Source organism: Moschus berezovskii, chromosome 6 (assembly GCF_049115385.1).
Source record: "Moschus berezovskii isolate FMDL1 chromosome 6, NW_MosBer_1.0, whole genome shotgun sequence".
Lineage (NCBI taxonomy): Eukaryota > Metazoa > Chordata > Mammalia > Artiodactyla > Moschidae > Moschus > Moschus berezovskii.
In genome coordinates, this window is record NC_142465.1 from 26,388,545 (window position 1) to 26,532,723 (window position 144,179).

Here is a 144,179-nt window from a genome sequence, read left to right on the forward strand (position 1 = left end):
AGAGTAACATTTGTAATCACTTTTTATTACTTTAAGCTTCTATTTTAAAAAATTGAGTCTGGTTGAAATTTCTAGCAGTTTCTTAACATACAAAACTCTGACTTTGTAGAGCTGAATGTGACCCTGAACACAAGTGTATTTTGGTGAAGAAAACAGCTGTTGGTGTCTGTTTTCCCCAATGGTTACTCATTGTTGGCCCATTCTTTAGATATTTTCAAAGAAAAACAAAAAGCAAAAAAAAATGCAGAACTTCCAGTTTTTAGGTACCATGTAGAAACTTAATTTCATTTTGATTAAATGGCAAATTATATTTTGGGAGAAACCTTTTCAACAGTTCAGCAATTAGGTCGGTCATAATCTGTAGCTTTACAATCTCATAGAAGTAGTAACTAACTAGAATTTTAATTTCTTTTTTTTCCACTCACTTTAGTATTCCTTAACAGATACCATCGGAGAAGGCAATGGCAAGCCACTCCAGTACTCTTGCCTGGAAAATCCCATGGATGGAGGAGCCTGGTAGGCTGCAGTCCATGGGGTTGCTAAGGGTCGGACACGACTGAGTGACTTCACTTTCACACATTGGAGAAGGAAATGGCAACCCACTTCCGTGTTCTTGCCTGGAGAATCCCAGGGATGGGGGATCCTGGTGGGTTTCCGTCTATGGGGTCACACAGAGTCGGACACGACTGAAGTGACTTAGCAGCAGCAGCAGATACCATATAAGGGAAAGTAGTAGAAAGATTGAGAAATCAGACTTTTGGGGTTGTAACCCTGGATCCACTGTTTGATAACTGTGTGAGTTTAGGCAAGTTATTTATCTGCTGAAATCCTGTTTACTCACCCGAAAAATAAGGAAAATAACAAAAGCTGTAGCATCAAATTCATGGGGGCAAATGAAAGTATGTAAAACTACTAAACAACAGTAACAAAAATCCCCTTTAAGAATCTTTTTAAATAGCACCTGACATTAAGTACTTGTTAAATACTTTTTGAATATTATTTCTTCTTTATTCTGTTTTCTTCCCAAGAGTTTAACATTTCAACTTTTTTTGTTGTTGAAATAAGTCCAGTTCTGCTTAAAACAAGTCCCTGTACCTAAAACATAAAATTGCACTGATTAGGTTATATGAAAATCAAATTTACATGAGATACTGTAGAGTAAAGTAAAATAAAACAGTGCTCACCACAAGAAGATGAAACTCATTTCAAAAACTCTGCAGGGGTGAGTGTGTGTGTATATGTGATACTCTTCAGTTGTTTGTGTAAATTGACTGCTATACTAATAGGATTAAGTTTTCTGAGGAAAATGAGATAATAACAAAGGACTCTTTGTGCCTAACTTTTGTCAGGGGCAAAAAAGAAAGACGAAACAGCATGAAATGATGAGACCAAGTGATGAAAATTCATTCACAATGATTACTTTCAAGAGCAATTTCTCGCGAGTAATTCAGTGGCCTGTCACTATGGCTCCCCAGAGTCATAGCTAATGTAAATGAAGGTACTAAAAGTAGATTATCATGTAAGGTTATACACAACCAATAATGCAACAGAAATCCATCCAAAGCATTTGGGAAAAATTCAAGAGAAGAAATGTCCTTTTTTTTTTTTTTTTTTAAGTTAATGGCCTATAACACCCTTCTTTCCTGACTAATAACCAACAGGCACTTAAAAAATATCCATCCAGGAAAAAGAAAAACAAACTCATCTGGATGAAATAGGAACCCACCTGACTTGTCAGTATCTGTATCTGGTCCCATGACTCAGATTCTAAGCCAGATTCTTTGAGAGATTATGGGAAACATCTCAGATTATTTTTGCCAACTACTCTTTACTTAGAAAAAGTAATGTTTCATGGATGGGTGTCAAGGAATCTAAAATTTATTAATTTCAAAAACCCTTCTTGCAGATGTGTATGACTCTTTCAAGGTTTTGTTGAATAAAAATTAAGGATCGTGTAATGTGAAAATTTTTTAAAGGTTACTGTCTTTCACAAACTCATAGAAATAATCTTTGGAAATGTCCACATTAAGTAGCTGTTGGTTTTGCTTTCTAGATACCTACACATTGGCTATGATAATTATTTTGGTTTTAAAACAGTTATGGGCACTTCCTTGATGGTCCAGTGGTTAAGATTCCATGCTCCTAATGCAGAGGGCCTGGGTTCAATCCCTAATCAGGAAACTAAAGTCTTCCATGTGTTCCCAATGCAGGGGGCCTGGGTTCGATCCCTGGCCAGGAAACTAAGATCCTGCATGCCACATGGTGAAGCCAGAAAAAGAAGAAGAAAGAAAAAGAACAACAGCTATGACCAGCACTCTACATGGAAATATTCACTGAGTCCACTCGTTTACTAGATAAGTAGTGGTTATACATCTAGGACTGAAATGGGGAGCAATAGACAGGGGAGAAAGTTGTGTTCAGAACAGCAACCTGGAAGTATCTGCAAAAGAAGACAAACTTTAAGGCAGGATTTACGTGAACAGAAGAGCTTCTTATTTGGAACGACAGAGCATAAAAGGGAATGGAAGAGGAATTTTACTTTCTATAGCCCAAATTTGCAGGTAGGAAGACTGGGTAAGAGAAAGGATGTCATCTTGGCTGAGCCTCATTGACAGAGATCTCTGAGATCAGTAAACTAGTTAAAGAAAGTTGACTGCATTAATCTTATCAATGACAGGAAGAAGAGTCATGAGTGATAATACAGAAATCATGGGGCTTTGATGTTAGAAGGTATTTTGAGACAATTCCACCTAAAAGGAGAACACATCTGACATTTTAAAAATTTCTTTCAAAGGATTAAATCAACAGATGAGTTAATTCAGAAAAATTTCCAAAGTATTGGAGCCCCATTCAAACTTCTGTCTAGCTCCTTCTTACTTCCTGTTCCATGATGGAACAGCCTAGTTTTGTTTCTTTTTTCAGACCCAAGGCAACAAACATATTTTGATAGACCTGTTTTATGTTCTGGTGAAGGATTGGTTAATTGCTTGGGCTCTGGTGGAAGGCAATCTTTAGGAAGACCCCACGTGAATTTTTCCACGTTCCCAACTTCCTCATCCTCTCCTATCAACCAAACAGGGTCCTCTTCCATTATTAAAACCTGCTTTCAGATAAAATTTTGAAAACATGTCAAATAAAGTCTAATTGGCTTCTCCTACAGAAGAGTCTTGTGCTAGAAGAAGGAAACTAAAGTGGGAAATTTCAGGCATCAGTGAGCCAGAAACTCATGAAATATTAGCAAGAGTTATTACTTATTGACATCTACTATGTGCAGGCTTCAATAGTATGTGAACCAAAAAATTTCAGATGTACAAGCTAGATTTAGAAAGGCAGAGGAACCAGCGATCAAATTGCCAAAATCTGTTGGATCAAAAAAAGCAAAGGAATTCCAGAAAAACATCTACTTCTGCTTCTTGACTATGCTAAAGCCTTTGACTGTGTGGATCACCTCAAACTAGAAAATTCTGAAAGAGATGGGAATATCAGACCACCTTACCTGCCTCCTAAGAAACCTATATGCAGGTCAAGAAGCAACAGTTAGAACTGTACATGGAACAACAAACTGGTTCAAAATTGGAAAAGGAGTTGTCAAGGCTATATATTGTCATCCTGCTTATTTAAATTATATGCAGAGTTCAGTTCAGTTCAGTCGCTCAGTCGTGTCTGACTCTTTGCGACCCCATGAATCACAGCACGCCAGGCCTCCCTGTCCATCACCAACTCCCAGAGTACACTCAAACTCATGTCCACTCTGTCGTCCCCTTCTCCTCCTGCCCCCAATCCCTCCCAGCATCAGAGTCTTTTCCAGTGAGTCAACTCATCGCATGAGTTGGCCAAAGTATTGGAGTTTCAGCTTTAGCATCAGTCCTTCCAATGAACACCCAGGATTGATATCCTCTAGAATGGACTGGTTGGATCTCCTTGCAGTCCAAGGGACTCTCAAGAGCTTCTCCAGCACCACAGTTCAAAAGCATCAATTCTTCGGCGATCAGCTTTCTTCACAGTCCAACTCTCACATCCATACATGACCACGGGAAAAACCATAGTCTTGATTAGACAGACCTTTGTTGGCAAAGTAATGTCTCTGCTTTTTAATATGCTATCTAGGTTGGTCATAACTTTCCTTCCAAGGAGTAAGCATCTTTTAATTTCATGGCTGCATTCAGCATCTGCAGTGATTTTGGAGCCCCAAAAAATAAAGTCTGACACTGTTTCCCCATCTATTTCCCATGAAGTGATGGGACTGGATGCCATGATCTTTGTTTTCTGAATGTTGAGCTTCAAGCCAAACTTTTCACTCTCCTCTTTCACTTTCCTCAAGAGGCTCTAGTTCCTCTTCACTTTCTGCCATAAGGGTGGTGTCATCTGCATATCTGAGGTTATTGATATTTCCCCCGGCAATCTTGATTCCAGCGTGTGCTTCTTCCAGCCCAGCGTTCCTCATGATGTACTCTGCATAGAAGTTAAATAAGCAGGGTGACAATATACAACCTTGACGTACTCCTTTTCCTATTTGGAACCAGTCTGTTGTTCCATGTCCAGTTCTAACTGTTGCTTCCTGACCTGCATACAGGTTTCTCAAGAGGCAGGTCAGGTGGTCTGGTATTCAGAGACCATATATATATGCAGAGTAGATCATGCCAAATGCTGGGCTGGATGAAGCTCAAGCTGGAATCAAGACTGTCAGGAGAAATATCAATAACCTCAGATATGCAGATGACACCACCCTAATGGCAGAAAGTGAAGAGAAAGTAAAGAGTCTCTTAATTGATGAAAGTGAAAGAGGATAGTGAAAAGGCTGGCTTAAAATTGAACATTCAAAAACTAAGATCATGGCATCTGGCCCCATCACTTCAAGGCAAATAAAAGGGGAAAAAGTGGAAACAGTGGCATATTTTATGTTGTTGGGGTCCAAAATTACTGTGAACAGTGACTGCAGCCATGAAATTAAGACAATTAATCCCTGGAAGAAAAGCTATGACAAACCCAGACAATGTATTAAAAAGCAGAGACATCACTTTGCTGACCAAGGTCCCTATAGTCAAAGCTATGGTTTTTCCAGTAGTAATGTTCGGTTGTGAGAGCTGGACCATAAAGAAGGCTGAGTGCTGAAGAACTGATCCTTTCAAACTGTGGTGTCGGAGAAGACTCTTGAGAGTCACTTGGACTGCAAGGAGATCAAACCAGTCAATTCCAAAGGAAATCAACCTTGAAGACTCATTGAACTGATGCTAAAGTTGAAACTCCAATACTTTGGCCACCTGATGCGAAGAGCCAACTTACTGGAAAAGACCCTAATGCTGGGAAAGATTGAGGGCAGGAGAAGAAGAGGGTGACAGAGGATGAGATGGTTGGATGGCATCACCAACTCAATGGGCATGAATTTGAGCAAACTCTTGGAGAGAGTGAAGGACAGGGAAGCCTGGCATGATGCTGCAGTCCACAGGGTTGCAAAGAGTCAGACACGACTTAGCAACTGAACAACAAAATGTGCAGGCAGTGCCCTTTCATGTGAGCAGGGAGAGTAGTGGGACAAGTGGGGCCCACCTCTTGTGGGCTATCTGTCTCATCCTGTATAATCACATAATTCAAGAGAGTCAGGCATTGTATTTGGTTGTGTCCAGTAGATGAGCATATACAGTAGAAGATCCCAAGGGCTAAACATTAAGATATAAATGGGCTAAACATCTTAGGGTAAGAGATAGCAACATCAGGAAAAAGAGAACCAAGTTATAAACATAAACTATCCAAATATTGGCAGTGTGGCCTAGTGTATGAATCCCAACTACAAGCCTAGACGGTTGGGCTAAAAACCCTGGGACATTCCTTAAACTCTGTGCCTCAATTTGCTCATCTGTAGAAGAGGGATGATGGCAATAGCATCCGCATTATTAAGAGCATTAGATGAGTTAACAGCCATAAAAAGGAATGGATTTGAGTCAGTTCCAATGAGGTGGATGACCCTAGAGCCTATTATACAGAGTGAAGTAAGTCAGAAAGAGAAAGATAATTATCGTATACTGATGCATATATATGGAATCTAGAAAGATGGCACTGATGAATTTATTTGCAGGGCAGCAGTGGAGAAACAGACACAGAGAAGAGACTTATGGACACGGGGAGAGGGGAGGAGAGGGTGCGATGTATGGAGAGGAACACGGAAACTTACATTACCATATGCAAAATAGACAGCCCGTGCTATATGTCTCAGGGACTCAAACTGGGGCTCTGTATCAATCTAGAGGGGTGGGATGGGGAGGGAGGTGGGAGGGGGATTCCAAAGGGTAGGGGACATATGTCCACCTATGACTGATTCATATTGATGTTTGACAGAAAACAACTAAATTATGTAAAGCAATTATCCTTCAATTAAACAATAAATTAATTAAAACAAATGCTTTTTAAAAAGAGCACTAGATGAGTCAAAGTTCTTAAAACTCAGCTTCATAAGAGTTTGCTAATAAATAAAAATCTCAAGAATTGGTTTATTCCCTTCTAAACTGACAGCTCTTGGTCACTGGAAATGTTCAAGCACAGGTCCTGCAAAGAAATCTGACTCCATGAAGGAAAGAATGTTTGTCTCTTTTGTTCAGGTCTTTACCAAGATCAATACCTGGGACAGGAGAGAGAACAAATGGTGGAGGAGTAGGTGGACGTGGAGTACATCTCTCTCCACAGATACATCAGGAATACACCTTCAAACACAGAAGTGCATGCAGAACATCAGCTGAGAGCAGACAGGAGTACCTGACCAGTGGAAGAGAATATATAGGCCCACGCAAAACTCAGTAGGATGAAGGAACTAGGGGAAAAAACAGGAGTGTTTGCTGGACTGGACCTGCCCTCAGCGGGTGGGGGAACTGAAGCAGGGGTCCAATCCCCACATCGGGGAACTGTCTGAGTCAGAGGAGAAACATTTAAGGCTGAGAGTGAAACAGATGGTCTGTGGCAGCCTAAATGTAATGAGACTCAGACAGTCCTTGCCACAGCCATACACACCCTGGACAGGGACGCAGATCCCCTGGAAGGGGCACAGGCTGGAAGCTGGAGTTTAGAGATTGTGGAGCAAGCCCAGGGCGAGGGCTGCTATTGACTGCAGAGAGATGGATCCGGGGGGATGTGCGGGAGGAGCTTGTGGTGGGAAATGCCTGTGGAGGAAAGCCGGGCACCCATGGAAGCAAGGCGATACAGCTGAGTCACATGTGGGGGTGGAGCCATCACTATGGCCTCTCTCCCCACACATGCCAGCACTGGCAGCTGAACAATAGAGAGGCTGCCCCATCAAATGCCTGACACACTGAACTACAGAGTAGGACCCCACCCTGAGGGCTCCTTTAAGTGACTGGATGTACCAAACTACAGAGTACGACGCCAGCCAGGGGGCCCCTCCATGTGCCTGAACGGGTGGAGCTATGGAGGAAGACTGGCCAAAGGGGCCTTCTGATCATCAGATACAAGAGGCTCAAAAAAAGACACCGTCATAACTCCTATGGTGGAGGCAGTCCATGTCCCTGCACAACTGGTGCCACCAGGGTTCCTGCAAGCCAAGCAGCTGTGCCACCTTCATGCTCAACTCTCACTAGGGCAGAGCTGCCACAGGCAAAAAGTCTTGCATCTATGCATACAGGGTCGCTTCAGTCGTGTCCAGCTCTTTCTGACCATGTAGCCTGTGGCCTGCCAGGCTTCTCTGTCAGGGAGAGGGGTTCTCCAGGCAAGAATCCTGGAGCATATTGGCCAATACTGCTTGCCATACCCTTCTAGAGCACTGTATTTCCTGCTGCCCTAGCCGCCAACTCCCCTGAGTACCTGGTGCTGCCAGAATCCCTGCAACCCAAGCAGCTGCACCAAATCCACACCTGGCCCTCACAGGGGCAAACCCAAGTCCTCCATGGCAGCCTCAGGTGCAAACCCCAGTGGACAACCCACATGCAGAGGTGGAAATAAAACCACAGTTGAAACCCAGGGGCAGTGTGACCAAGGAAGAAGACCAAAATTTTTCCCACCAGCTGTACAAGCTGCAGATTAAATCCACATGATCAACTAGGCAGACTCTGTGGCTATGGAATATATAAAAGGCCATTGAGAGCTCCCACAAAAGAAAACGCAGTAGTGCTGATAGCTGTGGACACTGGAGGCAAGAACACAGAGGAGTAGGACCAGATTAGAATCTGAGCTGCCCCCACAGCAGGTCCAGAGATCAGCACAGTGTTGGAGGGCATCCTAGGGAGGTGAGGTGGACTGTGACTCCCAGCAAGGCTGGACTCTGACAGCAGTGACTGAGGAAAAACATTTATTATTCTTATGTTTTGACTTGTTCTGTAGATTCTTTGGATTTTTTTTTCCCCTTCTTTATCCTCCTCTGTTGTAGTTGTTGATTTTATTGAAAACTGTGAAATCTACTTAAGCTTTTAAGCTTTTTTTTTCTTAGTCATATTTTTTGTTGTTACAAACCTCTGCCTCTACATTGGGCTTTTCCAGTTCTGGGAAGTTTTCCTTTTTTCTTTCCTCTCTTTTTTTTAATCTTAATTTTTTAAACCTATTATTATTTTTTCCACATTTATTCCTTTGCTTGCTTTTCCTACTGTTTTTTTCCCCTTGAAGTTAATTTTTAATGTATATAAATCTTTATCTACCTCTATTTATCTTTGCATATATATTCCTTCTTTACTTTCCTTTCCTCTCATCATATTTGTTAGTTTTGTTTTCATTGCTTTATTCCCCACTTAGCACCTTGCTTTAGCTTTGATTTTCAGTTTGTGCTTTAGTTAGTTTTGTGTATAACTGGTAAATATGATTTTTGATTTCCTTCGTTCACTGGGTCAATCTATTGTACTTTATTTTTGTTGGACTGTTTTGACTTTGCTCCTGGGTATATATGTGTATGTGTATATTCCATTATTTTAATTATTATTTGCCTGATTTCGTAACTGCCATTTGTCTGGGGTTCATCTTTGGTTTCTCGTTTTTGGATATTTGTTTTAATCTCACCTAATGCCATAACAAACCACTTGTAGAATCTTCGTTTCTGACCAGAGATCAAGCCCTGAGCCTTTGGAGTGGGAGCACTGAGTCCAAGACATTAGACTGCTGCTGCTGCTAAGTCGCTTCAGTCGTGTCCAACTCTGTGCAACCCCATAGACGACAGCCCACCAGGCTCCCCCATCCCTGGGATTCTCCAGGCAAGAACACTGGAGTGGGTTGCCATTAGACTACCAGAGAACTAATCCTTGGGAGTATCAAATAGTGAGAACTCACACAAAGGAAACCACTTGAATACAAGAACCAGTATCACCCAACCCCCAGCAGCACCCTGTGCAGGATGTCTAATCTAAAAACCAAACATAACAAAAATACAAATCCAAAAATCAGCAGACAGAATTAACACCTCTCTCAGCCTTGCCAATCAGAAGAAAAACAAACAAACAAAAATTCAGCACAAATCTCACCCTATATGAAGCTTACACAAACAACTGGACCAATCTTATGAGGGCAGAAACCAAAAGGAAGAAAGAATTCAGCCTTGAAGCCTGGGAAAATGAGACCTCAAACACAATAAGTTAAAAAAATAATAATTAAAAGGCAGAGAAATACTACACAAATGAAGGAACAAACTAGAAATCAGTCCAGTTCAGTTCACTTCAGTCGCTCAGTTGTGTCCGACTCTTTGCGACCCCATGAATCACAGCACACCAGGCCTCTCTGTCCATCATCAACTCCTGGAGTTCACTCAAACTCATGTCCATCAAGTCGGTGATGCCATCCAGCCATCTCATTCTCTGTCGTCCCCTTCTCCTCCCACCCCCAATCCCTCCCAGCATCAGAGTCTTTTCCAGTGAGTCAACTCGTCGAATGAGGTGGCCAAAGTATTGGAGTTTCAGCTTCAGCATCAGTCCTTCCATGAACACCCAGGATTGATCTTCTTTAGAATGGACTGGTTGGATCTCCTTGCAGTCCAAGGGACTCTCAAGAGTCTTCTCCAGCACCACAGTTCAAAAGCATCAATTCTTCGGCGATCAGTTTTCTTCACAGTCCAACTCTCACATCCATACATGACCACGGGAAAAATCATAGCCTTGACTAGACGGACCTTGGTTGGCAAAGTAATGTCTCTGCTTTTTAATATGCTGTCTAGGTTGGTCATAACTTTCCTTCAAAGGAGTAAGCATCTTTTAATTTCATGGCTGCAATCAGCATCCGCAGTGATTTTGGAGCCCAAAAAAATAAAGTCTGACACTGTTTCCACTGTTTTTCCATCTATTTCCCATGAAGTGATGGGACTGGATGCCATGATCTTTGTTTTCTGAATGTTGAGCTTCAAGCCAACTTTTTCTCTCTCCTCTTTCACTTTCATCAAGAGGCTCTTTAGTTCCTCTTCACTTTCTGCCATAAAGGTGGTGTCATCTGCATATCTGAGGTTATTGATATTTCTCCCGGCAATCTTGATTCCAGCGTGTGCTTCTTCCAGCCCAGCGTTCCTCATGATGTACTCTGCATAGAAGTTAAATAAACAGGGTGACAATATACAGCCTTGACGTACTCCTTTTCCTATTTGGAACCAGTCTGTTGTTCCATGTCCAGTTCTAACTGTTGCTTCCTGACCTGCATACAGGTTTCTCAAAAGGCAGGTCAGGTGGTCTGGTATTCCCATCTCTTTCAGAATGTTCCACAGTTTATTGTGATCCACATAGTCAAAGACTTTGGCATAGTCAATGAAGCAGAAATAGATGTTTTTCTGGAACTCTCTGGCTTTTTCTAGTCAACAGGAATGGCTCATGAAACTCAAACATGGGCTCAGGAAACTCAAACAGGGACTCTGTATCAACCTAGAGGGGTGGGGTAGGGAGGGAGATGGGATGGAGGTTCAAAAGGGAGGGGATATATGTATACCTATGGCTGATTCATGTTGAGGTTTGACAGAAGACAATGAAATGCTGTAAAGCAATTATCCTTCAATAAGAAAACAAAGTAAAAAGAAAAAAAAAAATACCTGGGACAGGCCAGGTTCAGAAAACGTCACAGAAAGAATTAATGCACCTACCATGGTAGTTACTTAGCAGAGTTCTGCAGGTGTCCAAATTTGGACAAACTAAGCTCTATGGAATTTTCTACCTTTAGGTTCTATGATTTCTTCAATAACTAATACATTGGAATGGTACAATACTAAAAATGGGACAGTTTGAGACACAATTATGTCTTTTTCTTTCTCTTCCTTCCTTCCTTTCTCCCTCCTTCCCTTTCTACTTCCCTCCCTCCTTCTCCCTCATTTCCTTTCTTCCTTCCTTCCTTTATTTCTTTCAAGGAGCCCATGTCTATTAAATGAGAGTCGTTTTTGTAGTTAAAAGGTTAACCAGGAACATAAAGCGTGCTATCAAGGGTCTCTAGTCAACTCCACAAGTGTCTAATCGTTATCTTCTTTTACAGCTTCATATCTCCAGATTTTCAACTGGGCCAGGTTGGCATTTCACTGCCCTTTATGTGTGTGACAAGTGAAAAGAGGGGGAAAAAAAAAAAGAAATTCGAGTGATAAAAACCAGAATCCTCACAGCAGATTGAAAGAGGTGTTCACCTGGTTCCCACTCAACCTCTCTCATCAGGCCCCCTGAGGCGTCTCTGCTCCTCTCACACCCCTTGTGTGTGACAGGCCTCAACTCCTCACACACAGCAGAGCCTCTCCCACACTCCAGTGTCACCCCCATCTAGACAGATATGCCATCAAAACCTAAAAAGCTGACCTGCGTCACTTGGGAGCTGAGATAAGCCCTGACTCCACAGCTCACACGCTGAGGACAGAGAAAAGTCTTGAGGCAACAATAGCAAAGAAAATGGATGCCCCTGACATCACTCTGCTAGAATCTGATTCCCATTGTTCTCCAGGAAATCAGGCTGTGACCGTCACCTCTCAGGACAGAAACAGTTCATCCGGTCACCCAGATCATTTATTAAAATCCCAACCCCCATGATATTAAGTCATTTTGGCGGAAAGGATGAAATAACCAACTTGGTATAGTGGCTTGGGGTACCTGTAGACAAGGAGAAAAAAATATTTTTAATTGGGTCAAGTCAGTCTGTCCTCAGGACTTTAAATATACCCATATTCTTGAAGAAAAATATCCAGTTATAGTGGGAAAAATACGATTTTTTTAGTTCAAAAGCAAACAAGGGTACTTTCTCCAAATTTTTATATTTAATCAATCAGAAATTGGTGTTGGAAAACTGCTTCCTGTGAAGTCACCTCTTCCTTCAGGATTTTTCTTTAAAAATCTGGACTGTAGAAGGAAATTCACAACCTGGACTTTCACAAATCATTGATTCCCACCTGTATCTTACACCTAACAGGAGCTGTTGCCACTCTTCTCTTTGTGTGCCCTAACAGTTATGAATAACATGAATAAACATGAAAATAAAATATTTTTATATTGTTTTCTTTTATCTCTAATTATATGATCCCCTATATTTGGCCCTACTCATAAAAGATTGGTAAAACTTTTGACATAGTAATAATATTTTATGTCTCGGTGTCTTACCACTTATCAATTAAGACAAGGGTCTTATTATTCTCTTCAATTTTTATAAAATTAAATTCAGAGAAGTTAAGAGATTCTCCAAAGGTGTCACATAGAAAATAGAAGTGTGTTTTAGTCCAGCCCAGTCTGTCTAAAATTCTCATGCATTCTGTTTATGACATATTATGAATTCATTGAGAAAGGGAACTTCAGTGATCTAAGTCATCAGTCAGGAAACCTTTTCTGTAAAGTAAAATTTTAGGCTTTGTGGGCCATAGCCACTGTCACAACCACTCAACTTTGCAATGTAGTGCAGAAGCAACCATGACAAAACATGAATGAATAAACATGGCTGTGTTAAAAAAAAAAATGTTTATTTGCAAAAGCAGTAGTGGACCAGATCTGGCCCATGGGACACAGCTGGCTAATCTCTGCAAAACTGGCATTTAGGGACAAAATTTAAACTGTGGTTTGCCTATTTAGCAAGAAGTTCCCTCAACTAAAGGTAAAGGCTAGAGTTATGGAGAAGAGGTTCCCTTGTGTTAGTGGTAAGTGGAAAAATTGAAGTAAACAATGCTATTATAAGAGTCAGAGAAGCATAATGGTTCTGGACTCTGGATCAGCTAGGTTAATGACTTGGGCCCTCTGGCTGTATGACCTCGATCAAGATACTTGGTCAACTTCTTCATGACTTATCTACTGTTGCTTATCTATTAAATGGGGATATTAAAATATTTTCCTCATAGAATTATTATTAGAATGAAATTAGTTAACATATGTAATACATTTAAAATAGGGCCTCACCAATATTTACTCCTTAATAAACATCAGGGATATACACAGCTAACCCTCCTTGAACAACACAGGAGTCAACTGTGCATGTCCACTTGCAGGCATATTTTTTTTTCAATAGCAAATACCATAATACTACACAATCTGTGGTTGGTTGAATCTGAGGCTTTACCGATCGTAAAGTTGTATGTGAATTTTCAATGACACTGAGGGTCAGCACCGCTAATTCAACTGTATATGTACCTGATAAGAGAAATTGTTCCTGTTTCTATTGATATATGATTAGAATTTCTATTCTAAATTTAATGGCTCAAAGAAATGACAGTCATTTATTTTACAAGCAAATCTGCAATTTGGACAGCATTTGTCTGGGAATGCTGTTTATTTGGGCTTCCCTTGTGACTCAGCTGGTAAAGAATCCACCTGCAATGCGGGAGACCTGGGTTCAATCCCTGGGTTAGGAAGATCCCCTGGAGAAGGGAAAGGCTACCCACTCCAGGATTCTGGCCTAGAGAATTCGATGGACTGTATAGTCCATGGGGTCACAAAGAGTTGGACACAACTGAGCAACTTTCACTTTGTCTGGGAAGACTTGTCTCTGCTCCACGTGGTGTCGGCTTGATGGCTCCATCCAAAGTGACTCCCTCATATGGCCGAGAAGTTGGGAGTTCAGCTGGGGCAGAAGGCTTGGGGCTTTGGCTCACTTCCTGGACTCTCCTTTTGACCTGGGCTTTCTCATAGGTTTCAGGGAGGAGGTGGTTGCAAGCATGAGTGTTCCAAGAGGGAGTCAGGAAGAAGCTGTATCATCTTTAAAGACTTAGGCTTGGAATTAACATAGCATCAGTTCCATCCCACTCTATTTTTTAGAAATGAGTTAGTGAGTCTAGTCCATATGTAAGAGGATAAGAACTAGACTTCATCTCTCTCTTTTTTCCACATTTATATTTTTTCCATTTAATTTCTTTTTTAAAAAATTGGTATATTGTTGCTATACAATGTTGTGCTAGTGTCTGCTGTATGACAATGTGAACCAGCTATACATATACATTTATCCCCTCCCTCTTGAGCTTCCCTCCAACCCACCCCCATCACACACCTCTAGGTCATTACGAGCACCAAGAATGAGCTAACTGTGCCACAGAGCAGCTTCCCACTGGCCATCTATTTTACACAAGGTAGTGTATATCTGTCAATGCTACTCTCAATATATCCCACCCGCTAGACTCCATCTCTTGACAAGAAGACTGTCAAAAATTGTGAATATTTTTTATAATTATTGTGGTGATAAACCTTAACTAGACTTATTGAAGTGATCATTTCACAATATACACAAATATTGACTCATGTTATACATCTGAAATAAAAATAATGTTACATATCAATCATATTTCAATAAAAAACAAACCAAAAAAAAAGCTGTCTGTAGATTTCTTATCATTCTTATTGTCATTTACTCCACTAGACAAAAACCTCCCTAGAAATCTCTTTAAGTCCTTCTCTACCTTGGGGCTTCTGTAAAGCTGTGATGGGACCATTTCTTGAAGATTTTTAGAAGCCTCATTGTTAACTAAGAGAGTCTGCCAGGCATGCCCTCAAGATCCTTAGAGGAACTTTGTTTCAAAGGGTCTATGAGCCATTACCCTAAATCCTTCTAAGCTATTACCAAAGGTTCTTTGGCTTTGGGATTTGATCTTTGGCCTTATACCATTTTTTAATCTGAAAATCTTCTCTATGGAGAAATGAGGAATGAGAAATAATTTTATATTTGAACATAGCAAGTACTGGACCTTTTATATATTTTCTTTAAGTTTTCTTGAAAATGAAACAGTTCCTTTTTTAAACTCATGTCTCTCATACTTATATGTGACTAAAAGAAGCTATTGGGCAGTCTAAACATTCCAGCTGGAATTCTTTTTAGCCAAATCTACCAGTTTATTAGCTATCTTTTGCATTTTTCATGTCACTGCAGATGACAGTTTTGCTAACTTTTCTACTGTTCTCCTCAAGCACCATCAGGCTTTTACTCAAGTCCTTCAAAACCCCTCCTAACTTCTCCCACCGCTCTGTCCCAAAGTCAGTGTTCCATGTTTCAGGCTTCATTACACCAGCACCCAACTTCCAGTTCTCACAATCTGTTCTAATTATCTACTATCATGTACAAAACCTTTCAAACAGTGGCTTCAAACAATAATACCACTTCTTTTGATCACAAATCCTGGGTTTGACTGGGCTTGGATGGATGGTTCACACTCAGGATCATACGAGGCTGTCATGGTGCCTGGGACAGGAATTATCACCAAGCTCCATCACTCACATCTGACATCTAGGCTGGAAGGCCTCTAAGGTGCCACTTTATCTCCACATGATCTTTCCACGTGGTGGACACAGGAGAGATGAACTTCTTACATGGGGCAAAAGCTCCCACAGTGACTGTCCCAGGAGACACTGGTAGAGCCAAAGGACTTCTCCAACTCAGACCCAGAAGTCACCCAGATCTCCTCCTTGGCATTCTATCATCAAGGCAGTCACAAAGAGCTGCCAGATTCAAGGAGCAGGTTGGGACATGGACTCCCCTTCTTGATTTCTCCTTCTGATAAAAAAATTCATAGACATATATATTAACACTAATTCAGATATGCTTAAAGGATTATTAATTTTAGCAGGAAAGGCAATCTAAACTTCTGATGATGCAACTGGTTTCTACCAATGATGTTAGAAACATCTTATGTGTGAAGCATCTGACCTGTGTGGATGGTCAGGAGAGAGAGATGGTAGTCTTTTCAAAGAAGGTGATGATATAAACCATGTGAGGATGTGCAATTGGAGAGAAAATTGGGATCCAGAGGAAATGAAGACATCAAATTCTTAACACACACAGATCCATCCTTTTAAGGAAGTTAGAATGTGTCTTTAATATGTTTCTTGAAGGTCAAGAAGCAACAGTTACAACCAGACATGGAACAATGGACTGGTTCAAAATTGGGAAAGGAGTACATCGAGGCTATATATTGTCACCCTGCTTATTTAATTTATATGCAGAGTATATCTTGCAAAATGCTGGATTGGATGAAGCTCAAGCTGGAATCAAGATTTCCAGGAGAAACATCGAGAACCTCAGATATGCAGATGACACAACACTAATGGCAGAAAGTGAAAAGGAACCAAACAGCTTCTTGATGAAAGTGAAAGAGGAGAGTGAAAAAAGCTGGCTTAAAACTCAACATTCAAACAACTAAGATCATGGCATCTGGTCCCATCACTTCATGTCAAATAGATGGAGAAACAATGGAAACCATGACAGAATTTATTTTCTTGGGCTCCAAAATCAGTGTAGATGGTGACTGCAGCCATGAAATTAAAAGACACTTGCTCCTTGGAAGAAAAGCTATGACCAACGTCAGTTCAGTTCAGTCGCTCAGTCGTGACTGACTCTTTGCGACCCCACGAATCACAGCACGCCAGGCCTCCCTGTCCATCACCAACTCCCAGAGTTCACTCAAACTCATGTCCATCGAGTTGGTGATGCCATCCAGCCATCTCATCCTCTGTCGTCCTCTTCTCCTCCTGCCACCAATTCTTCCCAGCATCAGAGTCTTTTTCAGTGAGTCAACTCGTAGCATGAGGTGGCCAAAGTATTGGAGCGTCAGCTTTAGAATCAGTCCTTCCAATGAACACCCAGGATCGATCTCCTTTAGAATGGACTGCTTGAATCTCCTTGCAGTCCAAGGGATTCTCAAGTCTTCTCCAGCACCACAGTTCAAAAGCATCAATTCTTCGGTGATCAGCTTTCTTCACAGTCCAAATCTCACGTCCATACATGACCACGGGAAAAACCATAGCCTTGACTAGATGGACCTTGGTTGGCAAAGTAATGTCTTTGCTTTTTAATATACTATCTAGGTTGGTCATAACTTTCCTTCCAAGGAGTAAGCATCTTTTAATTTCATGGCTGCAATCAGCATCCGAAGTGATTTTGGAGCCCACAAAAACAAAGTCTGACACTGTTTCCACTGATTCCCCATCTATTTCCCATGAAGTGATGGGACCAGATGCCATGATCTTTGTTTTCAGAATGTTGAGCTTCAAGCCAACCTTTTCACTCTCCTCTTTCACTTTCATCAAGAGGCTTTTGAGTTCCTCTTCACTTTCTGCCATAAGGGTGGTGTCATCTGCATATCTGAGGTTATTGATATTTCTCCCAGCAATCTTGATTCCAGCTTGTGCTTCTTCCAGCCCAGCGTTCCTCATGATGTACTCTGCATATAAGTTAAATAAGCAGGGGGGCAATATACAACCTTGACGGACTCCTTTTCCTATTTGGAACCAGTCTGTTGTTCCATGTCCAGTTCTAACTGTTGCTTCCTGACCTGCATACAGGTTTCTCAAGAGGCAGGTCAGGTGGTCTGGGATTCCCATCTCTTTCAGAATTGTCCACAGTTTATTGTGATCCACACAGTAAAAGGCTTTGGCATAGTCAATGAAGCAGAAATAGATGTTTCTCTGGAACTCTCTTGCTTTCCCCATGATCCAGTCAGTGCATGTTGGCAATCTGATCTCTGGTGCCTCTGCCTTTTCTAAAATCTGCTTGAACATCTGGAAGTTCATGGTTCACATATTGCTGAAGCCTGGCTTGGAGAATTTTGAGCATGATTTTACTAGCGTGTGAGATGAGTGCAATTGTGCCATACTTTGAGCATTCTTTGGCATTGCCTTTCTTTGGGATTGGAATGAAGACTGACCTTTTCCAGTCCTGTGGCCACTGCTGAGTTTTCCAAATTTGCTGGCATATTGAGTGCAGCACTGTCACAGCATCATCTTTCAGGATTTGAAATAGCTCAACTGGAATTCCATCACCTCCACTAGCTTTGTTCGTAGTGATGCTTTCTAAGGCCCACTTGACTTCACATTCCAAGATGTCTGGTCCAGGTGAGTGATCACGCCATTGTGATTATCTTGGTCATGAAGATCTTTTTTGTACAGTTCTTCTGTGTATTCTTGCCACTTCTTCTTAATATCTTCTGCTTCTGTTAGATCCACACCATTTCTGTCCTCAAAAGGCAAAATGGCAGGATACTGAATGAGGAATTCCCCAGGTCGGTAGGTGCCCAGCATGCTGCTGGAGATTAGTGGAGAAATAACTCCAGAAAGAATGAAGGGATGGAGCCAAAGCAAAAACAATACCCAGTTGTGGATGTGACTGGTGATAGAAGCAAGGTCCGATGCTGTAAAGAGCAATATTGCATAGGAACCTGGAATGGTAGATCCATGAATAAAGGCAAATTGGAAGTGGTCAAACAGGAGATGGCAAGAGTGAATGTAGACATTCTAGGAATCAGTGAACTAAAATGACTGGAATGGGTGAATTTAACTCAGATGACCATTATATCTGCTACTGTGGGCAGGAATCCCTTAGAAGAAATGGAGTAGACATCATGGTCAACAAAAGAGTCTGAAATGCAGTACTTGGATGCAATCTCAAAAATGACAGAATGATTTCTGTTTGTTTCCAAGGCAAACCATTCAATATTGCAGTAATCCAAGCCTATGCCCCAACCAGTAATGCTGAAGAAGCCAAGGTTGAGCGGTTCTATGAAGACCTGAAAGACCTTTTAGAACTGACACCCAAAAAAGATGTCCTTTTCATTATAGGGGACTGGAATGCAAAAGTAGGAAGTCAAGAAACATCTGGAGTAACAGGCAAATTTGGCCTTGGAGCACGGAATGAAGTAGGGCAAAGGCTAATAGAGTTTCTCCAAGAGAACACACTGGTCATAGCAAACACTCTCTTCCAACAACACAAGAGAAGACTCTACACATGGACATCACCAGGTGGTCAGCACCGCTATCAGATTGAATATATTCTTTGCAGCCAAAGATGGAGAAGCTCTATACAGTTAGCAAAAACAAGACCAGGATCTGACTGTGGCTCAGATCATGAACTCCTTATTGCCAAATTCAGACTGAATTTGAAGAAAGTAGGGAAAACCACTAGACCATTCAGATATGACCTAAATCAAATCCCTTATGTTTATACAGTGGAAATGAGAAATAGATTTAAGGAACTAGATCTGATAGATAGAGTGCCTGATGAACTATGGACAGAGGTTCGTAACATTGTACAGGCAACAGGGACCAAGACCATCCCCATGGAAAAGAAATGCAAAAAAGCAAAATGGCTGTCTGAGGAGGCCTTACAAATAGCCGTGAAAAGAAGAGAAATGAAAAGCAAAGGAGAAAAGGAAAGATATAAGTATCTGAATGCAGAGTTCCATAGAATAGCAAGGAGAGATAAGAAAGCCTTCCTCAGAGATCAATGCAAAGAAACAGAGGAAAACAACAGAATAGGAAAAACAAGAGATCTCTTCAAGAAAATTAGAGATACCAAGGGAATATGTCATGACCAACCTAGACAGCATATTAAAAAGCAGAGACAATACTTTGTCAATAAATGCGTGTATAGTCAAAGGTATGGTTTTTCCAGTAGCCATGCACGGATATGAGACTTGGGCAATAAAGAAGGCTGAATGCTGAAGAATTGATGCTTTCCAACTCTAGTGTTAGAGAAAACTCTTGAGAGTGCCTTAGACTGCAAGGAGATCAAATCAGTCAATCCCAAAGGAAATCAACCCTGAATATTCTTTGGAAGGAATGCTAAAGCTGAAGCTCCAATACTTTGGTCATCTAATGCAAAGAACCAATTCATTGGAAAAGACCCTGATGCTGGGAAAGATTGAATGCGGGAGGAGAAGGGGATAACAGAGGTGAGATGGTTGGATGGCATCACCAACTCAAAGGACATGAGTTTGTGCAAACCCCAGGAGATGGTGAAGGACAGGGAAACCTGGCTTGCTGCAGTACATGGGGTCACAAAGAGTTGGACACAACTGAGCAATTGAACAACAACAAGAATATGCTATTTAGAACAGAAAAAGTCGAAAACCACTCTCTCTTTTCAGATTTAGGGAAATTCCAAGGTGCAATGCTCTTTTCCAAGAATATCAGACTGGCAGGATGTGTTTTAATGAAAGCAGGCAGGCAATTTCCTGCTTCACAGTAATCAATATTTTCATGCCCTGTCCTGCAAATGCAAATAGAAAGCTTGCTCTAAATTCCTGATGCCTTTCAGAAATTTACAGGACATATTATTTTTTCTGCCTTGTTTATTTTTATCCTGGATAGCAGTCAATCAGGGATTCAGTTGCTATCTTTTCTTTGAGAATCCCATACCTTTTGTACAGGAGTAACCAAGTTCAGGGGAGAAGGAAATGGCAACCCACTCCAGTGTTCTTGCCTGGAGAATCCCAGGGACAGGGGAGCCTGGTGGGCTTCCGTCTATGGGGTCACACAGAGTCGGACACGACTGAAGTGACTTAGCAGCAGCAACCAAGTTCAGAGTCATAATAAGACTAAGGAGGCAATACAGACCTGGAACGCCTGAATTTTGCTACTCTATTCCTGGTCCACCAGATATGGTGCCTCTGAGCCTCGCTTTCCTGTTCTGTGTAGAAACGCTAAGTGGATGTTTTCTTCTACTAGAAATGACACCTACGCTGTATGTGTCTTGGATAAGAAGTGAATTAAAACCAGAAAATATCTTTGCACTAATGTTTTGTTTAAGTCCTTTCACAGTGCTACTGTTGTGGGATCAGGTGGATGAATTTCTTTCTTTCAAGAAGTCTGAAAGACTTCTTTCGAGGTTCTTTTATGTCTAAATCATAATCTAATAAATAGATCATTTCAGAAAAACAATACTGTCTGTCAGTATTTTTCAAGTAACTTCAAGGAAGTTTTCACTTCTCTGAGTGTATCTGGTCTGTAATTCTTGGAGAGCATCAGGTGTCTGCCCGCAGAGGCTGTTTCCCATGTTTACACTCTGGCCCAGGCCTTCCTGGGTACTGAGCGTGAACCATTTTGCAGTACTGTTTGTTTTTCAGGGGCTTTGTCCGGCTCCTACATCTATATACCACATGCTCCACAATGCCCAGCGTATTTGTAGGTACTCAATAAATATTTGAGAAAGAAACGAATTTGTTTTCCCGTCACCTTCTAAAATGCCAAGAGACATCAAACCTGAGTTAGAAGTTCAGGATGATGATGTTTCTAAACTGGATACAAACAAAGAAGTTCTTGTTTCTGCCATTTTGAGAAAGTCGTGTGAGTGCTGGAGATCAGGGGAGAAAGCCTTTGCAGATACCTGAAAGCCAGTCCAGTCTCCAGGACTCCCCGGGTGCACTGGCCGCCTTCCCTCCTGCACAGTTGCAACACAAGTGGCCACAGTTGTTTACCAACCCTAATCCATTTCCTATCTCTGACCTCATTTCTTTAATCCACAAATATCAGGTCACTATATATTTTAATCTTATTCAATTCCCAGGAAAAGGCCTGCTGTCAAAATCAGATTTCAGCCGAGGAGTGAAAGCCATGATATGAAAAGTCAAGCATCCTGTGACAAACTTGGATTAAGCTATGATTGTGTAAGTGCTGTCACTGTAAAATCCAAGGTCAGAATTTACATACTCCTCCTTAATGATGACTTGCTAGCTTTGGCTTGACTATGCTGTAATCAACTGAAAACATTCCATTATTGGGAATCTTTTATCTTCTGGTCAATCTAGTTTGGCAGATCTTGTTATTCCTTAATATTTTTGAAACTATTAAACTAAACAACAAATGATCTTTCTGGGAAGTACTGCAACAAAGGTGCTTCTGGAGGTGGACTTTTCATAGTTCTATTTCTGATAAATAATCAGGTTTTGTTCCCTTTAAATAATTACAGAGATTGTTCTATTGCTCAAATGACCGTTTGGGGCAGGGGTTTTCCCATCTGCCTTCCTCCCCTTTAATTTCTATTTTTAATGAATGAAAGTAGGGTGAGAACTTACAGGGATGGTTGTCATTATAATTGCTATTGCTAGGTGTGGACATTAGTCACAACAGTGATTTATGCAGGCTTTCAAGTTACCATATGGAAGTGCAGATCCAATGGGGAGAGAGAACGGGGTTCCCTTGTCCCATTCTGCCCTGCAGTGCCGAGGCATTATAGAGTAATCAATAGAAGCAATTTACTTTAGATTCGGATATTACCTGGATTCCCAATCTTTCAATCCATGATACTTGGGTAAGTGACACTTCTTTATAAGTCTCAGTGCCCATGTCTGCATAAGACAGTGGTAGCCATCTCATGGAACAATGTTTGTGTAAATGAGATGATGCTTATCAAGTGGTTAGCACCGAGCTGGGTTCAATCATTGAGTTCAATCAATGGCATCCATTACTATTACATCTCAAATAATGCCTGACTTCTGTGAATCTACTAGGGAAAAGGATTCAAAACCCTCTTGATATAGGGGTGTGAAATATCTCAGTATTTGCTTCCAGTTCACAGGGGACCTCCTTGAAACTTTGCAAGTGTGGAAAACAACATTATCGCAGGCTTGCCTTAGTGATGTGATCATTTCAGGGTTTCTCCATATCCTAAACATCCCAATTTTTTTTAACCCATTTTAGACACATTTAGGAATTCCTGGCAGGAGTCATGTTAATGACATTAAATAAACACAGGTTTTATAGCCAGAAACCTGGGTGAGCTTGGGATATTCATTTACATCTCTGAGCCTCCATATTCTCAGCTATAAAAGAGGTATAAGACTTCCTTTGAAATGTGGTCATGAGTATAAAAAAGGAAAACAAGATTTCAATGTAAAAGGTTTCAGTTTAACAGTAAGCAGTAGAGAGAGACCCAGGAGGAAGAACCTATTATATCTAAATTTTTCTTTCTAGTAAATGTTCCTTCTATTCTCCTCAACCTCATGGCACATGTTACCAGCATTTGGAGCAACTAATGAGTAGCTGGTAACTCTCCCTTAGGAGAGGACCACTGGATGATGCTGTATTGGTCTCAGCCACAGTAAACCTTTTGCCCAGAGAGAAATGTAAAGTCTACTAGCAGAAAGCTGGTGCTCTCTTACTGTCCTTTAGCAAGGACCTGATTCCCTTCAACAAAATGAGTAATAGTTATTGAAAAAAGCCTATATGCGTTTATATAGTGAGAGGTGTTTTATGGGATTAGGTGAGTAATGAAAAAAGTAATCATTATCATAATTTTATAACCTAGGCATAAAAAAGTGGAGAAGGACCAATTTTCTTAAATATTTGCCATTTAATATCCTCAGGCAAGTTAATATATTTTCTTATAAATCAGCAAGAAGTAGCCTGGGGTTAGAGGCTGGAAGGTTTAGAGGAGGAAGGGACCTTAGATGTCACATAACACTATCTGCCTTTCACAAAGAGGAGCAAACGCAGGACCACAGAGGGCCAGGGAACATGCCAAGGTTAGGCACTGCCATTTGTTTTGACTACCTCTAGAGAGATCTTCAGCTTCCCTGGTGGCTCAGATGGTAAAGAATCTTCCTGCAATGCAGAAGGCCCGGGTTCAATCCCTGGGTCAGGAAGATCCCCTGGAGAAGGAAATGACAACCCACTCTTGTATTCTTGTCTGCAGAATTCCATGGACAGAGGAGCCTGCCAGGCTCCAGTCCATGGGGTTGCAAAGAGTCGGACATGACTGAGTGACTAACACACACAAACACATTCTCACGACACACACACTGACTTTCTCTGGAAAGTGAGGTAAGAGTTGCCCAACCGAATTCTGAAATAGGGTCAGTTTAAAAGCCTGTGGCGGCCACCTTCTCTTTTATTGTTTAGAAAAGGCTCGTCTGAACTTGTTATCAGGAGACACAGACTGAGAGAGAAGGAATGTATTTTTTCACACGTCAGGAGGCCGGGAGTCACAGAACATCCGCATCTGGAGAAAGGTGAGATGAAAACATCACTGCGAAATACAGACTGGTCACGCGCTGTTTCTGAAATGCAGGCTTCGTGAAAAAGAACCAAAGGCAGCAGAGAGCACAATCCATAACCACGTGCTCTCAGTGTGGATGTGCTGGATGGAATGTCCATGTGGTTGGATCACAGAAATGATCCACTGGAAAGAAGGTTGCACTTTTCTCAAAGGCAGACAAGGGAGGAGAGCAACATTTGTTGAGCTTCCCTTAGCCCTGAAGTGCTTACAAACAGCAAGGTCAGGATTTGAACCTAGGTTCAGCTAAGTTTAAAGTCCAGCTTATTTCCCAGCAAGCCAAAGAAATGTCCCAACTCCAGCCTCCTCCTGGCATGTAGACAAGCAAGTATCTCTTCCAGCAGGTGATTATAGTTTCCACAGACGGGAATTGTGTACAGGGCTGGGGGAAGGCCAGCAGCTGCAACGTGCTTGGCACAAAGGCTGGAACTGCAGGAACTATTCCAGACGAACTAGTCATCACAGCTGACTGGTAAGGGAAGTTGACTTTAGGGAATCAATATCTGCAAGCATCTTCATTTCACCGTTATGTAGACAGACTGAACTGATTGGTTAAACTAATAGTTAAGATCAGACTTTGCTTTGGAACCTAAAAGCTTATTAAGATGAGAGAGAAGAAGCTTCCTGAAACACAGACTGTCAATAGTCAACAGTGAGATTGTGGGAGAGGGAATTCCGCTTAAAATGGGAAATCAAATATCACAAGACTAAAATTTTGATGACATATTAAAGAAAGTAAACCCAAAATCCCATGTTATTAAAGTAATGAATTCATAGGTCATTCTTTAAAATAAAAACAGTCCAAACTTTATACCCAAACATTCTTCCATCTTGTAGAATCACTGAAAGATTCTAAGTGTTCTCATTCATCTTCCCTCTTCTGAAAAAGGGCACATGCTTTCACAAATACATTCACTACAAGACCTGAAGTGGACAGCGTTGTGTTCTCACTGTCCAAGGCCACTTCATGGTGCTGGGCACACACAAATAGGAGTTTCTTTAAAGTCAAAACACTCACACCAACCATCCACAAAAGGATCCTTCACCTGCTGTCTCCTGGTCCACTGGCAGGACTTGAAGGATAAACCTCTCTTCTTGGATTGAGACTCTGGAGCTCTTGTCCATCCTTCCATATTCTCCAGTAACTCCCCTCCACAGAGAATCATCTGATCAAGAAGGCTCACTGGCCATGTAAGAGGTGATATTTACCCATTGTAGTACAGGTGGCTTGGGACTTAATTCTCCTAAACGTCAGTGTCCTCATCTATAAAACTTGTTAAGATAAAGGCTCCTTCATAAGCCTAATCCTGCGTATTATGTGGGAAAATATATAAAGCACTAAGCACATACTACAAGCCACAAAACACAGATTCATAGCATGGTTAGAGTACAGCAGTGTCCAGGGAAGCTCCAGCATCTCGCTGGGCAGGTTCTCCTTCAAGCTACTAGGATACCTTGACTTATAGCCTCTGGACCCTGGGACTTAAGGGAAGGCTAAGTCTCTTCTGGAGAGAGTCCATGTGTCTTGTATTTCTATAGTGTGTAGGGAGAATTTAATTGCTTCTCAGTCTCCTACATTTTAAGTTGGTTGTTCCCTTCTGATTTCCAGCCCAGAATCTCTTGCATTAGTCTCTCTTTGCAAATTCTGTTCAGGTCAGATTGCATGGTTGGTTTTGTTTTAGCACCTGCTATTAATTAATTCAAAATTTCCCAGGTTTTCTTTCAGCCCTTATTGTGTTTCCTTAGACATCTCTCTTAGAATGTATTTTTTGTCCTCAAACACCTGGGATCCATATCAATTCTATTTTCCACTATTTCTTACCCTGAGCAACTGCACTGCACATAAATGAGCTTCTAAACATAAGTGAAAGGGAGGTTGAGATATGTATATACTAATCATTCATTCATTCTTCACAAATGACTTATTGGGCACCTCCTAGTACTTGGCATTTTTAAATATCAGAAGACATGCCTATTAATATAAAATAATTCCAGTCCTCAAGAAACTTAATCTGGGGGAAGATAAACACAAAGCTTTTAATATAATATGTCATAAGGTCTACAATAAATCAGTGGTTCTCAACACTGACGGCACATTAGAATTGCCTGGTTTCAATTTGACTCCAACCTAGACCAGTGGAATCAAAGTCCCTCAGTAGGGTCTGGGTATTGTTGTGTTTTGATAAATTTCCAGGTGATTCCATCCTGCAGGCAGGTTGGAGAACACTCTAGACAGAGGAAAGTATGGGATGCTTTGAGACCACAAAGAAGAAGCTTGAATACTAACTGATAATTACCAAAAGGCTACTGAAGAAAGATGACACCTGTGATGAATCTTAACAGGTGAGTTGTCCAGGTGAAGTTGTAGAAAAGCCATTCCAAGCACAGAGGAGCAAGAAGAGTTCATAGAATTGCAAATAATTCTTGGTAGAGTTTGGAGAGGGCTAAAGTGTTTGGACATTCTCTGGTAGACAAAGGACAACCATCAAATGGCCATTACCAAGACAATTGTATGATTAATCTTAGGTACTTCTGAAGGGCCAAGACATCAACTGGGGAGGAAATTGTACTTTCATTGCAATTCTGCCCCAACAAGAAACTATCTTCCCTTGAATAAAACCTTCAAAATTCTTGGCATCTCCCTTGGATTCAGACATTACAAACAGGAAACTCTACCCATGAACTAACCTTCGCCCTGTCCTTTCCTGAAACAAAGAACAGCTGTTCTCCCACTTCCATGTGTCTGGAGGAAAGAAGGGCCCCTGGTATTCTCAGCTGACTTCAAAGAAATGACTTGACTTTGTACAGATCAGTCACAGGGACATACAGATGACATTTTATTGTCAGTGTACTGAGACATTTTAGTTTTTACAAGTATTTGTTTGTGATAGGGTGCTGTTGACACAGGCAAAGGAAACCCTCGGATCTTAGCTGCTGCAGAGAAAATATAATTCATACCTTGGAACAGGGCCTGAACTCTGAAGAAATTAAGCAGTAGGGCTGTGTTAAGTGCTCTTCCTCTCTAATTTTTAGGACACAAGTCCATTCACACATCAACCAAGCCTCTGGGACAGCTTCAGCTATTGTTTATGGTGGTAGATGTTATGTTGTTTTCTTATGTTTTGATTTACTTCTTTGCCTTCATTCTAAGATATACTATTGATTTAATGCTAATATTTTAAGGAAAGAAGAAGGAGAAGGTAGAGATTAAATTTAATGTATGTCTTATTTGTGAAATAACCTGATTTCAAAAATACTGAAATATACATATGGGCCTGGGGATAGAAAAAGCTGAAGTGAAGCGTTCGTTGTTCACTCGTGTCTAACTCTTTGCGAACCCATGGACTGTAGCCTGAAAGGCTCCTCTGTCCATGGGATTCTCCAGGCAAGAATATTGGAGTTGGGAGCCATTCACTTCTCCAGGGAATCTTCTGAACCCAGGGATTGAACCTGGGTCTTCTGAATTGCAGGCAAATTCTTTACTGTCTGAGCCACTAGGGAAGCCCAGGAAAAGGTATGTTCTATCCTAAAAATTTCCAGGAAAGAAATCAAAGATTTCTAAAGGTACTAGGAGTTTTAGAATCAGTGGCATCCAAAGTTCTGTTTTCCAACAGGGAAATCTGAGGCCTAGGAAAGCTAAGAGATTTGTTTCAGGTTCTAGAGGGAATTATATGATAATGAAGCCAGAGCCAGAAACCTCATCTCCCCTCCTCAAGTTTGGTCTGCTTTCCATGATACCACAACACTCCAAATAACTCCTGCAATGAAAAAAAATTCATCATTTCTCTTCATATTTATGGCCTGGGAAACTGTTCAGAGATAAAGCATGTAAATAAGTACAGTGTATCATAACTAAGTATATTTTAGCAAAAATACAAGGAAAGGATCATGGCACTTCAGTTCTCAACAAGAACTGTTAATTTATTCAATGGCTGTTATCTTGAGTAGGTGACACCCACCTATAAAATGGCATTTTGCTGCGTCAAATGACTGGTTTTACTTGTTTTTTGGTTCCTAAAGCCAATTATTATTTTTAACACCCTTTGATATGCTAAGTGAGTCTAATAAGGGCAGATTTCTTGCGTGTTTATTAGTCATCACCATAATCTTACATATGTGTACATACTTTTACTACTTTTAAAGTGTCAATAAGTTATATTTAAGCCTCAAAAGACCATCATAAAGCAGCTATTACTTTAGTATTTCTCCTAGGAAATACTTAATTGGCAGAAGAGTGGTGAAAGATGTGGTATTAGCCCACATTGTTTCAAATCCTTCTCCTGTCGCCAGCTGTGTGACCTTGAGTAACTGATTTAACCCCTCTGTGCTTCATCTGTAATGTGGAGCAATAGGAGTAGTGTTTTGTGCACTTGTTTTTAAAAGCAAATAAGGTAATCCATGAAAAGTGCTTATCAAGTCACTTGGCCTGGTCTAACTCTTCTCTATTGTTTGCTAGACTATTTATCCTTCATTACTAACGTATTGATGGCCTCTCATAACTAACACTTAGTCAATGTTTATTATGTACCAAAGTGTAAGATGGCAACCCACTCCAGTATTCTTGCCTGGAGAATTCCATGGGCAGAGGAGCCTGGCAGGCTACAGTCCATGGAGTCACAAAGACTTGGACATGACTGAACGACTAACACACACACACACCATTCTAAGAGGGCTTCCCTGGTGGCTCAGTGGTAAAGAGTCCACCTGCAATGCAGGAGACCCAGGTTCCATCTGTGGGTAGGGAAAATCCCCTGGAGTAGGGCATGTCAACCCAGTCCAGTATTCATGCCTCCCGTGGACAGAGGAGCCTGGTGGGCTGCAGTCCATAGGGTCAAAAAGAGTCAGACACGACTGAAGCGACTTAATGTGCGTGTATGCGCATATACCCCCCACACACACACACACGCACAGCATTCTAAGAATCTCACGAGTAGTAACTCAATTTTCACAATGACATTTGAGGTGAGAATCATTACTGCTATGTCTGTTTTGCAAATGAGAAAATTGAAACACAGAGATAAAACACTTGTCCAAAGTCTTGAGGATGGGAGGCTGTAGAGCTGGGACTCAAACTCAGAAAGTGGCTCTGAGCTCTGCTTTCGTCTCCTACGTGTGCCAGGCACGGGGGCAGTGGCACTGAGAACCAGATGGTCCCTGCTCTCTCGGTATGGTGTGTGCTCAGTCGTGCCTGATTCTTTGCAACCCTATGAACTATAGCCCTCCAGGCTCCTCTGCCCATGAGATTTTCCAGGCAAGAATACTGAAGAGGGTTGCATCTCCTTCTCCAGGGGATCTTCCTGACCCAAAGACTAAACCCACGTCTCTTATATCTCCTGCACTGGCAGGGGGATTCTTCACCACTAGCATGATGTGGGAAGCCCTCAGAGAGCTCACTGAAAACCAGTGTAGTCTCCCTAAAAGAGAGGTAAGCTCTCTGCACACAACAGAGACAGTTCCAAGCTCTTCCCTGGAACTTGGGCAAGTGTCAGCTACTCCTAATCCTTCTATTGTTCAGCACTGCTTTCTCTGCTTTCTGTGGGCCACACACATACCCTGAGCTGAGAACCACAGCATTACCAAACCTCTGGTCCCTCCCCACAACACTTGCCACCCTATCTTGAAAAGCCACTCCCAGATTCCAGGTCCCCGACCATCTCTGTACACAGATCCTGTCATTTTCATGACAACCTTTCTAATATTCTAAATTTTCTTTCTGTGGGTTGTCAGGCAAATACATCCTGGCAGCCAGAGAAAGTTTCTTGTTCAAAACATCACACGTTACACAGATGATGACTCAACACACATTGTTGAGTGTGTCCAACCTCTATGCTTCAGAGCTAGAAATGAATTCACGCTCCTTTATGTTACAGTGTCATCTCTCCGGAGAGTGAGGCCTGTAGTTCTTCTGCGTCCAACTTCTCATACGTATATTATGATTTCTACTTTTGCAAAACAGGACATTGTTTAACCAAGCACTTATGGGAGGAAGCACAGCCCAGTGAGCAGAACAATGATTTGAAAGTCCTGGGTTCTATTTTCAGCTCCCCTGTTGACCAGCCGTGCATTCAGCCCTAGGAAGGTCAAAAGCAGAATGGCCTTGTGCTGCCGACTTTCTCTGTATGTACAGCTTTGGATGGAAAACAAATCAGGCATCTGGCTCTCAGCCTTGAGAAGCTATGGCCTTTGGAGAATAGATGTGTAGTCACACTTTGTTTTCCTTTTTAAAGTAAAAGAACAGAACAAATTCTCTCGTGGGGCAGGGGAAGGGTGGGTACAAAATGAGCTGGCAGAGAATGGAATAGAGAAAACACATAACCTTTTAAACAATCCAGGGGTTAAGGGACTGTTTGAGCCATTTAGATCAAAGAGGGCTCTTTGGAGTAAGTTGGAGTTGCCTGTGTTTTAACACAGGAGGGGCTAAGATTTGAAAGACTTCTCCAAACTTGGACAATGGCAGGTGTCCAGAACTCTACCTATAGGGGCCTATAAGGGGCCAGGCAGGAGATCCCAGTGAGTGAGGCTTGTGGGCAAAGGGGGAAGTACTGGCCCCTCTGAAGCCATCTGCTGCAACCCAGCACCAGCTGCTTGTCATGGGGAAAAGCAGGCCACCATGGCTTGAATAACTGTGTTTTTGAGGGAAACTAAACAATTAAAAATTTTGTCATTAGAACTTGATTTTAAATGATGGAGTCTAATCAACATTTAAGGAGGCATTGAAGACAAACTGACCTTACCACAGACTAAGCTATACATTCCCCATCTCTTCTACCTAAGGGTGGAATAGAGTCTCATAAGAATTTTAATTATTTTCTCTGCTATGAATGGGTAGAAGCTACACAACAGGCAAAAGGTATTAGCAGTGTTGTTCAAACTTGGCTGCACATTAGAATACCAAGAAATTTTAAAAACACTGATATCTGGGCCCCCACACAAAGGTTATGATTTAATTACAGAGGGCTGCAGTCTGAATACTAGAATTTTTAATTACTCCCAGGTGATTCTAGTATGCAATTCCAGTTGAGAGGCATTGTGTTAGGGTGTTATTTTTAAAAAAGTGGAAGAATTTCAGAAAGGTGTGTGAGTTTTAACTTGGTAAAATGCACAGTTAATTCCTGAACATCAGTTAGAGTTGACATTCATTATGAACTTTTTTTCTGTTTTTAGCTGGGACTCCTGACTCTAGCTTCATTCCTGGTGGCCTTAATGTCTTTGAGTTCATTAAGAACCAGTGCTGACAACAGGAGATCTCTGGGCAAACAAGGCTATTGTATTGTTACAAAGGTCAAACACCACAAAAACCAAAGGACAAGTGCAAGCCTAAGCATAAACAAGTGTTTATAGGGGAAATTAATTTGTTGTCTGATGGCAATGAACTAGGGGATAGAGAAAACTGGGTCACAAGTGAAATTCAATCTCTATCGTATCCTAATACCTATAAAACTCACCATATGAAGTGAATAATTGGTACATAAAACTAGTATTTTCCTTTTTTTCTTCCTTATTTTGTAGATTTTATGCATTATTAAAAAAACACGACTAATTGTCAGTGGTTAGATCTCTGGCTAGTTTTTATTTCAGCTTTGGTTTCTCTTGCTGCTGCTGCTAAGTCACTTCAGTCGTGTCCGACTCTGTGTGACCCCATAGACGGCAGCACCAGGCTCCCCCGTCCCTGGGATTCTCCAGGCAAGAACACTGGAGTAGGTTGCCATTTCCTTCTCCAATGTGCGAAAGTGAAAGTGAAGTTGCTCAGTCGTGTCCGACTCTTAGGAATCCCACGGACTGCAGCCCACCAGGCTCCTCCATCCATGGGATTTTCTAGGCAAGAGTACTGGATTGGCTTGCCATTGCCTTCTCCGGGTTTCTCTTGCTATATTTCTCATAAAAGGTATTCAGTTCAGTTCAGTTCAGTCGCTCAGTCATATCCGACTCTTTGCGACCCCATGAATCGCAGCACGCCAGGCCTCCCTGTCCATCACCAACTCCCAGAGTTCACTCAAACTCATGTCCATCGAGTCGGTGCTGCCATCCAGCATCTCATTCTCTGTCATCCCCTTCTCCTCCTGCCCCCAATTCCTCCTGGATTAAATACATTAAGTCATGTGCAATGGGAAGTTCCTCTTTTCTATAGGTCTCAGAACAGGCCCAATATAGTTTATGCCAAAAAGCCCACATTCTGTAACTAGATGGTAGCTTCAGGGACCCCATAAGAGGTTATGGAAGTGGTTATACCCAGATAATCACACTGGCAACTTCCAGCCTAAAGAGTGACTTTAAAGAAGTTGGCATAAGGATTTCTTTGGGGGATGTTATCAGTTCAGCAAGTGTTCCCATCCTCACCCTCCACTACAGAGAGACGTGCTTCTTCTTTAACATAAACCAAAAGAGAGGCATATCAATGGAGCCACTTGGAGCTTGCTACATGTCTTCCAGTCTTTAAGAGTCTTCGGGACTGATGCCTGACTCACACTTAAAAATACAGGGGACTGTGGCCTGAGCTAGCCTTTTCTGGTTTTCAGGACTGAGCTACATGAGGAATTAGCAGCATTTCCAGAATTTGGTAGGGCAACTAAGGATCTACTCAAGAAAAAGCAGAGCGGCTCATCTTGGAAGAGACTGCCTGAATGGCTGATGTGACCTCATTAGGAAGGATGCACCACGAGAAGCCAAGAGAATGAAGAAATAATCAGTGACCTGAGAAGGCATAACTAAAGTCAGCAGAACGGTTCCTGAAACATGCCCTGTAACACAGGCAAAAGGAGATATTTTCACAAAAACTCACCAAAGTGCCCCCTGAGGGAAAAGTCACCTGGGACTCCACTACACAGAGAGGATCACAATGGCAGATTAGAGTGGCCGGTCAAGCTCATTCCATCTTTCCACCTGGACCTTGCTTTCCCCCCGCCTCCCCAGTTGCTGGATGGTCAAAAAGCACAGCAAGCCAAGGGGGAGAAGACAGCGAGAGGGGAGAGAGGGGACCCACCCACCCCGCCTCCTCTTCCTGCATCTCCAGCCTGATGATAATAACTGTGAGAGAAAACAGAGCTAACATGTACCTGGAGTGGACTTTCTGCTACACTAGACATTATGCCATCACTCCCTACCTGTTGGTAGTCAGAAACGCCAATGGACAGCTACCCAGAGTTGTACTGGTTAGTGGACTCTAGGGGCTCAGAGTGAACAGTCAAAACAGTGGCTTCGAAGGGGCAGAAGCAAAATTAAAATTGCTTTCTGTGTGTGACCAACCAAGTCCAGCTCATACAAGAAGCCAGTTTAACTTGAACACTGAAAAGGGCTATGTGGTGTGGAGTCAATTTAGCAAGGGTGAGATGTGATATCACAACCATCTGCTCAAATTCTCATCTTTGTCATCAGCTTTGCTGCCTCAAAGATACATTGAGTTCTGACAGAATTTCTCCCAATGGTAATAGGCAGCTCCTAAGAAGAGTTCCATGGTCAAAGATACTGGCAGAAAACTAGTTTTCTCAAAAAATAGATTTTTCTTGCTGTAGGCACTCTAAGAGTCTCTAATACTTTAATACACACTGTGAAATCTATAAAATGGGGTTTAAGATATACTAGTTTCATATTCTGGAGAAGGCAATGGCAAGCCACTCCAGTACTCTTGTCTAAAAAACCCATGGATGGAGGAGCCTGGTAGGCTGCAGTCCGTGGGGTCGCTATGGGTCGGACATGACTGAGCGACTTCACTTTCACTTTTCACTTTCACACATTGGAGAAGGAAATTGCAACCCACTGCAGTGTTCTTGCCTGCAGAATCCCAGGGATGGGGGAGCCTGGTGGGCTTCTGTCTATGGGGTTGCACAGAGTCGGACACGACTGAAGTGACTTAGCAGCAGCAGCAGCAGTTTCATATTCATGTGTTCATTAAATGTTCTTATTCTTCAAACTTCAGGTTTCATTCAATAAATATTTCCTGATGCCTACTATGTGCAGGCATGGGAGTTGGGGATTAACTGAACACATCAGACATCATCCCTTCCTTAAAAGACATGATATTCTAACAGATTGCTTAGCTGAGTCCTTTCTTCTGTAGAATTCTCTTAAAAGAGACCTGCCCTATGCCATTTCCAGATTTCTGCCACTGAAAAGCTATTCGTTAACACAAATATGCAAATCACCTGAGAACGAAACGGCCTTGTAAGAGAGATCTTTTTTTTTTAACTGAGAAAGAACTATCATGATATCTCTTATATGCAGAATCATTTTAAAAAAATAATACAAATGAACTTATTTACAAAACAGAAACAGACTCACAGACTTAGAGAATGAACTTAACGGTTACCAGCAGGGAAAGATGTGGGAAAGGGATAGTTAGGGAGTTTGGGATTGATAAGTGCACACCGCTATATTTGAAATGGATAGCCACCAAGGACCTACTGTATAGCACAGGGAACTTTGCTCAATATTATGTAACAATATAAAATGGGAAAAAAATTTGAAAAAGAAAATATACATGTATATGCAAAAAGAAGAGACACATTTTTGTAAAAGGGAATAAACGTACATTCACAATCAGGTACGACACAAATGCTTCGGTTTCCTTTTCTATCTTCGGTCGGTTTTAGTTAGGATGGAAACTTTGACAAAGTCACAAAGCCGTCCACTTCTCTTTTTCCTGGGCCTGACGGCTTCCTATGTGTCAGACATCACACCCCACGCTTCTTTCCCTGTTCACTCAGAAAAGACCTGCTATCAGTCTTTGAATTTGTTAGGACTGCCTGTGAGGCGTTTCCACAGAGCTTTTAGTTATAAGTGGGTGAATACTCCTGGATAGTTTTGGGCACTTAACTTTCTTCTCCCTCAGTCTAACACACATGTACATACAGGCATGTTCACAAGGATATGTGCACACACACTCACAGAGACCTTCGCTTAAAATAGGACAAAATCCATGGTTCTGTTCTCCTTACAGGTGAAGTAAGACACCCAGATGCATTCAGTAAAATAAAGCAGACATTATTTTGAGCTATGAAACAACTCTCAATAAACTGAAGGGGATTGATATTATGTTCTCTGATCATAAAGTATATTTTCTGGTCATAAGATAATTAAACCAGAATTTGATAACAGAAACATACCTAAAAAAAAATCTTCAAATATTTTGAAATTAACTCATGCATCAAAAAGGAAATCACAAAAGATATTTTTAAATGTCTTGATCTAAATGAAAATAAAAACACAATATACCAAAATCTGTGGAATGCAACAAAAACAGTGCTTACACAGCAGTTATAGCATGAAATGTTTCCATTAGAAAAAAATCAAGATAAATCAGCAATCTTACCTTCCAACTTAGGAAACTAGAAAAAGAAGAGGAAATTAAACCCAAAGTCTGTTGTCGTTATTTAATCGCTAACTCACATCTAACTCTTTGGAACCCCATGGACTATAGCCCATCAGGCCCCTCTGTCCATGGAATTTCCCAGGCAAGAGTACTGGAGTGGGTTGCCACTTCCTTCTCCAGGGGATCTTTCTGACCCAGGGATCGAACCCATGTCTGCTGCATTGCAGGTGAATTCTTTACCGTCTGAGCTAGCAGAATGAAAAGTAATAATAAAAGCTACCCTAGTTCAGCACATACTATGACCCAGGCATTATCTTAAGGGCTTTAAGTCCAAGTATCTTTTCTAAACTTAGTCATCATTATTATGCTTTTCAGATGAGGAAATTGAGCGTTGCTACCCTTATGGCAGAAAGTGAAGAGGAACTAAAAAGCCTCTTGATGAGAGTGAAAGAAGAGAGTGAAAAAGTTGGCTTGAAGCTCAACATTCAGAAAACAAAGATCATGGCATCTGGTCCCATCACTTCATGGGAAATAGACGGAGAAACAGTGGAAACAGTGTCAGACTTAATTTCTGGGGGCTCCAAAATCACTGTGGATGCTGATTGCAGCCATGAAATTAAAAGATGCTTACTCCTTGGAAGGAAAGTTATCTCCAACCTAGATAGTATATTAAAAAGCAAAGACATTACTTTGCCAACCAAGGTCCGTCTAGTCAAGGCTATGGTTTTTCCTGTGGTCATGTATGGACGTGAGAGTTGGACTGTGAAGAAAGCTGAGCGCCGAAGAATTGATGCTTTTGAACTGTGGTGCTGGAGAAGACTCTTGAGAGTCCCTTGGACTGCAAGGAGATCCAACCAGTCCATTCTAAAGGAGATCAGTCCTGGGTGTTCATTGGAAGGACTGATGCTAAAGCTGAAACTCCAACACTTTGGCCACCTCATGCGATAAGTTGACTCACTGGAAAAGCTGGGAGGGATTGGGGGCAGGAGGAGAAGGGGATGACAGAGAATGAGATGGCTGGATGGCATCACCAACTCAATGGACTTGAGTTTGAGTGAACTCCGGGAGTTGGTGATGGACAGGGAGGCCTGGCGTGCTGTGATTCATGGGGTCGCAAAGAGTTGGACACGACTGAGTGACTGAACTGAACTAAATATACTATGAGTATATTGTATCTATGTATATACAATATATAATTGGTGTGTACACAATATTTATGTGTATATGTATAAACACAGACACACATACAAATTCTTTATCAACCTAGAACCAAAAGCTCCCATTCCTAGCATTTAAGGCTCCTGGAATGTTGGAGGAGAGTTTAGAGATCAGCCATTGCTATCATCATCGCTGAAAATTGTTCTGTCAATAAAATGATCTACCATGAAGGACATCTGTGGAAACAGTCTGTGACTAGAGCCCATGAATAATTTCCACTTGTTCCTGCCAGTCTCTTACACTACGTGTCCTTGAGTCATACAGTCATGGACAGGTAGCTGAAAGCATCACAGCATATGCTGTGGCCACTATAAGTCACTCAAGTGTTAATAGCTGCTCACAAGGATACACCCAGCCTCCCCCAAATACTAGGCAACCAAACTTGTGTTCCTTACAGGAGAAGCCAGATGCATCTCCCTTCAAGCACAAGTAGTAAAGAGAACTGGATGCCTGATTCTTATTCCCAGAACCACTGTTAAATCATTCTGTCAACTTGGGCAAGTCACTTTGGGATCCTCCTTGGATCTTTAGTTTTTTCAGTTGTTTAATGGAAGGGAGGAAACATTTCCCGTGCTCTCTCCCTGTAGACTGTTTCCCCGCTTCTTCTCTACACAACTGACAATGTTAACTATCTGATCAGTATTACTCTGATTATCAATTCCCAATCTCCACAAAAGTAAAAGTCAGATCATAATATTTACCTGCTCCAAATCCTCCAATGTCTTCCCAGTTCACTAGAATAAAATCTTAAGTCTTTACAATGACCTGAAAAGCCCCACAACTTTCCCCCCCTTTGCCTCTGCCCAAACTCCAATCATTTTTCTGACTTTGTCTATTACTCTTCCCTTCAGTACTAGTTTGCTAGAGTTGCCATAACAAAATACCACAGAATGGGTGACTTAAACAACAGAAATTTATTTTCTCACAGTCCAAGACCAAAGTTTCACCAGGTTTGGTTTCTTCTGAGGTCTCTCTCCTTGGCTTAAAAATGGCCACCTCCTCATTCTGTCCTCCCATGGTCTTTCCTGTTTTAATAAGGACATCGATCAGCTAGCATTGGGGTCCACTCTAATGACCTCATTTTGACTTAGTTGTCTCCTAACACAGTCATGTTCTCACGTACCATAGGTTAAGCTTTCAACATGAAATCTGAGGGGATACAGCTCAGCCCACAGTACCCTCCCTCACTGTGCCCCAGCCAAATGGGATTTTCACATGTTATTCAAACACAGGACTTGCCTTTGCATTGTCTATTCCTTGTCTCTCAAATACTGCAAAATACAATAACGTCTGTTGCAATCTTGTAACTTTAAGGATGCAGCTGTAACTTAATGGACATGTCAGCCCTGGCTAGAGTACTGTAAGATTCATCCTAAGCTACTTTTCATCTCCTTGCTTCTCTCTCTTGCTCAGTTTATTCCCTTAAAGTCTTCACACTAAAGCCTTCACAGGTAATGTCTCTACAGTTTGATTTCCCTTCTTTCATTCAACGTAGTCAGTGTAGAGCTTTCATCTTCACTCTAGTATGGCTGCCAAATATAGATTGTGCTGACTTATCCATTTAAAAAAAGTGCATTGAATATCAGGTCATGAGCCAGTCACTGTTGGTATCCAGGGACATTCAGGAAAACCTTAAGATGAGGATTGCTGAGGACTAATGAATACAGCACCAGTATAAGCAAGGCAATGGCAGAGCCCAGAGAAGGAACAGTTAAATGAACAGACACCAAGGAAGCTTCTGGAAACAGATGGCAATAGAGCTGAAGCTTGAAAAACAGTTAGTAGGCATTATAATGGGGAAGAGAATTTTCTAGACTGTGTTGGCATCATGTGAGAAAGTACAGAAGCATGGAAAAGCATGATACGGACAGAGTAAAGGATACACCGAGAGCAATGCGATAATCAGGCTTGATTGACAGAGGAGCTAGAGTAAAAGCCATACATGCTAAGAACCTGTAACTTGAGTTCTAGGGAGCATGAACAAATCCTTAGCAAGAGAGTCATTTGGTCAACTCTCTAAGTTAGGAACTTAGTCATCACTGAAGAGGATGACTTGTAAGAGCTGGTTCTGGACAGAGGAGCCCAATTAGGAAGTGACTGTACTGTGGTAACTCTGCTGTGAAAACATAAGAACCAGAATCAAGTCAGAGACGACACAAATAGAATGGAATGTATGACTGTTCAATGAATTAAGGAAACCGAATCTACAGGATTGATATGGGATTTTCTAGGAAGAAAAACCTAGAACAAATCTCAGATTTCTGGGTTTGGCAGTGAAAGAGGTGATAATGTTATTATTCATTATGAGAAGGAAGATAAACAAATTCAGTTGCAGTCATGTTGAGTGAGACATGAGAAAAGACATCTACTAGGCAGTTTGCTATGTTTACAGTTTTTGTGACCACCAGTGAGAGTGTATAATTGGGTTGATGAAAGTTTCAGTTGGTAGAGACCCACCTTGCTGCCTTGTTCTCCTTCTAAGGATTCTATTCTTCTAATCACACCATAGAATCATAAGCAAAAGGAAGTATGCTAGAGTCGCTTCTGTAAGAGACCGAAAAGACGTAGTATTGGATTAGCCAAAAACTTTGCTTGGGTTTTTCCATAAGATGTTACAGAAAAACCTGAACAAACTTTTGAACCAACCCAAATACATCCACAATGCCTCTCCCACAATGTAATATCTCCTAAGGTACAGCTGTCCTTTGGAGTCCAAAAATGTGGGTGAGTGACTCAGTATGACATGGCATAAACGCTAACCACACTATAATGACTACACAGCGATATCCTGATCTCTGCTGTATAATAAAATATAGTGATCAATGCAGAAGTATATTGCTTCACAGATAACCAGGTGTTTTGTTTTAACCTCAAAAATCTAGTGAAGTGGACAAAAGAAACAATATTTTCTGGTTTTCATTTTACTGATGAAGAATCAGACAAATAGAGATTAAATGACTTGGCCAAGGTCATATTTAGTCTACTGTGAGCAAGAGTAAGTCTTATGACTTTCAACTCAGCTCTTTCCAATATATCACACAGGTTCTCCAAGCAGAGCACACTTAGGAAATATAACCTGCTTCCCCTACCAGTTTAACAGTAATAGCAATTTAATCTTCGAAGTAATCAACCCAGGCTTTTCACTTAGCAGTGAAATTGCAGGTGGAAACTATAGAACTTGAAACTCTACCTTTCACATTTCTGTATTGATCCTACTTGATGGTTAGTGATATTAAGGGGATCCTACATCTAGTGTTTCACAGCCAGGCCCTACAAAGCAGAGTAACCCACAACACAGAAGGCGCTAAATTTCTTTCTTGGCTCTAAAGGATCATTAATCTTGACCTCTCTTTTCTGTTCAGCTGCTGAAGAGAACTGGCTTTCATTCTAATAATTATCATCATCATTATTATTTTATCAGTTTATCAAGAATCCCCTAAATTTTAATGTGGTCAGGAATACCTACTGAGATCATATTCTTCTATGTACTAAATGATACTGTCATAAATTACCAGCTGCTTTAAACATGAATATCTGAGAAGTTGTAATTCCCTATCAAGTTCACTATTGTAGCATCATAAATTGCCAAACCACGTGGCTTTTTAGAAAGTTAAAAATATACCATATATATGATTAATCCTGCCTTAATTACTTTCTCTTGATTTTTGTGGTTTCTCAGGGATGCAATTTTCAGAGTTTACGTAAATGTTTTATTTCATTTGATAAATTAAGACATGAGTCTTTTGTAAAAGAGAGAAAGGAGAGTAATTTGATTCTCTGAAGAGATGGCACTGTATTAGAGACAGCTTGAAATGTTTTATCTTTATCTACTAAAACTTCCAGGCTGAAAAGAGTGAAATTACCTCCTCCTCTCTGTAAATGCTCTTACCCTAGTGGCATTATATAATTATCCACAAAAGGGTGTGTCATGTTACACCATCACTACCTTTCTTTCCCTTAGCTGGACATTTCAAAGACAAATAGATGAGAAATGGTGTCACTCAAAAGAGATATCAAAAATTCACCCACACAAGCTTCCTTGAACTGGTCTCATTTAATAAATGAAGCTATACATTTTCATTTAACTATCAGTTCAGTTCAGTTCAGTTGCTCAGTCATGTCTGACTCTTTGCGACCCCATGGACTACAGCATGCCAGGCCTCCCTGTCTATTACCAACTCCCGGAGTTCTCCCAAACTCATGTCCATTGAGTAGGTGATACCATCCAACCATCTCATCCTCTGTCATCCCCTTCTCCTGCCTTCAACCTTTCATATATAAAACCTTAACTGTTCCTCATTTTTGACATGGCCCAGGAGGCCCTTTGTTCATTCTCCAGCCTTCCCTCCTTCCACTTTCTCCAACCGTGGTGTCATCTTTTCAGTTCACTGAACACCTCAAGTGTATTCATTGTGCCTCGGGGCCTTTGCACAACCAGATTATTCTTCCTGCCCGCCCCCAACCACCACAATCCATTTTTAAATGATTTCTAACATTTTTTTTCCTCTGTCACTTCACCTTGTTTATTTTCCTTATAGTGCTTATAAAAAATTTGCAAAAAAAATATTTTTTAAGTGTTACTTCTTATCTGTCTTCTTCAACTCCATTAGGCCAGATAACATCTCTAGCCAGAGGTTAGTACTGTACATCATTGGTATTCTATATATATTTACTGAATGAATGAATGACAGGAATTTCTACTCAGATTTTTAGTTGATGCCTGTACACTTACACCTTAATAGTATCCCCTATATTCTAAATGCACACATATTTCCATAGGTAGGGGAATCATCATCCACAGAAACAGTTCTCTCACTTCCCTACCTCCCTCAAATGATTTATTCCTTAAGTTGCAGAAATTTCATAAACTTTCATTAAATTTCATAAAATTTAAACTCAAATGAAATACTTTAACTTAGTAACAATCAATTTAATACTATTTCTTTTGTTTGGTTTTCGTTCACGATGGAGAATAGGCCACCATTTTTTCTTTAAAAAAATCCATTCTTCAATTTTGGAAACATTATTAAACTATTAACTCATTTCTGAGTCATCAGTAGCTCAAGTTTCTTAATCCAATTAAAAAAAAATCCTAATAAACATAGCCATGTTTTATGATGTACAAGGCAAACTGAAAGTTTTTTAATGCAAACCAAAATGTATCAGTAGACTAAGCAGGGTCAGGGTGGTGGCAAGGAGAATACTTACTGCACCCAAAACAACTTCCTCATCAATTCTGGTTTCACGCAAGCTCATTCACAAGGCCTCAAACTTGCCATCTTCAGCTACACACACCTGAATTGCTATCTTAGATGGTTCTGTGTTATGGGGAGTTGACAGAAAATACAGTCATTATATTAGATATAGGGGTGACAAACTTTCCCTATAAAAGACCAGATAGTACTTTAGACTTTGTGAGTCACACGGTCTCTGCCAAAACTACATGGACTACACATAAAAGGATATGAGTAGGAGTGTTATAATAAAACTTTATTTACAAGGACAGGTTATGGGCTGGATTTAGCCTGCAGCTGTAGTTTGCCAACCCCTGCATGAAATGATCACGACATAGATGGCATTGTGAAAGGGAGTTCGCCATAGGGTAAATTCCAGGTCCACAAACATCTATTAAACACCTACTACATGTCAAGGGTTTCAGATAGTGTCATAAGTAAACTTTACAACTGATCCATATTTGGTTTCAGATGTGAAACTGAAATTACCTAGCCACTAAGCTGTATAGTGAGACCAAGTCTCCTCTAGGATTTAAGACCATGGAGTTAAACAACCTGGGCTTGAATCTTGCCTCAGCTGTTTATCAACTGTGTGCTTTACGGAACATGACTCAACCTTTGTGTGTCTCAGTGTCCTCACCAGCTTCAGACAGTGGCCGTGGGATTAATAAGCCACAGATAGTGTCTGGAACGCTACCCTGTGCTCAAGGCATGTGGCCAGCTACAAAAACAATTCTGTAGACACTTAAGGCTCCAGAGAGTTCTCTCAAAGTTTCCACAAATATTTGACCCAAACAATGTTGTTTTCCACTATTTAAAACACTTGAATAAAGAGAAATGCATACCAAATTTAATCTATTTTCTTCCTCTATGTTTTAACTTGTGCTGTTAGCTTTTTTTGTGCTCAGATATTAGAGCAAAGCTTTTCCTGTTCTTCCTGTTTATTTAAAGATTCTGCAGTGAATTCAAGGTAAGACCATTTTTAACAACTTATCTGTGTGAATCAGAATTGTCTTGCCATTGTGCAACCAAAGTAAGAAAAAAAGTAGAAAGTTAGAAGTTGACATGGATATAAAATTCTCATTTCTAATTTTGTGTTAATTGAAAAAACTTCATTATTCTCAATAACTGACTTTATAATAAGTACATATTATAATTTACTTTAAAAAACCTTTATACCAAAAATGGCTCACTGTTTTGTTTTGTTTTCTGTTTTAAACATTGAAGTTTCATGTAAGGTTTCCTTTGAAGCTAAAAAAGGCATTCCCCAACAAAAACGTTTAACTTGAGCAGTTTGTTTCTTTAGATTAATGATTTTTTTTTAAGACCAAGGCTTGAAATCTTTAGTATGAGAATGATTCTTATGTACCTTTTAAAAAAATCACACCCTGACAATTAGGACAAGACAAAGAGTTACCAAAGAGAGTTCTTCAATCTCCTCCACTCCCTCATCATCATCGTTATGCCCAGTGGCATCAATATATATTTTCTCCTTCGATCTTTCTGATAATCCTCTGAGTTTGCCAGGCAGGTGGCATTAGTCTCATTTTATATTAGGTTGCCCAAAAAGTTCATTTGGGTTTTTCCATTACACCATATGGAAAAACCCAAACAAACATTTTGGCCAACCCAGTACATGAGGAAGTTGAATGAGACTCAGAATATAAATAACTTCCCAAGACCACACTACTAAGCAAGTAGCAGAGTTAAAACTCAAATCAGGAGACTTACTGCTCCAGAGCTTTCCCCATCCGTTTTGATACCAAAAAGATGACTGGGATTTTGAAATGGCGCTTTGGAGGTTCAGAGGTCAACCCTCAATCCATTGCTGAGGCTGATGGAGATGTGGGATCATCAAGCACATCTTATTCCTTGGCTTTTTTCCTACATGCTGACCAAGCTCTCTAAGGATAAAGGCCAGCCTAAGCACTAGTAATGTGCTTTCATTATTTTTCCGGACTCTGTCTCAACTTTTGCAAGAGTCATCTGACATAACATTTTGTTAAAAATCCACATGTAGGTCTTAAATTCAATCCTGATTATGGTCTCCTAGAGCTTATGCCCTGTGAGGGCAGGGGCAGTACTGGGCATGTATATCTACAACACAGGGAGGGATCCAAATCATCCATGTGAATAAAAGTATCCTGGAGTCAGGCATCACTCTACAATCTACTTTTTCTTCAGCTCTCTTTTCTTTTTGTGACCATTATTTTTGGGCCACTTACCCGGGAAGGCTGTAATGTTTCCAAGTGATTTTGAAAGTTTGATCCTACCTCCCTCCAGTTTTTTCTGTATATTACTGTCAGTGTAATCTCAAAGCCTCCAGCAATGTTTCTCCATTGACTCTCAAAACAAGGTGAGATGCTCTGCCTGAGAGTCAAGCTTCTCCAGAACATGGAAGGCCCTATTAGTATCTGTTATGTATCCTCTCCACAACCCTTCATCTATCGAGCTGCTCGGTGTCTTGGTCATTGCTAGTCTGCTGTTTCATTTCTTTCCACAGATCCAAATTCTACTCATGATCTCAGATCCAACCCAACCTTAATTTTCCATGAATTCTTTCTTCCCTAGTAATTTTAGCCTTTAGAATTTTCATAGTACAAATTTTGTCATACTTGATGATACTTGTATTATTAACATTTTATGGATTAGTCCAATCTCTGTGGAGAATACTGGCAATCATAAAAATTGCACCCACATTTCTCTACCTCCCCGACTGTAAAATCCACTAAATTAAATTCTTCATAAAATAATTCATAGACTTAAATTGAAATAAGCCCAAAGTACAGATAAAAAAACCAAACATGTTTCTGAGATAGGTCCAATCCATAATCTGTGCTTATCTCAAGATAATTTTCCACTATACTTTTAATAAAAGGGAAACCTTTAATTTCATAGTTTGTTTTTCCCCTTTAGCATTGCCATTGTTATTGATATTTATAAGTAAAATATGCCACTGAAGCGTCTATAAACACCCAAGAATGAATTATAGCAAATATTTAACAACTGACTGCCTTCTAATAGGTTAAACAAAATGAGTGATACAGTAGATCATCAAACACCTTTCACCTGGGAAGATGGCTAACAATTACGTTTAGTGTTATCTGAAAGATTCGGCAAAGTCTAATTTAGACATTACAAAAGATTTCAATGAGTAGGGCATAATTCTACCTTTCACGTCTCCTGTCTAGAGAGAAAAACTAAACACAGAAAAAGATACTCTCTGTAAGTCTTCAATCCTATATGTTTTTTAAAAAGTTACAGTGTGAATGAAATACAAATTTTATTCATATTTAAGAAATTAGAAGAGAGGAGTTGTAGGTTGTTAATATCAAGGAATATTTTATCCTGTTCCAGAAGAAGAATATACATTTTTGTCTTGGAGTCAGTTTCTAAGTCAGGTTCCTTCAAAACAGGCAAAGTCTAGCCTTGGTTCTGGCTATAGTCCACGTGGATAAGGAAAGGGTGAAGAAGAATGGTCTTACCCATGGCATCAAGTTGTATTTGTTCTGATATGTAATATTCTTTCTGCACCTGAAGCTGATGTCAGGGTGACTGGAAAGCAAGAACTTGGTTGACTGAGCAGAAGCTCTGTTCTTTGAATGCAGAGATAATCAAAGACTGTTATTTCATCTCCTGGCTGACCTAATAGGAGAGTGAAAAATGAACTAAGAATGTGAGATAGCCAGATCATTTGAGCATATTTTTAAAAATCAGTGTGCCTCTTGAAATTGGTCAGACTTAGCTGATATGTTTTGTTTTCCTTATCAGTAATTTGGATTTTTTTTCTATATTCCAGACACCTCTGTTGCTGTGGGATTTAATCTATTGGGTAAGAGTAAATGACTTAAACTGTAATCATATTTACAAAAAGCACAGAAAAGATGTTAAGGCTGTAAACAACATAGAATTATACCCTGAGGTAGAATCTGGCTAGGCGAATTGGGACAGAACTCTATAAAAATTTAAATGTCTTCCTTGAATTTCTAATTGGAAACTGCTACTATATGAGTTGCTGTTCATTAGTCATTCCAGCCTTTGTCATGTAGTATTTATTAAGACTATCCCCGCCTTGGAGCATAGGAGAAAATGTTGACTGAACAGGTATTTTTAAGCAAAAGGGAAGTGGACTGGGTAGAATTTGCAAGACCTGAGTTCCAGTCCCCACACATCCCTGTGTGACCTTGGACAAGCATCTTTACCTCTCTGGTCTATCTAGGGTAAACAGAAAAGATTGAATTGAGATAGAATTCCAAATTGTGCTCCGTTAGTGGGGTGGTTGGGAAGAGCAAAGCCTGCCTCAGGATATTCATACTCTTTCCACTCCCTAGAGTGCGCATCACCCCAACTTTTCCCCCCTCACTACGACCCTACCCCCAGATCTGTGCACAGCTCATTCTTTCCCATCATGTGATTCTCTGCTATCATGTCTCCCTTAAACGGAAAAGGAAACGGCAATCCAGTATTCTTGCCTAGAGAATCCCAAGGACATTGGAGCCTGGTGGGCTACAGTCCACGGGGTCTCAAAGAGTCAGACATGATTGAAGTGGCTGAGCACCCACTCCTTTACAAGTCCCTCCCACTACTGTTTAGCACAGGGAACTCTACTCAGTACTCTGTAATGACTATATGGGGAAATAATCTAAAAAGAGTGGATATATGTATACGTATAGCTGATCCACTTTGCTGTACTATAGGAAAAAAAACACAACATTTTAAATCAACTATACTCCAATAATTTTTTTAAGTAGCACACATATAAAAAAAGTCCCTCCGGGATAGTCCTCTCTAATACCTCCCATTCCCTATCCCTTACCCTCCTTCATGCTTCTTGGCATTTATCATTACTTAGTACAAACATATATGTTTTTACTTATTCCCCTTTTTTGTTTGCTGTCTCCTTCCCTTGAACAAAAGCACTATAAGAGCAGGGATCTTGTCTGTTTTGTGTGTGCTTAAAACTGTACCCCGTATGTAGTAAGCATTTAATAAATATTTATTAGTTGAATGAATGGATGGATGAATCCTCACCTGGCAAAAATGATAATATACTAGCAGGGAATAGCAATTGCTCCCTTTGGTTATCCAGTTTGCCACAGTCCCCACCACTCCCACTGTGTTTCCAACACTGGGTTCATTCATTATTGGAGCTGTGTTTCTTATATTTCACCACTTTTCCACCATTAATGTTCCTGCTTGTTCTATATGGGTATTTTCATTTATGACATGATACTCCAGGGAAGCCCACACTCCAGGTCCAAGATGTGTTTGGGCAGAAAAAAAGTCTGCTGCTAAAAATAATTTGAAGACTCCTAGACAAGAGGACCTTTCAAATCCCTTCCAGCTCTAACAACTAGTGAATTCATGCCTTACAGCCATTGAAATCTATAAGTATGAAATACAAGACGCATGTATTCAACTCTTCATAGCCTCCTTTAAATGCTTTTTTTTTCCCCTTTTTTGAGTCAATCCCTGCAGGAGCTGACCATGTGAGCCCATTAAGAGAACAGTTCATTCCCACCTGCCGCTTGGAGCCAGCCAACAATCTTAGCTTCACCACTCCATTCTTGATTATGTACAGCCATTCCAATCCTGAGTGGCAGGATTTGCAAAGACAGCTGTTGGGCTCCACAAACATTTGGAGGAGGGGTAAAATATGAGGTAGGTTGCTGCATTCTTCTACTCTTTTTTTAACTGAAAGAAACAGCTGCGAGCTTCACAGGGAGGATGAAGTAAACAAAAGCTCCGATGCCTAGCACCATTCAACAGCCAACATTCAAATGCATTTTCCCCACCACGAATGTCGACGTCATTCAAATCCCCCTAGGCTCAGTCCCCCACTACAGCAGGCTGGGGGAATCATCGGGGTCTTTGCATGCCGCGTCCCCTCGACCAAACGCTGCCCACGATGTGCAATTCACTCCAATCAAAGGAGTGTGATTCAAGTCCCCGGACTCGATCAGCATTCCACTACTGGTTATCGCACACAGCGTTGTCAAGTTTCAGCAACCTCTGTGTGCACGGGGCAAACACGCAGTGTTAATCTCTGACAGGCAAGCGTTCTTAGGTTCAGCGGCAGGAGCTTTTGCAAACTATGCTGGGGCAGTAGATCTCTTATAGGAAAGTCAAGGTATGTTTAGAGGAATTCTCTGATTCAACCGTGGCTGGCTCATTTCTTTTGTTTCCTCTTCCCTTTTATTTGCTTATTCACAAAACAGAGTATTCATTTCTTTCCCCACCCCCCCATCCCTCTTAACTGCCAGGGCCATCTGTCCATATGAAACCGTCTTTGGTTGCACAGTGTTGAATCCAGGTGACAATCAAAATGAAGCAGTGATTGTCCCTTAATGTTTTCTCTGAAGGGATTAAACATTTTTGAAAGCCTTTGTTTGTGTTTGTTTCAAGTTCTCCAGTTGAAATACTGTACTCCTTGAATGGCAGGGAATAAAGCCTGTGAGCTGATGTATTGAATACGTGTGTTAAGCAGGGGCACTGTTTTCTAAATACTCTAAAATTAAGCAACTTTTTTAAATGGAACTTTTGAGGTTTAACAGAATTATATTTTCAATCTCTTTGGCTTGGTTTAAAATTAAAATTCTTTGTTTTCATGTGTGCCACTTAAGGCAGCTTGGTTGGCAAGTAAATGCACTGGAAGAAAGATAATTTTTAGCGCCCTTACTCCATAAATTTGGCAACTTAATATATCCAATATACACATACACATAATGATTTTTAGTCAAAGATATTCACAGATAGGATAAGGAATAAAGAAAGACTTTGTCTACAGGATTCTTTTATCCTCTTATGCTTCATGTCACCCAATTTGTGCTTTTTTTTTTTTAAACAAAGCCATTGCTACTCTAAGAAGTATTGATTTTGTCTAGTTAAACATGTCAAGTCAGAAGAAATGATCAAAACATTTATTCCCCCAATAGAATCTGCTGATTTTTATAATCTCAAAGAGGCAGATACAGGAGTCAAAGGAGGAAGATAAAATTTGAAATATATCCTTCATCTTTTTTTTTTCACATCTATAAATGAAAATCCAAGTTAAAGAATATTGTTTTCTAGGTCTCTTATTCCACCTGTCTGTATTATCATCATGTTTTATTGTTGCTGCTGTGTGAAGGAACATGAGATGGCCTTCTTCAGATATCTGGGTTTTAAATTCAGTTCCTATCTCTTAAGTAAACTGGGTTCAGTCAGTAGTGACTCACTGCCCCAGAGTCCCGGAAAACATTATCAGCAAAGGCATTCACCACCAAGGAAGACAAACACATACCCTCCTATGGGTCCATCCTTCCAACCATCTCCTGGACTCTGGTAGCCTTTCCTGAGTCAAAGATCTCTCTGAAAACACTCACTGTCTTACCATTTTATGACGCTCAGGAACGGCTCAAGTCCTTATAAATCCCAGATGCACCAGAAGGAAAGCCACTTTGTATAGATGATTTCCATGATCTCCGAAATACAAATAAACAGTATTTCTTAAAATTAATGGACATCAGCATGAGAGGTTCAGTATGGGATCAACTCAAGAGGAATTTATGACTAAAGTACCAACAGTGCTTACTGCAAGACAGGACAGGAAGAGGGAACCCCAGTAGGTCTCTACAACAGAACTGTATGCATTACAAGGCTAGTGCCCCAGGTCATTGCTTCTCAAAGTCTCCTATTAGAAGAATGACAAGCTGTCATTTGCTGAGGGCACCCTCCAGAACTGCACTGATATATGGTATTTTTAATACTCACAAGTCTGCCAGGTAGGAATGAGGTGCATTTTTTTTTTTTCAGATTAGGAACATGAGTCATAAAAATGTGGCCCTAGGTCACACAATTTGATAAATATTACTTAAAAAAAATTTTTTTTGGAGTATAGTTGCTTTACAGTGTCGTGTTAGTTTCTACTATACAGCAAAGTAAATCAGCTATACATGTACACATAACCCCTCTTTTTTGAGATTTCCTTCCCATTTAGGTCACCGCAGAGCATTGAGCAGGGTTCCCTGTGCTCTCCAGTAGGTTCTCACTAGTTATCTATCTTACAAAGAAGAGATAAATACCATTTTTAAACAATAGCATAGAGGATATAAAAGAATCACCTCTTCAAAGGAGTCACATAGAACTTACAGTGCCAGTTTCATCCATAGCTTAATGTATTCCTAAAAAGTAAGGGTTTGGGGAGAGCTAAATTAATTCCTTGCTTTGTCCTAGGATGCCATTTATGTGTTCTTTTGAGGGGCATTCATTTCATATACTAAATACTTATCTGAAAGGATCATTGCCTTATTCCATGTGCTAATTTGTGGGGAGAAGTTTATGTATTGGGGGAATTCAATTCATTCCTGAATTTTACCCAGGAAATGACAGCCAGATGTTTTTGGACATTTGTTATTTGCTTGAAGTAAAAGCCTAGGTTAAGATAAGAGAGATATATTGATTGGCTATTGCATCTTCCTCTGGAGAAAGTGAAACTTTACATAGTTTACATTTTATCATACCTTAAAACTTCAGGATGGGCCTTAATAAGAGGAAATTTTTTTTTAACATCCTTTTCCTTGTAGATGGCAGGGATGGAAAGATGTATTCAATGATATTAACAGAGCTCTCAATTAATTTAAATTCAAAGCGAAGCCCGCCTGAGAGTCAGGAACCTTGCGAAAAAGCCCTCTCTAGGAGAGTTCACAGGCAGGTCCACAGAGAGGCCATGGCTCTCCTGTACTCCCGGGGCAGATCTGCAGATTCCGTTTCAGGCAGCCACACTTCAACAGTAAGAGGCGCTCGCTGAGTCTGCCCACGTGCGTCTGCTGGCTCGCCCATCTGTCTGGCATCTCTGCGCCCCTCCTCTTCCACACTCCCTTCCACGACCTTCCCAGCCAAATAAGCTGTCCTTCCAAATATGACCCTAACTCATGCAACAGCTGGAGGCAAGAGCAAAACAGACTGAGCTCATAAGTGTATTAGCATTGAGTCCTCTTCTTTTTTTTTTTTTCCAGCACTAAAGGATGTTTGGAATACTCATCTAAGGAACTTTTTCAAAAATTTTCATTCATAAAGATTGCTGAAGGATTTCTCAGAGTTTCAGTTTAGCAGATCTTTTGGAAGGTATGAATGCCTGGTTTATTATTTCTCCATCTCCTGTTTCTGAGCTTGGGGAGGACAGAAGACTCACAGATGGCTATGATCTCCATCATCATGATCCCTGGCCATTCTTCGGAAAAACTGTGAGACACTATATTTGTGAGATAACTGGATCATGCATTGAAGACCCAGGCTTTCTTCCTTCACTTGCCCTTGAAACTGTCTTCACTCTGAGAGTCAAAGAAGCAATCTATTATACATTTAGGGAAGTACTGCAAAATCTGTTAGGCTCTGTACAAATAAGGTGCATGCTCTGCCTTCTTCATATAGTTTAGTTCTGACTCAGGGGACTTGGGAAAAAACTCAAACAACTGAGTCATGGTGAGTTCACCCAGTTCACCTCATTTCACACTAATGTCATTTTCTTTCTTTTTTTTTTTTTTTTTTTTTGGTAGTTAGATCAGGGGAATCCCAAATACACAGTATATCATATGTCAGCAAGGCATATGACAAACTCTAGTCTTGATGCTCCTAACAGAGAGCTTTTTACTCAGTTAAAGTTCATGTGGGGAAGTGGCTAATATGTGTTGCTGAGCTTGGTCCTTGGTCCTATACCTGATTGGAGATCACAAAACCAGGAAGGGCAGGTAACACATCTGAACGACTGGATCAGGATTCAGTAGTAGCATAAGAGCATAGCATGCGGACCAAACGCAAGATGATAAAATTTAGCAATACTAATTATGAAATTCTGCATTTAAGTTTCAAAAAGTAATATAGTTTTGGGGAAGGAGAAGCCAAACTTAATGCTGGTTAAAAATATTTTGGAGATTGCTATTGTCCATTGGAAGGACTGATGCTAAAGCTGAAACTGCAATACTTTGGCCACCTCATGCGACGAGTTGACTCACTGGAAAAGACTCTGATGCTGGGAAAGGTTGGGGGTGGGAGGAGAAGGGGACGACCAAGAATGAGATGGCTGGATGGCATCACTGACTCTGTGGACATGAGTTTGAGTGAACTCCGGGAGTTGGTGATGGACAGGGAGGCCTGGCGTGCTGTGATTCATGGGGTCGCGGAGAGTCGGACACGACTGAGTGACTGAACTGAACTGAACTGAACTGATTGTCCATAATCAGATGTGATGTAACCTCCAAAATATCCCGAGTAATCTTAAATGGATTTAACAGTAAAAATAATATCTGGCATTTACTGAACACCTCTCTGTGCTACGGGAATAAACCTATAATGATGGTGTAACTATTCCCATTTCACAGATGAGAAACGAAGGAGTGAGCAATCAGCACTAGGTCTAAATGGCTAGCAAACAGCAGAGTCAAGACTTCAGTCACAGCTGGATGCCGTTCATGAAAAAAACTTAAGAACTTTGCATTAGCTACTCATATCACCTATGAAAAACGTCATTTATCTTAAGGAAACAAAATTAAATGAAAACACTAATGAGCATCTAGAGAGAGATGATTGGGACAGTAGAGAGTCTGGAAGTCATGCAATAAAAGTCACAGTTGAAGAGATAGTAAACATTTAACATGAAAAATAGAAGATCTAGATGGATATGGAGGATATCTTCAAAAACTTAAGACCTAAAGGGTAAACTGGAAGCTACAGTCAGATTTGAACCCTAAAAAACTTTCCAACAATAAAAGTTTCATTACACACAAGGGAAGAGAAAAAGGACTCCAAAAGGACTGAGCAATGTCATCACTGGAAGTACTCAGCAGATGGGGAGACCTTTCCACTAGGGTTGTTCCAGACTGAAATTCTGCTTTCGGAGACATTTAGCCTAGTTGAGGGACTCCTAATTTGAGTTCCATAGATGAGCTTCATGAAGTCTTGAATCTCTAGAAATTATATGCAAAATTTATATGTATATACCAGTTCAATTCAGTTCAGCCGCTCAGTCATGTCTGACTCTTTGTGATCCCATGGACTGCAGCACTCCAGGCTTCCCTGTCCGTCACCAACTCCCAGAGCTGCCTCAGACTCATGTCCATCAAGTCAGTGATGCCATCCAACCATCTCATCCTCTGTCGTCCCCTTCTCCTCCTGCCTCAATCTTTCCCAGCATCAGGGTCTTTTCCAATGAGTCAGTTCACATCAGGTGGCCAAAGTATTGGAATTTCAGCTTCAGCATCAGTCCTTCCAATTAATATTCAGGACTGATTTTCTTTAGGACTGACTGCTTTGATCTCCTTGCAGTCCAAGGGACTCTCAAGAATCTTCTCCAACACCACAGTTCAAAAGCATGTAGGTATGTGTGTGTGTGTGTGTTCACCATCCACCTCCCAGAGAGATGGTGCATATATTTCTTCAGATCCTCAAAGCAATTCTATAAAATCTGAACCAAAAAATGGAGTCCTCTCTAATTCTGCAATTCTATTATTCTGTTTTGTAAAACCAGTCTGACCCTTCACAGAGGTGTACCCCACAAAATTGTATGATTGATTTAATGTTAGGGACAGAGGAGAATGAACAAATTCAGGAAAACTTCAACGTTTTGAGCCTAGTAACTGAGAAGCTGCTGATACTATTGAGAGATAAAAAGAGGGTGAAGCAAGAAGTCTATTATCAGAGGAAGATAATTAAGTAGAAATAAATGGACAGACTGAAGCCTGTCTAAGACTCCAGTGCTGAGCATGTATCCCAAATAGTCTTTTACTTCAATGGCAGAAAAAAGCTGAAATTAAAGATATATATATAGAGAGAGAGAGAGAAAAATTACTCAAAATTTGGAACCATGAAATGTTGTAACTCCAACTAGTCTAGAGATCACTTACTTCAGTCCTCTAATGTTATAACTGAAGAAACCACATCTTAGAAAAACCTGAGACATACTCTCTATCACAGTACTCTGATTGCCAATCCAACTCTATGTCTACAAATTTAAGGGGAAACAAAATCCAGATTTCTAAAACATTCAAATCTGGAATAAAGATACCACTTGAGTTTTCCAGGGGGAGAAAAGCTAATCTTAACTACATATAATACACAAAGATCCACTTTGTTAAGGTATAAGGCAAGACCATAACACTGCCCCTTAAGAGTTTTAAAGTATGAATTCTACTCTTTAGCATGCTCTGGCATATTTTCGCAGTGTTTTCAACCTCTTCATAGTCTGGTTGACATCAAGAAAATTACATGGATTCCTAAAGAAAAGAGAAGCCACATAGCTGTGCTTTTTAGTGTTGGTAAACTAACCACACATGTCTTTGGGTTTCCTTTCAGATGTCTTATTTACTTCTTAGATCAGAAGAAGACTAGTTGTAGATGTGCTGATGCCTTAGATGGTTTATATATAAACCACTATATAATTTTTTTAAAAATCTACCTGATAAGGTCAAGGTGAGGTTGAGATAAGAAAAGTTTGGAACGAGTCTCATTTGGGACTTATTTCCTGAGAAAACAAATTGCTTTTCATAATCTGAAAATTTATGGAATTTTGACATGCAAGTTTATATGTGTATGTGTGTGTTCATTCACCTTCTGAGGGGCTCATATTAAGTAAAATTTTGGTTGGGGAGTGGACGAAATGACCGAGGTGTCAGCTACTATAACTGCATCTTTAAATATTAAACCCAAACCCAGACTCCATGTTTTAACTCATATTGAACTTTATATAGCCTTGGAGTAGGGGTATAATGATCTTTTGGGAGAGGCAAGATCAAATTAAAATTCAGTTCACTGTCTTGAGGAAAGACATAAGCAGCTATATATCCTTTGAGAGAGTCTTAGGAAATACACACCTGAGCTTTAAATGGCTACTCATTTGACTGTGAAGTTGAATTTCAATTCATCTGGGAGACAGAGCATGAGAAAGAATTCAAATAACAACACTCTGTATTTCCTGGAGTGTTACCAGGGAGAAAAGAGCTCCTGGAAAATGAATGCCTTACACATTTGCAGATATTACCAGCCACTTATAAAAACATGACTATTGTTACGTGTAAAAGTCATTCCTTTTAGGGGACGCCTTAGAGTGAATTGAAATGTGGCTGACGTTTCTACCACAAGATAAAAGGTTTTTTTAATATCATGTTTAAGTTATCTTAGTCAAAAAAATAGAGAAAGAGGGAAAAGGAAAAGGAAAGAAAAAAACATCTACAACCCAGTATTTATAAGCAATTCCAGGCACTTCACCCATAAAATAACTCCTGGGAAGATATTATACTTCTAAACACAAAAGCTATTAGCAGCCTTTTCTAATTCTCTTTCAGTTTAGTAAGGGGATTGTTGACTATATTTTCTATATAAAAAGACAGAAATACACAACAGATTGAATAGAAACATACAGACAAATGCTTTCTATTTCATTCATCAGCTGACTACTAAGATGAAACACACCCACAATATATGTATAAGAGTTTCCCCACTGCCACCTCACTCAATGGTTCAACTTCCTCCTCTTTTTTATAGCATGGGGCTAATGTATTTGTTTAATAAAAAAGAAGAGCTGTTATATTACCTCAAATCTACTCCATCTCACTGCCCCCACTTCAAGTTCTGATTGACTGTCACTGTTTTTATCTGAGACCACAGACAGATTGATGAAATAAGATGGACAGGTGTATCATATACCCATATTTAGGTATAAAATGGCATTGTGCTAGGAGTTGTTTAGTTATACAGCCCACTTACTCCTTCAACAAATATGCTGAACAGTAGTATTAGTTACGGCAATGCAAATGGACATATTAAGTAAACCCTCACATTTCAATGGGCAAATTTTAATACCATAAAGGTTTAATTATCATTGACAGAAGTAGTGCAATGAGAGTGACTTAGATTCAAAGTCAGAATCCCTTCTCCCTGTGTTTCTTGCACTGTCTAGAGCCTCAGAGTCTTCTACATTTATCCCAGATAAGAGAAAAAAAAAATGCTTCTGAAGGGTCCCCTGCTCGTAACACCTTCTGCTCACACATTATTGAAATGAACAAATCACACAGTCACCCCTAGATGTGAAATGGATGTGAAGTGTATTTCCCAATGGGGCAGCCACCTTCCAGTGACAGCTTCATACTCTGGGAATGTTTACAATACCTATGATAGGATACTGTGCTGGGCATTGCAAGTTTCAAAAATAAATCAAACTGGGATCTTGTGTTCCAGTAGCAAGCACTTTAGCAAATTTTTCCAAGTATCTTATTTCATTATCAATAATAATGGCTAATATGTATTCAAAGTTTGCTATATGTCAAGCTCATAAGGATCCAGAGGGTATATAGGTGGTATTTCAGGACTCAAACCCTGATTAAATGTTCATATCCATGTTCTTACCTCCTGACCTCTGCTTTTTTCTAATCACTTGAGGCAGGATTCAAGTCTGGTTCTCCTAAAATTTCCTTTCACAACGCAGAGCCCACACCAGACAAGTATACTAAACAGAACCCTGGCACCTGCTGGTACTTGGGTAGCTGTTGGTCAGACATCAGGGCCTGACTTCAGCTCATAAAGGCTGTATGGAATCTAGAAAAATGGTGCCGATGAAACTGCCTGCAGGGCAGGAGTACAGGCACAGAGCAAGAGAATGGACCTGCGGACACGGGTGGAAGGAGAGGCGGGGGACAACGGAGAGAGTCGCACTGACATCCATACACTACCGCGTGTGAAACAGACAGCTAGTGGGGCGCTGCTGCACAGCGCAGGGAGCTCAGCTTGGTGCCCTGTGGTGACCTACAGGCAAGCAGTGGGAGAGTGGGAGGGAGGCTCAAAGAGGGAAGGGGTATAGGCATACACATGACTTATTCATGATGTACAGTAGAAGCTAACAAACACTGTAAAGCAACTATATCCCCCCCAAAAGGGGAAAAAAATAACCACAATAACCTATTAAAGAAAGATTTTCTAAAATATGGAATGCCTATACTAAAAAACTGATCAGTCATTTAGAAAGAAAAGCTGAGTCAATTGAGATGGATACGCTAATTTACTTGAGTAGTAAAGCACATGAGTATTAATGAGAAAAGAGTCATTTTAAAAAGTCCTCACGAGACTACAGGATGCCCAAGACAGGTCAACACAACACTTTAACCATGATGTTCTACCATATTCTTCCTGCACATCCACCCTCAGTGGACATGGTTCCACATGATCCGTTCCCAATTTGACCGCTTTTTCGGTCAAATAAAGACAGAATTTCTCTACTTCTGGTTTCCTATGACAATTCTCTCAGATTTTAGGGGCAGGGTTTCCTAAGAAGGAATTTCAGATATAGAACAGTCCTTGATTTGGAGCAAAAAAGGTATGGATTCTAGTAAGGGATCTAAGTTCATAGGCATAAATCACTTAAATATTAAGATAGATTGGGGATAAATACCTATGTGCAGTGAGACTCTATCAGAGGACATGCTATGAGAAAAATGTCTATCAAAGGACATGCTACATAGTCAAAGCTATGGTTTTCCCAGTGGTTATGTATGGATGCAAGAGTTGGACATAAAGAAAGCTGAGCAATGAAGAATTGATGCTTTGGCACTGTGGTGTTGGAGAAGACTCCGGAGAGTCCCTTGGACTGCAAGGAGATCCAACCAGTCCATCCTAAAGGAAATCAGTTCTGAATATTCATTGGAAGGACGGATGCTGAAGCTGAAACTCCAATACTTTGGCCACCTGATGCGAAGAGCTGACTCATTGGAAAAGACCATGATGCTGGGAAGGATTGAAGGCAGGAGGAGAAGGGGACGATGGAGGATAAGATGGTTGGATGGCATCACCGACTCAATGACATGAGTTTGAGTAAACTCCGGGAGTTGGTGATGGACAGGGAGGCCTGGTGTGCCGCAGTTCATGGGGTTGCAAAGAGTCGGACGTGACTGAGCGACTGAACTGAACTCAACAGATCAGAGGACAGCACCTACATGCAGTTCTGCAAAAGAAGTGCATTTTCTCTAGGGCTTTCAGAAACATGTAAAATGAATGGAACTGACCACATGCTGAGAAAATAGGAAGCTGCCATTTGGAAACATATGATCTGTTCAGTTACTCAACCAACAAATAAGTTGAGTGTCTCTCTGCAAGGTAGGGTGTAAAGTGCAGAGGGGAGGAGGGACTCTAAAAGTGTGCAAGACAGCATCTGCCCTCAGTGAGGTCAGCAGCTAAGAGCAAATCAGAGGAGAACAACTGGCATGTAGGGAACACCCACCTGTTCCTGGCAATGAGCTAAATGCATCAATTGTATTATCTCCTTTGGCATTAACACATGTAAACCACTCAGCCAGGTGCCTGGCACAGAAAGAGAGCATTGGTGGTAGCTGTGATTTCAATGCCAATTTTATGTGGAGGTTATTATCATCTCTGCTTTCAAAATATATATTCAAAACCCCTTAGCTGGAGAGATCAGACATAAGACAGATGGAAAGTTCAAACATTCTGGGAAAATGGTGGCCCAAGCACCCACCCTGCTACCCTCCTCTCCTGTCTCCCCATTCCATTCCAATTCTAATCAACTTCTCCCTATATTAAGCAGAGCATCTTTGGAGCAGGGTGATGGATGGGGTCTGGAGGATGCATGTCAAACCTCACATCTGTGAGAGTCCACCTGGAAAGAGTTGGTGCAGAGCTGATTTTCACATCCCAGCAATGATGAGCTGGGAGCAAGAGTCAGACCATCAAGTTTCCTGGAGAGAGTGAGGCCCTGCAGGATTTGTGAACTCTTACAGGATAGTGTGGCCACTTGAGGGATGGTCTGAAGGGTACCTGCTGGTCTCTTTCACTTTGGAAAAGTCTGGATGGAGCTGGACAGACGGGCTCAGGTCCTCTCTGCCCTTCAGGTGGATCAACCACCACCTTGCAGCTTTGTGGGAAAGTGACTTCCTTGTGACAATTTGCCAACAGGAACCAGGGCTGATGTAGCTCCCTCAATTCCTGCAACTCAAGGTCCTAAATGCTAAACCAGGCAATTAGAAGCAGGGGTCAGCAGTGAAAATAATGAACACCCCCAAGGGGACTTAGACAGGGAAAAACAATCCACACACCATGAATATTTTCTGTTAACATAAACCTTCCAGAGGATATAGAAAACCACTTTAACAAAGAATAAAAACACACTTACAGAAATGTAAAAGCAGCATTAAAATAATTTTCTGGCAATCAAAAACACAGTCTTTCAATTTAAAAAATTTAATTCAGTTAAGGAAAAGATAATCCCAGATGAAAAAGGCTCCCTAACAGTATGAGGCAGGATATGGTAAATGCCCAGGGATTAGTTTGAATTCTCAAATTGAGCTGGCCATTAGCCTTACCTGAGAAGCCTGTTAAAAATACAGATTTTCAACTTACTCAGCCCTAATAAGTCAGAAACTCTATAAGTAGAGCCAAGGAAACTGCACTTCTGTTTGAAGTGGGCACTGCCTTTGTTCGATGAGCACTGATCATGGGGAAGTGTTGAGATTGGAGCAAACACTGGGTAAGTTAGATCACCAGCCTGTGGGGTGGTTGAAAGGAAGCTGAATTTGACTGTGATGGATGGGTAGTGTTTATAAATGGTGTAGTGGTAGGTCGTGTCCAACTCCTATGACCCCATGGACTATAGCCCAGCAGGCTTCTCTGTCCATGAGACTTCCCAGGCAAGAATACTGGAGTCAGTTGGCATTTCCTTCTCCAGGGATTTTCCTGACTTAGGGATCAAACCCATGTCTTCTGTATTTCAGGCAGATTCTTTACCAACTGAGCCACTAGGGAAGTCCATCCAGTGTTTATAAATAATGGTTTACAAATATGAAACAAAGATTAACAAATGTTTGGTTTGCACGATCTCCACTTTCCATGGAATAGTCACAAACCTCTGTCATGATTGCAGAGCAAATATCAAGTCTAAAACTTTCTTATGTTTAAGTCTAGTCTTAAATAATGTAAAACACATTGGAGAAATAAATTGAAGTACTTCAACTTTGAAAAAATTTAAAAAGCCTGAGCTCAGCCTGGCACTCTGTGACAACCTAGAGGGATGGGATAAGAGGAGGGAGAGAGGCTCAAGAGGGAGGGGATATATATATAAAACTGTGACTGATTCATGTTGTTGTACAGTAGAAACCAACACAACATTATAAAGCAATGACCCTCCAATTAAAATTTTTTTTAAAAAAGTCTGGGCTCATCAAGTCCACATTTCCCTCACGCTGTGTTTACTAAGATAATGCAAGTTAAATTTTTGCAGTCTTACTTTTTTAATCCCTTGACAGTAACAAGTGTCCATTTCTCTTCCAATGTTCCATTTCGACAAAGATGGACCACCAGTTTAGCAAGGTATGAGGGAACAACAGTAGGAATAATGCAGGCCTTGGAAGGCAAACGTGAAGTGGTGTGCTCGGTTTAATAGAATCACCCTTCCATATTTCACTCCTGCATTTCCTGAACCACAAAGGTAGACAACATAGCACTGTTTGCCCTTTTTCCCTTCCACAAGTGGCTTCCAGCATCACTGAAGTAAAATAGCAGGAATCAAAGGATTCATGGATCAAGAGAGATGGCTTCTGATCATTTCCAGTAAGTCCTTCCCTGGGAGCTGATTTTTTTCTAGGAGATGTGATGGATTTGAAGGAATGCATTCAAAAATTTTCACCACTCCCCAAGTTCCACCGCCACCCTGCTCTTATTTACTGAAAAAGCCAAACTCCATGAGGCTGACCTTCCAGTATCGAGACCCACAGCATGACTACTTCCTCCTGAGAAGTGAGCCCAACATTGCCTGCGTCAGAAGCACACAATACCAGTCTCTAGAAATCCTCTGCAGTGGATGAAAAGCACTCTGTTATCAAATTTGAAATGAGATGCAGACTCTGCCCTCTCTCAGAGGGCCCTGGGTCATATTAGCATGGGAGATTAGCATCTGAGCTTCTGAGGGCCCTGTAGCAGAAAAACCCTTTTAACTCAGAATTTCCCAAATTTATTTAACCACTGGTATGAAAATAGTTTACTAGGGCTGCTGTAAGAAAGTACCCAGGGGTGGTTTTAACAACAGAAATGCTTTGTCTCCTAGTTCGGGGGACTAGGAGGCGTGGGCCGAGTCGGTCTCTTCTGAGGGTTGTGAGGGAAAGATGTTCCAGAACTCTCTCTGGGGCTTACAGATGTCATCTTCATGTTCACATGCTGTTCCCCAGCACGTGTCTGTCCATGCCCCAGCACCCCTTTTGGTAAGACACAAGTTATATTGGATGACAGTTGACACAAATGACCTCATTTAAACTTGATAACCTCATAAAACCATCTCCAAATAAGGTCAAATCCTTAGGCTCTGAGAATTAGGACTTTTGGGAGGGGAGGGGACACAGTTCAACTCATTACACCCCTCGAGCCTCTGTCCAAATATCATCTGTGAACAGTCTGCAGCACACATGTTGGGAAATGTTACTGCGACCTCCCAGGTCACGCTGTGTCTCAGGCATTCCCAGATGCCATTTGCAGAACACACACAGAATCACTGGAGTGCTTTTAAAGATTCTAGATTCTTGGGTCTCACATCCACAGATTGAAATTCACTAGATCTAGGGAGCAAGTCAGGCACTCGCAATAGTAAAACCGGCCCAGGTTCAGATGTGTGACCAGATGGGAGTTCTACTGCCATTCAGCACTCTATTATTTTCAGACGTGCTTTGAGCTGGACATCTCAGAATAGCTGCATGAGGATTGTACCTCTTCTTAAAACAGTATGAACACAGGAGTGTTTCCTCATCTCTGGTTTTCATCCTATCTTATATCTGCCTCCATCATGATACAAACTACTTAGTGCACATATAGAGACCCTGTCCATTCATTTTTTTATTCTCAGTGCCTATCAGAAAGATGGCACATAATGAGCATTTAATAAGTGCTCACCGAATGAGCAAGCACCTGAACAACCAATGTACAGTGCTTTTACTGGGTTTTCTTTCAAAGTTCTTAATGTTGGCATATATTTAAGAGACTTCATCTATGCTTAATTTTTTTGTTGTTGGTTTTTTTTTGTCTTTTTTTGTAATTTTTATTTTTATTGGAGGCTAATTATTTTACAATACTATATTGGTTGGGTTTGCCATACATTGACATGAATCTGCCCCGGGTGCTTAATTTTAAAACATAACCCACACAATCTTCTTCTACTGCCCTTCTTTATTCCAGTCCTAATAAGGGCCTTTAGTTTTCAAGACATTTCATACTCTTTCTAGCCTCAAGGTTTTTTGGTACCTGCTATGTTGAAATCTTCTCTCTGCCCACTTCACCCATTCCACCCCCAAATTTTCCACTCTTTCCTAACTAATATCAGTCCTGCCCTTCAAATATGAAGTGGTGGCCCTGTTAAGCATTTTCATACAGTGTTTTGGTTTTCCACTGAGACACTGGTTATACTTGTGAAAATTAGTTCAAAGGCTGCTCTCTTCACCAAATTCTAAGCTACTTGTGGGCAGGCTTCATATTTGTCATGTTTATTTCTGAAACTACAGAAGCTTACACAAAGTGTGAACTCAAATATCAATTGAGAAGTTCTGTACTTTATGGTGGTGACATGCTTTTCTTCACCACTAAAAAGGGAGCTTCTCTAGAAAAGGGACTATGTTTAATTCATTTTTCTATCTTTGGCAACTGGCCTGGTGCCTAGAAGACAATGTTTTCAATAAATTTCTTTAAAATTGTTAGGGCTTTTATTTGTATCTTTGTTTATTTACTTTTGCCTAGATGAAAGCCTGGGATAGAAATTTACGACAAAGAATAGATGTTAGTGAAAATATAAAGATAGATTTGTTCTCTTGTTATTAAAGCCCAAACTTGAAATATCTTAAAAACAAGAATAACAGGAAATGTTTAACAGAATCAAGTCACCCCAGACAATCTGATATGCATTTAAAAAGCAGAAGATAACAGTAAATGAACTAATGTTTTAAAAGTCAGTTTTCAGATTGCCAAAACACCATTTGAAATGCAGCATTTGGCAGTTATCTTCCATAAAACTGGAGTATTTGTGAGGTGATTCCACCAGTTTACTATTTCTAAAGGCAGAAACCCCCCGAGGACACATGCACAGTGACAGCTCTCTGGGACTGTGGCAACGACTAGACTTCAAGTTACAGAAGAGACTGGAACTTTGTGTGGCATGCGTCACTCCTCCTGAGGATGCTGCTGTTTTTAACTGTAACGTTTTGTTCTTTCAGCGACCCTCCACAGCAGACAAATTGTTTCTTCTATAATATTGAAAATTGGTTTCCTGGTAACTTGCTGTTCCTGCTTTTGGACAATTATGTAAGATAAGGGGAACAAGCACCTATTTCTCTAGGGAACATGGAAACATCTCTGTATCTCTTCCTAATATTCCCAGAGTAGGTCACAGGGAATAGAGGAGGAATTTTGCACTGGAACCAACCTACCTCCTTAGAAGGAGAGAGGGTATAATTCCAACCATTTTCCTTGAAGATTAAATGGACTTACAAATCATTAATGGATTGGGATGATATGTGAGCCTCTTGACAGTAAAAGGAACCAAAAAAAGGGTTCTTTCTTAGGGAAAAGATGTCTGGATTTGTTATACACCTCTAAGTCAGGGCTGGGGGTGCTGGCACAGAGTGGCTAAGGCTGGAGGCACCTCCTGATATAAATATGAGAGTATCAGCTGAGCCCCTCAGAGAGGCCAAGATCATCTTCACCTGAATCACCGAGGCCTTGGCCCAGAAAGGCCATAATCACAGCTATAGGCACTTGTGCGCCAAACCTCACTTGTGCGCACTGAGATGCTGTGAAACCCACAGCCATTTCTGGTGGATCAGAGTCCCCTCTCTCTTGCAGCACTGGCCTTTTTGTTCTAGACTGAGTCCTGAGATTCTGTGTTACAGAAAGAGAAAAACCTCAAGGGAGAGAAAAGTGAAGGTTATAGTGACTCAATTTTTTCTTTTTCTTTTTTTTTTACAATGTTGGCTTTCTTCAATACTCAAGGCTGATGAATGGACCATTTTGACCACAGTGGCAAAGAATGAATTATTGTCACTGTTACAGTTTCTCATTACTGCCATAACAAATTGACACAAACATAGTGGCTTAAAAACAATACAAGTTCATTATTCAACAGTTCTGGAAGTCAGACGTCCAAACTGGATCTTACTGGGCTAAAATATAAGTTTGCTGGAGCTGTGCTGCTTCTAGAGGGTCTAGGAGAGAATTTGCTTTGCCGGCTTTTTCAGGTTTGGGAAGCTGTCTACATTTCTTGCCTGGTGGCCTCTTAATCCACCTTCAGAGCCAGTAATGTAGCATCTTCAAAACTCCCTTTCCCTCGCCTCTACCTCTCTCCTTTCTGTTTCCAAAGGCACATTTCCTACTCTTTTTAACCTGAGCCCCTTGCCTCTCTCTTAACAGGACTCATCCAAAAAATTAGGATAGTCTCTCCATCTCAAAGTCTGTATCTTTCATCACATCTACAAAGTCCCTTTGGCCATGTAAGGTAATCTATTCATAGGATCCAGGCACTAGGATATAGACATACTTGATGGAGATACATTTTTGTCTACCATAGGCACCCTTCATCATTTTAGCAATGAATGGCATCACCTCAGCAGGCAATAGGGCTCTTTAAAAGGGCATTCCCTGGTCAGTTCAGTTCAGTTCAGTCACTCAGTCGTGTCCAACTCTTTGCAACCCCATGGACTATAGCACAGCAGGCCTCCCTGTCCATCGCCAACTCCCAGAGTTAACTCAAACTCATATCCATTGAGTCGGTGATACCATCCAACCATCTCATCCTCTGTCGACCCTTCTCCTCCAGACTTCAATCTTTCTCAGCATCAGGGTCTTTTCAAATGAGTCAGTTCTTCACATCAGGTGGCCAAAGTATTGGAGGTTCAGCTTCAGCATCAGTCCTTCCAATGAATATTCAGGACTGATTTCCTTTTAGGATGGACTGGTTGGATCTCCTTGCAGTCCAAGGGACTCAAGAATCTTCTCCAACACCACAGTTCAAAAGCATCAATTATTCGGCACTCAGTTTTCTTTACAGTCCAACTCTCACATCCATACATGACCACTGGAAAAACCAAAGCTTTGACTAGACACACCTTTGTTGGCAAAGTAACGTCTCTGCTTTTTCATGTTGTTTAGGTTGGACATAACTTTTCTTCCAAGCATCTTTTAATTTTATGGCTACAGTCACCATCTGCAGTGATTTGGGAGCCCAAAAAAAAAAAAAAGTCTGACACTGTTTCCACTGTTTCCCCATCTATTTGCAATGAAGTGATGGGACCAGATGCCATAATCTTTGTTTTCTTAAGGTTGAGTTTTAAGCCAACTTTTTCACTCTCCTCTTTCACTTTCATCAAGAGGCTCTTTAGTTCATCTTCACTTTCTGCCATAAGGGTTGGTGTCACCTGCATTTCTAAGGTTATTGATATTTCTCCCGGCAATCTTGATTCCAGCTTGTGCTTCATCCAGCCCAGAGTTTCTCATGATGTTCTCTGCATATAAGTTAAATAAGCAGGGTGACAATATACAGCCTTGACGTACTCCTTTCCCTATCTGGAACCAGTCTGTTGTTCCATGTCCAGTTCTAACTGTTGCTTCCAGGCCTGCATATAGATTTCTCAAGAGCAGGTCAGGTGGTCTGGTATTCCCATCCCTTAAGAATTTTCCAGTTTATTGTGGTCCACACAGTCAAATGTTTTGGCATAGTCAATAAAGCAGAAGTAGATATCTTGACTCTCTGGTCAAGATAGGGGAAAGAGGAATGAGACTTAAATGTGAAATCTCATTAGTGCAATGGACAAGGCTTGGTGACTTTGGATTCTGTTTGGATACACAGCATGGACGTAAGTGCCATTAACTGAGGTCAGAAATAGTAAGGCTTCAGAAAAAGAAATATATATATATATATATATATATATATATGATTTTAGATATTTTTGGTTTGGGAGATAATGTGGCATAAAATAATCCAGTACTGGATACAAATGCAAATATCCTAACCATATATTTTTGCAGGGTTTGGTGTATATACTGTTACACGTTATAAGCTAACATAGTTCAGAAAAAGATCATGGCATTTAAGATACTGCAACATAGATAATACCTATGTCAACCACTTCTCAACTCTTTTTTTATCTCACACCAATCAAATGCAGAAGTAATTTTTCACCCATTTTCAGAAGAAACAAACACAGTGGGCCTAATGTGATTTTTGCAGTTTTTTCTGAAGGTTGATGGGGGTTGGGGAGCAGTCACAGTGCACAGAGCTTTTCCATGCTTCTCCCCTTTTTCGCAAAGTTATTCCTCCATTATTTGAAGTCATGATCCAACCAACGCTCAAGCTCTGGATATTTGCCCCAGAGCAGATTTACCATGAAGCCAGTGACAGTTAAATTTCAGGCCCCAATTCCATATACCCCATGAGTTCTGGAAGTCGCCAGGAACCATAGAATTCTTGCCATTAGGCAAGAAATTAGATAGTAAAATGGAGCATTTCTGGAGAAACGCCTCAAAAGAACTCAGAAACCAAGGACTTGTACCTCCAAGGCTTTAGTAATTTTTCTATTCTTATTCTAGATAGTCACTGTGGAATCTGATTTTGAATTAATAATTTGATGTTTTCTCAAAAAGGGCACTCCAAATTCCATCAGCTTTATGAAACGGAGATGGCCGCACCTCACCAGGCCTTTTCATACAGGACTCCTAGATAACAATGTTTTTGCATACCGTTATGTCTAGTTACTTTTCCTGCACCTGTTCCTTGTTGGCCAAAGTCATCCATGTCCAATTCATTTTTGTGTCCTCGGTGCTCAAAAAGTTATCAGGTGTTCAGTCAGAATTTTAGAACAATATATTGAATTGTATAAAAATGTATCGTATTAATTTGTATTAGGTAACAGGAGAGATTCATTTAATTATTACACATGATCTGATCTAATGAATAACATTGGGGAGTGAGCATGAGCACTCACTGTGCACTTTCATATCATGTTCCAAGAGTGATAGAATTAGAGGGGCATCATCAAGGCTGGAAAACAAGATTTCTCAGAAGACCCTCATTTGTCCCTCCTCATACTGAGAGACACCTGGTGAAAGGTCGCAACATTTGGTTGGCTGGCTGCTCTGCCAGTGACCAGAAGAGACAATTTAAAGTAGAAGCTTGGTTTTGACCACAGGTCATGTCAGGGTCACTAGTCCAGCATTATTAGGAATAGTGACTATTTGATCTCCTATCCTCCTGTCATCTGTTTAGTTTTCATAGCTCCTAGTGGGAAAGGGCATGTTTAATTATCACACTTAACTGAAAACAATTCCTTCTGAAACACAGCATCTTATACGCTGGTGTTTGCTTTGCTAGGAAATTCTTGCTCTGAAAGTTCCCGAAAAAGATCTGCCTAAATTTGAACTAATTTCAGGGAAAAAAAAATCAAAACAAAAGTCCCTCCAAGGTTAAGAGGTGGCTTCTGACTAACAGCAGAATGAACAGGAAAGCAAGGAAAAGAGGCCTCAGGCCAAAGGGGAATGAAGAGAAGGATGGCGGAGCAGCCCAGAGGAGGATCAGGCAATGGAAAATTCAGGAAAAGTTAGTGGGAGGACAGAACAGAACAGAACTGAGGGCCTGGAGGATCATGGGAGAAAGAATGAAAGGAAGCAGAGTCAAGACTCTAGAGCCCAGAGAAATGGCCAGGCCCCCTGAGAAGTGAAGAGGGAAGGGGAAAAGGAGGCGCAAGTCAAATCGAAGAAAAGGGTAGAAAAATAAGGAGACAGCATTGACAGATTGTGCACTGCCGGGGTGGAGACACAAATCTATTTGTTGTGTTAATGTTTTTTGTTAATGTTTTTCATCTAGTTCCTTTACAATTTTAGTTTAGAACGCCTTTAAATAGTTCTAAAAACAAGACCATTAGCTGGGAGTAATTATAAATCAAAAACAAAACAAAACCATTGCTAACAAGTGGGAGTTCTCATACCCCTAATCAGAAAGGCCTGTGTCAGAGTTCCAAGTCCTGTCCCTAGAGACTATGAGAAGTTGTTTTTTTTTTTTTTAATGATAGTGTTTCCATAAAAGCCTGATTTAATACAATCACCACCCAGACCAAATGTGGAGGAAATAAAAAAGTGCTTTCAAATCCAAGTCCTTCTTTGAAATTTAAAATTATATTCTAGGATGCTGGTTCATATCAATTCTAAGGCAAGGGAACAAACTAAAAGAAGCAGCCCAAAGAAGATTTTTTTTTTTAAGTAGGGTAGGAAAAAGGACAAGTCAGAGTCTGGTTACATCTACTCATGGAATGGGCTTCCCTGGTGGTTCAGACGGTAAGGAATCTTACCTGCCTATAGTGCAGCAGACCGGGTTTCGATCCTTGGGTTGGGAAGATCCCCTGGAGAAGGGCATGGAAACCCACTCCAGTATTCTTGCCTAGAGAAGCTCATGGACAGAGGAGCCTGGTGGGCTACAGTCCATAGAGTCACAAGAGTCAGACACGGCTGAGTGACTAACACAGACACTCATGGAACACAACAGGTCTCATGTATATGAGATATGAGCCTAGTAGTTACAAGTCTGAGAAACTCATTTTAAGCAAACTACCTGGAGAAACACCATACTCAATTAAGGGTTCAGGACAGTTGTACACCCCTAGTTTAGCCATGTACTCAAAGTATGCAAATTCAAGCCTCCATAGTCACTAAAATGGTACTAGTCCCAGAAAACCCATTGCCAATCACAATAGCCAACGATTGGTAGAGCCTTCCTTTTTTTGATATCTGTTTGTAATTCTGCAGTTGGGAGATGTTTATGTTCATATGAAAATAAATGTAAGCAAATCATCTTACAGTAAACATCTCTCCAGAAAAAACAACTTCCATCTTTTTACATAAAAAAGGGCAATGGCAAGATGAAGTTAATCCTGTTGGCTCATGACAACTCTGTGGAAGCTCTAACACTGCCCTAAGAAATCATTAATTTGGACTATTTCAGGGTATATTGCTCTCACAAAGATGCTCTGGGCAGCTGCAGCTTTTAATGAGGCTGATTAGATAACTGGAACAAATACTCTCTGGATTGAAAGCTGTCTCAACAAATGTGGAACAACTAACTGTATTTATTTAATTCAACCATTGGGTTTGTTTCTACCCTTCCTTCCTCCAGAAAGGATTTAAGATTGCTTAGCTAGTCTATGGGGTCGCACAGAGTCGGACACGACTGAAGCGACTTAGCAGCAGCAGCAGCAGCTAGTCTGAAGGTATAGGGACTCCTGAAAGCCTCAGATTAGTATCTAGAACATATAACATGTCCAGATAGTTTTCAATTATCAGTGTGTTAATCAAAGCTTGGAAAGAGCTTTTAAACAGCAATGAAACATCAACTAGCTTCAAACTTGCATTTTTAGTAAGCTATTTTGTCATTTGGAGGCCTGCACAATAAACCTTTTGTTACTTTTTTTAAAAAAGAAATAAAGAAAAGCAAGCTTCTGGTCTTGCTTTTGTTCATCTTATCATCTTATCATTCAGCAGCCTATTCAGGATCACATGTGGGAAAGTATGTATGTAAAATTGAGCCCTACACTCAGTGCATGAATTCCTTAGGAAAAAATATACTTCTTAAATGGGTAGCTATGTAAGAAACAAGAGAAATTCTACTTTTATGCTTAAGTTGGCTTTGTATTCCATATGTTGAAAATCTAATGTTTAAAATTAAGAAAATGGAAAGCAAACTATCTATGTGGATGTTTTCACACCCCATTTTTATAACAACAGCCTGCTTAACTGAGATTATTAGTGGATTCTTGCAATAAGAGCAAGAGAATATCTTTAAGACACTCCACTGTTTCAATATCCCTTTGTTTTAGAGATTAAAGAGTGACAAAGTGATATATTTTCTACTGAATTATGCCAATATTACATGAATATTACGGGGATAAGAAAAGTCATTAAGTCCCCTAACTATGTCAGTGTGTATGATTTGAGGGTCCAAGACAGAATAAAAAAAAAATTATTGTGTTCCAATCTCAACAGTAAAACAGACTCACTTTGGAACTCCGATAACCGGAGTAAACCAACTTACACCTAGATTCCGTCTGGGAGATGTAGTGGGGACAAACTCTCACAGCTGAAAATTACTCACTACAAATAGCATTTACAGATGTGACAATCGACTGGTCAGATGCTACTGGGCATTTAGAAATCTCACTGCATTTTCCTACAGTTTGTGATAGCTGATTAATTAAAAAGTCCATTCTACAACTACCACAGTTTTCCGTTGGACAATTTCACAGCTATCACTTCACTGAAAAGAAAAATGAATTAAGTATGATCTCAAGAGTATGTGAATAACTATCACAAACACATTACTTTCTACAGGGTTTACTCCTATCTTATACCATTGAACTTGGTCATGGCCCAGGGTTCCATTACTAAGAAGAGAGGAAAGGCTATTGGGAAGCAAGTAATGGACTCCAACCTCTAAGCCACCTAAACACGTCTATGTACCCATTCTCATGCATGGAACAAGGTTCATCTGTTTGCTACATCGTGCTCAAAACCTAGAGTCTCTGTGTGCTTTCCTGTCTGTTGGGTTCAGATGTGGCTGCTACAAGACTAAAAGACAAGTTATTACCCCCATTGAACCAAATAGAAAATGGTAGTGAAGGCAACAGGGAAACTGCAATAAAGAGTTCTGGGGGAAGAACAAAAAGGAAATACACAGTTGTTACAGTCCCCCAGCAACAAGCAAATTCTGAGGGGCAGAACCGCACAGCCATGACGGGACTATGGCAAGGGGAGTTTGACTGCTGACCCAGTTGACAGCCCTTGGTCCTAATCCCCGGCAGAGTTTCCCTTGTCCATTGTCCTTTGGGACACCAACACCAGTTACTCCAGTTCTTCTTTGTCCATTATCTTTCACAACTACAGCTGAGGCAGGCATTAGTAGAGTATTTCCTTCCTTATTATCTTAGCCTGGGGTACCATAACAAGGCTTAAAGTAAAGCAGGAGAAACCACTAGGCCCGTCAAGGTACGATCTAAATCAAATCCCCTGTGATTATACAGTGGAGGTGACGAATAGATTCAAGGGATTAAATCTGGTAAACAGAGTGCCTGAAGAACTCTGGACAGAGGTTCGTAATATTCTGCAGGAGGCACTGACCAAAACCATCCCTAAGAAGAATGCTTAGGAGCAGATTAAAGTGGAGCTGGTGGAAAGGAAGGGTAGGAACCCTTGGAGTGTGTCTCCTACTCATTCACTTACTCAAGTAAGGAGGTCTTTGTGGTCTCCTTACTCCAGTTATCAAATCGTCTCACTGCTAGAATGCTAAGTGGCCTGCTCAGCCCAACAGCCCATACCTGAGCTGTCCAATATGGCAGTCACTAACCACACATGGCTCCTGAGCATTTGAACGTGGCTTACCTGAACTGAGCTGTGATGGGGATGTGAAATACACATCACAGTTTGAAAACTTAGTACAAAAAATGTAGACTATCTCAATAAATTTTATTGATGACTCTTACCTGAGAGATTTGATGAAGTTATCAATTCAACCTACATTGTAATTCAGCAACCCACTGGATCAGTCCCACCACTAATATTTGCTGCTAGAGAAAGGAGAGGAAAAGGCAATGGCAACCCTCTCCAGTACTCTTGCCTGGAAAATCCCATGGACGGAGGAGCCTGGTGGGCTGCAGCCCATGGAGTCACGAAGAGTCGGACACGACTGAGTGACTTCACTTTCACTTTTCACTTTCACACATTGGAGAAGGAAATGGCAACCCACTCCAGTGTTCTTGCCTGGAGAATCCCAGGGACGGCGGAGCCTGGTGGGCTGCTATCTATGGGGTCGCACAGAGTCAGACACGACTGAAGTGACTTAGCAGCAGCAGCAGAGATGGGAGATGGTCTGAAGGCAATCACTGAGACACCATGGCTTATTAACCATGACTTGAGTAGTGAATTTGAAACTTTGTACCTGACACTTTTTAAAGTTCTTTAGTTCAGTTACAAGAGGCCAACAAAACAGCTTTCTGTTCCTGGTTATAAAATTGTCATAAATAGAACAAGTGCTAGAGTCCTATCACTTGGGGAACTCTGCTGGGAACAATAGTTTTGTGGAAACAAATGCATTGAAGAATAGTGAAAAACCCAGATTCCTCATCAGTTTTAAAGCAGCCTTCCTGGAAGGAATGCAATTCCCATCATTCCCCAGGATTTTAGCAGATTTCAATGATCTGAGGTGATATCCTTTTCTTTTTTCTCCATATGACTATCTCTGCATAGTTGAATGTAATTTGGAAAATTTAAGCGGTAAGCAGAGGATCCCGGATTATAATGTTCTCCTTTTCCTTTATTCAGAAAGGGTACTGTTGTTTTTGGCTTTGGTTTATATATATATTATATATACCAGGCTGAATAAGCCAAGCAAAATGTAAACCATCCACACCCAATACTCAAATGTATTTCTTCACTGTCATATAGGAAGTTCAGTTCAGTTCAATTCAGTTCATTCGCTCAGTCATGTCTGACTCTTTGAAACCCCATGAATCACAGCATGCCAGGCCTCCCTGTCCATCACCAACTCCTGGAGTACACTCAACCTCATGTCCACAGAGTCGGTGATGCCATCCAGCCATCTCCTTCTCTGTTGTCCCCTTCCCCTCCCGCCCCAGATCCCTCCCAGCATCAGAGTCTTTTCCAGTGAGTCAACTCATCACATGAGGTGGCCAAAGTATTGGAGTTTCAGCTTTAGCATCAGTCCTTCCAATGAACACCTAGGACTGGTCTCCAATAGAATGGACTGGTTGGATCTCCTTGCAGTCCAAGGGACTCTCAAGAGTCTTCTCCAACACCACAGTTCAAAAGCATCAATTCTTCGGCCATCAGCTTTCTTCACAGTCCAACTCTCACATCCATACATGACCATGGGAAAAACCATAGCCTTGACTAGACAGACCTTTGTTGGCAAGGTAATGTCTCTGCTTTTTAATATACTATCTAGATTGGTCATAACTTTCCTTCCAAGGAGTAAGTGTCTTTTAATTTCATGGCTGCAATCAGCATCCACAGTGATTTTGGAGCCCCCAGAATTAAAGTCTGACACTGTTTCCACTGTTTCCCCATCTATTTCCCATGAAGTGATGGGACCAGATGCCATGACCTTAGTTTTCTGAATGTTGAGCTTCAAACCAGGTTTTTCACTCTCCTCTTTCACTTTCCTCAAGAGGCTTTTGAGTTCCTCTTCACTTTCTGCCATAAGGGTGGTGTCATCAGCATATCTAAGGTTATTGATATTTCTCCCGGCAATCTTGATTCCAGCTGGTGCTTCTTCCAGCCCAGTGTTCCTCATGATGTACTCTGCATAGAAGTTAAATAAGCAGGGTGACAATATACAGCCTTGACTTACTCCTTTTCCTATTTGGAACCAGTCTGTTGTTCCATGTCCAGTTCTAACTGTTTCTTCCTGACCTGCATACAGGTTTCTCAAGAGGCAGGTCAGGTGGTCTGGGATTCCCATCTCTTTCAGAATGTTCCACAGTTTATTGTGATCCACACAGTCAAAGGCTTTGGCATAGTCAATGAAGCAGAAATAGATGTTTTTCTGGAACTCTCTTGCTTTTTCCATGATCCAGCAGATGTTGGCAATTTGATCTCTGGTTCCCCTGCCTTTCCTAAAACCAGCTTGAACATCTGGAAGTTCACGGTTCATGTATTGCTGAAGCCTGGCTTGGAGAATTTGGAGCATGACTTTACTAGCATGTGAGATGAGTGCAATTGTGTGGTAGTTTGAGCATTCTTTGGCATTGCCTTTCTTTGGGATTGGGATGAAGACTGACCTTTTCCAGTCCTGTGGCCACTGCTGAGTTTTCCAAATTTGCTGACATATTGAGTGCAGCACTTTCATAGCATCATCTTTCAGGATTTGAAATAGCTCAACTGGAATTCCATCACCTCCACTAGCTTTGTTCGTAGTGATGCTCTCTAAGGCCTACTTGACTTCACATTCCAAGATGTCTGGCTCTAGGTCAGTGATCACACCATTGTGATTATCTTGGTCATGAAGATCTTTTTTGTACAGTTTTGTGTATTCTTGCCACCTCTTCTTAATATCTTCTGCTTCTGTTAGGTCCATACCATTTATGTCCTTTATCGAGCCCATCTTTGCACGAAATGTTGCCTTGATAGCTCTAATTTTCTTGAAGAGATCTCTAGTTTTTCCTATTCTGTTGTTTTCCTCTATTTCTTTGCACTGATCACTGAGGAAGGGTTTCTTATCTCTCCTTGCTATTCTTTGGAACTCCGCATTCAGATGCTTATATCTTCCTTTTTCTCCTTTCTTTTTGCTTCTCTTCTTTTCACAGCTATTTGTAAGGCCTCCCAGCCAGCCAATTTGGTTTTTTGCATTTCTTTTCCATATAGGAAGAGTCAGTACTTAAAATAGGATACGGACTGTTCTATCACTACTGCAATTTCAGAGAAAATATCATCAGAAATGTAGATCCAAGAAGAGATTAGAAAAAAATCACTTCTGTGCAATTTTATCCATCATCAGAAAAATCTCTTCTGAAGAACAGAACCTGAAGTCAGTGGTTCTAAAACTTTCACTGTCATCCTGTCATCTGGTGGGGGAATGAAGGAACAGAGAGACTTGTTGAAACAATCTGCTGAACCTCAATCACAGAGCTTCTGATTCAGCAAGCATGAGGCAGGACCCAAGAATCTGCATTTCCAATAAGTTTACAGGTGATGCTTCTGATCCTATTGGTCTGGAGAACCCACTGTGACAGCCACATTTAAGTTATCATTGGAAAGGAGAATGCGCTTCATCTCATCAGTTCAGTCCTGCAGCTAAAATGCTTCTTAGTGGGGTGAGGGGGAGGATCAATTTGCAATCAGCTTGTGATATAGAACCCTAACCTACCAGCACCTCCCAGATCACATTTTGCAGGAGAAGGTGGTAAAATTGAGATACAGGAGATACTACTTCAAACATTTATCAATAAATGCAGCTTATTCATCACTCTTGGAGGAAATAGACTTGAAATAAGATTCTCCTCAGCAATCTTCATTGATAAAGAATCAGGAAACACATGACCTTTCAACTGCCACACTGACAGAAATCTTAGGTTTTGCGGCTCCTCCCAGGAGTAGACTCTAAGAACCACCAACAGAAACCCCTCAAAGATTCCAGTGACAGCACTGCTCAGACTGAGTCCTGGTGCGCAGGAGAAGTCAAACAGGACAGTTTCTTGCCCGGAGGAAAGGAATCTCCAAGTCACAGGAACATGACTGATTCAGGTGTAGTTTCTGAGTGCCTACTATATTCCTCACCACTAAGAATACTCTGCATGTCACAGGGCACAGCAACCCACTCCAGTATCCTTGCTGGGAAAATCCCATGGACAGAGGAAGCTGGCAGGCTATAGTGCATAGGGTCGCAAAGAGTTGGACATGACTGAAGCGACTTAGCACGCACACTTGTTTGCTACATGATGTCATACAAGACTAATGAACTGGATGAGTTAAAGTCTGTGCTTTAGCAATATGTACCTCAACTTCTACACTTTCTATCACCAGATACTTTGTAAGGAAGGCACAAATTGTGGCACCTGCCTGGCTCAAAGAAATGCTTCCAGTGGCCCCTCCAATTCATTTGGTTTCAGTCTGCTTAGTCACAGAAAGGGCAAGATCAATCAGTACATCCCATTTCCCTGGCCATGGAAAACTGTAGTCAGGCAATCCACCAGGGCCAGGAAGCGTCTTCCCCAGGTTATTTGAAACTGAAATTCCAAAAGATAAATTATTTTTCCTTTCTAGTCACATAGTGTGTAGGATGTTACCCAGGCTGATGGCAATTAGGCAAGTACGTAAGTTGAGTAGGAGTTAAAAGAAAGTTTGCGGCCACAGGCAAAAAGATAAAAATTTATGAGTGTGGTTACAGACTCATCTGCAAACCTATCTGTTTTTCTTCCTGGGTTCAGATCTGGATTCACCTTTCCAGCCACCTCTGCAATTTAACCTAATCTAACCAGATGACAATTCTAGCCATGCATACAAATGTAAATGATAGATACAATTCCAGGCCTGGTCCATGAGAATCTATTGTGCCAGAGCCTTCATACTCTTTCATCTTTTTCTAGCCTGTTACAAACAAATATGACAACTTTAAAAGCTGTACGTTAAAGACAGCAGAAGCACACAGTAGAAGGAGCCTAAATCTCCACCCTGAGGAGAGCTGTCAACCGATAAAGAACACCCACTCTGGACTTTCTGTCCATTAGAAATAGATGTCTACCAGGCTGCATTAGCCTGAATTTGTTATAGCAGCTAGCATTATCTTAATAATGAAGACACTATTTAATATAAAAATGCCATTTAAAACAAGAGGTTACATGACATTTCCAAAGTAGTAGCTTTGGATCAGGGGTCCACAACCTCTGGGCCGCAGACCAATACCCCCTGTCAGATCAGCAGCAGCATTAGACTAGAAATAAAGTACACAGTAAATTTAATGCTCTTGAGTCATCCCCAAACTATCCCCCCACTTCACCTCTGGTCCATAGAAAAACTGTCTTCCATGAAATCAGTCCCTGATGCCAAAGTTTGGAGACCATTGGCTTAGACAGAGCAGAGAAGTGGTTTGAAGCCTAATCCCTGAGGCACTGCAACATTTAAAAATCAGGAAAAGTGAAAAGTTAGTAAAGGAACCTGAGAATGACCATCTCAAGGAGTAGAAGAAAAACCGAGCAGGCTGCCATGTTCTAGAACTAATGTAAAGAAAATGTTAGGGAAGGGATGGTTGATGTACTATATGCAGTTTCTGAGACCCTTTGTTTCTGTACTCTTTTTTCAGTTTTTAAGGATACTTCTATTTTCTTCCAATAAATTTCCTATTTTCTTAAAATAATTTGAGCTAACTTCCTGTCTACCAAGAGTCCTTGACTAAGGTTGTTGTTTAGTCACTAAGTCGTATCCTACTCTTTTGTGGCCCCGTGGACTGTAGCCCACCAGGATCCTCTGTTCGTGGGATTTCCCAGGCAAGAATACTGGAGTAGGTTGCCATTTCTTTCTTCAGAGGATCTTCCTGACCCAGGGATCAAACCTGCATCTCCTGCATTGGCAGGTGGGTTCTTTACCACTAAGCCACCAGCGAAACCCCTCAACTATGGTAGGTATGCTCAAAGATGGCCACCAGTGAATCCTTCCCACTGCTATTCATGCCCTTGTATCAATATTATCTCCTCCTTTTGAGTATGGGCTTACTGGTTCACTTCTAATGAATAGATAGTGGCAGAAGCGACAGAATGTCACTTCTGGAATTAGGGTATTTAAAAGCATGGCTTTCATCTTGGGTGTACTCTCTCATGTGCAGAGGCACATGTGGTATGGGACTCAGACCTGCCAACACCCACGACTGAGCCCGGCAATAGATCCTCCATCCCAGCTGAGACTTCAGATGAGACTTCAGTCCCAGCCACCAATTTGAGGGAAACCTCACTAAAAAATCTTGAGCCAAAATCACCAGCTAAGCCACATCCAGTTTACTGGCCCACAGAAATTGTGAGATATGTATTATTTTCAGCCATTAAGTTTTTTGAGGCAATTTGTTATGCAACAATAGATAATTAATGCATTGACCAATATATTTATGAGTACAGGTTCCCTGAGAAGGGAATGGCTCCCTACTCCAGTATTCTTGCCTAGAGAATTCCATAGACAGAGTAGCCTGGCAGGCCATGGTTCGTGGGGTCTCATAGAGTCGGACACAACTGAAGCAACTTAGTATGCACGCACGCATGTGTAACTAGAAATCAAGAGGGGTCTTGGTCAAAGGTGGTGATGAGATTCATCTGCACTGAGGCAATTAAAATCTTGAGTCTGTGAGTCTCCAAGAAAAATGAAGCAGTGTAGTTGACACAGTGGGTTCCCAGCCGTTATTCCCCACCTTGACCATCCTAACTGAATTCTTAATTGGTTCCTTTATCATCCCACATCCTCCCAGCTATAAGCTTCATTCCAACTGGTACCCATATCCAGAAGGTGGATCCCCACTAGCTGAAGCCAATAGTGGCCATTATTGTTGTTAGGAATGTGCACGGGACACAAATTTAGGGATCTGACAAGTCCACTGAGAAGGTTGTAGGTAAGTCTGAGAGGAGATGGCCTCTTGTTTTCCTCTAGAAGCTGTTCTGTCTCTGTCTTGACATGATACCTGGAACTGTTCTGCCATCCTGGGCCCCTGGAGAGTCAGGCTTCACTGGGCATGAGCATCCGGTGACACAGCCAGAAACCAAGCCTTGGGAAATTACTCTAGTTCAGAGATCTGAAAGAGGAGACAAAACCAACGAAACACAGAGAAGGATTGGTCAGATGCTGGGAAGATAAAGATAATCAAGTTAGCCTCTGAGACCGAGGTATCAGGGAATTGAAAAGAAGACAGACATGGACAGACTGGGCCAGGATGAAACATCCCAGTAGAGACAGGTTTGAGCTAGACCTGGGAGGGAACACTGGGAGACAATCATCGTTTTGAACTAGCGCTTCAAAGAGCTGCACTGGACGGAATTCCTGAGATGATTCTGGGGTCAGCAAAAGGATGTTTCTGAACTATTAAACACATTCTCTTCTAAAAAAGTAACATTCATATTGGCCAGGCAAGTCATTCAAAAGCCAGCTTCAATAGAGCTATTATTCAGATTCACCCTGTCAGTGTGAGAATATGGGTTGAAATGGACTTTGCTACTTGAAATTAAGTGTGATCACACTCAGCAGCCTTGGGAAGCTCTCCAATTCAGACCTCAATTACAAGAGGCTTGGAGCCATGGGGAGCTGGGAGCCGCATTCAGAAAAAGAGAAGGGTTTCTTTCTCTGCAATTTTCCCTATTTGCAGCCTGAATCCCAAGTGAATGTTATTTCTCTTCCATCACTCTTTTTGCCTGCTTTCAGCATTTTCCTCTCACTTTTCCCTCATGGTTATCCCTCCCTTAAAGAGAGGGTCTGGACTCTTGGGTGAGAGCCACATGTGACTCTGCTGAGCAGTTGGAATTAACTAAAACTTACTCTTTCCCAATAAATCTCCCCCAAGCCACCACACAGCAGCTGTGAACTCCCAGCATGGGATGTGGCTGAGCAACTAGCAAAAGCTCACTGTGTTCCTCAACCTTGTTCATCCTCCGTCCCAAAGCATCAGCAGACATTGATGCTAACACAAAGAAAACTACATGACTCTCTAAACACAACTCTTTATCCAACCCACCTTGAAGACACTGCACTTAGATTTCCCAGAAGTTTGGGCTGGGTTTACTTTGAGAAAAGGCAAAGCTGACAAGAGACAGGGTTCAGAAAACAGCGATCAAATACAAACATTGCTAGCTATAAGGCAAGACTCAAGCCTTCAGGAAATGAAAATAAAATTACTGAAGGTTGTTCAGGCAGTGGCTCATCAGAAGAGGAAGAAATGTTTGATTGTAAAGCTGGGGTACAGCCATTCTTTTCTGATTTACCGCATTGTGGGCAATTCTTTCCTCAGCTATTACTCCTGGGTGTGTGTGGAGGCGGAGTGGTACTGAGGATGGAAGGTGTACAGAGAGTTACAGCAAATGTATAAAGCATTTACTATTACTAGCTAATGATGCCTCAGTTCAGTTCAGTCACTCAGTCGTGTCCGACTCTTTGCGACCCCATGAACCACAGCACACCAGGCCTCCCTGTCCGTCACCAGCTCCTAGAGTTCACCCAAACTCATGTCCATTGAGTCGGTGATGCCATCCAACCATCTCATTCTCTGTCGTCCCCTTCTCCTCCTGCCCTCAATCTTTCCCAGCATCAGGGTCTTTACTCTGCAAAAACTGTGTTTATTTGTTAAAAATATACTTCATTGTATTGTAGCAAAACTAAACCCCTCCCCAGTCCCTACGGAGACAGGATGATTGGGTTTCAGGGTGAGGTGCCAGCTAGTGTTTTCGGGGGCATTAATGTGCCAGCTGCTCCTGCAGTATTCATTTTATTTCCAGTCCCCAGGCTGGTTTTACATGTTTTTTGTGTAAGGGAATCAGGATTAGGGAGTCTTTTGTTAGTGAGGGGGCGAGAGCGAGCAGCATCACCTTTGAGCTCTGTACACAGGGACAGCCTAGCAGGCAAGGCTTGAAGCTTTGATTTACTTCTTGCTCTCTGACTTTTTCAAAAAAAAGAAAAGATCCATCGCGTCGGGCTGCTCTGTTGGAAGCTTGTATGGCAGTGGATTGGGGTGACTGGTGCTTCCAAAGTGCAGTTCACAGCCACCAAGCCAGGGTCACACTGGAACTCTGCAGATAAAACGTTCCCAACCCGCTGAGAAGAAATGCTCCTATAGGAAGAAATGCTTCTTTATTGCGTGGTGAAAGGTGTTATTGGGTGGTCCTTGTCTGAGAGCTGAAAGAGCATATGGATTCCCACTTGCTTCTCTGAAGGAGCTAACATTATTTTTACCCACTTGGAAACGCTGAGCTGCTACCCGTGTTCAGAGTCCCCCGTCATTGGCCAGTTCGTCCAAGTGCAGTGACCTGCTTGAACAATGCCAGTGAGCTTCTCCTCCACTGAGCAAATCGCACAGCCTCCTAAAGAAAGAGAGGCCTCTTTTATGAAGCAACTCCTCTTATGATGAGATTGTGAAACAGATACACACAGGCACACATCACTCGACATCGTTTGTGTGTGTGTGTGTGTGTGTGTGTTTGGTTGTTTTTAAGACTGGGGACAAAATTACTAAGCAAAATTTCCCAATGAACACTTCTCTTATTTTTAAGGACAGAGAAAGGCAAAGTGAAAAAGGAGCCTCGCTTATCCTCCTTCCCTTCCCCCTCACAGCCCAGACTCAAAACACTCATTCTGAGGATGGAGCAGAGGTGGCAAAGGTCAAGAAAATGGGGCCTTGTCTATTTACTGGCTCTGTAAGGAACTATTGTGGGGCAGCAGCTGTTCTCCTTGCTCCTTCGGAAGCCTTGCCTGCAGTGGATGTGGGGGAGGGAGGGTGTGACACTGGCAGGCAGGGGGTGTGGGGAGTAACATCTAATATTTTCTGCACCTCAAGAAAGATGGGCTTTGTTTCTTAAAAAGAGCAGAGATACTGTTTCTGGGTAGCTGTTATCAGAAACTGGTTTTAACCAAACACAGTTGGATAGTGTGTGTGTGTGTGTGTGTGTGTGTGTATGAATGAGAGGGGGAAAGATATAGGAGACAGAAAGAATAAAGTCACAATCCACTCAGCCTTTCATTCTTCATTTTTTTAACCTAGAAAAAAATGGAAAATTTTCAGCCGAATTAAAAGCAGTGAAATGGCTGAGAAAGACCTTATGACTAAGAGAGGAGTGCGGTGGAAAATATGTAAAAAGAGAAGTTAAACCAGCTGGCTTATTTAATTTTGGCTTTTTCCCCTCTTTTCAATTTTTTTTTTCTTTAGCTTAAATGAGGGGAAAATGTACTATGTAAATATCCAGTGTTTTTCCTAGTATTTAGCCCTAACAAAATTCTTCACAGGACTTAGCTTGGTGGATTTCTGGGGATCAGGTGTGATCGAGACTTTTCACCCCTGGGTCACAGGCGGCTTCCTGTCCCATTCTGTAAGTTAAAAGTTCTCCCAATCCCAAGGGTCTCCTGTTCCCAGGAGTCAGTCGGGGTATGAGTGGGAGATAGGAGTGTGAGGAGCGGGGGGAAGAGGGAGCTCAAAACCAATTATTCCTCAATGATTTTTAGTGTAGTAACACGCTTCTCTCCCCATTCTTAAATCACATTTATGAACTAAATCTCAAAACTCTATGACAGAGTGCATATTAGTTAAAATTTCCAGCTTATTAAGTTATCCATGCATTCAATAAATATCATTTAAAAGCACTGTCTAGGTATTGTGCCTTGTGTTAACTGCTGGGGAAACCAAGATAACTAAAATATATCCCCTGCCTTCTATGTCCTCAAACAAGCGGGAGAGACATATCAGACCAATATCTACAGCAATTACGGTAAGTTTTATGAGACAACAGAACACAGAGGGAACCAAAGGCACCCAGGAAGTGACGATATGAGAACTGAGCTTTTGGAGCTAACTTGGCAACCCACTCCAGTGTTCTTGCCTGGAGAATCCCAGGGACGGGGGAGCCTGGTGGGCTGCCGTTTATGGGGTCACGCAGAGTCGGACACGACTGAAGTGACTTAGCAGCAGCAGCAGCATCAGGAGCATACCCAGAGAAGGCAATGGCACCCCACTCCAGTACTCTTGCCTGGAAAACCCCATGGACAGAGGAGCCTGGTAGGCTGCAGTCCATGGGGTCACTAAGAGTTGGACACGACTGAAGTGACTTAGCAGCAGCAGGAGCATACCAGAAGACCAAGGAGAGAAAGAGTGTTCCAAGCAGAAGGAATGGTCGTGGAAAAGTCTTGTCTTCCCCTTGGGTAAGGTGTGAAGTCTGCAATGGTGTACTCTGATTTAGGTTCTAGGAACTTAGGATGAAAAGTGGAGTGAAATGAGACAGGATTGGACTTCAGAGTTTAAAACCAAGAAGCCTCCAAGGGCAGAATTTAGGAATAAAGGTAGAATCAAACCCAGTGGAAAATAATAACCACACATGACCCTAATGGGACCAAGTAGGAAGGAAAAAAGCAGCAATAGCAAAGCAGGAATAGGAAGAAACACAGGTTTGGGGGCTAGGGTAGGAGGAGGAGCCTAGGGAGAAGCCTTTGCACTGAGCTGTAGGGTATTTTTAGAGGCAGGCCAAGGGGCTGTCGGGTTGTTAAGGGCACAGTTAAAGGTACAGAACCTGTTCAGGCAGGTAAGATAAAGCATAGCGTGAGTGCATGCATGCTAAGTCACTTCAGTCGTGTCTAACTCTTTGCAACCCCATGGACTGTAGCCTGTCAGGCTCCTCTGTGCATGGGATTTCTCCAGGCAAGAAACTGGAGTGGGTTGCCATGCCCTCCACCAGAGGATCTTCCGGATCTGGGATCGAACCCATGACTCATATGTTTCCTGCATTGGCAAGCGGGTTCCTTACCACTAGCGCCACCTGGGAAGCCCTAAAGCATAACATAGCGAGGGAGTTAAGGTCAGTACTCATGACTGATGCCCAGACAACTGAAGAGGAAGATAGAAAAGAGGGAGTCAGGGCCTCCATTGATGAAGAGCCTTTAAAAGCACCCTTAGGGCACTAACATCATCCTCCTAGCTTGGATTTCCCACAGGATGGCATGGGCCCCACTGGTAGTTATCAATGTGCTGTTTCATGGTTTACAAATAATATTTTAAAGATTTTTAGCAGATTCCTTAAAAAAAAACAAAAAAAACCTAGGACTTCTCTGGTGGTCCAGTGGTTGGGAATCCACCTACCAATGGTCCACCTACCATCCACCTTCCTTGGTCTGGAAGGATCCCACAAGCTACAGGGCAGCTAAGCCTGTGCCTCACAACTACTGAGCCCACATTCTAGAACCCAGGAGATGCAACTACTGAACACATATGCTGCAAATACTGAAGCCCACATGCCCTGGAGCCTGAGTTCCACAACAAGAGAAGCCACCACAATGAGAAGCCTGTGCATCACTGCTAGAGAGTAGCCCTGCTCGCCGCAACTAGAGAAAGCCCAAACACAGCCATAAACGAAGCTTTTAACACTGAAAATGGAACTGCCACATGATCCTGCAATCCCATTCCTGGGCATAGATCTGGAGAAGACCGTAATTCAAAGAGATACACGCACCCCAATGTTCACAGCAGCACTATTTACAATAGCCAAGACATGGAAGCAACCTAAGTGTCCATAGACAGATGAATGGATAAAGAAGATGTGGTATAGATATGTTATGGACTATTAGCCACAAAAAAGAATGAAATAATGCCATTTCCAGTAACATGGATGGACCTAGAGATTATCATCAGTTCAGTTCAGTTCAGTCGCTCAGTCATGTCCGACTCTTTGAGACCCCACGAATAACAGCACCCCAGGCCTCCCTGTCCATCACCAACTCCCGGAGTTCACTCAAACTCATGTCCATCGAGTCGGTGATGCCATCCAGCCATCTCATTCTCTGTCGTCCCCTTCTCCTCCCGCCCCCAATCCCTCCCAGCATCAGAGTCTTTTCCAGTGAGTCAACTCGTCGCATGAGGTGGCCAAAGTATTGGAGTTTCAGCTTTAGCATCAGTCCTTCCAATGAACACCCAGGATTGATCTCCTCTAGAATGGACTGGTTGGATCTCCCTGCAGTCCAAGGGACTCTCAAGAGTTTTCTCTAGCACCACAGTTCAAAAGCATCAATTCTTCAGCGATCAGCTTTCTTCACAACTAAGTGAAATAAGTTAGACAGAGAAAGACAAATGTCAAATGATACTACTTACATGTGGAATTCTTTAAAAAATGATACAAATGAACTCATGTTCAGAAATAGACCCACAGACATAGAAAACGAACTTATGGTTACCAAAGAGGAAATGAGTGGCAGAAGGGATAAATTAGGACTTTGATATACACACTGTGTGATGCTGTGCTGTGATTAGTCACTCAGTCATGTCTGACTCTTGGCAAGCCCATGGACTGCAGCCCAACAGGTTCCTCTGTCCATGAGAATTCTCTAGGCAAGAATACTGGAGTGGGTAGCCATGCCCTCCTCCAGGGATATCTTCCCAACCCAGGGATTGAACCCAGGTCTCCTGCATTACAGGCAGATTCTTTACTGTCTAAGCTACCAGTGAAGCCCTAGAATACTGGAGTGGGTAGCCTATCCCTTTTCCAGAGGATCTACCCATCCCGGGAATCGAATTGAGGTCTCCTGCACTGCAGGCAGATTCTTTACCAGCTGAGCTACCAGGGAAGCCTAATCCATATAACCAACGAGGACAGGAAACTATACTCAATATTTTTTAATAACACATAAGGGAAAAGATCTGAAAAAAATGTATGTATGTATAACTGAATCATTTGCTGTCACCTGAAACTAACACACCACTGTAAATCAACCATACTTCAATAAAAAAGAAAACTTTTTAAGATTTTTAGTACTTTGTATTTATTTTTGTACAAACTAGAAAAATATGTAACTAGCACCTTAAATCCAAAATTATATAGATACAAAAATTGTTTAAAGATAAAGTGAACACAGATAGAACCATGGTGAGTTAATCTATAGTAAAAATTAAAAAAAATTAAAGAATATTATACAGATACAGCAAAAATTAAGAAGGTGGCTTATAAATGATTAAAGTTTGAAAATGTTGGAATAAGCAATGGGGAGTCCATAGAAAATTTTAAGTATGGACTATATCCTAGAACACTGCTTTTGTGGGGGCTAGGGTGTTGGGGAACTAGAGGCATTTATTAAGGGGGATTGCATTTCTCTTCCAGAACCAATGTAGACTACAAACTTTTTGAGTTCATGCTTCAGTATAAACTCTATTTGAACCCTGAAGTCCTTAGACAATTCTGTAAGACCCTCTTTTTAATAATTTTAAATACCTATGGCTTCATTTTAATCTTGAGCAACTGGGTATAAACTTAAGTGAATAATTTTGATAGAAATGTGCTGTGGTCAAAATGACTTCTGTGGTGTAATGAGACACTAACCATGTCTACTGAATGCTAGTAATTATGTAATTATTTAGTTAATTTGATTTACATAGACCCTGCTGACTAATTTTTTTAAATATGTCTGGTACATTATACATTGGGCTTCTCTGGTGGCTCAGTGGTAAAGAACCTTCCGGCAATGTAGGACATGCAGGTTCAGTTTCTGCGTCAAGAAGATCCCCTGGAGAAGGAAATGGCAACCCACTCCAGTGTTCTTCCCTGGGAATTCCCATAGACAGAGGAGCCTGGCGGGCTATAGTCCATGGGGTTGTACACGACTTAGTGACTAAACAACAATAACATTATATATTAGTCTTTTTTTTTAAATTTTCTATATTTCATAATTTGAAATCAGGGGCCTTGTGGACCAAGGAGGACCTACCCATTCCAGGATTAGCTAATTCCTGCCTAGAAAATCCCATGGATGGAGGAGCCTGGTAGGCTACAGTCTGTGGGGTCGCTAAGGGTCAGACACGACTGAGCGACTTCACTTTCACTTTTCACTTTCACACAATGGAGAAGGAAATGGCAACCCACTCCAGTGTTCTTGCCTGGAGAATCCCAGGGACAGTGGAGCCTGGTCGGCTGCCGTCTGTGGGGTCACACAGAGTCGGACACGACTGAAGTGACTTAGCAGCAGCAGAGATATTAAACAATGTGCTTGTTAGCATACCTTTCATAAGCAAACCAAGCCATGCTGAGTCAGTGCTCCCACCCACCTCCTTTAATCAGGCACCTGCAATCTGGGACACTACCCCTGCCCTCAGTCACCTGAGAGTCACCCCTCACTCCTGCCTCCTGCCTCCTGACTAAACCTGCTGCTTCCCCAGTGGTCCTGCAGGGCTTGGTGTATCTTTTCTTCTTGGGACTATAAGCAAAATACTCCTTTCAAAAACAGCTGTATCTGTGTCTGTTATCTTACTGTATTTGACTAAAACAAGATTCTGGGTACATTTTAAGACCCATTAAAAAAATTCAATAAATAACTATTTGTTAAATGAATGAGTAAATGACTGTCTCAACCCACTTAAAACATGTCTGTCTTTACTTTAATTTTTCTCATATGGTTAAAAGACATTTTCATTATTAATAGTTCTCTATGGTAAGCCGTGAAATTAAAAGACGCTTACTCCTTGGAAGGAAAGTTATGACAATCCTAGATAGCATATTAAAAAGCAGAGACATTACTTTGCCAACCAAGGTCCATCTAGTCAAGGCTATGGTTTTTCCCGTGGTCATGTATGGATGTGAGAGTTGGACTGTGAAGAAAGCTGAGCGCCGAAGAATTGATGCTTTTGAACTGTGGTGCTGGAGAAGACTCTTGAGAGTCCCTTGGACTGCAAGGAGATCCAACCAGTCCATTCTAAAGGAAATCAATCCTGGGTGTTCACTGGAAGGACTGATGCTAAAGCTGAAACTCCAATACTTTGGCCACCTCATGAGAAGAGTTGACTCACTGGAAAAGAGTCTGATGCTGGGAGGGATTGGGGGTGGGAGGAGAAGGGGACGACAGAGAATGAGATGGCTGGATGGAATCACCGACTTGATGGACATGAGTTTGAGTGAACTCCGGGAGTTGGTGATGGACAGCGAGGCCTGGTGTGCTATGATTCATGGGGTAGTGGAGAGTCGGACACGACTGAGCGACTGAACTGGACTGAACTGATGGTAATCATCTTCTCATGCAACCAAGGATTAGATTTGCAAGAAATCTGAGCTCAGAGTAACCTACACATGGCCAAATGACACCAAGAAACAATGGCTTGCAAGGCAGCATTATTTCTTGGTTCCAGGAAGAAATCCAAAAAGGAGTTGTCCCCAGCCAACAAAACCATTTTTCTGTATCTTCCTACATGAGATGTTTGTCTTTGTATGCCAGAGTAGATTAACTGGTTTAACAAACAACCCTAAATCTCAACTGCATATGATAATAAAATTTATTTCTTAATCACCAAAATCCAGAGCAGGTGTTAATAGTTGGACAGCTCTCTTGGCTGCCTCCATGACTCAGTAATCAAGGATTCTTTCACCATGTGATGCTGCCAGTTTCAAAACGTGGCCCTCAAAGTCACCAGAGAAGGTGAGAAAACTATGGAAAAGGCTTATCAGATACATATTCAACTCTACACAAAAATGGCAATCAAAACGTTTACATACATTTTAATGGTGAGAAGTAGTCATAAGCCCCCTAACCCTTCCAAAGATGCCAGGGACTGGGAAATAGTCTCTAGCTGACCAGCAACCACTTTGCACTAACAAAGAGGAGCCCAATGCTTCAGCCGTCAGTTGACCTTTTCTCATGATTTCAAGACATGTGACCCACACCTGCGTCCTGGTGACAGAGTAACTATGGGTTGGTCAAGTGATAATGCAAACCAGTGGTTTTTAACTGCTTGGAAGATTGTGAATCTGATAAAATTTATGGACTCTCTCCCTAGAATAACATATAAGCATAATAAACACACACCATTTTCACAGAACTTCAAGAGCTTCATGGACATCCTAAATAGCCCATCACTGAAGTAATTAGAGGGCCATAAACCTAGACTCTCGGTGTAACTGGCATATTTGGCTTGAGTTATATTTTGAATAGTGCTGTAAATCATGAACCATGGACAAACTTAGATTATTTTTCTTGCTGGATTGAGTTTTTAAATGTAAATGCTATAACTAAGAGATACAGAATATCAGCAGTGTGTCATCCAACTTTTAGACGCCAGTTTTGGGCTGAGCAGAAATTTTTCTCTCTACTGCTGCAAAAGAGTTTATGTTGGTATCCTGCCATCCATTTGCCACTCTCCAATCCATTTTACATGCCAACCAGAGTGATATCTAAAACTTCTAATTTTTTCATGTCACTCCCTCCTAAAGGCCTTTCAGTGGATAAAGACTCAACCCCTTAACATGGTGCGCTGCTTCGTTTTTTCACTCCCTCCAGCTGGCCTTTCTTTCCCTCCCTGCCACCTTAGGCCTTTGCATGTGCCTCTGCAGCATCTGTAAGCTGCTTTCCTTTCATTCTGTATATATATAGTTAACTTCCATCCTTCCTCCAGAACTCAGCTCAACTTTCATTTCCTCAGAGAAGCCTTCATAGACACATAGAGTAAGTCACGTCTCCTATATGTTCTTAGAGCACCCTGTAAATTTTCCTCCTAGTGATCATCATCGTTTATAAGTATGTGTGATTATTTGATTTGTCTGGGTCATTACCATTCAAAAGGAAGGTCCATGAGGGTACAAACTGTAAGCTCCTGGTGCCACAACTCAGCACTTGGCTTAGCGCATGGACTATAATGGGCATTCATTATTTACTGAATATTGGATGAATGAGGATGAGTGAATGAACTACTGTTGCCTGTGGTGTTTACCCTGTATCTTGAGAAAGAAAGAGCAAAGTGATGAAGGATCTTAAAATCAAATTATTTTCTTATTCTGAGAAGTGAATAGAATAACCAAGCTACTGAATGGTATGATTTTAAGGAACTTCACAGTTAGGCAATGACTTTACTGTGCTGTGCAGCAATCTCTTCTCTTAGATAACGTCTAATACAACAGCAGAAACAGGCAGGAAAACATGTGTCTATCATTATTTTATATTTACCACAAAGGGAAGGGCTCACTGATGGAGTAAGGGCACTCCCACTGCTCTTACTCCATCAATACAAGGAAGTGGTAAGGAAGAGACTGTTGGATTAATCCAGGAAGATTTCCTGGGGGAGACAGTTTGAAGGCCTCTCTATGACACTCCTTTATTGAAATATACTTGGTAGCCTGAATGCCAACAAAAAATTTTCCCCACAAATCTTGCTTTCCAGCTTATCTGTGTTGTTATCACAAGGGTAAGTCATAAATTATGAGAAAGGTTGGCAAGGCAAAGATTAGGATGCCATTTTAGTTCCCAAGCAGAGAACAAGACTTTATTTTATATATATATATATATATATATATATATACACACACACACACATATATATATAAAATATTGAAATATAATTGATTTATAATCTTGTGTTAGTTTCTGGTATACAGTAAAGTGATTCAGTTAAATACATATTTGTAAATGTATATATATATATAGAATATAAAAAGATTGTATATATCAAGAGTATATAATATATTCTTATATTCCTTATAAATATATTCATACGTATATATTCTTTTTCAGATTCCTTTTCATTATAATTTATTATAAGATATTGAATACAGTTCTTTGTGCTAGATGGTAGGACCGTCCCCTGCTTCCATCCCAGTTTTCCCTCTGACAACTGTTAGTTTGTTCTCTATGAGTCTATTTCTGTTTTGTAAATAAGTTCCTTTGTATCATTTTTTTTAGATTCCACACATATGTGACATCATATAATAAGACTTGTCTTTCTCTACCTGACTCACTTCATTTAGTATATAATTTCTAGGTAATCCATGTCGCTGCAAATGGGTTTATTTCACTCTTTTTATGGCTGAGTAATAGGCCACCACACATCTATGCCACATCTTCTTTATGCATCCAACCATTGCTGGACATTTAAGTTTTTCCAGGTTTTGGCTATTGTAAATAGTGCTGCTGTGAACACTGGTGCATGTTATCTTTTCAAATCGGAGTTTTCTCTGGATTTATGCCCAGGAGTGGAATTGCTGGATCATATGGAGAACAAAACTTTAGTTGTGTCTCATACTTAAAAGATAAAACAGATTTTATTATTTGTTAAAATATTCCCTGGGTTTCCACATGGGAGGATTTTGCTACTGTTGCTAAGTCGCTTCAGTCATGTCCAACTCTGTGCGACCCCATAGATGGCAGCCCACAAGGCTCCCCTGTCCCTGGGATTCTCCAGGCAAGAACACTGGAGTGGGTTGCCATTTTCTTCCACAGGGAGGATTTCGCCTTCCTACAAATCTCAGTCATGTGATTTTTCTCTGGCAAATGACACAGCAGTGGCAGTGACATATATAGAAGCTTTGAGAGCTTCTGTGAGGTTCCACCACCTCTCTCCTTTCCCTCTGACACAAGGTCTACCATGTTCTTAATGAAGCTCTACCAACCTGGATGTCAAGGTGAAGAAGATGCAGAACACAGCCACCATTGACCTACCGCCCACCTGTAACGTGACCGACACGTCAGCTTTTACTCCTGTAAGGCGCTGGATGTTTGAGGGTTTGCTAGTGCAACATTACCCAGAAACAGACGACTGATAAACTCTCCTTCACAAAAACTGTATATAATTCAACTCAAATTTAGAGCTACATGCCTAATGAAAGGATAATCATTCCTATTTGGGGGGGCCATTTTTATCCAAGTGCCCGGCATCAAAAAGTCCTACGGAAGTCACAAGGGAGAAAGTGGAATTCTCAACTCCTGTAGCTCACTACTGGACGTCCAGGAAGATTCCACTCTAGCTAGAGAGGAACACTACAATAGATGCCTGACAACTAGACGAGGATTTACTTTCCGGGGAAGGAAAATCAATGAGTAAATAAACCCGCTGATATTACTTAAAAAAAAAGAAAGCTGAGTCAGATCTCATCATAATATAATTTTTTAACAGTATCATCTCATAAAGAAATTTAAAAAAAAAACTTATTCAAGACAAAAAAAATGTTTATAAAAATTGGCTAAGTTCTTGAGTGGGCTTCTCAGTTGGCTCAAGTGGTAAAGAATCTGCCTGCCAATGCTGGGGCTGCAGGAGACCCAGGTTCGACCCCTGGGTTGGGAAGATCCAAGGAGGAGGAAATGGCAACCCACTCCAGTATTCTTGCTGGAGGGGTCACAAAGAGTCAGACACACGACTGAGCATATGGGCAGAAGTTCTTGCTTAACACTCTTTCTTCCTCCTTGTCTCCTTTCCACTTCCTCCTGTTCCTGCTCATTTTCTCTTCTCTGTCTTTCTCTCTTGTCCTTGCCTCAAATCTACTCGCGGCCATCTTTGAAAGATTCAAAGATGATAGATATAAACAGACATACAGATTTTTAGATATATCCCTATTGAAAGCAAAAGATTAATACACCACTTATTTCTAGGGGTTCAGTTCATAATTCAAAAACATTAAAAGAACTTGCTTAACCCTAAACCTCTAAAGCTTGAAAAACTCTCTAAAAACTGCTTGAAATTTAAGAGATTTTTGACACTTACTTTTAAGTATGCTGAAGTATATTCCCATTTCCCCCAGGGTTAACTGGCCATGAACAGCTTTAATTCAGCTTCATAAGCTTTCCTTGAGTGCCTGCTAGGACCATAAATTCTTCATGTACAACTTGCAGTTTGAAAGTATAGGTTATCTTACTGAAGAGTCTTTTTGTTATGAACCTTTTATCCCAAGATCAATTCCAGTTTAACAGGCCCCGCCCCCAACACACACACACACTAATATTCCTGAATTTTAATTTCGGTATACATTACCAATTATTACTTCCTATTGTCAAGCAATACTGTCCACCTCTAAAATGTGGAAAGTTTTTTAAAAGCTGTATGTGCCAAGCTGAATGATTTACCATTTAATCATTCAAGTCACTTTCTGGAAGCTGAGCATCTATGCGTAATTCAGACACCTCAGTGGGTCCCTGTGGAACCCATTTAAAACTAGGAGTAGAAGCAGCTAGATGTATGCGCCATGGTGTCTGAATCTGAGGAGTCATACTAAATATTTTGTATTTACTTTTGCACTCAGCAAATATTTTGTAAATTTGTGATATAGGGCAAAGAGTCCTGGATATTGGGTTGGAACATAGGGATTTCTAAAAGGATTTTATATATAACATTTCTGTAACCTAACAAAAAATATAAATGATTTACAATTTCATGACCATGAATACGATGAACTATTCTTTGTTCTGAATTGCCCTAGTCCAACGTGAATGATTATAATTAGATAGATCTTCAAAGCCAATTATATATATGTATATATGAGAGAGAGATGATTTTCCATAGTGGTTCTATGGTTTAAAACCACCAAAAGAAAGGGAGCATTGCAAAATACTCCAAATATACTACAGTGCATCAGTTAAGCAACACATGAAGCATATAATGATGATAATTCCTGGGTATGTCAACCAGGAAACAGAAAAGCTGGTTGTTAAGTTGCCTCACCAGGAGAGTAATGACCCTGTTTAGCTTGGGTAGGTCATTCCCTCTCCCAGCTCAGACCGTGAGGGAAGACAAAACAGGTTTGCTGAGCTGGCTCTTTTCTTTAATGCCAGATGACAAGTAAGACAAAGCCTTCAGATATCTGTGTCATCAAAACCACAAAACTCCCAGTTTATGACTTTAGAGAACACTAAGTGACCAAAGGATAGAACTGAGCAGAACTGTTTGACATCTTGTAGTTTATTCTATTTGTTTTTAATGACGTGATTACCCAGAGACAGGGGTACCTTGTTCCCCAGTACAAATACAACAATAACAAACATACAGACAGGATTATGCCCTACTCTGTCACTCCCAGCACGGGGCTTTCCTCTCTCCCATGTCATCTGGCAACAACTACCGTTTCCCAAAACCGAACCCAGGAGTAAAAAGCATAAAATGTGAACTTTTTACTAGTATTAAAATTTTAAACTGTAGTATATCTCTTGGAAATTTTAAATCTAGCAGCAATAACAAAAATGAAGTTTTATTGTAAAAGTTTCAAGTATGTTCATTTTTTCCCCTGTGCTATAAGAAAAAGGACTTGCTATTCATATATCAAGCTACCAAGATAACTCCATAAGTTATCTTCTGTTTGGGGTAACTCTGCATTACTCCTATCCATTCTGAAAACTCCTTAAAGGATTATAGTAAGGTATGGCAAAAAAAAAAAAAAGACATGGTTTTATCGTAAAATTATATCTAAACTAGAAGTGCTAACTTAATTTGACTTTTCTTATTATCAGACAATGTTAGAACATAATTTTTCCTATTATTAAATCTGAATATAAATTAAGAGCTATTGTTCAAATATATATATCATGTGGCTATAAAATTTGAAATGGAGTCTTATAAATACTTAAGTGAATTCAAACACACAAAAATTACTATTAAGTCAGGAGACCACAAACCTAACATTGTCACAATTTTTGTTGATATAATGCTTGCTTTTTTGGAAATCACCTTTATAGCAATAAACTTACACAATCAAATTTAATCTGATTCTTATAGTCACACCCTGGGTTTCATCAAAAATCTATGCCCTTTTTTAAAATCACTGATGTTTTTCTACAGACTCAGCTCCTAATTATTTCCTACTATTAAAAAAAATGCAATTTGTCTTCAAAGGGCAACCATCTGTTACCAACCAAGATCACTTGGAAAGACTATTGATCAGGTTCTCTAAAATATTTAAAGAAAATCTGATTGGCCATGATAAAAAACATCGGGATAAGTACACGGCTTTCCAATCTTGACTACAGGAAGAGATAGCTTCCATCGATATGAACACACTTTGGCACACTTCTTAAAAGTCAGTCTTTTTCACTTAAATAACCAATATCATGCTTTCATGCATATACCTCTAAGTTTTTTCTAAAAGTGGTTTGAAGCCAAAGCTGAAAAATATTCTGCTATACATCTTGGACTATTCTCTTACTCTCTGTGCAGAAAAAGCAGAAACGTTTAAGCTGTAATGATTTTCATCTGCTGAGTGCAGCCACAATGCGAAGAGATCTCAACTGCTTAATGTTTGAAATATAAAAATTCACATGTGTACTCTACATATGTGTGTGCGTGAATGCGTGTGCCTAAGAATGTGCAGGAAGTTATTTGTGGTTTAATTATTCTGAGTATAAAAAGTTTCTTCAACCTGCTCCAAAGCAACTATTCCAACTGATCTGTGCTGGAGCTCTTTGGGGAAATTTGGAGAGGAGAGAAAGCCTTTCATTTCCCCTTTCTCCACCAGCCTACATCCTCCTTACCTCCTCCAGATACCCTGACTCAGCATGGGCTGCAGACTCAGAGCCTCCTCAGTGACTAGGTTGCCCTTTGCTCTTGGAGGTAGGGCTGCTGTCTGAATAGGAGTAGAAAAACTGTGGGCATCACCTAAGAAAGGACAGTTCCCTCTTTCTCTTAGAACTACATCCTGAAAACCCAGAAAAAAGAAAAGCTGGAACTTTCCTCGTGGTTCAGTCACTAAGACTTCACCTTCCAGTGCAGGGGGTGCTGGTCGATCCCTGATTGGGGAGCTAAGACCCCACAAGACTCATGGCCAAAATATCAAAATATAAAACAGAAGCAATGCTGTAATAGAGTCAATAAAGACTCTAAAAACAGTCCATGTCAAAAATCTTTTAAAAAATAAGTAAGTAAAATAGATAACCAGCAAGGACCTATTGTACAGCACAGGAAGCGTGACGTGAAGTAAGGTCGCTCAGTCATGTCCGACTCTGCGACCCCGCAGACTACAGACAACCAGGCTCCTCCATCCATGGGATTCTCCAGGCAAGAGTACTGGAGTGGGCTGCCATTTCCTTCTCCAATAGCACAGAAACTGCTCAGTATTCCGTAACAACCTAAACGGTGAAAGAATTGAAGAAGAATAGAAAAAAATAAAATATAAAAATTAAAAAAATAAAAGCATAGGAAAGCAGACCATATGCCAGACTGGTGGGCAATAGAATATAGGGAAGGTTCTCAGATGAGGCTCTGGAGTCAAGGTGGCTGGAACCGAATTCTAACTCTGAGCTTCCTTTGTGAACCTAAACAGATCTATAGATTATCTATGTCTCAGTTTCATCATCTGTAAAATGGGTATAATACTGCCTATATTATAGAGTTATTATGTCATAGAGTTATTATGTCATAGAGTCATTTGAACAGATTTTGGTACATAATGAGCACTCAATCAATGATAACTAAAATTTTTTATTAAATACTATCATCAATTGAGAGCTTACTATGTTTCCAAGCACCCAGTTAATACAGCTCACACTTTCCTTAGAACTATTCTCATGCATTTCTACTTTCCAAAGTGAAATTAATTCTCAACTAGCTATTTAATGTTTCCTTTCTTTGGTTAGCACAATCATTAGCTATAGCACACAGAAACATGTCACTTTAACCTTTTGTAACAGAAAATTTTAAACTCTTCAACACACTTGCCCACTCCTTGAATGTATAAAATGAGAATTTAACAATCATTAAAAAATTTATAGCCTTCACTCACCCAAACTGCATCTGCATTCTTTCATTCTTCAGTGTCAGCCAAGATAACTAACATCCTAAAAGAAAAGGCAGGACAGAAACCAAAAGTCATGACAACCCATTCCGCCCAACTCCTAAGCATGGTTACTGAGCTAAATATAGCCAGGCTCTATGGCAGTAAGGATTGTACATCCTGCCAAGGGAGCCACAGCAATTGAGAAAAGCTGGTGACCTTGCTGGAGACTGCAAGAGAGACTGTGTTAAGATACTTTGTGAGCTGTCAGGATGGAGTCCCAGGGCCTGTTTAAGAAACCAAGGCTTCGGTGGAGATGCCTCATCCTTTTGTAAATGAAAGGGCAGTGGTTTCCTTCCAACCCCTTTAGTGGCTTTCTTCAAGCTGCCTCAGCTCCAGAGCCTGAATCTAATTGCAGATATTTTTCATTTGTTCACCAACCACTACATTGACAATGGCAATTCAGGCTCAGGAAACTTACAGCATACCCAAATTATCTACTCTTCTGGAAAGCCATCTTGAAACCAGATTTTTAAAGGAAGTAGAATTTTAGATCCTCCACAATCCTGTTTTGCATCCTCAGGAAGACAGCTTCCCTGTAATCCCGTCATTAAAAAAAAAAAGCTCTCATGGATTAATCTCCCTTAAGCAGGTATAATGACTGGTATTTCAACTCCATAAACAATTCAACTGCAATAAATAAACTAAAATAATGATAATAATAATCTTTTAATAACTATACATTTTACAAGATCAATATCTTTCTCATATTCTTTATAAACTGCTTTCTTATATGTAAGATCTCTACCTTCCCATTCCTGTCACTATTTCCCACCAGCTCTGATAAGAAAACACTCAATAACTCTGAGAAATGGCCAGTGGGATTATTCTAAAGGACGTAATTGCAGCTACTGAGAAAGAGACTCAATGTAATTAAGATTAAATTAGGATAAAATTGTTTTCAGAGACTGATAATTATACTGTGGGCTTCAAAATAACCAAATCTAGTACCTGCAACCTCACCCAGACTGAGGGCAGGTGCCTTCCCACACATCTGCCATATTGTTTCAGTGTATCTTGAAGTGTGGCCAATCATAGTTTTGTGGATTTTTTTCCCACACTGGCACACAATTATATTTATCTAAGATAGTTTACATATTTGCAAATGATAGCCTTTACAAGGGCTGCAATGTCTATTGAGAAAATTAACCTGGATGCTATTGTTGGAAATGCTGCTCCCTCTCTCTGGGAAGTGTCTTTTGATTGCTTTCTCATCTCAACAGCTTTATTCTCTCATTGCCTTCATTCAAGGCAACCCAAACTATATTGCTAGCGCTTACCAACAGCCATAACCCCTTCTGCTTGCCAGGCACAAAGTTAGGAAAAATTTTCAGACTCCTTTTTTATTTAAACCATAGCAGGGTACCTATGGCTTAGATCTTGACAACAGAACATATACAGAATTGATGGGTACCATTTCCAGTCCTGGGCCATTAGAACCTCCTACTCATGACCTTTGCTCTCTTTTCTTATCTGAATGGACCTAGAGTAGATGGTGGAGCCTATAGATGGAAGGACTTGGGTTCCTGAATGATTGTGCAGAACAGAGTCTATGCCACCGAACCTTACCAGTTCACACTGAACTGTGAAGTCAGCAGGGCTTCCCAGGTGGCACTAGTTGTAAAGAACCCATCTGTCAGTGCAAGAGACATGAGACGCAGGTTCGATCACAGGGTTGGGGAAATCCCCTGGAGGAGGGCATGGCAACCCACTTCAGTATTCATGCCTGAAGAATTCCATGGACTGAAGGGCCTGGTGGGCTACAGTCCATGGGCTCGCAAAGAGTCAGACATGACTGAACTGACTTAGCTCTCTCGTGCACATGATGTGAGAAATAAATCTTTGCTGTGTTAAGAAACTGAGACCTGACGTTGAGGGGTTCATCTGGTACAGGAACTAGCATTGTTTATCAAAGACAGCTGTTTTTTTCATTTTCCTCTGTCTGTCTCCATTTCCACAGTCATCTCACATTTTCCTCCATTTCTTCCTTTTTTCATTTATACTGCAAAGAATTACTGTGTGCCCAACACGCCTGCTAGTAACGGAGTACAGTGCACATCAACGGTATTCAAAGTAGCCCAAATGAACAAGCAACCACCTTACAATTCGACAAGCACAATTATGTAGGTCTACTAATTCTTTAGGAAAAGCGTCAGCAAACAACAGTCTGGCTGTTTTGGTAAATTAAATTTTATGGGGACATAGCCGAGCTCATTCATCTACATCTTATCTGTAGTGTAGTGATCTTGGAACCTGCAAGACAGCAAGAATGACCAAAAAAGTCTTGGCTCACCAGCTGAGCTGAATAGTGCTGACAGAGAAGGGCCTACAAAACTAAGTATTTTCTTGTCCTTAGCACACAAAGTTTAAGAAAAAGCTTTAAAGATTCTGGAAAGGATTCTCAAAGGAGAGTATGCATGAAGTGGGTTCTGGAGTTCATTGTAGTAGAAAAAGAAGAAAATACATTCTAGGGAGGGACAATAATAGCCAAGCAAAAATATGTAAGTTTAAAGGTTACTCAGACAGCACTGAGAAAACACACAAGGAGGAGTGATCATCCCCCTAGATCACCGCTTACTAGCGGGAAGGAGCAACAGGAAGCATCAGGACAAAGGGAGATGCTGTGAAATAAGCAAATCTGTTGACCTCAGACCCTTCATCCCATCTGGGTACCAAATTTTAATAAATAATATTTAATATTATATCAATACCAAATAGCTTCAAGCTCAACGATAGATAAGTGAGCTGTAAGTCTTCTTCTACCACTTACCAATAAACTGTAACATAGTTCTGTTCCCAGGTAATCTTACACAGACACAAAAGACCTTTTCATACATGGTAATCATAGGAAATATTTAGACAAAATGAAAATCATGCTTCTCTGTGAGATGTGCAAAGAGTATCGGGTGCAAGGAAGACTTGATGAACTGAATTTCAGAGAGTGTGCCTTCCTACAGAGTCAGCTCCCACACCTGGGTGTGAGCACACGGTCTGGGCAGAGGAGGACAGAGGAGCCAGCTTGTTGCAGTTTGGGATGTTCTGAGTGAAAAAGAAATCAGACAAATGTTATTGAACAGTGAAGCCTAGCAGGGAAGACTAGAGCCTGATTGAGTCCTAGATGAAAAACTAATTGCTCAGTCTGACAGTGCTCTCCTTGACATGCCCCCAGATTATAATGATTACAAAGTCTCTCACGTTCTCATGATGCTCAAATTCTAGGGATCCTCCAGATTTTGATTCAAAGATGAAACTACAGCCTAACCTCCTCCCAGCTCAAATACTGACAAGGTCAGAATGTCTGTGAAGGAAGTTGGGAATGTGGTTAATCACAGGTGAATATGATATAATGAAAGCTGTGATCCAGCACCAGCTGAACACCCCTATAGGACAGAGATGAATTTCTAGTCCCCCACTGTAATCAAAACACAAAAGAAAGAATTTACACTCTCTGGATAATAAAACAAACAAAAAATAATGTACCTCAATCTCCACTGTTCTTTTCTATATCCAGAAAACAGTAAGAAATTATGAGACAGGCAAAGAAAAAGGAAAATGTGACCATATTTAAAAAGAAAAGCATAGCCTATTCAGACTGACAGATGATCTAACTATTGGAATTAGCAGACAAAGATTTTTATTAATAAACTAATTATTTTCCCCCTTTTCATCATAGGGAACTGGAATGAAAAAGTAGGAAGTCAAGAGATACCTTGAAAACAGGCAAGTTTGACCTTGGAGTACAAAATGAAGCAGGGCAAAAGCTAACAGAGTTTTGCCAAGAGAACACACTGGTCATAGCAAATATCCTTTTCCAGCAACACAAGAGATGATTCTAAAACATGGACATCAGCAGATGGTGAATACCGAAATTAGATTGATTACCTTCTTTGCAGCCAAAGATGGAAAAGCTCTACACAGTCAGCAAAAATAAGACAAGGAACTGCCTGTGGCTAAGATTATCAGCTCCTTATTGCAAAATTCAGGCTCAGATTGAAGAAAAGAGGGAAAACCACTAGGTCATTGAGTTATGACCTAAATCAAATCCCTTATGATTATACAGTAGAGTTGATGAATAGATCCAAGGGACTAGATCTGGGAGACAGACTGCCTGAAGAACTAGGGACGGAGGTTCATAACATTGTACAGGAGGTGATGGCCAAAACCATTCCCAAGAAAAAGAAATGCAAGAAGGCAAAATGGTTGTCTGAGGATGCCTTACAAACAGCTGAGAAAAGAAGAGAAGCTAAAGGCAAAGGAGAAAGGGAATGATACGACCAACTGAAAGCAGAGTTAATAGCAAGGAGAGATAAGAAAGCCTTTTTAAGTGGTCAATGCAAAGAAATAGAGGAAAACAATAGAATGGGGAAGACCAGAGATCTTTAAGAAAACTGGAGTTACCAAGGGAACACTTCATACAAAGATAGGCACGATAAAGGACAAAAATGGTTGGACCTAACAGAAGCAGCAGAGATTAAGAAAAGGTGCAAGAATACACAGAAGAACTATACAAAAAAGCTCTAATGACCCAGTCAACCATGATGATGTGGTCACTCACCTAGAGCCAGACATCCTGGAATGAGAAGTCAATGGGGCCTTAGCAAGTGTTACTACGAACAAAGCTAGTGGAGGTGATGGAAATCCAGCTGAGCTATTTCAAATCTTAAAACAAGATGGTGCTGTGAAAGTTCTGCATTCATTAAGCCAGCAAATATGGAAAACTCATCAGTGACCACAGGACTGGAAAAGGTCTGTTTTTATTCCAATCCCAAAGAAAAGCAATGCCAAAGAATGTTCAAGTTGCTGTACAATTGCACTCATTTCACATGCCAGCAAGATTTTGCTCAAAATCCTTCAAGCTAGACTTCAGTAGTATGTGAACCAAGAACTTCCAGATGTACAAGTTGGATTTAGAAAAGGCAGAGGAACCAGAGATCAAATTGCCAGCATAGGCTGGATCATAGAAAAAAGTAAGGGAATTTCAAAAAAACACTTACTTCTGCTTCATTGAATATGCTAAAGCCTTTGACTTTGTGGATCACAACAAACTGAAATATTCTGAAAGAGGTGGGAATATCAGACCACTTTACCGGCCTTCTGAGAAATCTGTATGCAGGACAAGAAGCAACAGTTCAAACCAGACGTGAAACAATAGACTGGTTACAAATCGGGAAAGGAGTGTGTCAAGGCTGTATATTGTCACCCTGCTTATTTAACTTATATGCAGAGTACATTAGGTGAAATGCCAGGCTAGATGAGTCACAAGCTGGAATCAAGATTTCCAGGAGAAATATCAACAACCTCAGATATGCAGATGATATCACTTTAATGGCAGAAAGTGAAGAGGCACTTAAAGAGCCTCTTGATGAAGGTGAAAGAGGTGAGTGAAAAAGCTGGCTTAAAACTCAACATTCAAAAAACTAAGATCACGGCATCTGGTCCTATCACTTCATGGCAAATAGATGGGGAAAATGTGGAAACAGTGTCAGATTTCATTTTTTGGGGCTCCAAAATCGTACGGAAGGTGACTGAAGTCACGAAATTAAAAGATGCCTGCTCTTTCGAAGAATAGTTATGTCAAACCTAGACAGTGTTTTAAAAAGCAGAGACACTATTTTGCCAACAAATGTCTGTATAGTCAAAGCTATGGCTTTTCCAGTAATCATGTATGGATGTGAGAGTTGGACCATAAAGAAGGTTGAGCACCAAAGAACTGACGCTTTCAAACTGTGGTGCTAGAGAAAACTCTTGAGAGTCCCGAGGACTGCAAGGAGATCAAACCAGTCAATCCTAAAGGAAATCAGCCCTGAATATTATTGGAAGGACTGATGCTGAAGCTGAAGCTCCAATATTTGGCCACCTGATGCAAAGAACTGACTCATTGAAAAAGACCCTGATGCTGGGAAAAAGGAGGGCAACAGGAGAAGGGGACGACAGAGGGTGCGATGGTTGGATGGCATCACTGACTCAATGGACATGAGTTTGAGCGAGCTCACGGCGATAGTGATGGACAGAGAAGGCTAGTGTGCTGCAGTTCACGAGGTTGCCAAGAGTCAGACACAACCTAGTCACTGAAGAACAACAACTATTTTTAACTATTACAAATCTATTAAAGAAAAATAAATGTAATACATGAATAGATAGGGGTTTTAAGGAAAGAAACAAAACAATTAAAAAGAGCCGAAAGGAAAATTATAGCACTAAAAACACAATATCTGAAATTAAAAATAATTAGACTGGCCTGGAGAAGGAAACAGTAACCCACACCAGTATTCTTGCCTGGAGAATCCCATGGACGGAGAAGCCTGGTAGGCTATAGTCCACGGGGTCGCAGACAGTCGGACACGACTGAGTGACGGAACGGAAGAACAACACTAGGTTAATCATAAATGGGTGCTGTTCAGACCTGCCATATGAAACAAAAGTGACTAAGAGCCCAGCAACTGCTCTCTGGATCTTTCATGGCAGTCATACAAAAGCCAAGTCTCCTATGTGCTTCTCCCAGCCAATGGCTGAGAAAGACAGAGGTAAAAAGGCCCTTTCCTGTGAGTTCTAGGAATTCTCCAATGGGTTACTTTGGATTGAGAAATTTCCATCAGCCTGGCAAAACTTTTTTACTTCTGGGTAACAAAGTCTATATTTCCCATACAATCATTTTTCCATATCCTTTTCATCTCCTTCACAGGCACCAAACTTTACAATCTGAAGGTTCTCTCTCTTTTTTCTTTTTTTCTTTTTTCTGCTCCCTCATCTTTTATCCTTCACAGATATTTTCCCAACATAACTTTTGGAAATCGAATCCCATCTTTACATTTGCTTCTCAGACAATCCAAACAAACACAAAAGCACTGTACACTTCAGAAGAAATCATCAGTGGAATTAAAAACAGATCAGTAAAGATTTTCCAGAGCAAAAAAAAAAAAAAAATGATTGAAAGGAAAAAAGAACAGAGTACATCAGTGACCTAAGGGATCAAATCAAATGGCCCAATAGACATACAACTGAAATGTCAGGAGAGGAGACAGAAAATATTTTAAGGGCCAATGACTGAACAACTTTCTAATTTTATTTAAAATATCCACTCCAAAAGTCAAGCAACTCAGTGAATTTCAAGCAGAAAGAATACAAGCCAAATAACACTGGGGTACATTACAGTCTAATTACTGAAAACCAAGGATAAAGAGAAAACCATATGCAATGAGTTAAGAGGGGACATTGTACACAGAGAAACAAAGACAGGGATATTTGCTTTTCAGCAAAACCAAAGCAGGCCAGATGGCGATGGAATAACATCTTTGAGGTGCTGAGGAAAGGGGACTGTCAGTCTGTAGCTTTATAACCAGGAAAGATGTCCTTCAATTGTGGGAATGAGAGAGAGATGTTTTTAGATTGTTAAGGGTGAAAGAGGCTATTGCCAGAAGGCTGTCACTATAGAGCAATGCTAAAGGAAATTCTTCAGGTTGAGGGAGGACCATGGAGCATAGAGGCTCAGTTCTACAGGAGATCCTGAAGCATATCAGAGATAATATATATGGAGGTTTTTTTTTTTCTTTTTCTCAGTTTATTTGGTGGAAAGTTGACCATTTAAATCAAAAAAGACAACAATATGTTGTAGGGTTGGTAACACGTGTAGAAGTAAAATATATAAGGTTCAGGGCACCAAGGCTGAGAGGATGGATGGAAGTATATTGTTAGGTTGTTTTGTTGCCTTACGTACGAGGTGGTGTCATGTTATTTCAAAATAACTTGAAATGAGGTGGGGATATATATTATGTTCCAATAGAAAACACTAGAAAAAAAATTTTAAAGGGATAAAAAAAATCAAAAGTAATAACCTATAATGACTACAAGCATTTTGACCATGACCTACAATAATAAATATATCTATCTCTACCTGTACACAAGGGCTCCACATCAATCTCACACATACACACATATATAAAGAACAGAAAAAATTATTGAAATTATTAATTACTACGTGCAAGGAATGCATTTTATTCTTTTTCATTTTTTAACATGAATCATTACCTACTGAATGAATTTTACTACTAAATACAATTTTTCTATACCATCAGCTTTGTGTCAGGCCATTTACTTAAAAATATTTTTTAATTTACTTTTGTTACTTAATTGATGTTTGTCAAAATATTCCAGAATATAAGTTATCCCTATTTTACCAGTTGAGCCACAAGGGAAGTCCCCATCCCTATTTTAGAAATGAGGAAACAGACATGGAGAAATTAAGATTCTTAAGTTTGTAAGGTTAGTAATTGGAAAAGGTAGGATTTCAATACAGATATAGGAAGTCCATTTGCTGTGCTCTTAACCACTATATCACACTACCTCCACCTTGGCCTCTATGTTTGGGGACCTGTGTGTATGTAACTATTTGCATTTTGGGCGGGGGATAAATACTAGTTTTTATCTAACCTGGAAAAAGCTTAAGAATCACAGTACTATCCCTCCCAAACCCAATTTACAGTTTGCTTTTTCCTACCTGATAACTAAGATTTGTTCACATTGTCTGATTAGATGCTTTAAAAAGCTCCAGTCATTTGACCATGAAGGAACTGTAGCTTTTAACACTTTATATCCTACCCTCTCCTTTGTATATGCTATTGGTGAGTGGCAACAGAAATCTACAGAACATACAAATGAGAAACTTTAATCTACTGAAGCTATTTTTCAGTTCTAAGATTCTATAAGCCTATAATTCTAATCAAGGACTGAGCCACCTGCTATTCTATAACTAAGCCACAAGATGGGCAGTTGTCTAAATTGCTCAGAAAGATATACAAAGGCAAGGGTTCCTTAGTTTCTTTGTTAGTCTGCCCTGAAGTTTTGCAAGGCCTAAAGTTAATTAGAGTCTCTTGGTGTAATTTAAGCATATTCCTCTTAGCTTATTTTCTATCATACAGATGGAATAATCCAGCTTTCCTCAGGACAATCATTTTTATTCACATACTTATATAATTGAAAATAACTATGTATTTGCTATTTAGCTTTTCCTCTCTAGACTAAATAAATACAATCCCCTTAATCTTCCCCCATCAGTTTGACTTTCTTTGTAATCATTTCGGCCATGCCTCTTAGGAGATCCTCTACAGTTTCCCCACATGCATGTTAAAGGGCAGAACTCCATATTGATTGCATTACTTTAATAAGGGCCTGACCAATGCCAAATATGGCTGGATAATCTGCCATCTTGCCTGCCATGCTTTTGCTAACAGAGAGTTGAATATTACATTAACATTTCCAAAAGTTATTGCCGGTTTTCTGGATCATCATCAGCTGAAGCTAAATCCCACTCATACAAACTGCCATAGACTAACTGAACAAATGCCCTGCATTCTCCATTTTAAAATTCTGTTCCGATGTTTTAAAGGCATTTAGAGTTCTTCTTTCATGACTTGAATTTTCTTTCTTCTGGGTTTTTGTTTTTTTAATGTTTTTCTCTGTTGGACATTATTGTTTTTATTGATTTTGAGTGCTCTTTATATTAAGGATTTCGGTTCTTTGGTGTTTGTCTATGTACAGTTTTCTTTTTTTAACATTTGTGTGTGTGTGTGTGTGTGTGTGTGTCTGTGTGTGTCTGTGTTCAGTCACTCAGTCATGTCCGACTCTGCAACCCCATGACCTGTAGCCCACCAGGCTCCTCTGTCCATAGGATTTTCCAGGCAAGCATACTGGAGTGGGTTGCCATTTCCTTCTCCAGGGGATATTTTAAGGATTTCAATTCTTTGGTGTTTATCTACATACAGTTTTTTTTAGATTTGTATAAAATCAAATAAATTGCCAGATTTTTCTTTGTTCTTTCTGCCATCATTTTTATGGAAAGTTCTTCCCAGTCCCAAGATCAACTAATAATTATCTGTACTTGTTTTAACGGTTTTTAAGATTTCATGCTTTTTTTGCAATCAACTTAATTATATATCCTTAATTTTGGTAATTAAAATAGTGTGAGATATGGTAAAAATCTCACATATGTCTATGTGAGAATTTGCCAACTTTCCCAATTTTTCCCTTTTCCGTTGGTTATTGTACTTTAATATATAAAATTCTCATATGACATATGTTTGAGAGTTATCTGTTTATGTACCAAAAAGTATCAACACACTTAGGGGCTTCCCTGATAGCTCAGTTGTTAAAGAATCCGCCTGCAATGCAGGAGACCCTGGTTCAATTCCTGGGTCGGGAAGATCCCCTGGAGAAGGGATAGGCTACTCACTCCAGTATTCTTGGCCTTCCCTTGTGGCTCAGCTTGCAAAGAATCTGCCTGCAATGCAGGAGTCCTAGGTTTGATCCCTGGGTTGGGAAGATCCCCTGGAGAAGGGAAAGGCTACCCACTCTAGTATTCTGGCCTGCAGAATTACATGGACTGTATAGTCCATGGGGTCACAAGAGTTGGACATGACTGAGTTTCACTTTCAAATTTTCAAATCAATATACTTATATCATTTATAAAAGGCTCTTCAGAAATAAGCCTTCCACAGAGGCATGGACAAAGAACATTCATAAAAGGGAAAGTTAAAGTTCTTGGAAATATATGAAAAATACTCATCTTTAAAGAAGTAAAAAGCTAAAATTTTATACCATTTTTTTAAAATCATGAAAGATCTTTTCAAAATTATTAATAATTAAAAATAATTTTAAAAATTAATATTAGGGTTATTGAGATTTGCTCTAAAATTCATGCTTTCAAACGCTGTTGGCATTCTTTTTCCTAATATTTTATTTTGCTAATTTTCAAACCTTCAAAAAATGTAAAAGTATAGTACAATGAATATCCAAGTACCTCTCATTTATAGTCACTAATTGTTAACAATTGTCCAATTTGCTTTCTCTCTCTGTATATGCATATGTATACCTGTGTGTTTCTATATACACACATATGTGATTACATATATATACATACACATATATATACACTTGATATGTATAATATTTTGCTGAACCATTCGAAAGTTAGTTGCAGACACCATGATACTTCAGGCTTAAAGATTTTAATCTGCAGATAGAAGTGTTTTAAACATGAGCAATATCTTTTAGAAGCAATTTAGAAGATGCATCAAAGCCTTCAAGATATAAAATTAGCATAATAAATTCACTTCTGAGTATCTGTTCAAAATGTTTTATTCTCATTCCTCAATTTGAGCCTCCTCTTTCATGGCATCCAGTATAATAATGGTTCTTATTTATGATTCATTAGAAAACTACTCAAGTAATTTCAAAGGAGACATGTAAAATTAATTCTAGCTTCTGACACTAAAGGAATACATGGATTTAGTACATTTTTTTCCCCAGAAATTGGCTTTTTCATACATATGTACTAAACTCTTTGTTATAAAAAAATAGATAAGATATGGATAAGAAGAACTTCTCAAGAAGTTTGTGATCATTAGTGCTTTTAAGGCCCTGCCTAGAAATTTAGACTTTTCTTAGAATGGGAAAGTCTAAGTCAATTGAACTATGAATCACTTATACTACAGAACATTGTTCTACTAAAAATATAATTGGTGGGATCCATATTAGATGAGCAGAAGAGATGTCCAGATGAGTTAGTAAGTGAAAAAAACAAGCTTCAAATTCATGTGTATAGGGTGATTCCACTATACACACAGCTTCTCCATATATGAGGATGTGAATTTAGGTTTATTTGTATAAACAGGAAGAAAAAGAGAAATGTGAGGAAACCTATACATCAAACTACTCAGATTTGTTTTTCAGAGGAGGAAAAATGGATTGGACAGAATAAGATTATCAACTTTTTATATATAACCATTCCAATGCTTTCAAACAGACCTTATATTAGTAATTTTTCAATTAAATAAAAAAAAGAATAACACACAAAGGGGTAACTCAAGAACTGTCAAGAAATGAACAGATATCAGTGATTGATTTTTGCTAATGAAAAGTGATTTTCATTTTCCTATATTTTACAATATATTTTATATATTACATCATATTTTGTATAAAATATAAAAACATTGTTCAAATAAGAGCAAGCATCACATCTCACCACTTAACAAAAAATTCTTTTCAAATCAGCGAGTCATAATTTGCGCCTAAGTAGTTCGTGTCACTATAGGATTCAGGCATGCATGGGCATGCACAGAGTCAGACTCAGTGGGGTTGTTTGCATAAGAAACTGCAGGGCTTTCAAAGAAAATCTAACTTAAGTTAGAATTGGACACATACTTTTGGTCAAACAGTGTTGGGAGGATGATTTGGAACACAGCATAAGGACAAAGGTCAACATAACATCTTTACCATTTAATGTTTTTGACCCAGTTGAAAAGATCAGTTCAGTTCAGTCGCTCAGTCGTATCCAACTCTTTGCGACCCCATGAATCACAGCACGCCAGGCCTCCCTGTCCATCAACACCTCCCAGAGTCCACCCAAACCCATGTCCATTGAGTCGGTGATGCCATCCAACCATCTCATCCTCTGTCGTCCCCTTCTCCTCCTGCCCTCAATCTTTCCCAGCATCAGGGACTTTTCCAATGAGTCAGCTCGTCGCATCAGGTGGACAAAGTATTGGAGTTTCAGCTTCAAAATCAGTCCTTCCAGTGAACACCCAGGACTGGTCTCCTTTAGGACGGACTGGCTGGATCTCCTTGAGAAGATAAGGTTGCACAATTTGGGGACCTCAGTGTAGGAGATATGACACTAAAGTGAAAACACATCACATCCAGTGTCACAACAGCAGCAGGCACACTTGCTGGGCAACGGTGGCATCATGTAACGCCGGAAGCTTTATCAGGCATCTACAGGGTCTACACCTACAGTCGCAAAATTCAGAGGGGCAGGAAGATGTGCTTCCATAAAGGACACTGGAGGCTGCAGGAAGGCTCCTCTATATTTTGCTTTATTCATCGGCCATTATGGAATCCTCTCTACATCTCTATGGAGATGTCTGTGTCTTCTTAAGTGTCATTTTAAATACACAAATAACATATCTATACAATCTGTAAGGTTTGTTAACCTCTGCTTCTATTTTCTTTCCCTGGTATTGTAGAAGTTCACACGTATAGCTTTGCTTTAAGGGTCACCTATTTTCTTAGAACAAATTCCCAAGAGTACATTGATGGACTCAAAAGATTTGAACATTGGCATATGCACAGTGAAACACAACCTTGTTTTCTTATTTTTCCAAAATGCTGAACCAATTTAGCATGTCATCAGCAATGTTTGAATTATCAAGCTTTTGCCACAAACAGGGCAGCTAAGTGTTGTCTTTTACATTTAACAAATATTTATTGAGTATCTGCTCTGACTAATCACACTTAGGGGTGTAGCAGAGCAGCAAATAAAACCCAAAACTCTCTGTCAGCACTGAGACGATATTTAGCATAAGGAGGCTAGTTTATCAGACAAAAAGTCATTTTCCTGAAGTGCTGTATCAGCTTCATGTGCTTGGGTACTCATGAAGGTGATCTGTGTTCTGTTTCTTACTTTGCTGTCAATGATGTTGAATGAATTGCTTATTCATGTCTTTTTTCCCATGTATTAAATGAGTTCTTGATGTGAAAGCTCATGAGATGCCTCAGAGCTTCTATTTCCCTCCAAGTTCCCACGTGGCCTCCTGAGTCCTGGGACTGTCCTTAAAATTCACTGTCCTGTCATCACCACATAAAGAATTCACTTACAGCTAGGAAAAAGCCACCTCCCATGGCGTCCTGTCTCTCCTGCTTACAGACCTTCCATTTTCCAGTGGAGAAGCAATGGGAAACACGGATCCACCATCTTCTCCGCCCATTAAAGCAGTCACTCTCCTTGCCAGTGAGGTGGATTCCACATCCAGACTGTATCCTCTCAGTTTCCCCTTCTTTCCTTCTTCTGGAGTCAAAGACCTTCCTAGATACAGAATTTCTGGGCGGCCACATTCTATCCTACCCAAGGACCACTCCAATCTGCCAGCCCCCCAGAGCCCTGGCAGAGCTCAGCAAGCTGCAAGTCAGCCTTCTTCTCCCCATGCACAGGCCACGTCCAAGGCGGACACCCCGGTGCATCCCCAGAGCCCAAGCCCTGCTCCCGCTTGAGAGCGGGACTTCTCCGCTCCCAAAGCTCAGCGTGGAGAAAAGAACCGGCCCACTGCTTCCTTGTCTCCTTTGAGGGTTTCCACCACAGATGGTGGCCTCTGTCATGTGTGATGTGACCCTTTCCCATCTGGTGGCCTAAGTAATTTTGTTCTTGTTGATGTACACATGTTTACAGGTCTTTATGTGGCCAAACGTGTCAGCCTTTCCCTTTGTGATTTCTTCTCTCACTTCATAGTAAAAAAATTAACAATAACAGTAATAATGATTTCTGTAGACACCTGACAGGCAATAACTTATCTGTTCTGCTATGTTCTCTCTTACCTATCATGTTAGCCATTCAAAACTTATTTTGATCATGAGGTATGAAATTGGGCTAGGAAGCTGTTTTCTTTCTTAAAAAAAATGCTAGCTATGAATCTCAAATAATGTAGATTAAATAATTCATTCATTGTTCATTTAAGATGTCTCTTTGAAAAGTTTGGCTTGAAACTCAACATTCAGAAAACAAAGATCATGGCATCTGGACTCATCACTTCATGGGAAATAGATGGAGAACAGTGGAAACTGTGTCAGACTTTATTTTTTGGGGCTCCAAAATCACTGCGGATGCTGATTGCAGCCATGAAATTAAAAGATGCTTACTCCTTGGAAGGAAAGTTATGACCAACCTAGATAACATATTAAAAAGCAGAGACATTACTTTGCCAACCAAGGTCCATCTAGTCAAGGCTATGGTTTTTCCCGTGGTCATGTATGGATGTGAGAGTTGGACTGTGAAGAAAGCTGATCGCCGAAGAATTGATGCTTTTGAACTGTGGTGCTGGAGAAGACTCTTGAGAGTCCCTTGGACTGCAAGGAGATCGAACCAGTCCATTCTAGAGGAGATCAATCTTGGGTGTTCATTGGAAAGACTGATGCTAAAGCTAAAACTCCAATACTTTGGCCACCTCATGTGATGAGTTGACTCACTGGAAAAGACTCTGATGCTGGGAGGGATTGGGGGCAGGAGGAGACGGGGACGACAGAGAATGAGATGGCTGGATGGCATCACCGACTCAATGGACATGAGTTTGAGTGAACTGAGGGAGGTGGTGATGGACAGGGAGGCTTGGCGTGCTGTGATTCATGGGGTCACAAGAGTCGGACACGACTGAGCACTGAACTGAACTGAACTTCACTTTCATCAAGAGGCTTTTTAGTTCCTCTTCACTTTCTGCCATAAGGGTGGTGTCATCTGCATATCTGAGCTTATTGATATTTCTCCTGGCAATCTTGATTCCAGCTTGTGCTTCTTCCGCCCAGTGTTCCTCATGATGTACTCTGCATATAAGTTAAATAAGCAAGGTGACAATATACAGCCTTGACGTACTCCTTTTCCTATTTGGAACCAGTCTGTTGTTCCATGTCCAGTTCTAACTGTTGCTTCCTGACCAGCATACAGGTTTCTCAAGAGGCAGGTCAGGTGGTCTGGCATTCCCATCTCTTTCAGAATGTTCCACAGTTTATTGTGATCCACACAGTCAGAGGCTTTGGCATAGTCAATGAAGCAGAAATAGATGTTTTTCCGGAACTCTCTTGCTTTCTCCATGATCCAACGGATGTTGGCAATTTGATCTCTGGTGCCTCTGCCTTTTCTAAAACCTGCTTGAACATCTGGAAGTTCACGGTTCACATATTGCTGAAGCCTGGCTTGGAGAATTTTGAGCATGACTTTACTAGCGTGTGAGATCAATGCAATTGTGTGGTAGTTTGAGCATTCTTTGGCATTGCCTTTCTTTGGGATTGGAATGAAGACTGACCTTTTCCAGTCCTGTGGCCACTGCTGAGTTTTCCAAATTTGCTGGCATATTGAGGGCAGCACTTTCACAGCATCATCTTTCAGGATTTGAAATAGCTCAATTGGAATTCCATCACCTCCACTAGCTTTGTTCGTAGTGATGCTCTCTAAGGCCCACTTGACTTCACATTCCAAGATGTCTGGCTCCAGGTGAGTGATCACGCCATCGTGATTATCTTCGTCGTGAAGATCTTTTTTGTACAGTTCTTCTGTGTATTCTTGCCACCTCTTCTTAATATCTTCTGCTTCTGTTAGGTCCATACCATTTCTGTCCTTTATCGAGCCCATCTTTGCTTGAAATGTTCCCTTGGTATCTCTAAATTTCTTGAAGAGATCTCTTGCTTTTCTTAATCTGTTGTTTTCCTCTATTTCTTTGCATTGATCGCTGAGGAAGGCTTTCTTATCTCTCCTTGCTATTCTTTGGAACTCTGCATTCAGATGCTTATATCTTTCCTTTTCTCCTTTGCTTTTCGCTTCTCTTCTTTTCACAGCTATTTGTAAGGCCTCCTCAGACAGCCATTTCATTTTTTTGCATTTCTTTTCCATGGGGATGGTCTTGGTCCCTGTCTCCTGTACAATGTCACGAACCTCCGTCCAGAGTTCATCAGGCACTATCATATCTAGTCCCTTAAATCTATTTCTCACTTCCACTGTATAATCATAAGGGATTTGATTTAGGTCATATCTGAATGGTCTAGTGGTTTTCCCTACTTTCTTCAATTTCAGTCTGAATTTGGCAATAAAGAGTTCATGATCTGAGCCACAGTCAGCTCCCGGTCTTGTTTTTGCTCACTGTATAGAACTTCTCCATCTTTGGCTGCAAAGAATATAATCAATCTGATTTCAGTGTTGACCATCTGGTGATGTCCATGTGTAGAGTCTTCTCTTGTGTTGTCGGAAGAGAGTGTTTGCTATGACCAGTGTGTTCTCTTGACAAAAACTCTATTAGCCTTTCTCCTGCTTCATTCCGTGCTCCAAGGCCAAATTTGCCTGTTACTCCAGATGTTTCTTGACTTCCTACTTTTGCATTCCAGTCCCCTATAATGAAAAGGACGTCTTTTTTGGGTGTCAGTTCTAAAAGGTCTTTCAGGTCTTCATAGAACTGCTCAACCTCGGCTTCTTCAGCATTACTGGTTGGGGCATAGACTTGGATTACTGTAATATTGAATGGTTTGCCTTGGAAACGAACAGAAATCATTCTGTCATTTTTAAGATTGCATCCAAGTACTGCATTTCAGACTCTTTTGTTGACCATGATGGCTACTCCATTTCTTCTAAGGGATTCCTGCCCACAGTAGTAGATATAATGGTCATCTGAGTTAAATTCACCATTCCAGTCATTTTAGTTCACTGATTCTTAGAATGTCTACGTTCACTCTTGCCATCTCCTGTTTGACCACTTCCAATTTGCCTTGATTCATGGACCTACCATTCCAGGTTCCTATGCAATATTGCTCTTTACAGCATCAGACCTTGCTTCTATCACCAGTCACATCCACAGTTGGGTATTTGTTTCGCTTTGTCTCCATCCCTTCATTCTTTCTGGAGTTATTTCTCCACTGATCTCCAGGAGCATACTGGGCACCTACCGACCTCGGGAATTTCTCATTCAGTATCCTATCATTTTGCCTTTTGATACTGTTCATGGGGTTCTCAAGGCAAGTATACTGAAGTGGTTTGCCATTTCCTTCTCCAGTGGACCACATTCCATCAGACCTCTCCACCATGACTCGGCCATCTTGGGTGGCCCCACATGGCATGGCTTAGTTTCACTGAATTAGACAGGGCTGTGGTCCACATGATCAGATTGACTAGTTTCCTGTGATTATGATTTCAGTGTGTCTGCCCTCTGATGCCCCCTCACAATACCTACCATCTTATTTGGGTTTCTCTTACCTTGGTCATGGAATATCTCTTCCCAGCTGCTCCAGCAAAGCGCAGCCACTGTACCTTACCTTGGACGTGGGGTAGCTTCTCTCCGCCACGCTTCTGCGCGTGGTCGGTTGCACCTGCGCCACTGGAGCCCGCGTCTCTCGCATTTGCGCTACCGAAGCCGGCGTCTCTCTATCAAATCACATCTTGACTAAAAAAACATTTACCATTTGAGTTATTTTTCTCTTGATGACCTATATGAAACATTGGCAAACATGCTAAGATCCAATGGTAGAGGGTGAGAGAAAGACCATTAAAAAAGAGAAAATTGGGAAAGCAAAAGGAGAAACAATACAGATGACCAAATTTAGATTCTGCATATTTCCTTAACAATAACCAGCACACTGTACAGTATTTCAAGGAATCATTTAGGTTTTCCTTTGAGCCGAATTGAAACTCTGACTACCTTTAATTGAGTACTAACCAAGCAGTTTCTGTACATTTATTCCTTTAATCCTTACCACCATACAGGTACTTCTCATTTCAGCTCCATTTCTTTAAAGATTTTTTTTTTAATGTGAACCATTTTAAAACTCTTAACCACTGGACTTTCAGGGAAGTCCCTTCATCTCCATATTTACAATGAGGCTCAAAGAGGTTATACTATTAGACTGAGGTCATACAGCTGGTTCACGCTAACGGAGGTTAGAGATGAAGACAGATCTTCCAGACTTCGGTACTTATAACCCACACTTCCAGCCCATGCTCATAGTCCTGTGCTCTGAAGCCCCTTCAAGAGGAACTGCATCTGTGAGTAGACTGAACATCTGTATGGCAGCAACATAGTCACAGATCTACAAGCAGCGGCAAAATAGGCCCTGATCACCAAGCTATTTCTCTGTGAACTCTCCAGAGTGCCTTCACATACAGCATCATGTACAGCTTAAATGCCAACTCAAGGCGGCGGCCACCTCTGGGAGGGGAGCGGGGAGGGAGGGCATTAGGCTAGAGGAGAAGCACACAGGGAGATGCAAGTTATTGATACTACTCTGCTACTTACATCAGGATGTAGTTTCATGGGTCATCATTATATTATTGTACTCTAGTATGTCTCAAAGTTTATATAAAGTATCATTTTAAACTATTAAAGCAAGAAGAATTCTCTGGGCACACTTCTAATAAGCAATGAACAATTCCTATCCTTTCTGCCCTGTCTCGCCCTAAAGTCACCAAAGGTGTGTAAACCATGCCAAACTCCTGATTCTTTCCTCTTCACAATCACAACATCCTGTTCAGAAGGCCTAGAAGCTACAGACCTGGTCTTTGAAGTTTGTGTTGGAAAATAACACAAAATTCTTTCCTTTAAGGACTGGTTTCCTTTCATCAAGGCTTCAAGGAGCAAGGAAAAGTTAAAGAAAGCGTCTTGTTTCACTGCTACCAATTCATAAGCTCTTTGCCCAAGAGCTGGGCTCATGCTGACTTCTCTTATATTCCCCTCAAGGCACCCAGCACAAGGCCTTGCATGGAGGAGGTGGCCAATTGATGTTTGTGAATCAATATATAAATGGATGAGTCACATCACACTATTTTCATGGAGAATCTTAAATGTCACTCTTCTTGAAATTTGACCATGCTGCTCAACCTACTAAAAATTTCATAATGAACCGCCTACAAGAACAATCTTGTATGAATATCCCCTGTGTTCCCCAAATCCTTTGTGACCTATGGACACAATTGCCGAATATGAGTCATGCTTCTACCACGCTCCCACACAAGTGGTATTTTTAATGCTCCAGCATTTCCTGTAGTCGCGCTCTCAGGAAATGGCTTTTGCAATAATGACCTCACCCTCCCCATGTTCCCCTCACCCCCACCACTGAATCCCAGAATAGCTGAACAGGTGTTCAGATACCTAGAATTACCCAAAACACTCCACAACCTGTCTTATGCCTCCTATCAAAGTCACAAGGATGACCTCTTGTCCTTTGGAGTTTGAAAGGAATATTTGTGCTTTATTTATATCTAGATACAGTTTATTCTTAAAACTGGCAATAGCCACCACGCACCAGAACTAATTCAGTATAACATAGTGGTTAAGGTTTTGGCCTCTGGGGTCTGACAGCCCTGAAGACCAAATTTTGACCCCATCGCTAACTATGGATTAACCAACACTAACCACAATGGATGTGCTTTCAGGCAACTCATTTAAGTTTTTAGAGCTTCAATGTTATCATCTATAAAATGGGAATAATAGAAGAAATAATTTTCTTGGAATGTTGTAAACATCAAATAATATTAATACAACTCCTATATACTTCTGACCTCTGGCCTGATAAAGAGGAACTGTTCAGTACTTGCTAATGGTTATTATTGTGTCAAGTTTTCCTGGACCTCAGGCCTGAGTTGTCTCTCTTGGAAACTGTTGACCACGATGTGGTCACTGTGACTGCCAGGAGTCTTTAGATGTCCAGATACCTTCAGAAACATATCTGGCTCAACCCATTCTGGAGGGTACTGCCTTAGCAGCCTCTGGGAAAGGTCAAGGGAGAGCAGAAAGTGAGAGGTAAAGGATGAGAGGGGATGGGGAAGATTATTTCAGTAAAGCCACCTGGTCTCACCCAGGTTCGAGGCAGACAGACAGGCTGCCACATGCCTGTGGGAGAAGAGGTATTTACCCAGTGAAGCTCCTTGCAACTATCATGATCAAAGTCCATACTTCTTTGGAAAAGAGTCTGTTTCTGTTTTATGTCTTTCTTATAAGAGAAACCCAACAGCAAAGATGATGCTGAAAATGACAATTTGACTCTGAGAAACTATTCTCATCAGACCATCTGATAAGCTTCCCAAGGGACTTTTCTAGGCTCCCCAAACAGCACAGGATAAATAGCCAACTCTGAAGAGGATGCCCTGGGGTGTAGCCAAACTGCAATTGCCCTGGAAGTCAGATCCCAAAGACTCACACACAAGGGGCAAGGGCAGGATGAATACATCCCGAGGCCATTCACCATTTAGCCCCAGGCAGGAGCACACACAAAGCTACCCCAGAAGAACTGCTTTGGAGGCACAGAGAGGAAGAAAAAGATCCTGCTGGCACTGCTGGGCAACACAGCGGTAACCAGCACATCCTGGCCCTAGCAAACAGCAATGGACAGACGCAGACTGAGAAACCCTTTCTGGGCACATGGCCTGAAAGCAAACCCCTCAGAGGCTCAGGCTCCATGAAGGCTAAGGATCAACAATAAAAAGACGTTAAAGACCATCTCCAGAATGGTATTTCATGGCCATCAAACAGCCACGACAAGCCCATCAAGGGAGCAGCCCGTGTCTGTAGGCTGGTGGAGATGCTCTGGCAATTGAGACACACTAGCAGTTCCAGGGAGGGAACACTGTCTGTGGGATCTCTCTACTTAGGAAGGCAGCACTTTCCATAACAAATGTTCCATGTATAATCTTTCCTTGGCATAATTCTTTCTGGACCCCATAATGAGAGTTACTCTCAGTCCTAACTGAAGGTCCTAATTATTGGGAAAATAAAGCAGCCAATACTTCTATAAATTAGCAAGTAGGATTAGTAGGATAAACAAGGAGCCCTCCAACCTGCATCAGGAGGTCTCCTGCTTCGTGTGACCCTGAGCATGTTAGATCTACCATTTGGGCTTTGAGCATGTGTGCTCAGTTGCTTTCTTTGAGTCTGACTCTTTGCAACCTCATGGACAGTAAATCACCAGGTTCCTCTTTCCATGGGATTGTTCTGGCAAGAATACTTGAGTGGGCTGCCATGATCTGGGCTTCAGTTTCCTCCTTTATAAACCTCTTCTTTAAGGGGACATAGTATGGATTCTTTTGAATACTCCCACCCTAGCTTGCTATATTTTGCTTTCATAATTCCTTGTTGAGGCTTAGCACATATGCAATAAAGTACACAATGAGAAATGTTATTCTTACTTAGAATTTTATACCTTTCAGGGAGTGGAAGATAGTGGTGGGGTGATGTTGACTCACTCCCTATATCAGCATCAAAGGCCATTTTATAGATGTTGAATTTAGATAATCAAAGGCCCAGAGAACATGTCATTCATAGCAGTCAGATTAGTGCTTCAAAGTCCTGACTCATGGTGTTTAGTCTCAGAGTCCTACCATGAGCTCCTGGAGCAGCTCTCCACGATGGGAATGACCTTGCTTGGATCACAGACAAGAATGAAAAGAAGTGGCAGTCTGAGAAGAGATTTTTAGGTCACAGCAGATGTCTAAAAAGGAATGAGTACCAACTTGTCTGGGAAATTATAATTCCCTTTGACTTTCAGGCTCTGCCATAATTTAATAGTTATTATTGATAAAGTGTTTATTGTGTGCCAAGCACTGAACAATTTAACATGGATAATTTCATTTAATCTGCAAAATGACTCATGAGATGGACATTTTTATCAGGCAGTTTTATAGAAGAAACACCTGAGGTTTGGGGAGATTAAACTACTATTCTCAAATTATAGATGAAGCATGGCAGAGCTAGGATTTGAACCCAAGCCCACAGACTTTACCATGACATGATTAGTTTCCCACGGCCACTTCCACCTTACCCCGCAACCAAGGCACCATCATGAAAAGGACTACCCCAGACAGATGGCACACTTCACCTATGCACCTGTTGATTCACCCTCTAGCTTGGCATGGTCTTCACCTCCCCTCTACTATCCAAATCCATCCTTCAAGACCTAATGTAAACACTGTCTTCAAGCCACTCCATTCCACACATCCTCCCCTCTGAATTCATGTAAAAGGTATCACCTATTTCATTCATCGGGAGTCTTCATCATTTTTTTAACATGTGTACATCAATCATTCATTCATCCAATGACATATACATACACCGTTCTTTCTCCTCAAATGATTGTCAACTAGTAGATGTCAGGAACCATATCATCTATTTCTTTTTATATCTCTCAAACTATTTATCAGGGTACAGAATTTAAAAGTCAAATAACATGGTTCTGAACGTACAGAGGCTTTGCAAATTATATGCCATTAGAGCCACACCTTGTGTTAGATGGCTAAATCGCCTTCATTTATTTCCCAAGCTTTTGACCCACTCTTCGCCAGTATGAATTATCTTTTAAAAGTTTTTTGCCTTTGAAAGACCATAACATTCTGTCTTGCTCTTTTTCTGTACTGCAACATTAGCAACTCTGTGTATGTGTGTGTGAAGGAACATGTATATGTGTATGAAAAACATATGCTTTGATAAAGTAAAGGACATAATAGCCCACTGCACCTGAATTAAGCAAACATCCTGGATGGTGCAAGCCAACCAGCAAACCTGCTTGGGAAGTGAGCAACTTTCTCAAGCCACTGCTCAGCCTGGTGTGTTGACAACCTTGGGAGAGAAGACAATAATTGCGGTCATAAAGTAATATCTATCTTCATTCCCTTTGGATTGCTTGTTTATAGACTGAAATTGCTGTACAGGTTCTGCTGGTTCTTCTTGTCCATTTGCTAAGCTTAAATCAAGAAGGGAGAGTCCCAGGTTCATCCAACTGTAAACAGTGCTTCTCAAGGTTAAGCTGGGGAATCTACATAGTGGTTTGGGGCACTGGGGGTGGGAAAGCGGTTCTGGATGTAACATATGAGAGAAACATACTGCCCCACAGGCCTGTACAGAGGAAAAAAGTGAACAGCAAACCGTATTAGGGAGAATAGTGTTCACATTGATTTCTTACCATTTTTTGGCAAAACATGAAAGTGGACTTTTTCAAAGTAATTATACTCTTGACCTTTGCTTTATCCATTGTGACAACCTCAAGACTTTTTCTGTCATTATGCAAATGTTATTTGAAGTTACAAAGAGCACAAGCCTAGTAAGCTAGATATTAACAAAAGTTAGTCAAGGAAATTAATGAGCCAGTCAGGATCAGGATGTCTTGAAAATAAACACATGAAACTGAGCTCCAAATGCATGGCTCTGATAGACTCAATTCACTGACAGGTACTGGGTGCTACTTTGTCCCAGGACCCTGAGGACACAGCACAGAACAAGTTCAGGCTCTAGTTTCCAGAAGCTTGCAGCCAGAGTAGAGGAATAAACACATTAAAGCCACCATTACACAGTAAGTCCATACAAACAGAAGGCAAAGATGAGAAAATCTTTTAAAAACACTATGCGCTGATTGTGGATCATCATTTGGGTTTGTTTGCCTTTTTTTAAAGCCTCACTATCTGAACTTTGGGGCTTCCCAGGCAGCTCAGTGGTAAAGAATCCACCTGCCAATGCAAAAGATGTGGCAGGAGCCTTGGGTTTGACCCCTGGGTCGGGAAGATCTCCTAGAGAAGCAAATGGCTACCCACTCCAATATTCTTGTCTGGAAAAATCCCATGAACAGAGGAGTCTTGGAGGCTTTATAGTCCATAGGGTCACAAAAGTGTCAGACACAATTTAGTAACTAAACAACAACAACACCTGAACTTAAGGCTTATTTTTGCCTTTTTCTAACTGTAAGATCTGAGTCAAATCACATCAACGATTGGACCTCAATTTCCTCGTCTGTAAAATAAGAGTGTTGGTGGGATTAGCAAATAACAGCCCGAGGGACAAATCCAGCTCCAACCTGTTTTGGAATTGATGCTTATTGGAACACACCCACGCCTGCTCATATATATATTGTCTATGGCTGCTTTCATTTTATGGCAGAGTAGTTGTGACACACGGTTCACAAAGCCTAAAGTATTTACTATCTAGTCCTTTATAGGAAGCATTTGCTGACATCTGGCATAGAATGTCTCTCAGGCCTCTTCCAGGGGTTTTCGAGATTCAGGTGGAAGGATGAAAGCACTCTGAACACTCAGGATAATCATACAAATGGAGGGAATTATCAAAAGGTGCATGCTAGTTCCAGGAAGATAAGGATTCATCATGCTCATTATCATCAACAGCAAAGATTTTTTCCAGTGGGCCTCTAATCTGGATTCATATTAGGATCAATTGGAGAAATGTTTTAACGTCAATACCCAGGACTCGGTGTCTAGAGTTTCTAACTTAATGGGTATGTAGTGACTGGCTTCAGCATTAAAAAAAAAAAAAAAAAGCTCCAAAAAATTCTAGAATGCACTCAGGGCTAAAAAATGCTGAATTATTAAAGGTCTGAACACAATACCATGATTGACTTTGAGAAGATTAGAAGTCATAGTTCTTTGAGTAATTTTAAATTGGGTTGTATGAGCTTGACATATAAGACAATCAATAAAATATACCTAATAACATTGTTGTGTAACAAATAAGCAAAATACGTGACTAGTTCCCAAACTCAGATCTGTAAACTGATGCAGAGACGGCAGCATAAGAATTGTCTTGCGGAAAAAAAAAATTGTCTTGAGAACCTGTGAAATACACAGCTTTGGGAGACCAGTCCCAGAGAGTCTCATTTGACATATCTGGGGAAAGATCCAGGCATCATTATTTTAAAAGCGATAGTGATGAGTCCATGAGTAAGTTTGTGAATCACATTCCAGGTGAACTGTGGTGAAGGGATTCAGTATTAGATAGAGAACTCTCGGTCACACTTATTTTTGACTCTCCAAGGTCCAACCCAGCATCTAAAATTTCGTAGGTATTTGGTAAGTGTTTAATAAATAGACCTTGATCTAGAAAGTGACCAGTGAGTGTTACAGTGGACAGAGACACCAGACTTAGAAATTTAAACTTGACCTTGAAAGAAATAACATGAGACTCATGTTCTATATGTTAAACAACTATCAACTGCACCTTCCCACCTACCCCTCACTTCTCCATTGACTACCAGCCTGACCAAAGATGGTTATGTTAGGATCACCAAGCTACTGAGGCCCTCTCAGTCAGACTGAAGTTCACGATTACTTAAATCTTTTTTCCAGGAATAGCTCTTTTATACCAACTAACAGGGTTATGGGGCTTCCCTGCTGGCTCAGAGGTTAAAGCGTCTGCCTCCAATGCGGGAGAACCGGGTTCGATCCCTGGGTCAGGAAGATCCCCTGGAGAAGGAAACGGTAACCCACTCCAGTATTCTTGCCTGGAGAATCCCGTGGATGGAGAAGCCTGGTAGGCTACAGTCCACGGGGTCGCAAAGAGTCAGACACGACTAAGCGACGGAACGGAACGGAACAGGGTTATTGCTCTATAAACTTACCTTTTGTCATTACCTTTGACTGTTGACACAAGGAATGATTAGACAGAGTTGAGCAAAGGGTATTTTTTCAGTCTGTGGGGAAGAGTACAGAACATAAATAATCACTGTGTCTCATTAACGAAATCCTGAATGTGCAAAATATACTGGTCCAAGTGTCATAATTAGATAAGCACTTGCCACGCCCATTAACTTCAAAGAGAAATTGAAGCCAAATTTGGGCCCATATGCTCCCTGTCCTCACACTTAAGCAAGTCAGATGGCATCTATTTTCCCATTCAGTTAATTTCTGAAACAGCCTACATGTTATTGCTCTGGACTCTTATAATTCCCCCAGGCAGCCTTGCTCAAACAACCCGTGAAATACTTTCCACCTACAATTTCTAGGGTTTCAGACGAACCTTTGGCCACACCCTGAACATGTCCTTTTTAAAGACAGGTCCTTTTAAATGGCTGCGTGGCAGCCTCCCCCATCACATAAAGCGTGATACTGATAGACAAAGATGCATGTGTTTTGTGTTAAAGGCAAATGGTTATTAAAGTAAATGGAATAAAAACTAAGGTGGACATTGGAAGGTTGAGATGATTGGCAAGGATTCTTTGAAGAACAGAGTTCTGAAGGCTTCTCTGTCTCAATCTATGATATTCTATTGGCAAACTGCTCTACTACATCCCATTCAGCTCTAAACATCAGTGGTTCAAGGTGGGAAGCTGTAAGTAGTCTAAGAAAGAGCCACAGTCAGAAGTCTTATTGTGCCTACATGATACGACTGTGACTAGTAGATCCCAAAGTCAATTCATTCAATGAGATGGTCTCCTCTGGTCAGAGCGCAACTGAGGCACCGGTGCAGGGAATGACTGGGCTTCCCAGAACCCACTCGCCAATGCAGGAGACATAAAAGACGCGGGTTCGATCCCTGGGTTGGGAAGATCCCCAGGAGGAGGGCACAGCAACCCTCTCCAGTTATCCTTGCCTGGAAAATCCCAAGGACAGAGGAGCCTGGTAGGCTACAGTACATAGGGTCACAAAGAGTTGGACGTGACTAAATCGACTCAGCACATAACACGTAGGGAATGACTGGCTATATAGAGTGGGCTCACGGGCCTGAGAAGACCCCTCTGTTCAAATACGTCTTTACTGCTTAAGTGTTAAAGGTCTTGGAATCCCTTCTGAGAAGCCAGTTCCTCCATTCCCTTACACTCATGGAAGCATGTACCACAGAGAGGAGCATGAGCTGGAGGACTGAGAGGGCAGAGAGACACTTAGGACGAAAGAGGCTCACAGAGGGCCAAAAATATCCCTCCAGCAAGCCATATTTCAGATGACTAAGAAAACTAAAATCAGTGGCCTCCTCTGTAAAATGAACGGATTGCTCGCTCCCTTTCCAGCAGCATCAGAATCGGCCGAAGGGGAGTCACAGGTGGATAGCTGGCTATGCGTCGATTACGTGCATGCATGGTAAGTTGCTTCAGTCATGTCCAACTCTGTCAAGCCCTAGCCCTATGGACTGTAGGCTTCCAGGCTCTTCTGTCTGTGGGATTCTCTAGGCAAAAATACTGGAGTGAGTTGTCATGCCCTCCAGCAGGGGATCTTCCCAACCCAGGAACTGAACCCATGCCTCTCATGTCTCCGGCAATGGTAGGTGGGGTTTTTACCACGAGCACCACCTGGGAAGCTCACGCTTTGACTACAAGGCCTATCAATTCTATCAATTCTCAAAAGCAGCAACTGGAGCAGAAAGCAGCACAAGGTGGGCATTTCACTGGGAAGGATTAGAAGGGATTTTGTTGTTGCTGTTGCCATTTTCCAAGACTGAGCATATTACATGACGCTTTGCGGACCATGGAGAGAACGGAAATCAGCATGCTCAGTGAAGTTCCAGGAGAGGGGAAGTTGGGAAGTTGTGAAGCCTGAGTCACCCAATTCCCCTCCAGGTTATGAGATGAGTAGGAAGCAAAGGCAAAAGAAGAACTGAAAGTACCTTGCCTAGAAAATCCCATGGATGGAGGAGCCTGGTAGGCTGCAGTCCACGGGGTCACTCAGTCGGACGACTGAGTGACCTCACTTTCACTTTTCACTTTCATGCATTGGAGAAGGAAATGGCAACCCACTCCAGTGTTCTTGCCTGGAGAATCCCAGGGACGGGGGAGCCTGCTGGGCTTCCGTCTAGGGGTCGCACAGAGTCAGACACGACTGAAGCGACTTAGCAGCAGCAGCAGCATACCATTCTGAGGGCCTCCTGGGTAGCTCAGCTGGTAAGAATCCACCTGCGTGGAGGAGACCCTGGTTTGACTCCTGGGTCGGGAAGATCCCCTGGAGAAGGGATAGCTACCCACTTCATTATTTGTGGGTTTCCCTGGTGGCTCAGACAGTAAAGAATCCACCTGCAAAGCAGGAGACCTGGATTCAACCCCTGGCTTGGGAAGATCCCCTGGAGGAGGGCATGGCAACCCACTCCAGTGTTCATGCCTGGAGAATCCCATGGACAGAATAGCCTGTAGGGCTACAGTCCATGGGGTCGCAAAGAGTCAGACATGACTGAGTGACTTAACACTTTCTAACACATACCATTCTGATAATAAGGGGTTTTCAGTTTCTGAAAATTCTAAATAACATTCTGTAGTAGGAATGCTTTTCCCATGCTTCAAATATTGTCAGGAGAGTTGTTACTCAGCAAGACACTACGAAATTAATTACCTAGAGGAACATGAGAAACACTGCAGAGATGATTTGTATATCATATGTTAGACATTGACCTCTAATGGGATATTTCTCTTTCAAATATTCTTGAGATAAGTAATAGTTCAAGTTAACATTTAGGATGGAGAGTCCTTCCAGTGACACACTGGGCCCAGGGCTGAGGTGACACATTTCAGGTGAAGCAAAATGAGATAGTAATAAACAAAAAATGTGGGAGAAAAAAAGCCCTGACACAAAGTAGGTATTTCCAGTGTATGTCATGAATCCCAGGTACTTACCAGGCACCAGCAACAAGACAATGCACCAGGCACTTGGGAGATTAAAGAGATGTACAAAGATACCAATGCCACCCTCAACTAGCTCAAAATACAGCGGGAGAAACGGCAGCGATGTTACCTGTGATGAGGGGAAAATTAGAAAAGTGTCATGGAACAGGCACAAGAGCCTGCTACACCAGCATCACCTGGAAGCTTGTTACAAATGTAGATTCTCAGGACTTCCAGAATTAAGATAGGCATTTTACCAAAATTCCCTAGGCGATTTGTAAGCACATTTGAGAAACACCGGTCTAAACAAAAACATCGAAGACATCAGAGAAGGGGAGCAAGAGTAAGGGAAGGGTAGGGGAGAAGAAAAGAAGATATTTATTCTCTAGAGACGGCAATAAGAATGAGAACTGAGAGAAGGGACCATGGCCTCCAGGTTGCCTGGGCGGCCTCTGAGAGTAGGGTCTGCAGAGGGGAGTGGGTGTGGAGGGGAGAGTTTGTGGTAGGAAGTGGGGACAGTAGGTGTGGCCGCTTTGTATCAGCTGGAGCAGGGGAGGATGAGCTTGGTTTTGCTATTTGAGGCCGTGGGTATAGACAACTTTCAGTTTCCTTATGAGGCAGCCTGGCTAGGTACATTCCAGACATGCTGCAATCACTACAGGGGAGGGATTCATTGGCTTCCTACCAAATTCCCCAGGCACTATTTGACACTTTTCCTTAAGCCTTTGCCTCACGGCCCCCACCCTCCCCACCAGATGCCTTTGCCTCCTTCACCTCTGAGACTGAGGCCACCAGATACAGGCTCCATCAATTCTCTCTTCTATATCTCACTGTTTTCTCCACATCTTCACCCTCCTTTTTGGGAGAGGAACGCTTCCTTCATTCCAAAAGTCAGTCCACCTAACCAGGTGATCCCTCTCGTTCTCCTACACAGATTTGTTCCATCGATCTGGCTCTCTCTTGCTCATTTAATTTCTGCCTCACTTTCATTTTATCATCTATTCCTAAACCAACAATTAAGTCTCTCAGATCCCGAAGATCTGAGAGAAGATCAAGTCTCTCAGATCTCAGATTCTCATACAAGCTTGCTTGCATTTTCAGCCAGCCTCCACCTCTCTGGGATTTTAGGCCCGGACCTCTGCTGGCTCACTGATTTCACCCCTGAGTGGTCCCCTGACCTCTCAGCTCTTGTTTTCTGGCTTCCTGGCCTTCCTGTGTGCTTCTGTCCCTGCTACAGCCTTCCTCCATTCTAGAACACTCACCCCTCTGCCTGGCAGTGTACTAGTACCCTCCAGGCTTCCAGATCCTATACCCCTCTTCCTGCCTTTCACCTGGAGTACAACCCTGTGCCAATCTACAGACCCACCCTGAGGCAGGTAGACCAGATGTACAGATAACTCACCTCATCCCCTGAGATGCAGCATGAACAAAGCCCTGCTGCTGTTCCAAGTTCAAGGACATCTTTATTGTGGGAACTATCTGGATTCTCAAGTGTGGGCCCAGTTTTGGCTCCAGCCCTGGGTTCCATTTTCATGCATCCTAATTATTGAGTATTTATGATGTGCCAAGCTTTGCAGCACTGTACATGATCTCGCTGACTCCTCTCAGCACCCCTGTCTGGGGAGCCCTGCAGTCCGCAGACCCACGTTATAGAGGCTTTGAGAACTGTGCCCAAGATCACACAGCCAATAGATGGCAGAACCAGGCCTTCTGACTCTTGTGGCTATGCTGTCACTTTTAATAAAAGGGAGAGGGGGCGGTGTGTGTGTATGTGTGGTTGTGGATCTGGGAGTGATGGAGTGATGGTGGGAAAGCTTTCAGGGACCCTGCTATTGACACCAGATTTTCTGGTCCTGATTAGCTGCTACCTGGCTGCCAGGAGCTGTTATTATCCCTCACCCCTCTGCCCCATCACTGGGCCTGTGGGGACTTGCCCTTCCTTCCTGCTCTTAGCCGTGGGATGTTGACAGCTGTACTGGGAAAGCACAGGCTGACTGCTGCCACGCTTACGGGACAGATGTACGTGCCGCTTTGGACGTCCTGCCCACTTGGTCCCACGCCTGCCCCTGCACAGGCGGTCAGGCCACTTCCGGGACAGGCGTTTGCTCTGCCTGTTAACCTCTGTGTAAGAAACTGTGTGCTCTCTAAGCCACCACATATCCACGGTTCTGCTGCTGCTAAGCTGCTGCTGCTAAGTCACTTCAGTCGTGTCCGACTCTGTGTGACCCCATTGACGGAAGCCCACCAGGCTCCCCCTTCCCTGGGATTCTCCAGGCAAGAACACTGGAGTGGGTTGCCATTTCCTTCTCCATTGTGTGAAAGTGAAAAGTGAAAGTGAAGTCGCTCAGTCGTGTCCGACCCTTAGCGACCCCAGGGACTGCAGCCTACCAGACTCCTCCATCCATGGGATTTTCTAGGCAAGAGTACTGGAGTGGCTTGCCATTGTATCCACGGTTCTTCCTGGCAGAATTCACCCTTCATATCCTCTGTTACACTTTTAACTCTTGACTTATGCTTGTCTTCTGGCTTTTTCCCCACCCCACCTTAGATTAATGCCTCACCTGTTTTGTTAACACCTTCTAAATATCTAATTTTCTTTTTTATTCAAATTTAAATATTTGTGTGTTGAATTAATTAGGACACACTCCTTCAAACAGGATGGTACGGAAAACCTCAAATTGTTAAGTTTGTTGAGTAAAATGAGTCACTGGGAGGAGAAGTCTAACAGGAGAATAAAAACAATGATAATGAGAACGATAATAACCAATAAGCAATATTTTCAAGGTGTCTTGCAATGACCAAACACAGACTCATCGCCTGCTCCTCACTGTCCCAGATGAGTTCTGTGAATCACTGAAAGCCAAACAGCAAGTATAACAGTGACAGGACTCAATTCCCAAGCTCTCACTCCAAACCCTATCTTCTCCCTAAAATGCCTTTTAAAGAAAAGATTTCTGTCTCACCAGCCAGCTCATCTGGGTCACCTGAAAACCTCAAGCAAAATCCCCCAGGTCAGCATCATGCGTTCTCCAAGAGCAAGCATCTTCAAACAGAAACCAAAAGCAATAAAAACCAAACACTAATGGCTTCTGGCTTCTCTTCAGTGGTAGCAAGTCTTAGTTCTTTTTCCTTATTTCATGTGAAAAGTTATAACTGCCAAGGGGAGCTGTGGGCTTTCCCACAGTGGAGCAGAGACATGAGCTTAGGAAAAGCAACCTTCAAGGACAGATGCTCTCCTTCCTCCCTCTACCAAGGCCAAGAACACATTCATGCTTTTACATTTTATTTTACTGAATTTAAAGTCAGTGAGACCATAAAGGACCACTTTTGTATTACCTTTTCTTATCCTTCTGCTGCTTCCATAGCAAAACTAAATATGTGGAACATCAAGTCTTTATGAATCTTGCCTCGAATGATGGAATTGAGTATGTACTTTTTGAGGTCATCAGTTCATTCAAGATCATAAGACAACTTTAGAAAAAAAAAAATCCTTAAGAGATCTATAGGTCAAATGGACTTCCCTTTCTGTCTAAATGTCATGTTTGTGAAAGTGATGTGGTATAAAGAGCAAAGTACTGAAAGGAGAAATCATCCCTCTGCTGAATAAAGCAGACTCTTAGCTGACTGGTTTGCAGGTCTACTTCTCCCACCTGTGGCTGGCACCTTCTCACCTCTTGGGTCTCCATGCAAACATCATCTCCCAGGACAGGAGTCCCTAACCTGCAGAATCTAGTGTCTGATGATCTGCGGTGGAGCTGAGGCAATCATAATAGAAATAAAGCACACAAAAAATGTAATGTGCTCAAATCATCCCCAAACCATCCCCACCTCAGTTCACGCAAAAATCGTCTTCCCTGAAACCGGTTCCTGGTGCCAAAGTGGTTAGGGACCCCTGTCCCAGGAGCTGTATTCTAAGATCGCTCTTTCTCCATGACTTTCTCTCCCCTTATCCTTCTCCCGTTATTTTATTAATAGTATTTATCACTCTGGCATTTTATTTTTATTTGTTTACTTGTTGATTGCCTACTTCCTTCTGCTAGAAGGTAAGACCTTTATGTGAATTTGTCTTCATTATTGCTGTTTTCCCAGAAATGAGCTTCCCGAATTCAATTCCCTGAATAAACATGCAGGACGCCACTTACAAGTCAAAGACTTCTATTTTTTTTTTCTTTATATGTTGCCAAAACTATAGAATCTGGGGATACCATCAAAGATAAATAGGAGGCCAACATCTGCACACTGCTAAGGATTTCACACCACAGACTCCAGACAGAGGTCTCTTTACTGAGAACGCTTCAGTTTCCTCAGCACTGAAACACGAACACAGTATTTGAGTGAGAGAGACAAGCCCAGTAAGTCTGTGTCATATCTCAAATTCTGAAGAAAAGAAAGTTAAACAGAGAAACCTTTGTTCTGGATTTACTGTGAAGACTTTAAAAAAACTCATAGTGCCCGAAATTCACTCTATGGGTTCCTTTTAACGATTCAACCCTTTTGCTCTTTAGAGGTAAAGAAGAGAGGAAGATTCATTTGCTCATTCAATAAACAGCTCAAACATCACGGAAAGGTTTCCGTCATCCTAAGTTCTGATGGACTCCTCCCCACCATTCTATCATTTTCTAGTTTATTATACTATTAATTGCCCGGGAGTACTTATCTCTAAAGCTTTATTTTTAATCACTGTGTGTGAGTGCTCAGTCATGTCTGACTCTTTAAGACCTCATGGACTGTAGCCCACCAGGCTTCTCCGTCCGTGAAATTTTCCAGGCAAGCATACTGGAGTGGGTTGCCATTTCCTAGGCCAGGGGATCTTCCCAACACAGGGACCGAACCTGCATCTCCTGTACTGGCAGGTGGATTCTTCATCACTGCACCACCTGGGAAGCCATATATTTTTATTACTGTTTTACATATTTGGTGTTTGATTCTTCCAGTTAGAACATAAGCTCCATGAGAGCAAAAGTCTTGCCTCTTCTCTGCTAATGCTTCTCCAGAATCTGAGTTCACAACACGTGGAAAATTCTCAACAGGCAGCTGTTGCATAAATGAAGGAATGAAGACGCGTGGACTCTGTGAAGGCTTTTTTGACGTCTCTTGCCTCATTTTGACATTCTTGCCTTTTGGAATACTCTGCATCCGTCCGTTCTTCCCTGTCACCAGGAATTCACTCTTGAGGGTTCTGTTTCCCAAACAGTTGTGTAATACCACTAAGTCTTCGGGCTTCCCTGGTGGCTCAGCTGGTAAAGAAACTGCCTGCAATGCAGGAGACCCGGGTTCAATCCCTGGGTCAGGAAGATCCCCAGGAGAAGGGAATGGCAACCCACTCCTGTATTCTTGCCTGGAGAATCCCTTGGAAAGAGGAGCCTGGCCAGCTACAGTCCAAATGGTCGCAAAGAGTCAGAGAAGACTGAGTGACTAACACTACTGCTACTATTGAGTCCTTTGCTGCTTCCACATACCGACCTGGCATGAACACAAGCTTGTCTGTGATCACTTCACACACTTCTGTGTTGTTTTCTCGCCAACACTGTAATCTGCCCAAAGAAAAGGCCTATGTCTTAGGCTAAGGAATAGAGAAGGAAGAGAAGGGTTTTGAAAAATGATAATGAAGTAAGTTTTAAAAATACTAGCTGAAACTCCAATACTTTGGCCACCTCATGCGAAGAGTTGACTCACTGGAAAAAACTCTGATGCTGGGAAGGATTGGGGGTGGGAGGAGAAGGGGACGACAGAGAATGAGATGGCTGGATGGCATCACCAACTCGATGGACATGAGTTTGAGTGAACTCCGGGAGTTGGTGATGGACAGGGAGGCCTAGCGTGCTGTAATTCATGGGGTCGCAGAGAGTCGGACACAACTGAGCGACGGAACTGAACTGAACTGAACTGAAGGTATATGCAAGTAGAAATGTCCAATAAGAAGTTTATGTGTATGGCTATGATGTCAGAAAAGGAGTTTAAGCTGTAATTGTTCATCTGTAACTTGTCAGCATCTTTTCGGGATAACAAATTGAGTGCATGCACTCACCCAGGGAGAGTGCAGATATCGAGGGGAAGAGTAGCAAAGGGTAGAGCCATGGCACTGCCACCACTTCAGGGCCAGGGAGGGAAAGGGGGATGAAGAGGGACCATATTTGTGGTGGGAGAGGGACCAGAAGAGTGTGTCCTTGTGGATGCCAAGAAAGGTGACACTCTCAAGATGGTAGAGAATGGTCAGTGATGGCAAGAGTCCCAAAGACTCCAAACTCAAAGTCCCAACTCTCCAAGTTGAAAAGACTGGAAAATGTCCACTGGATTTGGCAGTGGAGTCTTGCCACAGCAATTTCACCCGAGGAATGAGAATAAAAACCTGATTGAGAGGGACTAAGAATGGACTTTACTGGAAGATGAGTAATTCAGATGCTTAGCTTTGAAGACAGGAAGAAAGATAGGCTGGTACCTAAATTGGAGTTTCTATGGAAAATGAATTGAATTTGTACTTAAAAGTTGTTTTCCAGTTGGGCAGTTGAAATGTGTACAGTTTATTTTATGCCAATTATACCTCAGTAAAGTGTTATTTTTTTAAAGCACACTTTAGAATTTCACAAAATATCAATACCTTCTCATTTGAGAATACAACTTCAAATTCATAATAACATATTAAGATATTTTCTGATATATAAGTGAGAAAAATCCAGTAGAAGCGAAAACCCAGAAATGTATAAAGTAATACTCCAGGTTTACAAATAATAAGAAGAAAACAATCAGTAACAGAAGAACTTTTTTTCTTATGGTAGGGAGTATAAAGGCATTAAGACCTGGAATATGGGCCTGCACATAAAAAGGAGCGGAATTATGTTATTTTAGATCTACCTATGAGGCTAGGCTTTCCTGATGGCTCAGCCAGTAAAGAATCCACCTACAGTGCAGGAGATGTGCATTCAATCCCTGGGTCAGAAAGATCCCCTGGAGGAAGAAATGGCAACCCATTCTGGTATTCTTTCCTGGAGAATCCCATGAACAGAGGAGCCTGGTGGGCTACAGTCCATGGGGTCGCAAAGTATAAGACATGACTGAGCAACTAAGCAGGCACACATGAAACAGGCTAGAAAATGGACTAGATTGTGACCTAATTCAAGGCAACTACAAGCCACATTAAAATCTTCAGGAAAGGCTCAAAGAGCTTCCTAAGCACAGGTGAAAAGGCCTTAATGCCATCAAAGCTTCATTTAGGGTCATAATTAGAGGAAAAAACATGTAGATATACATTGGATAGAGAAGGTAGGATAACATCTAAACTAAATATTCACCCTTTTCCAAAGATTCAGCAGTTATCCTAGCAGAGTTCTAAAAATTGAAGAGAATAAAATGTCAAGACTTAAACAATTACTCAAGAGTAAGTAAATTCAAAGGTGAGACAGGTAGATAAAACTGAAGAGAAATATGAACTCAGTGAAAGTTGGTTTTTGAATGTAGCCATCTAGAATTTTCTCTACAGTGTTTTTGTGCAGAATAGAAAAAAATGACAAATTGAAAGCCAAAGATTAAATACTCATGTATTGCAGCCATGAAATAAAAAGACACTCACTCCTTGGAAGGAAAGTTATGACCAACCTAAATAGCATATTAAAAAGCAGAGACATTACTTTGCCAACAAAGGTCTGTCTAGTCAAGGCTATGGTTTTTCCAGTGATCATGTATGGATGTGAGAGTTGGACTATAAAGAAAGCTGAGTACCAAAGAATTGACACTTTTGAACTATGGTGTTAGAGAAGACTCTTGAGAGTCTCTTGGACTGCAAGGAGATCCAACCAGTCCATCCTAAAGGAGATCAGTCCTGCGTGTTCATTGGAAGGACTAATGCTAAAGCTGAAACTGCAATACTTTGGCCACCTCATGCGAAGAGTTGACTCACTGGAAAAGACTCTGATGCTGGGAGGGATTGGGGGCAGGAGGAGAAGGGGACGACAGAGGATGAGATGGCTTGATGGACATGAGTTTGGGTAAACTCAAGGAGTTGGTGATGGACAGGGAGGCCTGGCGTGCTGAGATTCATGGGGTCACAAACAGTCGGACACAACTAAGTGAGTGAACTGAACTGAACAGTCTTTGATATTTTCTTAAAGCCTACTTTTCCTCACTGAATCCTTAAAATAATTCAGAGAAATAGGCAGCGTGCCAAAGTGGCAGCAGCCCCCACTGCCCCCTGAGTGATATTTATCTTTGTGTTTTCACACAATTGGACTCTAAGAGGTAATGTTTTTCCTTTGACCTGTCTTGTTTTCCCAAAACATTATCCAGGGGAGTGGATTTATCAGAGACTGAAAAATAAGCAGGGAAAAGTGGAGAAGAGATGTTGTATGTCTGTTGAAATGTGTATTGTCACATTATTAATTGAAAAAATATATCCAAGCACTAAAGATAAGTGATATGGTTACCAACTTACTAATTAGAGAACTAGACAGGAGGCTAAGTGACATAATCATCTTATTCCAGACTGCAATTCATAATTAGAAAACCAACTTACAGTACCTGCCATAGAATTAATAGAGGGACATTATGACATTCTATAGCCCTATGACCTCAGGGCAACCAGTGGGAAGTGATGCTCATAAAGCATGATGATGCACAAGACAAAATATTCAGCATCAATTTGGTATCCAAGGTAGTAGCAACTTCAGTTATTCATCACTTTCCACTCCTCCCAACCCAATCCTATCTATTCCCCTCTAAAATAGTGGCCAATATTAACAGGGGACTTACTAACCACTGTATTAAGCACTTGACACAGACTAAGCCACTTAATTATGATGACAACTCTATGAGTAGGTGCTATTTTTTTCACATATTCATTTATAGATGAAATGGCCATGACACAATAGGTTAGGTAATCTATCCAGCTGGTACACAGCTAATGAGTGTCAGGGCAGACATTTGAGCCCAAGCAGTCTAGAATCAGGGCTCTGGTTCTCAATCCCGAGGCAACACTGTCTTCATTTTTATTTCAGGTCTTAATCATCTCTTTTCTGGACTATTACAAGAGCTTCCTAGCTGCTCTCCATTCAAGTTACCTCTTTTCACATTATTATTTTTTATTATAAAAATAATATACAAATACATTATCCAGATAAAATTTCATAATAGCATGAATTAGACAAAATCCCATTTGGCCATCAGCTGCAATCCCAACTTTCTCCCCAGGGCCTGTTGTGCCTTTTTCTATAAGTTTTTTCTGTATATAATGTATATACCTTTAAAAACATTCAGCATTGTTTTATAGATTATTCCGTTCCGTCACTCAGTCGTGTCCAACTCTACGCAACCCCGTGGACTGTAGCCTACCAGGCTTCTCCGTCCATGGGATTCTCCAGGCAAGAATACTGGAGTGGGTTACCGTTTCCTTCTCCAGGGTATCTTCCCGACCCAGGGATCGAACCCGGGTCTCCCGCATTGGAGGCAGACGCTTTAACCTCTGAGCCATTTGCAAGTTTATAATTTATCTTTATGTTTTCAAGGGCATTCTAAATCTCTTGTGACCTTTAAAAGAAGAAAAATCCATTCCCTTTCTTGAAAAACTACACTCATCCCAAAAGGAGATGGTACAGCCCTACTGAAATGCTCTACTACTTTCCTTTTATTATCAGTGGAATCAAGCAAGTCCCCCAGAGGAAAAGACTAGGAAAAAAAAATTGAAGGACCAACAGGGTGAGTGGTATATACAGAGAAGGATGAGGAGGACAATTTTACAGCAGCAAATCCATGGATGAAACAACCCATGGATGAGGGCATGCTCATCTGGGGATGTGCCATGCAGTGAGGGCCAGGTCCACTTCTGTAAAGTCTATGTAGGTAACCAGAACATTCAGGTCACTTGTGCATCTCATTCCCATGGCAACCTGGTACATCAGGATAACATGACATTTCCACTCACTGAACTAGTCCCTTCATGAATGTGAATGTATTCACCTCTTGTCTACTGTTTCCAGAGTACAAGAATTGCATCTCCTGCTGCAGGACCATTACTCAGCTCAGTACCTGGCATGTAGTTGGACCTCAATAAATACTTGTTGAATGAGTGAATAAAGCCAAGGATGTATCAATAATTCTGATTATCAAGGTTCTATGAATTTCCTACCTTGACTTTTCAGAGCTTCAGAAAACAGGATGATTTGATCACCCTTGGCCACTGTACATTGATCTAAACTGTTACAGGTCCACAGCAGACACTAATGACAACCCACCTAAATTATAACTACCTGTGGCAGAGTCAGTCACCTGAGTGACTGGTCAGTCACCATGTGCTTGCTTTGTGACCTTGGGCAAGTATCGTAACCTCTCTCTTCAGCTTCCTTATCTGTAATAATGAGCATAATACAACCTTTAGGATTTAGTGAAGACTAGGTGACCTACTACGTATTACATAGTATTATGTATTATTATGTATTACATAAAAGCATTTAGCAATAAGAGACACAGAGTGAGTCCTCAGTAAACGTCAGCCCTGTGTCTATTTCTCCTTCTGCTCCCTTGCCGCTCGCTTCCTAATAATAAGGCTTTGAGTTTATTTACCCTGATAAGCATTTCTCTTCTCTCATTTCCATTTGTGGCAATCTGGGCAACAGCTTCTTTCTTTTCCAGTGCTGACCTACTGTTTGGTTGGAATCAGTCCCAGGGCTCTGGGCTCTAGAGATTGCTGTTAGACTATGAAGCATTATGGATCAGATCCAAGTGCTACAGCATATAATGGCTCTGGCCATTTAAAAAAAAAAAAAAATCCAAACTGTTTTAGCTATTTTATGGAGTGCAGCAGATACCCAAAAGTTTATAACAGGGTTACCAAATACAGTGTTTTAAAACACAAAATTCATCCAAAACTTATTCATCTCCTCATAGACACAACTTGCTGTGTTGAATATTAAAACAGACATCTTGCTCTTGAGTTTAAAGTTTTCTCCCAAGTTCCCACAATTATAATTTCAAACCAGTGAATGTTATTCAAACATGGAAAGGCAGAATCTTTAACTTACTTCCACCCTGTGAGACTCTTTATCCAACTTTCCTCATATTCCTTTAGACCTATTTAAAATTTCTTTCTTTACAAAGTCTTAGAGTCCCAGAAACACTTGAATTTATTCTGTCATGTACACACGCTAACAAGTCATCCCAAGACTTTAAAAAATATTTAAAGAGACACAGAGAAACATAGTCCTTCCCCTTTATAAATCTTTCTCCTCTCCAGCATTTAAGAATGTCTTCCCAGAGATCATTCAGGTCAGTTTAGTCGCTCAAACGTGTCCCACTCTTTGAAACCCCATGGACTGCAGCATGCCAGGCTTCCCTGTCCATCACCAACTCCCAAAGCTTGCTCAAACTCATGTCCATCAATTTGGTAATGCCATCCAACCATCTCATCCTCTGTCATCCCCTTCTCATCCCACCTTCAATCTTTCCCAGCATCAGGGTCTCTTCCAATGAGTCAGCTCTTCTCATCAGGTGGCCAAAGTATTGGAGTTTCAGCTTCAGCATGAGTCCTTCCAATGAGCACCCAGGACTGATCTCCTTTAGGATGGACTGGTTGGATCTCCTTGCAGTCCAAGGGACTCTCAAGAGTCTTCTCCAGCACCACAGTTCAAATGCATCAATTCTTTGGCACTTAGCTTTCTTTATAGTCCAACTCTCACATCCATACATGACAACTGGAAAAACCATAGCTTTGACTAGACGGTTTGTTGGCAAAGTAATGTCTCTGCTTATTAATATGCTGTCTAGGTTGGTCATAGCTTCTCTTTCAAGGAGCAAGCATCTTTTAATTTCATGGCTGCACTTACCAACTGCAGTGATTTTGGAGCCCAGGAAAATAAAGTCTCTCACTCTTTCCATTGTTTCCCCATCAATTTGCCATGAAGTGATGGGACCAGATGCCATGACCTTAGTTTTCTGAATGTTGAGCTTTAAGCCAACTTTTCACTCTCCTCTTTTACTTTCATCAAGAGGCTCTTTAGTTCTTCTTCACTTTCTGCCATAAGGGTGGTGTCATCTGCGTATCTGAGGCTATTGATATGTCTCCTGGCAATCTTGATTCCAGCTTGTACTTCATCCAACCCAGCATTTCTCATGATGTACTCTGGCTTCCCCAGTGGCTCAGAGAGTAAAGAATCTGCCTGCAATGCAGGAGACCTGGGTTAGATTCCTGGGTTGGGAAAATCCCCTGGAGAATGAAATGGCAACCCATTCCAGCATTCTTGCCTGGAAAATCCCAAGAACAGAGGAGCCTGGCAGGCTACAGTACATGGGGTCACAAAGAGTCAGACATGACTGAGTGACTAACACACACACAACACACTCTGTATATAAGTAAAATAAGCAGGGTGACAATATACAGCCTTGATGTACTCCTTTCCCTATTTGGAACCAGTCTGTTGTTCCATGTCAGTTCTAACTGTTGCTTCTTGACCTGCATACAGGTTTCTCAGGAGGTAGGTAAGGTGGTCTGGTATTCCCATCTCTTTAAGAATTTTTCACAGTTTGTTGTAATCCACACAGTCAAAGGCTTTATCGTAGTCAATAAAGCAGATGTTTTTCACTGGGGCAGAGCTATTTGGTTGCTACCTGAATGATCTCCTAGCAATTAGACATGTCTTTAAAGCATGACATTCATTACTTCATCCTGCCTTACAACCCTGAACAATGCCCTTTTTGATAAAGGCAGTGTTTCTACTATCCTGGTTAGATTCCAACCTCACCCTTCAAGTGGAGATCCATCTGGGTACCTTATAAATCCTGTTTAGAAAAATAAATCACGTTCTTGCTTTGTGACCTGGAAAGTGTCAAGAATGGCTGGAGTATTTTCTTCATATATCCTTTACCTAAAGATTACATCTTTTTCTCAAAGATTTAACAAGAGCCACCCAGTTAGAATTATAGTTGATAGGATTAGCCAAGCATACTACACCCCAAAGACAAACAGCAGCCGGATTACTGTACCACAGCTCACCTATTTGTAAGAGCTGATCTCAGAGTTTCATATTCACAGAAGGCTCAAAACCCTAAGAAACTCGCATACCCCTCATGTTGTTTTCATTCAGTCGCTAAATTGTGTCGGACTCTTTGTGACCTGATGGACTGCAGCACACCTCCCTGTCCCTCACTATCTCCAAGTTCGTTTCCATCGGGTCAGTGATGCCATCCAACCATGTCAGCCCCTGTCCCCTCCTTGTCTCCCTGCCTTCAGTCTTTCCCAACATCAGGGTCTCTTCCAGTGAGCTGGCTCTTCACATCAGGTAGCCAAAGTATAGGAGCTTCAGCTCAAGCATCAGTCCTTCCAATGAATATGCAGAGTTGATTCCATTTAGGATTGACTGGTTGGATCTCCTTGCTGTCCAAGGGACTCTCAAGAGTCTTCTCCAGCACCACAATTTGAAAGCATCTATTCTTCACTGCTCAGCCTTCTTTATGGTCCAACTCTCACACTGGTATCATGCATCATTAAAAAAGAACTCCGAAGTGGCAATTAACAGCAAATGTGTCTGAACAGACCTGGGAAGAACCAGGCCTATTTTCTCACTTCTAAATTCCAGCTAGCTAAACATCAGTCCTGTGGGCCTAGTAACTGCTGGGAGGAAGGGTTGAGGGACCCAATCAGGGGAGTTATTTTAGGACCACATCTTTCTAATGCCCCAATCATCCTTCATGTGTCAAATATCTTTCTAAGGCTTCATACCCACCTGTAGTGAAAAATGCCTGGTAATCTTAACATACAGTGTATTCTATGATACTATTAATTCCTTAAAGCAGTTTGTTAAAGTACCTTAATTCTTTAAAAATGAAAAAGAGACAAAGAGAAACACAACTATAAAATTCATCCTCAGAATATTTCAACAGCTACTGGTTAATGATAATATTCCATTAGTAATAAGATAAGGAAAAGATGAAAACAATAACTGGAAATAAGCACATTTCAAACTGATATAAATCCTAGCCCATTTAAAATCATAAATTAAAATTTAGATCTCCTATCTCTTTTTTAAAAAAGCAATTCTGTCCCAGTCCCAACATAAGTTAAAACACTAAACCACTTAAATTACAGTGGTGAAATCAAAGCTTTTGTACCATTTCAAGAAAACCCAGATACACCTTTAGAAAACGATTTCTTTTTTGACCATGCAATGAATTTTAAACAGTCCATTATTTTGTTGTAGCCTTTATCCTGATGGTGAGGGGTGAGTTTTGGAGGGGTAGAGCAGTGGTTGGGAAATCTGTGAGTGGAGCATTTTTTCATGTCTCAATTAAAATGGTTAATTAGATACAACAGAGCCTAGATGCTCCTTAGATACAACACAATTGTATCAAGTCCTTAGTTTTGAGAAGAGTTCACTCCCATTTTAAATGATGTTCGTTAGATTTGCCATTTGACAATGCTGAAACTCAAAAAGCTCAGCAGAAAAAGAAAGCAAAAAACGCTCACAATTTAGACATACCATAATTTTTCAAGGGCAAAGACTAAGACTCCTTCTCATACAAATCAACATAAAACACTTTGCGGGGAGTTAGGAGAATTATCTGCATATGATATCAACCCTAAAAATGTCTCTGTAATATCCTCATTGATAATTCTTAATCCACCAGTTTCTTACAACTAACAGGGCCCAATTCAGCAGCTACCACTGCTGGCCCAAACTGTCTATAGGAAATTACGCAAGTTTCTCCTCCTAAGTAGGGCTTCCCTGATGACTCAGTGGTAAAGAATCCACCTGCCAATGCAGGAAACCCAAGTGACATGGGTTGGATCCCTGAGTCAGGAAGATCCCCTGGAGTAGGAAACGGCAACCCACTCCAGTATTCTTGCCTGGAGAATCCCATGGACAGAGGAGCCTGGCCGGTTATAGTCCATGGGATCACAAAGAGTCAGACACAACTGAGCACACACAACAACCTCTTCCTAACAATAGCCACCAAAAAGAGGTAGAGAAAAAAACCCTGGACCAGAAGAATTAGGTCACAGGATGAGAGAAACACCACTCTCTTCAATATCATTAATTCTTGATTTTTAAGGAAAAATGGTTCCCATCAGGCCTAAGAGAGTTTCTTAAATGTGACCTACATTCAAGCATAATTATCTTTCTTTCCCAATTGGCAAACATACACTGTATAACCTTGTTATAAAATCCCATAATTAATACAGTTTTGAATGTTAAGAACCAAATTATTTGACCTAAAATTTAGTAAGGTATATAATAGTTGAAGACAATCAGAAGAGTCTGACTCTACCTTAGCTCTGCCCCTGACATTTTGAAACAATAGCTTTTTCTTTATGCAACATGACTTATTTTATCAGTGGAGATATTCCAGGAGTTCACTGGGAGGAGAAGTTGAGAATGCAACATCCTTAACAAATATTCAGGAATAGTTTTAAATATTAGTTTCAGTCAGTTCAGTTCAGTTCAGTCGCTCAGTCGTGTCCGACTCTCCGCGACCCCATGAATCACAGCACGCCAGGCCTCCCTGTCCATCACCAACTCCCGGAGTACACTCAAACTCATGTCCACAGAGTCGGTGATGCCATCCAGCCATCTCATTCTCCGTCGTCCCCTTCTCCTCCCGCCCCCAACCTTTCCCAGCATCAGAGTCTTTTCCAGTGAGTCAACTCGTCTCATGAGGTGGCCAAAGTATTGGAGTTTCAGCTTTAGCATCAGTCCCTCCAATGAACATCCAGGATTGATCTCCTTTAGAATGGACTGGTTGGATCTCCTTGCAGTATAAGGGACTCTCAAGAGTCTTCTCCAACACCACAGTTCAAAAGCATCGATTCTTCGGCGATCAGCTTTCTTCACAGTCCAACTCTCACATCCATACATGACCACGGGAAAAACCATTGCCTTGACTAGACGGACCTTGGTTGGCAAAGTAATGTCTCTGCTTTTTAATATACTATCAAGGTTGGTCATAACTTTCCTTCCAAGGAGCAAGCGTCTTTTAATTTCATGGCTGCAATCAGCATCTGCAGTGATTTTGGAGCCCAAAACAACAAAGTCTGACACTGTTTCCACTGTTTTTCCATCTATTTCCCATGAAGTGATGGGACCAGATGCCATGATCTTTGTTTTCTGAATGTTGAGCTTCAAGCCAACCTTTTCACTCTCCTCTTTCACTTTCATCAAGAGGCTTTTGAGTTCCTCTTCACTTTCTGCCATAAGGGTAGTGTCATCTGCATATCTGAGGTTATTGATATTTCTCCCAGCAATCTTGATTCCAGCTTGTGCTTCTTCCAGCCCAGCGTTCCTCATGATGTACTCTGCATATAAGTTAAATAAGCAAGGTGACAATATACAACCTTGACGCACTCCTTTTCCTATTTGGAACCAGTCTGTTGTTCCATGACCGGTTCTAACTGTTGCTTCCTGACCTGCATACAGGTTTCTCAAGAGGCAGGTCAGGTGGTCTGGGATTCCCATCTCTTTCAGAATGTTCCACAGTTTATTGTGATCCACACAGTCAAAGGCTTTGGCATAGTCAATGAAGCAGAAATAGATGTTTTTCTGAAACTCTCTTGCTTTCTCCATGATCCAGCGGATGTTGGCAATTTGATCTCTGGTGCCTCTGCCTTTTCTAAAACCTGCTTGAACATCTGGGAGTTCACGGTTTACATACTGCTGAAGCCTGGCTTGGAGAATTTTGAGCATGACTTTACTAGCGTGTGAGATGAGTGCAATTGTGCGGTAGTTTGAGCATTCTTTGGCATTGCCTTTCTTTGGGATTGGAATGAAGACTGACCTTTTCCAGTCCTGTGGCCACTGCTGAGTTTTCCAAATCTGCTGGCATATTGAGTGCAGCACTTTCACAGCATCATCTTTCAAGACTTGAAATAGCTCAACTGGAATTCCATCACCACCACTAGCTTTGTTCGTAGTGATGCTTTCTAAGGCCCACTTGACTTCACATTCCAAGATGTCTGGCTCTAGGTCAGTGATCACATTATCGTGACTATCTTGGTCGTGAAGATCTTTTTTGTACAGTTCTTCTGTGTATTCCTGCCACCTCTTCTTAATATCTTCTGCTTCTGTTAGGTCCATACCATTTCTGTCCTTTATCGAGCCCATCTTTCCATGAAAAGTTCCCTTGGAATCTCTAATTTTCTTGAAGAGGTCTCTTGTTTTTCCTATTCTGTTGTTTTCCTCTATTTCTTTGCATTGATCACTGAGGAAGGCTTTCTTATCTCTCCTTGCTATTCTTTGGAACTCTGCATTCAGATGCTTATATCTTTCCTTTTCTCCTTTGCTTTTCGCCTCTCTTCTTTTTACAGCTATTTGTAAGGCCTCCTCAGACAGCCATTTCGCTCTTTTGCATTTCTTTTCCATGGGGATGGTCTTGGTCCCTGTCTCCTGTACAATGTCACGAACCTCCGTCCAGAGTTCATCAAATATTAGTTTAAAAGTACAAAAAAGAGTAGAACTAAAACATAATACATGAAGCTTTATGAGTGTAGGAATTTATTCTGTAGGCAGATTACATTATTTACTTATGCTGTTGTATTTACTGGATTTTACTAAGTGGGATCTAAGAGACATATTATGTCTTCATAGAAAAGAAATGAAAGGTTTGGATCTAAGTACCAGGCCAGCATTCACCAGATCATAAGCTTATCACTCAAATCCATTCCTCATCTATAAAATGGGATCGTGGCAATACCTATTCCACAGTGTTGATTTAAAGAACAAATGTAATCAGTTGAAATAATTGATACCTCAAAAGATTAAACAAATGTTCAACTTGTTATTCTACCTTCAGATATTAAGAAAATAGCCAGGGAAATGTCACATGCCAAAAGATATCTTAAATATGTCCATTGAAAATACATTTTTACAAATGATGTAGGCTATAAATGAATACTAAATATGCATTTAGAAGTTTCAGACCATAAAATAACACATTCAAAAATTAACATGAACTTCCAGATAAAGATGACAGAGTGTGCACATATATTTATGTTCTTTCCCATCCAGAAGCCCATTAAAATGTCAGTGAAGAATGCAAGTAGGTATAAACTCATGAGATAAGAATACATAGTGGTCTTTAGCTGACAGAAGACTTAAATTTTTGGAAAATGACAAGTAGATGGAGATATGCTAACAGATGAAAGTCATATATTTATAAAGAAGTGAGCTTAGAGTAAAATAAAAGGGAAGTAGGTGGCATAGTAAGAGAGATGGAGATAAGCTACACAGAAGAACCATTGAGACGCTCAGAATTCAGAAAATTCAGATGCACTAGGGGTTGGAATGACACATAAGACTGAAAAATAGGGGAAATCAATTAAAATTCTATTTATGACACAGCTGATTTCATTACTATGTAAATCAGAAACCCAGGCATGGTGTTTGCCTTACTCTGAAATGTGAACAGAAAACCAAAGATTCCTATACATTTGAATAAATCCCTAATGTGAGATATTCTGACCAAAACAAACAAAGAGGAAATACTGATTCCAAAATAAAAAGAGATAATGTGAAGAACAGAAATTTTTATAGAAACACTAACATCCTTAGAAAGATTGAAGAATACATTGCATCCATAAGACAAGAACAATATACTATGAAAAAAGAACAAACAGATTAAGAAGGAAACTTGATTTAAAGAATATGATTGTCAAAGGAAAAAGAAATTTTAGAAAACAGAATTGAGAAATTCTCCCAAAAAACAAAATTTTAAAACGCAAAAGGATTGAATCAGGAGAGCTCATAGACAATTAACAGGAATCATGGAAAGTAAGTAGCAAAAATGGAAGGGAGAAAAAACGGAAGGGATTAATATAGGAGAATTTTGGATAGCGGAAAGACTAAACATTCCAGATTGGAACAGCCTACCAGTGACTGTAAAAAAAAGCCTCCATTGATAACTTTTCCTGAAAGAAAAAAAGCAGAAAGAAAAAGCAGATCATCAAAAAATGAGAATCAAGTGGGCACGAAACTTCACATCAGCAATACAGATGACCAAGAAAAAGAAACACTGCCTTTAAAATTCTGCAGAATTTCATATCTTCTGTATCTAATTAAATTATTACTCAAGTGTGAACTTAGATCCCACTTGCAGGTGCTGATTTTCACACATTCAAAGAATCAAAAAAGTTGCATCTCACGTATCCTTTCTTAGGAATTTTGATCAGTATGTACTGCATCAAAAAGAAGTCCATGAAGAAAGCAAAAGATTCACATTCCAGAAATGAAGAAACAAAGAAAAATAACACCAAGATGATTCCCGTTAGCCAGCCTACATAACAAGTACTGATTAAGGGTAGCAAGATGAAGAGCTTGGAAAGAAAAGTCATTTCTGGAGAAACTTAACAATGGACACTCACGCAAAAAAAAAAAATGCAAACACGAGAAAGGCAAGTACTACAGAAAAAAAGAAAATTAGAAACTCCAGAAAAATTAAAAATTGTGCACGAAGTATAATAACAATATACCATGTGATACTGTAATAAACAAGCTTGAGTCTCAATATAAGCACTACTTATCGGCTTACAATCAACCTATAGACAAAGATGGCAGAAGGATGATGCAAGGCAAATGCTAATAGTCTTGATATTGTACAGATACAGATTACAACAGGTACAGATTGGGAGGGAGAAGTGGGAGAGAAGAACTGAATAGACAGGGACAC

At 41.0% G+C, this 144,179-nt stretch overlaps 1 long non-coding RNA gene across 1 annotated transcript; it reads right to left on the minus strand.

The window, feature by feature from the left end:
* Positions 1-37,609: 37,609 nt before the first annotated feature.
* Positions 37,610-91,722, minus strand: LOC129536484 (uncharacterized). The gene is made up of 3 exons (XR_008681815.2): positions 91,628-91,722; positions 78,128-78,238; positions 37,610-37,704 (listed from the first exon to the last, which is right to left on the minus strand). It is a non-coding gene; the product is annotated as an uncharacterized LOC129536484 (long non-coding RNA).
* Between the last annotated feature and the right edge of the window lie 52,457 nt (positions 91,723-144,179).